Source organism: Hydractinia symbiolongicarpus, chromosome 5, assembly GCF_029227915.1.
Source record: "Hydractinia symbiolongicarpus strain clone_291-10 chromosome 5, HSymV2.1, whole genome shotgun sequence".
Taxonomy (NCBI): domain Eukaryota; kingdom Metazoa; phylum Cnidaria; class Hydrozoa; order Anthoathecata; family Hydractiniidae; genus Hydractinia; species Hydractinia symbiolongicarpus.
This window is the reverse complement of record NC_079879.1, coordinates 12,718,477-12,850,279: the sequence shown is the minus strand read 5'-3', so window position 1 is coordinate 12,850,279 and position 131,803 is coordinate 12,718,477. Positions and strand designations below refer to the sequence as shown.

Here is a 131,803-nt window from a genome sequence, read left to right as displayed (position 1 = left end):
TTAGCACACTTATAGGACATCATGAAAGTAAAAAATGACAGCAATAAATATTTGCTCATTTCAGCACTTTTTCTGTGACGTCATCAGAAGCGTGAAACTTGTCAAAAATATTACTATCTGCCTAAAATTCAATAGCTTGAGTCTTAGAGCGAACTTTAGCATTCTGTTTTTGCAGCCAAATAAAAAATATTAAACATATTATCCGCTTTTTACACAATTTGCATAAAAAATTGCATAAAATCGCCCAAAAATTTTTCCCGATTTCCGGGTGCATTACAAAAATATTAAGAAATTGGGTAAATTACGTGTATAAACTTCACAAAACGATTTCTCTTGATAATATAAAGTTGTGTTGTGAGTTTCAAATTCTAAGATTAATCCTAACAAGAAGTTATTATGTTTTCCTGATTATAGATTTCATAGAAATTTGAAGTGTAGTTTTTAGCATACCCTAGTTCGATGTCAAAGCCGCCACCGCTTACCTGACGGCTTCGCCCACGGCCTCGATGTCAAAAAGCCAAGAAACCCTGGGCACGAGGTTGCTTTCAAGTTATCAACAATATTCAAGGCTTTGAAAAGCATGGTACCTAAATATTTGTCTGCAGGTGTTTAATAGATAAATATAATACTCAGTAAGCCAAGAATCATAGCAAAGAAGACTTTTAAAGATTTTTTTTTAAAAAATGTTTTTTCAAAAATTTATTTCGCAAAATAATTTTTTCTGCGTAAACTGTTTTAGCTAGCCGTGTTAACTATAGGTTTTTGTCTATGTTTTTATTTAAATGGAAGTTAAGAGAATCTTTTGTCTCAAAGGACATTACACCTCTAAGAGTGCAGTCCTGTAAGCGCTCCACATGTATTTGTTACCTGGTTTGCCTGGAGCAAGCGTTTAATCCGGCGTCAGCCACGATTAAATTTTTTAACTTTCACGCAAAAAGATAGGCAAAACAAAAAAAGAGAGCGGCTGTTTTCGCCAGTATGAGTAACGACAGGTTATAGTCTTTGAATTTTTTTTCAGCAAAAGTTGTAAGAAGCCTTTTTTAAAACATATTACATTCGAAGTGATTAATCGCCGTAATCACTCTACTGGTTTTGTGACACCCTGTATACCTCTACTTAAGCGCTTAACCTGCCATTCAACGTCGGGTCACCAAGTCCTATATCAGTAAGACCCTATTTCTGTCGGGCAGGCTAACGTAGTGTTATAAATGCACAAACTCTTATCGTTGAAATAGCAAACGCGATATAGTTGAATGATTCTCTGCATTTTTCTCGGCCTAACTACTAGTCTGATATACTAATACGCTACTTCCGTCTGTCTGTGCCCGCAAAGTTAGAAGAGAACGAGAACGAAGAAGAAACAAACACCAAAAGTATTCAGTTAAATATTAAATAATTCTGTAATTTATGTCCATGGTTAGTTCAGGGATAGAATTTGTTCTTTTACCATCACATGAATCCTGATGGTAACAAAATCTACCTTTACTTGTCGAAGACTAAACATAAAACAGTGAATTTTAGGCATTTATCTTACACTGTGGTGAGCCGGTAGCACCCATCACAAGATACTGCAGGCCCAACACATGACTCATGGACTTTTTAAAGACCGTCATGAAATGATTTAAGATCAAACATTTACACACAACGCTTGAACCTTTAAAACCTTTTATATAGGGCATAAGCTAAACTATGCCGAATGGTCCTGATATTTTTAAAAACCGTCATAAAATAGGCCAGGCTCAGGATATCGGATTAAAAGCGGCTTTTCACTAATACGAAAATGATATAATCGGCTGCATCTCGTGAAATATTACTTACCTGGAATCTCATCTTGATATCCAACGAGCAGGGATGCAATATTTACTTATTATATCCGCAGCTAGATACAAATATGACTAAAGTAATAATCAATACAAAAAACCCGGATCGGTATGAGCATTCGCCTTGAATATTTCAGTTAGGTGCTCAAAAGACCAGGCAAATCAATTCAGCTCCTTAAATAGTACCCAATAGACAGGATTCTGTGAAACGGTGGATAGGCGCTTCCTTCAAAAGTTAGAAAATATAACCAACTGCTACAGTAACCATAGAAAATCTTTTATAAAAAAAGTAATCGCTAAACATTTGTGAAGAAAAGAATATAGTTAAAAATAAATTAAATTTTAGTACTTTATGGATCTTATAAGTTTCATTAGCTACCTTATTCCATATGGTCATGCTTTTACCTACTCCGAGGGGCGCGCAAATACAATAATATTTAAAAAACACTGGCAATTCCACTATAAGTTGAAATAATCTTTCTAAGATTATCTTTGAACGTAAATGACGTGATAAATAGCTAGCTATATGTGCAGAACTTCTTACATTACACAAATTCGAATATTGTATCTCGATATCTTAGATGTCATAATTGATATTCAAAACAATCCAGTTTAAAAAACATCCCTCTAATTATGCCACCAGCTTTAGTAAGCCTCTAACTATAAATAATGCATTTTTCAAACAATCCTGTGTTTTCACCTAGATAACATTTTTTACGGTCCACGGCAAAAATTAGAAACCAACAACAAGTTAAAATAACTCGCGGCAAAACAAATCAAACTCACGGCAAAACTAAAATTAACGAAAATATGTATATAAAAAGAAGTAAATAAAATAAAAAAATCACCCCGCGGAAAAACCAAAACTGCTAATGGGTATGAACCTTTCTGCCGTTTCTCTCATCTTGTCTTGGTTTATTTTTACACGACTGGAATACATGGGATCATTGGCAAACTTGGTTTCCTGATCTACAAATTTGAGGAATTCCTTGAAATCTGCAAGCTTCAGATGTTTTGGGCGATGTTCAAATGCATCCGTAACAGTAAACGACGACGTGTCTTTCACAGAAAACTGGTGCAAGGGCAGACACAGAGCGGATAAGTCACATTAACATCCGTAACAGTAAGTAAACTGTAAGTTGTATACGTAATCTTAAATTCAAACTTAAAGACTTTTAAGTTAAACAAACTTTAACATTGGCCACTAACATAAGACCTTCTTTCTTTACTAATTTTAACATTAGCAGTACACACTTTTAAAGCCACAACTCCAGTTGTGACGGCAACAATTAACGGCCATCAAAAAAAGACAGCCTATTTATACAGTTATAACTATGCCCGGTGGAAGCCAGAAGCGGGCATGCCCACATACGCGCACGGAAAAACTGACATGTATACGCAACACATTTATATCGGAAATAACTCTTTTATTACAAAAGTTTTTAATGTACACTTACAAAAAATAGATCTTAAAAACATCAAATTCTGAAAGGTTTCTGTCGTCCCCTGAAACCAATATCTTTCAACTCCTTGAATAAATGCACCGAATCTTCATATAACTGGAAATCGTTTTCTTCTTCAATTACTATTGGCTCAGAAGTTCGCTCAATTTCCTTAATGGGAACAAACAGTTTCAGGTCTTTTTTCCCACCACTTCTTTCTGGCAAATAGTACAAGACATCAGGTTTCACAGGTGTCAAAGCGAGACTTTTGAATTCGATAGGTATTCCAGTGCTCCAATAACTCCTGTAAATCATTTGAAATAACTTTCGGAAAACAAAACCATAAACAAGACATGTACAGTTGACTACTAATATCGAGATCACCATTTCTTTGCAAGTCTTAGAATAGATTCCTCTACCATGTTCCTTTGCACAGAAAAAATATGACCAACAGCTTTTAATCCGTTGGTTCCTCGATGACGGCACACATTTATGGGCCTTTATATCTTGCCGAAAGTGACACGGCATAGCATCAACTAGACTATTTAATTAATTGCTGGGAACCGTTAAGGTCAAAAACGCGATTAGGTGCATGCTTGCAATATTTTCTGGTAAATTATTTGAGCGCACGACTTTCAGCCATAGGACCTTTCTACTGTAATCTGTAATGGCTCCATGTATTGGGAACTCAAATGGCTTCAATTTATCGTGGCCATCTATATGGCCCAGGATTGATGTATTCTCTTCTGCGAAGCTGGTGTCTTCGACGAGCCCCTACACCATTTGGATCAACTTCACTTGAAGCAATCTACACCGATAGGCGTGGTACTTGAATTCCACGTGCTTTCAGTAAAATCCAAAACTGCTCCGTCTGTCAACAATCGTTCTAACTTGCTCTTGTAATACTTGTTTATCCTAGTCGGTAAAATCTTCGCTTCTTCTACGTCTTAGAACATAAGAAATTAATTGTCGTAACAGTGTTTTTTTTATCCTAATCTTTATGTTGTGGTAATCATCAAGAGAATGAAGGATCTCTGCATAATTAAACCCGCATTCAAAATAATGTTTAATTAGATTCCTTATCGATCCATCTTTTGCATGTTTCATTGCTATGGACAAATTATGGAAATAATAAAGTACGTAGAACTAAATATGATATTGTGCACTTAACAATTTATTTTGAAGCAAACTTTACCAGCTCTTACAAGTCAGAGGAGTAAGGAGTCTATTTCTACCTTTACCATAACAGAAACACGATAACTTTTACAAATATGATAGGTGAGATAAAACGTTATAAGAAGGTTTATCACTACTATTCAAATAATATATTAAAGTTAACTGCACAAATCTGGTAAAGATAGGGCATAAACTATTACACTCTTTATTAAGAGAGCCCCACAATTATAAAACTTCAATGAATAAAAGCGCTAACATAATTCAAAAATATTAAAAAAATTTTATAATAACGAAGTTTTGAGAAAATTAAGGCAAGGATGGTACGAAAAATTACCAAAATTTAAATACTAGAGAATATTAACTTCAATTTTTGGGCTAGTTTGGAGAAATTATGTTTTACATTGCACAAAATCAATATGTTGTGATCAATTTTAGCATACTTTCGTCAACACATTTGAGTCAATTCTAGTTGGTAAAAACAATATTTTAAAGTCAAAGCTTTTTTTAATTTTAAAACAATTTTGGCCTAAGGATGACTAAAAATCAAGATTTTAATGCCAATTTCACTTGCAGCATGCTTAATTTGTTAGCAATGCTAAATTTTATCTAAAGAAAAACTTAATTTCTGGATTAATTTTGGCCTAAAAACGGCAACAGAAAATTTTATTGTCTCCATCCATTTTACAAGAAAAACAGCAGAGCTCGTTCAAACAAGATATATATGTGAAAGTTTATCCTAGTTTTTACCAAAAAAATTATCGAAGAAAATCAGATTATTTAGGGAAAACAGAAGCCAAAATGGTGTTGTTACTTTTTGGGTTAAAATGAGTACAATGAGACGATAATAAAAACTTGTTTTATTAACCTGTTTGATGGATAAAAGCAACTGACAATTTCAATGCTTGTGACGTCGTAGCTACGGTACGCTTTTTGTATTGAGGCTGTTCTTCATTAACCCTTAGACTCCAAAGTACGTCAATTGACGTCTTAGCAAGGCAGAAATACCGACATGAGATATATCAGCCATGTGATTACTCAACTTTGAGAAATCAAGATGCAGGCGCATATAAAAGAGAATTAAATTTCCCATTCGGCAGTGCTTTGGTTCACCAATCTTGAGGTAGAAGGTGGCCAGTAATCGAAACATTGTCGACGATAAGTAATGGAAATTTAGGGTTCTTCAAAATGCTGCTTTGAAGTTTAAGAGTAAAGCGAATTTTGGTAGATTCTGTTCTAGCGATTGGGCTGTGAGCACTCGTCCACCTAAAATTGCGTAACATAAGCTGTTCCAAACAGTTTGAACTATTTCAGCGATCGCTGGCGGGTCAGTCCGAATTAGAATTATGAGCGTTATGTTCAGAATAAGTGCAAAAATATTTTCCTGTAATGTGAGTTATGATAAGATAACAAAAACAACAACGTTTTGCAACGTTTCAAGAACATTTACATTACTGTAGTTCGACACAGCAAAATACAACTGTTGAAGAATCTTCCAAAGATCCAGCTGGTGAGAATGAACTCAACACGGCTAATTTGAAAGAATTTCTTCTCTTTGAAATAGTCAAATAAGTATCAACAAGCATGGATTCTAATATTCACAGACTTGGGGAAAATGGTAAGCTTAAATTGTTATACTTATATTTTCTTGTGATGTTTTTTGTTTTGTTTCAAACATTTATCTGGAGTTAAATGAATTTTAATGTGAATTTAATTTGCCGGAAAGGCGTAGAATTTAACGATTGCTTTGCTACCATTTTAGAAAAAAAATCGAAAAACAGGGGGCTTCTTACAGCAGAACGACTTCATATGTGAAAATATATGGTGCACGACACAAAAAAAAACAATTTTATTTCCTTAAAAATACTTCACATTTTTTTCACTGACAGTCAATGATTCCATAAATATAGCACGCACGTAAGCTCTGTAGAAAACCTAAACCTATTAAAAACTAAAAGGAAATTGCTCTGGCAAATGCGCTATCAAAACATGGTTAAAACGGGGTAAAATACCCTATTTTGACAAATTGACCTCCCAAAAAAATATTTAACAACCAAAAATGCGACGCTGTTTCGTTACGGTCAAACTGCGGACAAAATTAAATTTATTTATTTTTATCATTTTTTAAGTTATTGAAACTTTTTTTGTATTGTTTTAATTTTACTGAATTAAAAAGTATTAAAACGATCTACTTTTCTACTTTTTAAATATATAAATATGTTATACATGTGTGTTATAAATTTCAAGTTATTTCGTCGAACGAAACACAAAACTAAAAAACATTATTTTTGGCGAAAGTATACCATCTTTCCAACTTGTGCCAACGCCGCGCTACTAGCTACGGACTTGAAAATTGGTGTGAGGGGCCTGAAAACATGGTTCTATTGACCGGTGCCGTGCACCGTTCGTTTTGCAAACTAAAAACTACTTAAATTTAAAGTTAAAGTCTTCTTTAGGCGCTAAAAAAGAGGAGAAAAAGTTGTCAAAGTGGTGCACGGCGATTTGATGTAGTGTGATTTTAATTATCTAAACTTCTAAGCAAGTCACAGTGATGGCGTTTAATGTTTTGGTAGGTATGGTTTTTCCCAGCAAAATTACGGCAACCCGGTGTTTACTTTGGACTAGATTACTCGGCCCGGGAATCCTAGTTCGAAACCAGGATTTTTCGAAAATTTTGGAATAAGCTTGACAAAGGTGTCTTAACAATTCTGAAGCTAGCTAAAGTTTGGCAGAGCACGAGGTAAGGGACAAAACAGTAAACTACTTTATTTTGCAGGGATTTTTATATTATTTTTTGCTATAAGATCACCCTAGATTGTAAGAAATTGTTTTATAACTTGTAAAACTTCAAACGTGGCTAATTTTTATCTTTTTTTATCTTTTTTCTTCTGTTTTTGTATTTTTCTGTAAGGAGTAGCAATTATTTGGTCCTACAGTTTTGCATTTTGCATTGTGTTTTGTAGCTAACTCACTTAACACTCCTTTTTTATATTTAGTTAAGACTTTGGTGGGCTTTCTCAAGATGATTTGTTGAAATCAAAGATATTTATGGCTAGCTAGCCAGCTAATCTTGGCTTTATCACAAGATTGGGTGCTATTTTATACAATTTATAAAGAAAAAAAAGATGATTGCTTTGTATATATTTAATGTATATAATAAATAAACTATTTATGCACAACTTGAGATATTTTCTACTATCCTGATAAACTAAAATGTTGAATTCGTCGACTCTGAATGACGTTTTATTTAATGTATGATGTCACATATTTGGCCCGAAAACCCTTAGGACCAAAAGTGACCCTTTGGACAATTTCGGACAGTTAAATATTACATCTACATCATATATAAGGGCCTCAGAATCCAAAGTAATGTTTTTTATTCAGTTAATAAACAAATTTTAAGCATACATTCAGGCTCTACAGGCCGTTTTTCACATAATTTCTCACATTTGGCCCAAAAATAACCCTTTGGACAATTTCGGACAGTAATAAAATAAGTAATTTTCATTCCAGATATTTAACTTAACCTGTGGACCATAAAAAAATGTCAGAGATATTGTGGAAGACATTCATCTAAATGATAATTTTTAAGTCATTTTTAGATATTTTGGCCTAAATATACCAATTTCGGACAGGTGTCCAAAAATTTTTTTCTTTTAATATGGACAATTTATCTGAGATTATTTTTCTTTTTACAGAATATAAAAAATTTATTTCGTTCTTGAGATATCCTGTTTTAACTGAGAGGGTAATTCGAATTAATTTTTCGTAACATTTTTGTCCGCTTCGAAACAGCCGTGTAGTGAAAACAACAAAAAATAAAAAAAAATAGAAAAGCCTTACCCCTGGCAAAGTTGATACACTTCGCAACTTTTTTAAATAATCAACGTAAATAGAGAATTTCCAAGATAAAAACGCTGTATTTTCGCGTCGTTATCGCAAGGACCTTCCTCTTTCTACTAATTTGAAATTCGAATGTTTATATTTTCAGTTCCGTGCGAGAAATTACCTGATTGCATTCTCGTGGGAGATATAGGCAACGAAAGATCTTGTTTTGTACTTCTATTTTGTTTCATACTACGATTATCTACGAATTGTACATTAACAAAGTTATGTTTTCACAGAAGATAATAAGAAAGGGGAGGGTTCACCCTTGTATAATTAAAACAAACAAACGGACTGGAGACTAACTTGCGCATGAAAAAATTCTTCCACAGCGCGAACTTTTTTGTGAAAATTTTTGTAAAGAAGAGAAAGCGCTAGAAACTTTATCACAGACCATGCGGGCTTAATTATTATATAACGAGAACGTCACACTTCATTGTTTTTTTTTTAACAAATCAAAATAACGCACGAAAAAATCAAAAAATGTCGCTCCCCGTGATACGCGATCAAATATTTGAAATTTAGTACGGATTCTACTTGGCGTATTCTGACAAAAATCTCCAATTTCACCAAATTTTTCCACATCATAATTTATCCCATTAAAGTATGCCTATTTTTGTTTCTGCTTGAAGAAAAACATGAAGGTCTTTCCAAACGCATTAAGGAGCACTGCAACATTACAATTGCTCATTTATAAACTGTACACGAGAAGCTGTTGTTTTTGAAGGAGTCTAATTCTCACCAGAAATTAGAGAGTAATTTTAATTTCACAAATATAAAATATTCCACCAGCATGTTCTCTTGCTGACATCATATTTCAGTCTCTTCATTATATACATGGCAACACAAACAAATAAAGAAAAAGTGACAGTAATTCTAAAAGGGCAAAAAGATCTGAGCAATAAAGCAGCTATAGTAGAATCGTTAAAGACGAAATTATCCCCAGATGCCCATTCTCTCCTGAGCTTATAACTTTCCTTGCAGGCAATGTCACTTTGATCAAACAGAAGGAAAAATTGAGGTGCAGCCTATAATACTTAAGTATGAATTTGGTGAAGATAACTAAAAAACAATATAGGTTTTTAAGACGAGAGGATGTACAATTAAATTACAATTTTTGTTGAAAAGGATTTACAGAAATCTGGAAGCTGTTCTGTATACCGTTTAATGCATCAACAACTTCGTTAAGAAAGGCTTACAGTAAACCGTGAGACAGTTCGTTTTAAACATTAGACCCCGAAAGTATAGAGCAAAGACGAAAACATGTGCTTCAACGGCAAGTAAATATTAATCCTGTTTTGAACTTTGTATTTACTTTGGGTATGACATGCATGCATGCTGCACTTGATGGTTATAGCCGACGAATTTTATGGTTTAAAGTCAGCGAGAGTAACAACAATCCTAGTATAGTTACCTTTTATTTCTTGTGCTGCAGACAAGAGTTGCGTCAGATTCTAAGAACAATTAAGAAGGACCAGGGGTTCTGAAAATATTAATATTGCTGGTATTACAAAACGTTTTTTTAGTGAATAATACATATTTGGAACTAGTAACCAAAAATAAAATACTAGTGGTCCTTGTTACTTTAACGATAGAAATTTTCGCGGGCAGAAGTTTTCGCGATTTTGGACGCTTTTCGCGAAAATTTCGGTCCGGTAAGAAATTTAACCTGAAATTTGCGAAAAATTAACTTTATCTGAAAATCGCGAAAGTTTTTTCCAATTTTTGAAGGCCGAAAACTCAAATAACGAGGGCTCCAAGGACCAGGGTAGATATAATAAAATCACAACGAAAAAAATAATCAGCCTGAAAAATGGCTCCAAAACTCTAAAATGGCTCCAAAGCCCGACTCAATGAGGGGGAATCAGCTAAAAATCGAAAAACTTAAGGGTTTGATAATCTGCGTATCAGAAATTTCACATTTCAAGACAAGAAACGCAGAGAAAGTGAGACAATGATTTGGTGAATTTTTTCTATATAATACCAAGAACTACTCGATAACAATGCAATTTTCTTGCTGGATTCTCTTCTTTTTTTGCTGCTCAAAAACATTTCAAGAATACCTCTACTCCCATTGACCCTATAGTTGAAGGGGAGTCTGACACCGGTAGTAGTATTGTTATTTCATTGCTGCAGGATTTTCATAAATTAAGAAGCAAACCATAATCTGTTAAACGCAGTTGCCCCGCGTGACCACGGTAAGAAGTTGCTGGCGTCGAGTAGTGCAGTTGATGCTCTCTAATTCGATATTCAAGGGGAATCAGATATTTATCGAATTAGAGAGCTTATCCATTATTAGGAATTATTACCGGGGTAAAAGGGCGGCATCGATATTTTCGAAAATTGCGCAATGTGATTAGTTGCAACTTACGTCATGGTGGCCAATATTTCACGGTATTGCTCGCTACCATAGCAACCGTGTTTAAGGTTTTAATATGGTAGCATTAAATGTAATCACCAAATCAAATAGGATCGCCAGAAGGAGATGCAATTAGTGGAACATTTTTTAATATAGCGTTTGAAAAAAAGCCTTAGAACACTACTAGGGAATCTAAGCATAAGAAGACCAGCGATAGAACATTCATACTCAAAGATTACAAGCCTACCAAGAGAATTAATATTTGCAGATGACAATGATTTTCTAACAGAAGATAAACCAGAAAAGGATTACCTCAAAAGCATTGTTATGGACACTCTTGCAAAGCATAATCTAAAAGTAAACGAAGATAAAACGGAAGAAACTGAGATGATAAAGAGAAATAAAGATAAAATTGATGAAACCTGGAGAACAGTGAAGAAACTGGGAAGTCTACTTGGATGCTATGAAGACATGAAGCGAAGAATAAAACTGTCATATGCAGCATTCAATTTAACAAAACAAGTATGGTTAAAACAGAACATACACTGGGAGAAGAAATTAGCAAACTATAAATCAATAGTAGAGCCAGTATTAACCGACAATTTCGGACATGGGGACTGACAAAGAAAGAGCAAAACAAAATTGATGTAGTACATAGAAGACAACTTAGAAATATTATAAAAGATAAAAAGATCAAGAATCAAAAATTATACGAAAAATGCAAAGAGGAACCGTAAGTAAAACTATGAAACATACCAAATGGAGACTACTTGGACATATCCTTAGACAACCAGAGGCTACACCTGCACAACAAGCTATGAAATACTACTTCGAAATCTCCAAAGATGCGAAGAACTTTCCAGGAAACAAACGAATTACTTTACCAACTTCTATAGATCAAGATAAAAAAAGAAGGAGAAGAAGAAGAAGAAGAAGAAGAAGAAGAAGAAGAAGAAGAAGAAGAAGAAGAAGAAGAAGAAGAAGAAGAAGAAGAAGAAGAAGAAGAAGAAGAAGAAGAAGAAGAAGAAGAAGAAGAAGAAGAAGAAGAAGAAGAAGAAGAAGAAGAAGAAGAAGAAGAAGAAGAAGAAGAAGAAGAAGAAGAAGAAGAAGAAGAAGAAGAAGAAGAAGAAGAAGAAGAAGAAGAAGAAGAAGAAGAAGAAGAAGAAGAAGAAGAAGAAGAAGAAGAAGAAGAAGAAGAAGAAGAAGAAGAAGAAGAAGAAGAAGAAGAAGAAGAAGAAGAAGAAGAAGAAGAAGAAGAAGAAGAAGAAGAAGAAGAAGAAGAAGAAGAAGAAGAAGAAGAAGAAGAAGAAGAAGAAGAAGAAGAAGAAGAAGAAGAAGAAGAAGAAGAAGAAGAAGAAGAATGTAAATAAACACGCAAGAAAGTAAACAAAACGCTAAACAGAGTTGAAACTTAAAGCCGCAATCACATGAACGTAATTTTTTACGGTTTTGTTCACATGTACGAATACTTTTGTTCACATGTACAAAAACTTTTGTTCACATGTACGAATACTTTTGTTCACATGACGAATACTTTTGGTCACATGTACGAATACTTTTGTTCACATGTACGAATACTTTTGTCCACATGAACGGAAAATGTTACGTAAAATGTTACGTAAAGCCAAAATAAATAGCGGCATTCAACAAGCACCACATGTTGGCAACTGTTCTTATTATTTTCGTCGTCAAAAGAGGGCTGATGAAGCTGGTCGTAAAAGAAGACGATTTTGGATAAGACCTACAAACATGGATAGACTTCGTAGTGGTGCATTTATTTCAACGTTTCTTCCGGCAAAACACTACGACCGCGAAGAATTCGATGAAAACCTGCATGACTCTTGACATGCAATACTCCATACTTGTACACAATCGTGGACAGTTCTTCGTCGTTGCACGCTATTTTGATGTTTGTCATTTTATCAAACCAAACATGTTGAACAACTAATTTCGAATGTTTTCTAGTTCGAAATGCTTTTCGAACGCGATTGCGATTTTTTCCTTCTTTTCTCCTTCTTTTTGCTTACATACAGTTTCTTACGTGCAAAAAGTTTTCCGCGCAAGGAAATCACGTCAGCGCTTACGAAATTCCGGAAGGGTTTAAGTAAATTTCGTAAGACATGTCACATGTACGTAAATTTTCAACGTAAGAGAATGAATGAACACAGTCTTCTTACGTAAAAAATTACGTTCATCATGCGGCTTTTGTATTGATTGCGGTCAACACGTTTTTGATCAATGGTTTGGCAGGTGGCATCTTGTTTGGTTCGTCACCATCGGGATCGGCATCACTTGAATCGATAGACTTACCGGATACTTCAGCAATTAAGTCAGCGTCGGACAAGGCTCCACTGACAGATGTTTGCGAGTCTACGTCTACAAGTTCTTCAGATGATAATCGGTAATCCACACTAAAGTTGTCCTTAAACTTTTCGAGATCGGTCTCCAATTCTTCTTTTACTACAAATTTACATCTTTACTTACGTTACTTTTGTAGCACACACCCATAAAGGCTTTGCCCACTTTGTGTCGACAAGGTACTAGGGGGAAGTTGGGTGTATTCCTTAATCAGGTCAATCCATCGTTTTTTCTTCCTCGTTTTTGCGTACCTGTAAAATCCCCTTTAAAGGTTTTCTTCACTATACTGTTAGGAGGCAGTCCACAGACATAACCTAACCTTCTTTTGCGAATGATCTCTGTGATGTTGCTTATCGTACCTAACATATTTTTGATAGTGTTGATTGGGAATCGATCTTGTTGCTTGATCCAAAGTATCGCTCTTAGACAGTTGTTCTCAAATACTTCTAGAACGGACAGGTCCTGTTTCGTTAACCCCCACTTTCTGAGGCGTAAATTGATAATGGGAAAAATTAAAGCATAGTAAAGACGCATTTTTAATTTTCGACTAACATCCTTTCTTTACCAAACATTTTTCTTTAGATTTCCAAAAGCGGTCATTGCAGGAGCTGTTCTTCTTTTAACATGCCGGGATGTACCTGGAATCATTGATCCAAGGAAAACGAAGTTATCAACTTTTTCGATCGCAATATGATCCAACACGAGCTCATCTAGATCATCAGAAATAACTTTGCATTTTGCGTAATTTGTTTTTAATCCAAATTTGCCACAAGCGTTTTGAAGTCGCACTTGATAGCTTTAGTTGTTCGAATCCTGCTGAAATCAGGGTTGTGTCATCTGCATATAATAAATCAATGTTTAAATTGTTGTCTAAAACGAGTTCTTGTTGCAGGCTGTCTACCTCTCATGACAAAATCGAGAAACAGATTGAAAAGAGTCGGTGACTGGAGGTAACCTTGTCTCACACCCACAGCCACATGGAACCATTCTGTGATGTACCCATCAATTACAACAGTACAGGTAGATTTGTTGTACATGTTTTCGATGATGTTCACAATCTTTTTATTGATGCTAATTTGCCCTCATCATCTTCCACAGTGACTTTCTCCATATTGTATCAAAAGCACTTTAAAATCTACGAAATTAAAATGCAGTTTAACATCTTTTTATAAAGCTTTTCTATGATCTGTTTGACGATAAAAATTTCATCTACTGTGCCACGCCCCGGTCTGAGTCCAAACTGAGAGTTGTTTGTAAGCGTTTCGGTCTTTTCTCTGATTTTATTTGCATGATTTTGCTGAATTCTTTGCCAGGCATTGAGAGCATTGTAATCGGTCGGTAATTTTCAGGTTTGCAGGAATCAACCTTTTTGAAAATTGGATTTACCAGCATTTTAGACAAAAAGGGATTGTGTAGTATGCAGTATCTTATGCAGTATGCAGTATCTTATGCAGCATAGATACCATAGTATTGCCGCCTGCCTTGAGAACTTTTGCAGTAATTTGATCTGATCCTGGTGCCTTTTTGTTCTTTAGGGAGGAAACAGCTTTCTCCACATCAGGGAGATTTACAATGAAATCATCTGAATCAATTTCGGATAGAGCACCTGTTATGGAGTTGATTGCTTTATCGTCATGCGGAAATTCGGGATTGAGATGAGCTTTAAAGTGCTTTTTCACATTTGCAAAACTTCACCAGTCTGTGTTATTTTCTCTCCATTCTTGTTCTTAACAGTCATGAGCGATATACCAGTCTGTTTGCCAAGTTTACGCACTTCTTTGAACAGATCGTGGGTCTTGTTGCTTTGGAAGTCGTTTTCCATTTTGATGATTTTGTCCTCCAATAGTTTCCTCTTTTCGGATTGCACTGAGGCTTTTTGATTAGCTTCTTTGTATTTCTCCTGTAGAGATCTGTTATTACGACATTGTAACCCTACAGTGAATTCAGTTACTTCATTAGTGACACGTACAAAGTCCTCATAGATCATTAAGTGTCTTATCAGAGTTTATGAGCGGTTCAAAGGCTCCTTCTAATTTCCATCAGGGGATGTCCAGGTGTTAAGCCTTTTATCTTTGTGCTTATACATAGTGCTCATAACGCTTAAGTTATTAATAGCGCAGAACTGTAGAAGCTCTCGTTCATCACACTAGTGCTGAACCTACCAACTACATTAGGTCATTTTGTACAACCATCTTTTTCAACTTTACCATTAAAATCACCCAGGATGATTAAATTACATTGTCGTAGAATTCGATCTTTTCGATATCGCTGCATGAAGAGTCTGGAGCATATGCTTGGAGCACAAACAGAGGTTGTTCATTACAGTTTGTAATTTGATCATCATCGTCCTTTAGTTGGTAAGGTGACAGCCTTGCAAGTGCTGAGAGATTTCCTTGGTCATGATGAAAGCAACACCTTGTCTGGTATTCCGTCTGGTCTCGGAGAATGAATGATGACATGTCCATCGAGTTCAAACGTCTCATCCACTTGATCAGTCCAATGAGTTTCGGATACCCCTAGTATATTAATTTTGAAGTGGTCCATTTCTTTCAGCAGGTTTTTCAGTTTGAAGTTAGTTTTGTCATTGAGTGTTATGACATTGCAAATGGCAATGTTTGCCGCTAAGCAACCTGGTGGCAGATTTTTATCGCACCCTCGCTGGTTCACCGGAACTGAGGGTCGCTTTTGTACTTGTCTAAACATTTTAATCGAAAAATGAGCAGAAATATGGGTCAACTTGCTTAAGGTAAAACCCAGATGCTTTTCCTGAAGACACCATCTGACCAGTGTTAAATCTTGTAACTGATGCCAAAGATCACCAGCTTCAGGAAAAGCCCAGGGAATATATCGTCCGTTACTCGGTCCCTAAATAGACAGCTCAGGTGCACCACAAATGTGACCAATCTAGATTATTTACCCTTCACACCTAACTTTTACGTTTCGTTTCGTTGATTTCACCGATACAGTCACCATTTTTTGTCAACTGTTTGTATCGCCTCACCTGTTTGATTTGAAAACTTTTAGAAATTAGAACGTACGAAAATTTGAAGCCTGAAATTCGAAACCGTGTAAAAGCCTTTTTACAATCTAAAAATCGAATAAGGAAGCAAAATTTCTTTTCGGGACCTCATATTTGTATCGAAAACGAGAGTTTATCGAATAAGAGAATGTCGAATAATGGAGCTTCGTTTATGAGAGTTGCTTAAGGAAATTTTACGGTGACTTTTAATTCGATCGAAAACGAGAGCTAATCGAATAAGGAACGTCGAATTAAAGAGCGTCAACTGTATCTTTACGTATAATTTCCGTTAAAGGCGACAAACTTGACATCCACGTCGATGCTACAAGAGAATCACTCTTTGTACTTATCGGTGGTAAGCGATTAACATAATACTTTTTAATATTTCGTCAGCTTTATTGTCGCCTAAATTCATTCGAATTTTTAATGAACAAACATAGCGTATACAATACAAAGAATTCTTTTACTCCTTTAAAAATTTAAAGGGTGTATTGTTTGAACATGTGCGTTTTATGTTAAAGCGAAATTTGTCATCGATATTATTATTCGTGGTACAGTGTAGTGAAACATTCACAGTGTTTAAAAAATGAGAAAAAGTTGAATCACAAAAAGAACTTTTTGAAGAAGACTATCTACAACATGTGATCACACGAAGTTACTCAGAGCTCTTTTATTATGTAATAGAGAATTTTTATGTATTACGGATATTTTTAGTTATTTTAGTGTATCAAATACATTGCGAATTTTTCTCTTGCCTCTGGACTTAAGCAAAAGTATCAAAAATGTCATCTCGTGTGCTTAATAAATAAATGACCCTATGATATCTTTTTCTCACATTACACTAGTTTGTCTAGTGATCTGTTATGTTAAGGTTTTTAGTACTATAGGAAATGAATAGATAAGGTCTTGAGATTCGAAATATTACGTAACAAGGATGGGGTTGGTGAGTGTATGGTGCTACATTTGTTAGGAGCTTTACAAGGGGTGGGTGGGTTTAAAAAAATGTAATTTCTTAAATCGTATCACTTTTTAAATATTTTGAGTTTGCACTTCTGATTTTAACGATAGAAGTAACCACGTGACTTCAGAATACTTAAATAGGTTTTCCTGATTTTTCTTGACAACAGATTAAATTTTCACAATTTTTCTAAAATCAATTGACCGAATCTCAAGGAACGTAGAAGACAAAATAATGAGACCGAAAATATTGAGTTCTGTCGTCAAAATAAAAATTATCTCCACAAAATATGTGATTTCTAAAAAATAGAATATTTCCCCACTATTTTAATACATAACAAGTTGTCGAAGCTTTACAAACAATAACATTACTCGAAAGAAGAAAGAGAAAACTATTTACTGTGATGCTTTACGCCTGGGCGTATCTAATTTTTGTGTGTGTGTGCTTTTTAGAGCGGTGGTTTAGGTGTTTGAGTGGGTGGCGCTAAAAAGTTTCGAAAAAGTAGTTAATTTTGTCGATGAAATGGATAAAGGTTTCTAAATTTTTAAAAATATATATTCAAATATTGCTATAGTTTTTTTTTATTCGGAGGTTAATAAAGTTTTGGCTTCCTTACAGAGAGCTCAATCGTAAATAGGCTCAAACGGAGAGTTACTGTAAATAGTCAAGGTGGCAATATAATATGACAAATTTTTGTTTAAAAACTAGAAATAATTTTGCCCACTGGTTATATTTATAGTAACGAATCTGTTTGTAAAAAAAATAATTCCTAAAAAAACTAATTCATAATAAATTTTAATTTCATCAGCGGACACTCTATTTCGTATGATGAATGCTTTGGGTTGGAGACTATGCCAGCCTGATAAAAAAGAAAATCTGAAACCAGAGTTGGAAAACTTATTGATTGCAAGACTAAAAAAAGGTAAATTTTCATTGGCAATTATGCTCCGTTTCCAATATAAGAATATAAAATACAAAAGTAGAAAAATATAACAGAAATATTTTGTGTGACATGAGCTGAATTTTACTTTGGTTCTGCCTGAATTAAAAAGGACAAATGTCAAGATCAAATTGATCTAAATTTGTCTAAATTTTAAAATGATGCAGTCGTTTTGAGTAATTGGAATTGTCAAATAAGACTTGTTTTTTATTATAAGATGTTGTATGAGAAGTATTATGCGTGATGCTGCAATGTCATTTTAATTATTTTTAATTATTTTTTTTATTCAATCGTTTTAATTAGTTTTAAAATGAGAATAATTAGGAAATAGAATAAAAAATAACAACTAATCATAAATACTACCCTCTATGGAAAAGTATATCTATCTATATTAATATTTGTATCACATTTTTTACTCAGTGTATCAATTTTAAAACGTTTCAAACGTACTATACTCATTTTTTTCTTTGAAAAATGTTCTTATTGTTGTAAGCATTTTTACTGCAGATATTATATGAGTATGGGTCACAAGAACGTGCTCTTTACACCCACATTGAGTGACATCTTTAAATGTGATTCTTGTAAATCATACATAAACTTGTCGCTAAGAAAGTTTCGCGTCAATATAATGAGTCCTTGCAAATAAATTATCAACACTGTTAGCCAGCATACTATAATATAATTTTAAGATACAATTCCTATTTCTCGTGTGTAACGTCGAATGCGTAGCTAAGCTATTATTTTTAAAACTGCAACTTTCGTCCAACAAGTCGAAACATTCGTTTAAGATCGGTTCGCACCCTGAATTATAAACTAACATTCCCACATAAACATCATCTAGTTTAAAAGGCGACTTCTGAAAATACGGAATCACATTTTTAACAACATCGTTAGAAAATATGACGGCGCCACCGCCGCAGTAGTCTGGGTACGTTTTGGCTGCATATTCTTCGTATGTAACGCTATATTTCCCGCTTCGGGCAACACGTGGGTGGTGGTGTCTCAATCCTAAGTAGACTTTGTTTTTCGGTGTTTTCGCGTGACCAAGTAAATCCATCACTAACGGCAGATTCACAAATACGTCGTCGTCTGTTTTCAGCAGGTAGTCATAGGAACAGTACTTATACGCCCATTCGAAAATTGTTTCAAACTTGTAGGAAAGGTTATAAAAATGTTCGGTGTAATCACCGATAATTATATCGTTATGCTGTTTTGATTCTTTATCTAGTTTACTCATGGTGTCTTGGTCGTTGATTTTCCCAACAACAAAATATATTTTAAATTCGTTTGTTTGGTGCTGTTTCAAACTTCTACCCCAAGTCATACGGATTGTGTTTCGCCTGTAAACGCTAGATACGTTACTCGTAACGACAATTAATAACCGTAAATGTTCTCTGCTACAGTTGAAATTCGATATTAATCTCGAAGCGTGGAAAGACAAATTCAAATACGACAAGTTTGGTTTCATAAACACTATCGAGTCGTCCAATTCTACTCGCGAATCTTCTTTATCGTTCATAATAAGCAGATACACGAGGAAAAATAAGAAAAATAGCAGTATTATTATTATAAAACGATCGATCCTTTTAAAACCCATTTTATAATGTTTGAAATGTTATTACTACGTTTTTAATTTTTTGTTGATATTTTGACTAAACATTTGTTAATATCTGTGTATTCTTGATCGACGTTCGTTGTGTTCTAAAGCATAAAATATCAAAGTTTATTAAACATTTCTCCCTATATAAATATAATTAAATTAAAACCGCCCTTTAAAAAATATTCCAGCCCATACTGTCTTTTTTTTCATAACTTTCTTCTCATCTATGCAAAACTTTTACAACAAAAAACTTTTTTGTATTATTATATAGAACTATACTTATTCGTTCTATTCTTCTTTTAACAGTATTTTCGGCTAAAAAAAAACAATTCATATAATAACTCAAATAACATCTTTTACTTTCGCAAACAACGCTGGAGTAATTATTCAACGCGACGTTTTATAAAACTCTCAAGTATACTTAATTATTGGGAGGACGACGGAAAAATGATAAATTGCGAATAAACTAAACACTCCCCCGTACATGCTTGATCGTTTATCAAAACAATATTATCAACGAGCTGTAACTATAATAATAACAATAAATTTTTTTTAAAATTCTTGATAAAAGTTAGAAAACAATACATGATGTTTGATTAGCTTGACAAATAGACAGACAAAGGTTGCTAAATTGTGAATGGTAACGAAAATATGAATAAAATCAATAAAAATGAAGTGTGTCTTTAAACGAAAACAACTTTCGCCAATTTAAATTTTGACATATATCACATTATCTATAGGTTTCCAAACATTCGTAGAAACCAGGCTCTATAACGATTTAAAATAATCTGTTTATACGATGGAGAATTTTGTAGTTGTTCTGGTTGGTTTCCATCATAAAATAACATGAAAAGAGCGTGAATTTTTTTCGTTATCCAACTAAAATACAATGAGATCATAAAAAACCAGCATATGCTTATCTAAAGACGCTTACAATGTAAAAAGGAGACAACAGGAAGTTTATCCATACCAAAATACCGCGAATAGTTACCACAAGGAAAGAAAAAAAGCGCGCGAATGCAAAGTGAACAAACTAACCATCAACGTGCTTACTTTTACACTTTTTCAGCTTTGAATTTTTTGTGCGCTTCTGAAAAAGTTGCGATATTATTTTTTTAAATAAATTGTTACATCGTACATAAAAAAGAAACTGTGTGCTAAGAATTATTTTTTAGTAATTCCATTCTCGTATTTTTTTTTTTTTTTTTTTTTTTATTAAGGCGAATCTCCACGGGACGATTTTTACGACGATCGTCCATCAATACTCGAATTTGATTGATCGCGTTTTTTGTCATGAGAAAAGGTTAAATTGGTTTCTACTTTTCATCACAAAAATGGTCGCCAATATCATCCAGCGGTGATTCGGTTTTAATTTATGAAGAAAGAAAGGCTGAGTGTATATTCTTATTTTTTGTTAAAATAAGAACATATATTTTTGACAAAAGCTTCAACGTTCTTACTCAAAAAACCGGTAGCATGTTTACTTATGCCAATATATAAGATAATCAATTTAACAGACAGAACATTTGGCATCGACCTGATTCGTGTTTAAAGGACTACGAAACGGTGTTGATTTTCGTCTTTAGTGGCTTACACAAAAGCAGAGCTAATGGCGGTGGAAAAGCTCATGATTACTGAAGAGAGTAACAACATCCTAAATCATCCTAAATATCATATTGGCCATTCAAATATAACTGAAAATGACAGAAAAGTTACATATTTGGATATCCATAAATTATTCGACATAATTACTTACTTTGTTTTTAACTCAAACTTTCTAATAAAATAAAAACAGACAGCGAACTTTCCGTTATTTCGAAAAAATTGCTAAGTCCCTTGAGTTTGGTTTAATAAAGTCTTATATTTTGAGCTGCTTAATTCGAACTCCGCTAATTCGAACATTTCGATAATTCGAACAATTTTTTACTCCCAAGGCTACAATGCTCGTTAATTCGACCTTTTTGTGTAAATAAAATCTTATGGGGAAATAAAAAATGTTTTCTTTCTTTTTTATTTTTATTGCATCAATGGTGGCATATTTCTTTCAATTTATCGATTAAATTGACATTTCCAATAAAATGAAGTTTACAAGGAATTTGGAGACTTGCCCATCTCGAAGCAAACAACGTTAAAAGATTTTTATAAAAAGTTGTAGTAAAGTTGAAAAAAAATCTATATTAGCATAAAACCTTTAAACGTTTATAAAAATTCTTGTTTTTTCTGAACTTCCGATAATCTGAGCATTCGTTAATTCGAACAAATAATTCAGCGCTAGCGTGTTCGAATTAACGGACGTGTACTGTAGCTAACAAACAAGCTATATCAAACATATACTTTTATTGTACATAAAGCCAGTCTAAGCAACAACAATGACTTTAAAATCTTTTTAAAGTCATTAATTGCTTTCCTAAAGCTAATAACATAGCATTTGTTAACAAATACAGCTTGTCGAGTTGTCTCTGTTCCCTTGTTAAAACAAACTTTTAATTTACTCATATTTGATATATTTTACAGGCCGTAGCTTATATTACCGCCAAAAAGAATACTAAAAGAAAACTTTTTTTTAAAAATATAAATAAAAAACTTGGAAATTCGTCAAAAAAATTATTTATTCATAAACAGGTGGCCCACACGTCTATCTCTAAAATGATAACCGTCGTTTGTCTGTTTGTCTGTCTTTTACGGACACACGAAATGCGATAAAAATAGGAGACGGGCGACCCTGTGGATTTTTCCACGGGTTGACAACTAGTCTACAACCGTATACCTCTGTTGTCACGCAAAATGGTTCCGCAAGTAGCAGGACGCACGCAATACGGTATAAAAAGAACCAGCGAACTCGTGGATTTTTCACGGGCCACCGACTAGTATAATTTCTTGCAACTTGACCTTTTGAGTGGTCCGTTAATTACACGCCATTTTTTGGAAATTGCGAGAAGTGAGCTTATTAAATCGTTTTGTAACCCCTTTAACCATTTCCAGAGGTTCTTTTTTTTTGCTAATGAAACGCTTAACCGTTTTTAACATTTTTTACATAGTGTTAAACAAAATGGCACTGTAGCGGGGAATTGTTGCACAAAATCAAATTAATTTAATTTCATGAAAAAAAAATGCTGCACTGCAACTCGGGCTATTTTGGGGGCTCTGAGAAGCCGGGGGAGGGCTAAAAAAAAACCTCCCTCCAAAAACGATGAAGGAAACATGTTATTGTATTAAAACTTAGTACACATGTCGACAAAGTCATTGGAACATCATTGGGGTAAAAAAAATTGAACGATTTTTTTGTGATGACGTCATCGCTGACAAAAGTCATTTCGTCAGCGATGACGTCATCACAAAAAATAGAAAGATTGAATATATGACAAATTTGAAAAATAAATTTAAGACATTTACTAAAAGATTAAAACCCATAAACAAATAAATATGTTTAAAAAACCTATAAGTAATGCATAAAATGAATGTAAAACAATTCTACGAAAAATTATTATTTGGCGGAGGCGGCGAGTCTGTGACAAACAGGAGAAAGAAGCTGTTCGTATTAAAATGGCGGAGGAGCTGTGTCATGTTGTTATTGTTTTTATGCCACCTGTTGACAGAAATAGAGGGCGGCTTGGCTCAGCTGTATAAAACTGAATACGAGTCGAACCATGCTGAAGCGTGCGCATACAACCTCGATTCCAGGGCCTGTAGCATTTTTTTTATATGGGAATAAAAACGGTACAGGCCCTGGGATCGAGGTTGGTGCGCATAGCGCTGTAAACAGTTTATTTAGCAAAAATTTTTGTTAAAGACAGCTACCGTTTTAAAAATTTTCCTTTATATCAGTTTAAAATGGTGTGTCGCACCGTGCCAAACAAAGCCGAGACGAGCCGATGCATGATAAAAATTTGTGAGTTGGACTGGGCGCGGCACGGTTTATATAATGAACCTGACAAACTGCACTATTCAACCTCGTTCCCAAATCCTGGGTACAAAGTTGTTTACTATTTAAATACTAGCTGCCTATACAACGGTTGATTTTATATAAAAAAAAAAAAGTTTATTTTAATCTTAGGTTAGTTTTTATCTTCTCTAACAAAAAATTATTATTTATTAATGTTTGCTTGTAATTTTTTTATATTTATCAACTTTCTACAAAAACACATCCTTAACATTCTTTGTTAACATGTCAACATTGATATTCAAGTCAAGGCGAATTTGTAAACTACGAAGGAGGGTTGTAAGTATGTCAACCAAACGTGTCAGAAGGCTTGTATAAACCCATGTAAAAACATGACATGTCCTCTCTTACGTCACATCACTAAAAATATCAATAAATTGCGCAAATGTAGTTTTTACAACACTTTGTAACAATAAACTCGTGATTTTTATGTCCTATACAAACGCGAAATAAATTGATATATTTGATTATTAATAGCAGCTGACACTTCTTAAATTATTAGTCATCACTTGCCTCGTTTTTAAAAGAACAACCTCGTTATCAGTTAAGGTAAAATGGGAATGAAAGTAAAAGTAAAAGCAAAATGGAATGAAAAAGTTTATTTTCAGTTCACTATTTTTAGTAAAAAAAATAAATAACAAAACTAATTTGATGACTAAATTTAGGTTAACCTTGACCACACCCTATGCCTTTCTGTAAATAGCTCTTTAGCTTGACTTTGGGTATATTTTATAAAGCCCTGGGAGCATTTTCGACATGTGCTTTTTTTTTTACTTTTGTAAAAAAGTGCATGTGAATCAGGCTTAACCCTATTCAGACTGGGCTTTTTAAGGTTATTGAAGACCTGGTAGAGATGAGGGAGGGGGGAGAGGGAGGGCTAAACAGATCCCCCCTTCGAAAGTAACAGATGAGACATCATATTGCCGCAAAACTTAATTAATTACTCGAAATTATAAGAAAACTGACTTAAGTAATCTTCTGTCACGTATCAGATCAAAGAGTGGAGACAGTCAGAAACATGGAACGAATGGAACAAAGAAAAAACTAAAAAGTTACAAGTTAAATATCAAAGATATGATTCACCAGCCAAAAAAAGACTTCTCGTTTTTTTAGGAATGTTACAGTACTAAATGAATTAGTGAGTAACAACTTCGTTCCAAGTTACTTCTCACCATCAATTGAGTTACTGCCCACCGCCACTGGTCACTTCTCACCATCAATTCAGTTACTGCCCACCGTCACTGGTTACTTCTCACCATCAATTGAGTTACTGTCCACCGTCACTGCTTACTTCCACCATCACGGTTACTTCCAACCATCTCAGAATAAAATTTGCCACGTCAATAACCCATCAAGGAAGCACTGCCTTGAAGTTCTTCTCGTGCAGCTTTGAATACTTCATTTCTTGGTGATTTGACAGTAACAAGTGCCTGTCTTTTACAACCGTTTTCACCACGCTTTGTTTTTATTGTTGACAAACTTATTTGAAAGCTATGGCGATTCTCTAAGATTTCTATATAAGTAAATCCATTTTGGACCACTTATAGCTGGTAAATCGCAAGTAAATCCGGTGCAGACACAAGTAAGGAAGAGAGATGTAAAAGGAATATTGAAAACGGTTGCTATCACAGGGTGACAGAGCAAAACGAATATGAGATATAAAAGTGAAAATGTATTAGAAATAATTTAAACACTACTGCTGCTACTACTACTACTACTACTACTACTACTACTACCACTACTACTACTACTAACTAATAACTAATAAAAAAAGTCGAGACTTAAAAAAAGAAAAACTTCTTGTCTTGAAGAATTCTAGAAAGTGCTTCAAGAAATAAATATAATCTTGATGCAAAATTTGACCTTCTTATTTCGTATTCGTTCGTTCGGGTTCGTAATGGGTTTTTGCTGCCAAAAAATTAAAGCGTTTACCTCTCCGCTGTATCTAGGATTATGTTGCTTTTGTTCAGTTGCTTCTTCTTGTCTTCTTGACTGACGTTGAGCGAGTTTAAGGTAAGCAGGTTCGCTGTTGTCATAATAACTTGATAAACGAGCTTGAAAGTAGATAGTTCGGAACGTTTTTTAATTGGTATCCATTCCGTTTTAATCTCGTAACCACGTGTTCTTCTCGACGCAGCCACAGATAATACTTCTAATCACTAAAAAGGAATAAATTAATATCCATCTACTTCGAAGGACAATGAGGTTTTTATTTTGTTACTCAAGACACCTGGTTACGTAAACGGCACCAAAATTTAAAAGAACGTAAACTATAACTTAGCTACGTGTTTCGCGTTTTTAGTATTTAATATGTCTGAAATTTGCCATGGACATACCCTCCTTAATAAATTCCTCCACGTTTCTCTACAATATCTCACAGGACTACGTCTGCCATAGAAAATGTCTCATTTCAGAATCTCAAATGCTTTCTTATGAAAACAATTGTTTTAAACGATACCTGTGAAATCCTGTTGCAATCATTTTAAAACGACGACGAATGTCAGTTTTTTTTAATCTTTTTTCGCGCAAAAAATTTGAATTACGGAACTATCGAGCTGGATCTATTATTTTTTATGACGTAATACAATTTCGTCACAAATTGTTAGTAATAATATGTGAATATTAAACGGCTTGAAGCCTTATGGCTAAAATTTTGATTTGAACAACTATATAATTTCACAAATAAAAGCAAAGACTGTGGTGTGTTTCTTTATTATTCTTTTTGTTTCCATACACGTTAAATTTCCGCGCAACAATGTTTTCAACCTTATACCCGCATTGTGTGTTTAAAAAAGTAATTCTTTGAGCTTTGTCCACTTTTTGGATTCCAGGTGGCCGCGCGGGGTTCTTAACTTTCTAAATTGATCAATCTTTATTTTTCTACAAGGTATTGCAATTAATTCATAAGATTCAAATTTAACTAATAAATAATATAACACAAATACATTATAAATAATTCATGAAATATTAAAGAGATATATATTCTTCTCGATATATTTTGAAAGGATAAATAACAAATGAGCTGTGTAATATAACTAGCATCGTATATTTGCAGAAACGAGTTTAAAGTTTCAATGTTTTTGAAGAAACTAAAAGATACTTCTGCAAATTATTAACAGGTAAGAAACTACTGTTACTTTTTTTTATCCTTAGTTTGTCGCTAAATTTTTTTACTCACCTCCAAGGCGAACCAGGGGTGGTAGAGGCTTCGGGGATTATATAAGAACCCGAAATACTATCACAGCACGAATTCGCCAAATTCAAAATTTAAAAATTCACGATTAAATTTAGCAAATTGTAGGAGTGTTTTGGTTGTTGGGGGGTAGGGAGTTGAGAGGGTGGGGGTAGGTGGAAGTATTCGATTACCTGACAGAATATTGATAGTGCAAATGTTTTTTTTTTAATTCGTTGAGCATAAAGTTTAAAAAAGAGGAAATAAATCAAGGAAAGTAAACAAAGGAGAAACCAAAATAGTGGAAAGAAAGCGACAAACTTAAATAAGTGTAGCTATTTAATTATTCCAACGGTCATTAAGAAGCCACACCCTTTACTCTCCAACCCAGCACGTGTTTGCGATTATTTCAAATTTGTCATTTTGTTCAACATGCACAATTATTTTATCGACCCACTTGTTGTGGTGTTACAAATATAAGATTGTTCAACTGGACAGGATAGGCTCTAAAATTTGTGAGGATACCTAAACTTGACATGGTGTTTTTTGTTGAAATAGACAGTTTCATAGACCACGTTTCTGGGCAATGTTTTACTTTATAGGTCAGAATTTATATCAACTATATGAACTTTTTCTTATGCAGCAAATAAATTTCAGCAGTCTATTCTTTGTAGAATTACTTGTTACCAGACGTACCTTACAACTCGTGTTTTTCCACATCAACTAACCTCGTCTCCAGGGCTTTTCAGGTTTTTATATTGGGAACGAACCTTCCAAAAACCTAAAATGCCATTGTTTGCAAGTCTGTTACAGTATGGTTGACACATTTGCTTAACTTAAGGCGGTGACCAAAATTAAGTAAATTTCGATAAAACTGTGAAACAAAAAAAATAAACTTGATAGATGAATAATTAACTCCGAATTTAAAAGTTTTAATATTCCTGACCATTATTGCTTTTATTGTTTTGATGCTAGATTATCGTGTTTTAATATCTTTAAGTACAGCTTATCAACTTGAATCATAAACAGAAATAAAAGTATCGTTTGTCCATCCGTCACCATCACACTGAATTTCACAATAGCCCCTCTGTGTGTTGCCCAAACAAATCACTTTAAAATGATTTTGAAACCCATAATCCTAATAGTTTCGCAGTCACTGTGAAAAAATAATAGACGTAATTCTTCTCTAAAACTGGGACGTTAAACAAAAAAAGTTGAAACAAAAAAAGGCAAAACAAAAAAAGCAGAAACAAAAAAAGCTGAAACAAAAAAGCTGAAACAAAAAAAGGTGAAACAAAAAAAGTTGAAACAAAAGAAGTTGAAACAAAATAGGTGAAACAAAAAATAGGTGAAACAAAAAAAGCTGAAACAAAAAAAGCTGAAACAAAAAAAGCTGAAACAAAAAAGCTGAAACAAAAAAAAAGTTGAAACAAAAAAAGGTGAAACAAAAAAAGTTGAAACAAAAGAAGTTGAAACAAAATAGGTGAAACAAAAAATAGGTGAAACAAAAAAAGCTGAAACAAAAAAAGCTGAAACAAAAAAGCTGAAACAAAAAAAAAGTTGAAACAAAAAAAGGTGAAACAAAAAAAGTTGAAACAAAAGAAGTTGAAACAAAATAGGTGAAACAAAAAATAGGTGAAACAAAAAAATGTGTATGAGGTATGCACATTGCACGTAAAAATAATTGTCTCAAGGTCCTTTTAAATAAATCGGAAATTTCTTATACGTGAGAAACGAAAACAGGGAAGAAAAGTATGAAAGGCGATAGAAAAAAAACAAGAACAGAAATGAAATGACATAAATAAATAGAAACCAGTGAGGTGTTTAAGAGCTAATTGCAAACGTTAGTGTTGGGACGTTTTGAAGAATGTACCATGGCAAAGAAAACGTCCTCGTCTTCAGATCATTTGGACGATTCTGAAGGTTTTGAAAGATCTATTTAAATAGCGGTAAATTTAGTTTATTGGAGTTGTTATTGTTTTGTTGTTGAAGCTTGTTTTATAGACCAATGATAGAATGATTAAATTAAATTTATAAAAACGTGATTATATAGTAAGTTAACGTGAAGTGCAGAAACTTTAGCGCATGAAAAAATTCATAAAATTTTTACTTTTCGCAGATATAAAATTTCGTGAAAGATAGCGAAAAAAACTGTTGCGAATTAACGCTCTAGGAGAACTTTTAGCTTGAAACTTTGGTTTCTACCTGTGAAAGTTTGTTAAGGAAATCTTTGTTGAAAAATGATACAGTTGTACATAACAGGAGGGTTACAAATTTGCAATGAGAGGAATGATTATGATCATAATTTCACATAGTCCGCCAGTGCTGCTTTGCTTGCTTTTTTTTGCTTTGACTTTCGACTCAGTTCCAGAGCCAAAAATTATGTGACGCAATAAGAGGCCTCTCAAACACCACGAAGTAAAGAATAGGACATGTTCATAAATAAAAGACCATTTTTGTATTTACGGCTAGTAGTTTTGTATTTACATAACCTGATAAATTTCCTAGTAAAGATAAAAACAAAAGTCGGACTATTTAACACTTCCCATCTAGCCAAGTTTTTTTTTCTGAGACATTGAATTTCCAGAAAGCAGCATGTAAAAGAACAATACAATAATGCATTTTGCTGTTCCCCGTAAGTTGAAGCCTTTATCATACTTGGTCCCTAAATACAAAAAACATTGCAGTGAGGAAGACATAATAACGACGAGCATACTAAATTATCATAGGGCCAGCGATTTACACAAATGTTTCGCCGCTGCGCATCGCTGCGCGTTATGACTTGTATTTTTACCAAACAGTAAAAGTTTCATAACTGTTAATCTCGCTTCGCGACTTCGCTGCACCGTCGAAGGTTTGGGGTTGGGGTTGGGGTTATGGTTAGTCTGCAAAACATTGCGCAGCGCATTACCTTTCTCCGCCGCGCCGAAGTCGCGTAGGCCATTTTCAGAGGTATATATTACTACAATAGGTCAAAGAACTATAACTGCGAAAGATTGCGCTGCACATTACCTTTCGCCGCTGCGCCGAAGTCGCCAAGGCCATTCTTAGGGGTATATATCATCTAAGTAATGTCAAAGGACTGTAACTGAGAAACATTTCGCAGCGCATTTCCTTTTGCCGCTGCGCCGAAGTCGCGAAGGCCATTTTCAAAAGTATATATTATCCAAGAACTATAAAACATATGAATATACAATCACTAAACACTTTGATATGCGCGTGCGGCGAAACAATTGTGCAAATCGCCCTACTCAAACCTAATATAAACAACCGAGATTACTAATTGTAGGAAAGGACTTTAAAAGTTGCGGTGATATGCCAACATTTTCTCTGACTGATTGTACTTAACGCATACTGAACGGTTTTGATGTTGTACTACAAGTTACAAAGCCCGAGGTCAAAAGTACAGACCGAACTAGGTCTGTGCCCTTGACTGAGGGCATTGTATTTTACAGTGCAACATTAAAACCGGTCAGTATCCGTTTTATTACCTGACTTTATCTGGTCTGCAAATAAATATTCCTTTTTGAACAAAACAATCAAGATCTGTTCTAAAACTACAGACAAATGCGTAGACGAATATAGACGAGTACAGACGAATCACAGACGAGTACAGACAAGTTACAGACGACTTACAGACGAGTACAGTCGAATCACAGATGAACACAGACGAATCATAGATAAGTACAGACGAATCATAGACAAGTACAGACGAATCATAGACGAGTACAGACGAATCACAGACGACCAGTGTAGAGTCATGGGTATACCAGTAGTACCTTAATTATTTTTTAGGTTTTAACAGTAAAGTTGAATTGTGTAAAATGTATGCGGGTATTGAAGTGAAAACCATGGAATAATATGCAAATCTCATATTCATAACAAAGCTATGTACACCTCAACTACAAATGTAAACTATCTTTTTTCAATAAACTCGCTCACAACCTAAGTTAATGGTGTTTTAAATTATATTGAAATTTTCACTGTTAGGGAGAGAATATTTTAAAAAATATTCTTTCCCCAACAGTTAAAAGAAACGCACCTCGAGTTATCACACAATCTTCATCACTATCACTAATTTCCATCCCTTTCTTCTGGTCATTATAAAGTCCTGTTGGAAAATAAATAAAACAATTGAATAGAAGCCAGCTTAGCTTATTCATACTTATTTTCGCGAAAATTAATCTTCCCGAAATTAATCAACTTGTACAATTAAGCACAAAAGAACAATTTCTTAAAATGAGAAAAGTAAGAACACCTTAGGCTGAAGCCAAATGTTACGGTTCTTATAAAAAAAGTGTAGGTTATCAACCTCATTCCCAGGACATTTTGCATTTTTGAAGCATTTGATATCAGCGCACCGTTATAACGGTTTAGGGACCGAGGGACGAGGGGGGTAGCTTACAAATTTAGTATTTTTTAAATTTCATAACAATTTTGAGTCAAAAGCCTCTAAAGGTGAAGAAACTCTTACGAACTGGCTTTTGCTTCGTTTCCTATGGAGACAAAGACGAAAAAGGGTATGCGCTTCCTTTCAAACTTGAATTACAAGAGGCGTCGATTATATAACGTTAAAAAGATGGATATTTTACAATAAATATTAATTGGGAAAATAAATAATATCAACATATTTTTAACATTCCATGAAACTTCACTGCCTCTGCACATTTTTTATTTGGTGTTTTATCAACCTTTTTAGACTAAAATCTTTGCTTTTCCATATTTCATCCATTTATGCAATTATTATTAAAAATGAAACGTGAAATATTTAAGTAGCCAACAACTTTTATGAAATCTATGTAAATCGAAATAAAATTGTACAACATTTAACACGCGCTCACATGAATAAAACTGTTTGTTATTTTATATTTATGACACAAATCGAGTCACACATCCAACGAAAAGGTGAATCGAATGTGCTTTTTGCTCTACGTTTCCTATTTTTAATAATGATGTAACGTCCTATATATTTATGAGAAATTCGGGAAAACTACATTATTTTAAAAATTTAAAGAGTCAGTGGGGAAACTCACTTTTCTTTTTATGTAGTTTCATTTTTAAAGATAGAAAAAAAATCGGCTCGTCTGTGATTTGTAATTTGTCTGTGGTGATTATCTGTACTCGTCTGTAAGTCGCCTGTAACTTGTCTGTACTCGTCTGTAACTTGTCTATACTCGTCTGTGATTATCTGTACTCCTCTGTAAGTCGTCTGTAACTTGTCTGTACTCGTCTGTGATTCGTCTGTTTTCGTCTGTTATTCGTCTGTAATCGTCTACGCATTCGCCTGTAGTTTTAGAACAGATCAACAATCAAAGCTATACTCAAGTCGCTATTCCCAAGTCACTAAGGAAGAAAAAACGCATGTTCGATTTTGATACTTTTCGAATTCAAGATCGTTCGATTTTAAAAATTGTGTAATTAACGGACATTGAGTTTTGATGTTGTGCTGTCAAATACAAAAAACAAATTCGAATCATTGTTTATGTGAATTGAAACGAAATAATGGTTTAAGTAAGCCATTTTTTATATTTTTTGAGTGCTATGAAAATTTTATTTATTTGTTTACTTTTTTATGATACTATTTTAATAATGGCTTCCAAAACCGGTTATCATGGCTTCATACAAAGATCTGTTAAAATAAGCCGTAAACCAATTAAATCATCGGATTTTTTCGTACTAACCGGTTTTTTGTATCAGTCAGGTAATCTATTTCCCTTTGTTTCTTTTCTAGTTGTAATATAATTTGGATGCAGCACGACGGTTTAGAAAATCTTGGATATGAAAGTCTTGACGGGTAAAATTTAAATAATGTTAAAGAACGTGAATAATAAAAAGATAAATAAGGCTCTTCTAAACGTGTGCCAAGTTGATCACTCAGTCAGATTGGAAAAGCAAAGATTTTTGCTTGATTGCTAATTTTTCCAGGTCACTAAGCATTTTAAAATCTCCTAAAATTACTTAGATAGACATGTATTATTCTAAACCAGTAGACATTTCCGAAATTTTAAAAAAGGATTCGGCCAGTAATTATGATTCTTTCCTACGACATTGTCTTAAACTTTGTATTTTGTGAGAAATCGACATACTTTTCAACAGGGCTGATTATGAATTGCAAATAACTATTTCAAGGTCGAAATTTCTGCCATTGAAAAAAGTAAAGGCTTGATTATTCTCTTCATTTCCTTCTAAAATCTTAAGGCTAAAATTTTCCCGACTGTGATTAACATTATGTTATGACTAGATTTAAAACTATTTCTTTCCTTATTTTTTAAATGCGATTATTAGCTAAATGTTGTTATTGACACGTGGAAAAATCCTTGTTGATTTTTCCACCAGAATTTTTTGTCATCGTAGATTGTGCATCACTATTTCGTGTCTTCGTACACCAAAATAGTGGTTACCATTAACCATTAAACCAAACCAAACCATTACCAAAACCATTAAAAACATAAGCCCACACTAAATGCACAAGAGAAATCAGTGTCATTGAAGCTTTTTAACTAACTATATTATCACTCTTGTATAAATGGAGTGAATTATAGCAAGGTGTTATTTTTTGACACTTTAACATAATTGAACCTATTTAACTTTATTGTTTTTATTTTATCGCATACGTGTAATCTTTTATCAACAAATTTTACTACTTCTTACACATTTTACTGTAAAAATATATGCATCTGATGATGGCCTTTGGAATGTAAGGTCAAAATATCAATTTTAAAACTTTTTCGACTCTGTTTCTTTTTAATAATGTTTAAGCTTCTGATTATATTATTTACAATCAAGTTATTTGCTCGAACCGATATGTTTGAACAAAGGGATTTAATTTCGACTTTCGCACATTATCAATGGAACTCGAAAGTATGGCGAATTAGTAAAACTAGGTTTAACAATTTTGGAGGCGAGGAAACAGGGCCCTTTTAGAACATTGCTTTGAAAGTTTTATCCCCACCGATTAGGTTTGTTGCTTCTCTTTTAAGTTTTTCGTTAAGAAACCAACCGCTTTCGTTTGTCTCGTCACCTGCAGAATGCATTAAATCCAAGAGTATTCGTAGGTGATATAAAGCGTGGAAGATTCGCGACAACTTACTTTCTTTTCATCATAAAACGGTTTGTTATTAAAAAGGCGAGAAGAAAATAAAACTTAATACTTAAAAATAAAATACCGAACAGTTCAATAGGGAACGTTTCATATGCGCTTTTGTGAAAAAATTGCAAGAACAATGTACCCTTTGCTCATCATAAACACTTATTGTTATACGAGATATAAAACAAACATCTGTCTTCATCTATTGTGAATAACAGCCATGTTTGTTATAAGCGCAAACAGAAAAAATATATATTTATCGTTGTGTTATAATTTTATAAAAAAACATTTACAGTTTTAACTTTTTTTATTGACTTTTTTTATTAACAACTTTTTAGAAGAAGATATTGTTGGACGAAAACGAGTGTGTGGAGGGATGCAAATGGCAAGCTTAAGAATTAAAATAAACTACAGAATAGTCTTTTTACTCACAACTTGTTGTGTATTTCTGACGTTGTTTGGAAGAGATTTATACTATAGAAAATTTGTAATCGAACTGGACTACTCAAGAATATACGTTAAGGCGAATTTTACTAACCTTAACCAACACATTCATGTTACGAAATTATTATCGAACTTTTCATGCAGTAAAGACCCGATAAAGCTGTTGGTTGTTGTAATTAGTAACGTATCGAGTTTCCAAAGTAGAGATACCATTCGAAAAACGTGGGGCAAAGGCTTAAAATCACACACCACAAATGATTTTCGAACTTTCTTTGCGGTAGCAAAAACAGCTGATAAAGCAACCCAAAAAAAACTCAATAAGGAGATCGAGAAATACGGAGACATAATACAAGGTGATTTTTACGAGGGTTATTATGAACTTCCAAGAAAAACTGAACTGGTTTTCGAATGGGCGTATAAACACTGTGAATTTGATTATTTATTAAAGGCGGATGAAGATGTTTATATTAACTTGCTTGTCCTTTTTCAAATCTTAAATCATCCAGATACACCCAAGACTAAATTGTACGCAGGACGTAAACATGTCAAAGCTAATGTGTTCAGAGAAGGAAAACTGAAAATAACCCTTGAAGAGTATGGGACGAAAAATTATCCTGATTTTGTTAGCGGTGGGTCAGCTATATTTTCAAGAGATGTTATAGCCGGTATAATTCCGTATTTTCATAAAACTTTATTTCGATTGGAAGATGTCCATACTGGTATGTTAATCATGAATGCTGGTGTTGTGGCGAGGCACATACCGAATGTCAGAATGTTCGAGAAAAATTGTGATTATAAAAACACTTCTTTGGCACATCACTCTGAAATATATACAAAAAAAAGAAGCTGCGTGTTAAAGTTATTTTATAGTATGCTAGCTGAAAATGTTGAAAGCTCCTTCGTGAGGACGCATTACATTGACGCGATGAACGATTATTAACACTCGCCAACAATTCCTTTTATCTTCTATCTAAAGTTTTTATTAACTGTTTCATTTATTTTTTACAGTTTTTTCTATTTATTTATAGTCTTATAGCTGTATTTTACTTTTACTATAAAATCTTAAAGTGATTCTTTTTTCTGTTTTACACCTCGTCCCCAAAGCTCTAATCTCGCCGTACGAGATTGTTAGAAGAGAAGAAGAGCTTGAGGACAAGGTTGCCCTTTACATGTGCTTGCATTGAAAGATAAAAACCGACACATGTTTCATAAAATAGAATTGAATGCGATAATATAATCTACAACTTTTATCCCAGATCTTGTAGCGTTTCTTTTATTTTCAGTTACGAGGATTTAACGAGAGCACGCGTTTCATATTAATTTTAATAATATCAAGTTAAAATAGCGGAGCCTAAAGTTAAAACTTAGGTTTTTGCCAAAAAGTATGATTTACATAATTTGTAAGTATATTAATAACAACAATTAAGTAAAGGTTTTGTGTAATACTAATATATTTCCTAGGCCGTTTTACAAACTGTCTGTACCGTATTGGACAGAACGGGACATGTTAAAAATATCTAAGCCAAGATTTAAGTTAAAACGACATAAAAAATATTTTTAATACGGTACAGAGAACGGAAATATTATGTTAGAAGCTCAGGCTTTTTTTGGCTCAGTAAAGGGCATCAGGTCCCTATCTGTTAGCACGACTGAAAGCTGGAACGTAAAACTTGGTCAGTATTTAGTTTCATTTTATTCCAATTAGTGTGTCAGGTATGAATCTTTTCTTTGGCCCAAAACGCTGATGTTGGTGTTGTGAATAGAACATGAAAGAACTGAAACTAATGCTGTACTAAAAATATTGTCCACACAACATCATACGTTATAGGGTCTAATATTTAACGCTCTTGAAAGACGAGTACAATTCTCTTGTAAAAAATAGTGAACAATTGAAGTTTCGAATCAATCCTTTTTTTAAAAACTTCATCTTGTGTTACTGACTGAAAATGACAACATTATGACAAAGACAGTGACCAATAATCAGAGTTACGCCGATCAGACCATGTGTCATGCCATAGAGTCGAATAGATTTCCAGCAACAGTTACATCAAAATTTTATTATAATTCTTAACCCTATTTGGTATGGGCTTTTTTGACCCTTGTAAGCATAAAGTGCCCGCGGGCTGTAACTTTTGTTCAGTTTGGTTTTAAGTGACAAATCTTGGCACAAAGAAGCATCAATATGTTGTGACTTAATTAGTGACAAAATATTTCGGTTGACGAGTCATCACAGGAAGTGATGACGTCATAATGAGCCAATGGTTGAAGAAAATATGTCTTTCTTGGAAATTCTTGTTTTTTATCTTTTTTAAAACTATTTACAGTACTAGTCTTTAAAAAAGTAATATAAGAATGTAAGATATTATTAGGAACATTAACAGGTGGTATAAAGACAAAGGATTTCTCTAAAGAGAAAATGGAAATCGATCAGAATTCAAATCTTCAAGAATTTTTTTTGAAAAATCATGTTAGAGAACCCTTAGTGTTAGTAGCTGTCATGGAATAAAACTTGGTATATCTATTAGCACTTACGTCAGTAGCTACTCAATAAAGACAATTTGGATTGACATGGGACAAAAAGACCTATGACGTTAACATATGTCAATAGAAATAGAAAATAGAAAATTACAAACATTCTGGTCTGTAAATTACCAATATTCCTGTCTGCAAATTACACAGCATGCATATCAATATTGTATGATGACTTTTGGTCACTATCACATACATAATCTTATATTCATACAACTGGTTAGTTTAGAAAGCATTTATTTTTACCACTACAATAAAAAAGTTGATATGTCAACTGTCAAAAAGGACAAAGTGACAATAATAGGACAATTTTTGGAAATTATTTTTTTTATTTTCCGTAAGTCCAATAAAAGTTAGGCAAAGTCACAAAATTTCAGGTAATTTCATCCAGTGTTTAAAAAGTTATTACACTTTGAAAATGCGGCGGGCACTTTATGCCCCCCATACCAAATAGGGTTAAAGAAAGGCAGTTAAAATCTATTAAGAAAAAGGGGCGTTTAATCAAGGATGGGCGTTTAGCAATCTTTTTTTTCGTGACTAAAATGTTTTTGTCATCATTCGCGCTTAATTGAAGTCGCAGGAAGTCATCTCTCTTCGATATAAAAAAATTCTTTATGCTAATTTTAATACTATATGTCTGCTTATGTATTTCAACTGTATTGATTTTTTAAAAATCGTTAATGATATAGCTCGGTTTATTGAATTGTGAAAATACAGCCATGGGTAAGTTTACGTTCTTTGTAGCTCACATTATGTTTAAGTAGTAAATGTAAAAACCAGCTACGACTTTAGGCTAACTAAGTGGTTTTGTCGTATTTTCGAAACCAGAATATCAACACCAACTGTCAACTTTGTTCCCAGGGCTTGTTAGTTGAACCTGCAACCACCTAAGCTGGCGTGAGGACGAGGTTGTATGAACTTCATGTAATCTTAATGTATGAGTGAAGTTTGTGAAGTCAATTCATGTAGAACCTACTTATACCATTGGATGGAGCTCAAAGGGAGAATGGAAAACGGTAATGTCAAATTATAATCTATGAACTGCTAAAACAGTCTAAATTTGACGTATACTTGCGAGGGGGGGGAATAAAGTTGGATGTTGTACATTCTAGGCTCCAAGATAACAGAACGTCACTTATATTAAAATGCTCGCTGTACGTCTGTAAATCAAAATGGTTGCACCGCAGGTTTACTCCTCGGAATATATTTTTTATTAATTTATTAATACCGATGCAGAAATACGTACGGTGGGCGAATTCGCATGAATTTTTCCAAGGCTAAACAAATTTAGCTTGAACCTCTAAATTCTAAATTCTACATATATTAAAACTTAAAAAGCACGATAAAATTTTCCCTAGTTTAAAATGCTACTTGGCGTTTATATCCTATGGACTAAAAATTTTTTATGTCAAGCATTACTGTACACAACAAAACCTCTTATTCTTCAGGAAGCAGATGTTTCAATGTAGTCTGTGCTAAAAACGCAACTTGCCATGAGATGGTTGACAGCTATGCTTGTCGTTGTGATGAAGGATTCAAAGGTGATGGTCGTGTGAAGTGTAACAGAGAGAACTTTGGTAAGTATAATCGAGTTTTAATAAGCAGTGAAAGTTTTGAATACTGATTTTCACAAAGACTTATTTTCGTGAGGTCTACAAAATGATTTTCGCTAAGATTAATCCAAGTAGTCATGCTGGGATATTTAGTGAAGTTTTTTTTTTGCGAATTAACTTTTTTTGCGAAAAGTTATTTTCGTGAACCTACTAGTACTTTTTCGCGAATTTAATTCATTTCAGGTCTATTTTTTGAGAAAAGGTAGCTTGCTCATACTTTAAAGAGAAACTTTCACGATTTTCGCCCCAAAGATGTTCCGCGAAAGTTTTTGAAAAGGTTTCATCGCGAAAGATCATTTTTTGAAATATATTACAAAAATAAATTTTTGGGATTTCTTTTTTGTTGGATAAGAAAAACAATTCCTTTATATCGCTTTTATTTCGTTAGTGGTCGTTGTCCCTATACACATCTATACACAAATAATCTGTTTCCAAACACATTTAAACGGCTACCATTTTGTTTAGAACACGTTACAGTGCTCATAGTGATCGTGTTGTCGCTTTTCTTTATTCTTCTTTACATTATCACATATTTTTTACACAAACAAAAACAACAAGAGAAGAGGTATTGTTTCATCTTCATTTTGTTTCTTTGTACTTAGGCAGTGGCATGAAACAAATTTTCTTTCTTGGTGTTAAATTACAAAATAAAAATACAGTGTTAACTTTCGCGGCTTTTACAAAAACTCGCAAAATTAAATTAATTTTATTGACATCTTTTCAGAGAAAATGATGCATACAATATAGATTGGGATAAGGCGTTTCGAGAGATGAGAGAAGCGAGTCAAAGATATACAGATGTGCAGCGCCCGAAGATTTGTGAATATGATGAAGAGGAAAAGAAAAGGATAAAGAAGAAAAAGATGGCGAAGAAAAAGAATCTTCTACAACAGTTTCCCACCAAGAAAATGACAAACTCTCGAGGAAACAAACACCAGAAGTTTTGGTTATCTCTGTCGAGAACGTTAAATCAGGACTTGCATCTTACAAAGAAAAAGTTCACTCACACAATCAAGGTCTCGATAACCCAGCTTTTATTGATCTAAAACCTGATGAAATAGCGGAGGAAGTGGAACTGGCTTGTTTAAAAGAAATCGAACACGCTCCATCGAGCAAAGTAGATAAGTCATACGTTGCCACAACAACCAAATCGTATTCCTCGCGTGATTCATTTGTACATTTAGCAGAGAAAGATGAGTGAAAATAGCACACAGAAAAATCTATTGATATTCAAACTAAGGGTTGAATAGATATTCTAGAAATTCTTTAGATGCTATTTTGATTTTAAGTGTTTTCAAATATAGTATGTTATTGTAATTATTGTAAATTTAACCTCATTATAAAGAACTCGGGCCGAGAAAATTTCAGACATTTCTTGTATTTTATCAAAGTAACTAATAACAAGACATATATGAAACATGTTTCATATTTCTGAAAAGCTAATCTGCATCCAAAACACCTCTTACACAGGGCTGAGGAAGTTCAAGTTTCTTTTCGATGTCAAAACAAAATCAGGAATATACCAAATTTACTGTATTTCAGATAGCCGAATTTCAAACGATTTATAACAGTTCATTAGTCTTCAGATTTTCGGACACGCATTGTAAAACTGTTTTTTTAAAAATTTTCAAATTAAGTGCATTTCTTCTCCCTTTCTTACAACTAATTTTTAAATAAAAAAGATATATACACAATTCCGTGTTTCAAAATCGTAAATCAATGTTAACCCTATTCGGTCCGGGGGGGGGGGGCGGATTCCGCCCCCCCCTGACGGTTTTTTTTTAATAACTCCTGATTGCTTTCTTATATGGCTATGATACTTACTAAGTTTCAACATTTATCTATTAGACACCTGCATGCTAAATTTTTAGGTCCCATACCTTTCAAAGGCTTTGATATTGGCCATTACTCGAAACTACCCCTAAAATCTCTATGAAATCCTTATAATGGGGAAAATATAATAACTCCTGTTAGGATTATCCTTATAACTTGAAACTTGCAACACAACTTTGTTTCATCAAGAAGAATCATTTTGAATAATTTTGACACGTGACTAATTCGATTTCCCGGTTTTGTCGGATTTTACACGAAAATCGGAAAAAAACGGATTTTCGGGCAATTTTTGGCATTTTTTTATCCGTTCCATGTAAAAACTGGAAGATATGTTAAAAAAAATTTATTTAGCTTTCAGAAACTTCAAACAGAATGTAAAAATTCGCTCTAGAACAAAAGTAATAATATTTTAAGCAGATAGTGGCATTTTTAACAATTTTCAAGCTTCTGATGACGTCACAGAAAATGTGCTGACGCAAGCAAAAATTTATTGCCGCCATTTTGTTCCTTTTATGACGTACTATAAGTGTGCCAAGTTTGATTCAATTTGAACAATCCTATGAAAAGTTATTGAGGGGGGGCGGAATCCGCCCCCCCCCCCGGTCATAGTATGTTCTAAAAACCCCGGACCGAATAGGGTTAATACGTTTCCTTTATTATTTCCGCTAACCTACGATTGCGAATAAATTTGTCCCCCAAACGCACTCGACATTCCGGACAATGTGTTATACCATACGATGCACAACCTTCGCAAAACATATGACCCTCTTCACACTGAAAAACTTTCATCGGTGGTTTTGGTATTTCGAAGCAAAGTGGACATTCCAAATTTGATGTTTTGTCATTTTTAACTTGCAGAGATTGGATTTCTATGCTTATTTCATCAATTTCTGCTTCGAGTGATTTGCATTGTGATTGAAGGGCACAGAGTTCTGTCCTTGGGTAAAAACTCCATTGGAGGAGCAGAAGGCATGGTTACACTCGAAGCCGCGGGGCTATTAACGCAAGGCGTGGTGACCATAGCATTGATCAAGTTTTTTATTTCTTTAGTTTTCGCCAAGCTAGCGGGTAGTGTTCCCTTCAATGTTTTAGCCAATCTATCAGCACCAAAGTTTATTAATATTTTGATGATGTCAGCATTCTCCTTACTAGCTGCGTAATGTAAAGGTGTTAACCCATTCTTGTCGCGCGCAGAAATATCTGCGCCATGGTTAAGTAAAGCAATTACGATGTCTGAATGACCTTTTGATGTTGCTAAGTGAAGGGGCTGCTGCAGAAAAGAGTCGCTTTGAGAACTGATATCTGCACCAGCATCCAAAAGAAACTCCACAGTTTGAAGGTGATTATTTAAAGTCGCATTATGAAGAGCGGTCAGTCCTGCGTGACCCTTACACGAAACTTTTTCCCCTTGATCAAGAAGCAAGGACACTATTTTGTAATGCCCGTTCCACGCAGCAAGGTGGATCATATGATTCCCCTTTTTACCCACTTGAGCAGTGACGTCTATTTTATGCCTAATCAAAAACTGTACAACTTTTTCATCACCATTCCAAGGAGCTTTTACCAATAGGTCATCTAACCTACTCATACGTTTTAAATCAGCTCCATTCTCAAGTAAAAGCTCTGCACAATCTACGTTTCCGTTTCTTAAAGCTAAGAACAAAGGACACATCATTTTCTTGCTGTTTATATTAACATCTGCATGATATTTTATTAGGATTCGCATTACGTGCACGTGGCCCGTCCACGCCGTCGCGTGTATTGGTAACAAACCGCTGTTGGTGGCGATACACATGCTAGCTCCATTCTGTAGCAGGTACTCAGCAATACTATCATAGCCTCGAGTGCAAGCATAATATAAAGCTGTGTTTCCAAGTTGATACTGTTTATTGATGTCAACATTCGGTTGTTGTAAGGCTGCTTTTACATTAGCCAAATTACCAGTTATGACTGCTTGGTCAAAACGTGTTCTATAAAAACAAGGAATTAAGAACTGAAATAAGTCCTTCTGACTTTATAGACAGTAAACGAGGTTAGGTCTTGGGAGAAGTCTAATTTCTGTTTTTATCGTTCACCTGGCATTAAAAATTTTCTTTCCAAACTTGTAAATAGATATCATCTTTGACAATAAACGAAAAATTGTAATTTAAGAGTTTGAATCGAAAGCAAAATGATAAATTTCATACCCATTTTGAGGCTGTCGTGGAGATTCTATGGTACCATCAACTATTAAAGATTCTGAAGCTCCCATTTTTTATATCTGCTGAGAAGACGTTCTATGCTTATATTTCGTCGTTTCGCTTAGGTAAACAGACACATATTTGTATTGCGAAAGTAAAAGTCGCTTCAAATTTCATTAAACATGCATACACTGCATTAATTACTTATGTCTCATGTGCTTTAAAAAATACGCAAGACGTCATCATTTGTAATATCAAGATTGCCATAAAAATTGCCGACATTGGTTCTTTAATTAATTAGAACATGTGACGCCTTAATTAACTCTGTAACTATTCAAAGGAGTCTAATAGTTGACTCAGGGCCGCTTGTTGAATATGTTGATTTAAAGTAAAGAATAAAGCACCCAGGGTACTTTTTTATTTTTAGTTTTATTTTGCCGTTGAAGAATATACAGCTTTCCGTAAAAATAAAATACCAATCTTAAGCTATTATATCGTATAACCTAAGATAGGATTGCATATGCTGAAAATATTAGCTAGAGAGGTAAAAAATGGCAGGAGCGAGAAGAAGGCTATAATAGCCTTATCACCAAGCCCCCAACCTATATAAAAGGTTAGCATTGACGATGATGAGGAGTTGTGTTATATGTGTCGTACGTTGTAACCGTCGTGTGTTCTAAAATAAATATAGATTGGCAGTAGTCAATAGTTTATGTTTTAGTTTAGGTTTGAATTCGTTAAGTGATGTAATAGTTTTCATGTCGTTACCAAGAAATGTATTCCACAATTTAGGTCCTCTGCTAGTTATAGAGAACTTTGTGATTGTATAATTAATCCTATGTTGAAAAAAACTGTTAATTGAAAATCTGGATGGATATTTATGTTGTATCTTCTGAAACATATTATTAAATACGCTTGGTACTATTTCTCTTTTTTGCGGTATTGATGTTAAAGTTGTCAAATTAAAATTAAAAAAAAAACAAGAAAAGTATAGTATAGTAATAATAAATAATAAACAAATAATAATAATAATAATGGGGTAAACAACTGAGGAAGGGACGACGGCGTAACAATGTAGTCACAATCCTTCATAACACATTCTTACGCCTGAAATAAAAACCAAGTGGAAATATTTAGCGTGTCTTTTCAAGAAGTATTTACAGTATGTGTTCTAAACAGCTGACCATAATGGCGTCGTTTCTGCATCTAAATATGAAAGTAGTGGAGTATTTTTAAGATTTTTAAGTTTGCCTTCTTTAAAACTTTCATTACAGTATTCTTAAAAAAAAATAAGTAAATAACAAATCTTTCAACTTTTATTGAAATTTGGACAGAAAATATTTTTTATCTTTAGAAAAATGGGGGTCGGTGTGATTGGTGTTTCATAAAATATTTCACACTGTCACGGAGATGGTAAAATATTGATGAATATAATGATGAAAAAACTACAATTTCTTCTATTATACAGGACCATAGTCATAGTTGACCTATACAGTGAGTTGGGCACTGGTGCAATGATAAGCTTCAAAACATCTATTCATAAACAGTATTGTAATATCAGAATATTGATAACAAATTCATCTAAAGCGAAAAAAAATGTGGAGAAGTTCACAATTGACACTGCATGCACACATACCACTACGTGTTGTTAGAGGCATTGTGGCAGTTTCAAACCTTGGTTCATTTTATCAGGGTTAGATGTGAAACTTACAAACCTGAATCAGCATCCTCCCCATGTTAAACGCGCAACGTGGTCTGTCTTGCGTTTAGTAGCTTTGATGAAACCTAAGAATTGTAGCTCAGATACACCACGTATGAACCGAGCCCTATTACGCTATTAAGAAAAATAAACATTCATAAAGAGAAGCTTTTCTAAAAATTAAACAATGTTCGAAAAAGCATTGGTAAGACTAGTCTTTTTCAAATTTTAGTTTTTGAAAAAAGTATATTGGTATATCGTGCCGGAAGTAAATTACTAATCTTCATCTAAATCCTCCCGCCTTGAACACAAAATATTCTTGGTGAGTATACTATACACTGTGAGAACGATAAGTAGAGTAGTAACCACCCACCACCCCCTTCCACCCCTTGCCCCTTAAAAAATTCTCAAAAGATTCTCCCCAAAAATTTAAAAAGGATACTGCAACTGTTCTTCTAGCTTTTTCTTTTTCTGGCTTTTTTTCTTGCTTGTGTCAGAAAGAGACGGATCGATAACGGTCATAAAAGCCTGCGTAGAAGTTAATATATGTGAAAACAAAACGTACTACCATAAAAATAGATCAAGACACAAATAACTGGAGAAAGATAAACAAACAAGTAAACAAATAAACAAACAAAAAAAACTTTGGGAATTAGTCTAACAAACTGATCGAGATAAGCAATTAAAAGCTCGATATACGAGCTGACCTGCAGCCAATCATAGAGGTTGATAAGTTTTCCTCCTTCCAAATGAAGTTTATATAATATGCAAACGTCTGGCATCGTAGGTTGTATGTCTCCTTTTTCAGGTGGACAGCAAGTACACTGAATATAAACAGAAAGTAGAAAAAACTTAAAAATGCATTCTAGAGATGCCAGATTTTAATGAATATAAAGCTAGAGTGATCACTATGTACAGGAATGTACCTAGTACATTCATCACCACATTAATAGCATGCACTTACCCGTAAATAAAAGTTGGGATTGGATAAGGCTTTTTGAATGGCTCCTCGAGGTGTTCCATTTATACGCTGAACAAAAAAGAAAGGATCTCATAGCAAAAGGTATAAGTTTGAATTCATGAATTTTTTAATTAAAACAAATTTAACTCACTTGTTTTACCAACTGCATGTCGTTAAAATAAAAGATTTCATGGAATGGCATGGACAAAGGTGAACGAAAAAATTTTCTAAAAACAAATAAAGCGAATAAAGTAAGCAATTAACGGGAAGTTTTATTATCCTTCGTGATTTCATCCTAATGGTTGGCTCTTCCTTCTCTCTGAGTTACATCACCGCCAGAGGTGCATATAGCATTATTCTAACTTGCTATCCTGCCACACAAACCGGATAGCGGTCGGTAGATGGAACCAAACGGGCTGAAAAAACTACATTTAAATTGGGCCGGAGTGGGGAAACCTTATAATTACAAGTCGAATACGCCACCACCACACCATCTCTACTAATTAAAACTGAATAGAAGAAGTGTTGTTGAAATACACAAACATATAAGTGATCCCTCAGCCGAATCAATTAGTGAAATTTGTCTCCAGCTAAATGCTTCAGTTTTTTATTTTAGATTGATTTTTGTTTATTTTACTTACTTGAACATGCAATCGAACTCATCGATAATATCATTTCGTAACTTCTCGTAAGGACTTTCTTTCTTTTTTTCTTTCACAGCTTTTTTCAATTTCTACAGAGAAAATTTGAAAAAAAAGTATGTGAGTACCTGGCGAGAAATTTCGTGAGGTGAATACAGTGTGTAGTTTTTCTTTAAATTCGCGACACCTTAATTTAAATTTCAGCGGATTCTTTTATATAAGCTAAATACATTCTGTGTATATATACAGTAGACTCCCGGTTATTCGAACCTGCACTTATTCGAATAATTCGGTTATTCGAAGTGAGATGGCGTTCCCCTTGGATCTGCTTACCCAACTCAGGCAAAAACACTCTCGGTTATTCGAACTTCAGTTATTCGAATAATTCGGTTATTCGAAGTGATTTTTATTCCCCTTGGGGCCAATTATAGGCTAGGTCACCCTCAGTTATTCGAAGGACAAAGATCAAAACGCGCCGAATCTCGAAGATGACGATGATGAAGAAATTGAGGCACATGACATCCCCCCGAAGAAGCCAAAGCATTAGAGTTGGAAGAGGCCTTAGAATTGTTGGAAAGATGGTCTTTGTTTGACGAGAATGGTCTTGAAATCAGAAAGCAGTTAAACATGATAACACGTACATGTCAAAAACACTACATCGATAGTAAAAAACAATGTAGCATTAAAGATTTTTTTAAGAGTTGAACTCCTTGTATTTACTAGATACATTTTCTTTATAACTTTCATATTTTAAAACCTGTTAACAATTTGTTCAAATTTATTCTTTCTTCAAAAAGTAAAAATTCTTTGTGTTTACACGCTCAACTGAACCACAATGCTTCAATTACTTAAGAAAAGTCCATCCCATTAAGGTTAAGTTGAAAATCTGGCGGGAAAACGAATTTTTCAGTTATTCGAACTCCCGGTTATTCGAAGTAAATTCTTATCTCCCTTGAGGCTTCGAATAACCGGGAGTCTACTGTACTTAGAAATTAATAAAAGCGAAAAAAAAAAATCAACACGTTTTTTAAAAAAACTTCCAGTATACCTTAGTGGTACTAATTTTCGCAAGTGGATAAATTGGCGGGTTAAAAAAACATTTGGCGAAAATAAATTTTCGCAAATGATATCTAAAAGATACATAATTTCAAGAACTTGGCTAAAACCGCGAAAGATTCAAAATTAAAACCTGGGAAACTTAGTATCAGTAAAGTATTAACATATAAAATATAGAATACTACTTCATTCCATGTAATATTTAGAAATATATTAACCCAAAAAAATTTAAACAGGTACTACGGAGTCATTTGTAACCAACTTTTGCCTACTTCACTGTTAAATAAACAGACAAATCGTAAGCTTGATTTATATCTGGCGTTAATTCGCTTCAAGAGGTGCACTAATTAAAGTTAATTTTTAGCGCCTAATGGAAAATCGATAAATAACTTAGCGCACCTGTTTCAACTCAAATTAGGGCGCGGGCTAAATATCAAAACTATTTCATATTTTAACGCCGCGTACCGGAAACACACTTTTGTAAAAAAATTGAGCATATTTTGCGTGCCAAAGCAATCTCAGCACGTATTATTCTGCGGACAAAAGAAGATAGTATAGAAGATGGTAAAATCGTTCATTTCCCTGCTTTTTACAAAAAAATCACGAACCTAAAATCTTGACCGCTTTTTTTTTGATTTTGCCTTCTTCTTTACTATTCATCGTCGTATTATATTTTTAGACGTATTTCATCAACGAAAAGAATATAAAAAAATGGAAGTTAATTTTACTTGCAATGAAAACGTTCTAGCGCTAAATACTCAATATGATTAACCCAGAGGTCAGAAATTAGCGCGAAAAATTTACCGCAAAATAAAGTCAGATGTCACCTTAACTGCTACACTTGTACCTGTATAATGACAGAACCAGCACTCGTAAAACCTTGTAAAAAACAGATACCTCTTGAAACTCGTATCTGTTTTTAAAAACTTTGGTTGGTTTAACTGGTTCCTTGGTCGCTTTTTCATCTTCATAAACAGCTGTATCTATTATAGATAGAATGAAGTGCAATAATCAGATTCAACCATGTTGGAATTTCACTAAGGTGTGCAGAAAAATCAAGGTTCTTGCAGTTTCGATCATACTTAACAGGTAAATTTCAGGAACTCTCTAGGAGAATTCCAAGAGTATTTAATCTTTTATCAAAAGTGATCTGGTTCGATATAAACAGAAATTCCATTGACAAAAAAACGAAACATAAACATTTCCCACAACCTGATGAGTACATAAAGGACCTAGAAATATTCAGAAATTCTATTTCCAGAAGTTTCAGATGTTTTTAGGAGTGGGTAGTGGCCACCCGGACTTCGGCAAAAGTACAATTAGGTTGCTGATTTTATTTGTAGTGATCCAAACCATCACTTTTTTGGTCAGTATGATAGCTGAACATTTTTAATTGTTTTCATTATCTGGCAGGGAGCAATTAAAAACAAGTAAACATTAAATTTTTTGTTTGAAATGTAGTTTAAAGCAATTTATCAAAAAGTATCGTACTCTCTAAATCTTCAAACCTTTTTGTAAAGGTTTGAAAAGCATCGACATGTTGTTGGAAGGTGTGGCAATTTCTAAACAATAAGGTGGACAATATACAAACAACAAAATCAACAAAAACAAACAAAAAAAAAAAACAACAGCAACAAACAAAAAAACAACAACAGCAACAAACAAACAAACAAACAACAAAAACGACTTACTTATTATCCAATATAGCAGCTTGCAACACATTTTGGCAGTTTTGAAGTATTGGAAGCAACTCATCGCGAGATAAAAACCTGTGCACGAAACAATAGTGAAAAAAATATTAAGTTTTTCCATGGCGGTGAATTTATTAAACTTGGCGTTGAGACAAAGCCAATGCAGTACGCTATTGGAGTTTTTGAAGGAATAATGTTGACAATCTTACCTCGTCAGAGACATAGCATTTTTGTATTGTTTGTCTTTCGTTATGTCTGGGCTGATTGTACAATATTCGTATGTATCTCGAAGCTGCAAGCAAACGCAATTTAATCAGCTTGTCGTAACAAGAATGAGTATTCACGAATTAGCAACATACTAATAAAAAAAATAAAAATGCCGTAACAAGAACATACTCTTTTGCCCATTGGATGACCAGGCAATTTTGACGCAACAATATGGATACATTTCACATTTGGGTAAAAAACTTGCTCCTGGAGTTGTAACTCTGTTATTAGCTGAAGAATGGTTTCCTAAATTAACAAGATAAAAAAAAGGTAAACAAAGCCTTGAATTTCTTATTTGTAACAATGAAAAGAACCAGAGCATATACAGATGAAACAAGAAAATAAACGGAAACATGTGCTTCTTACTTTCATATACTGTTTATCGTTTTCCAGCTTTTTTTGCTCACTTTCAGACTTTTTATCTAAATAACTAATAAGGCAAAAATTAAATAAATATGGGAACAAATTAAGATTCAGTAATTTATCGGAGGGAAATGGATTTCCGCTTCTATAGAGGTTGCATATACCTTTCATGATATTTGGAAACTAATTGAGATTACAGTTTGAATAATCGTAAGCCTGTAGATCAGCAGAAAGACAGACAGAAAGACAGACAGACAAGCAGGCGGGCAAGCAGACAGTATTATATTATAGATTGATTATATAGGAGCATGCAGAGAGGAGAGGGTTTCAAACGATTTTTTGCAATATGTCCATCTTTCTTTTACAGACGTGACTAGTCTTACCTGGCAAAGGATTCTAATTCTTTTAAACTATCTAATTTCTTAGCATCCATGGCTAAAACATAATCTTCAATAATTTCATTTTCTGTTGTACATATTATACTGAACACGTTGCCATAAAAATGCTCCATCACGGAGAACTAAAAAAAATACAAGAAACTACAAAGTCTCACTTAAAGAAACTTCAACATTTACTTAAAAAACTGCTCATTCATATCTTGCCACAAAGTTTAAGGAAAATTTAACACGTAAAGAAGATTATAAGTTATAATAATGCCTATCCAATTGACAGCCCAATTTTTACCTTTAATGCTCGAATGAAGTTATTTATGGAGAAGTCGTGATATAAAAAATGTTCATATAACAGTCTGAAGACCTTTGGACCAAGTTTAAAAGCGTTGGTATTGGTAATAAGAACCTAAAAAAGATCAACATCCAAATAAGATCTGAAAATTCACACAAGTTGTATAGTTAGTTGTATTCGTAGTAAAACATAGGCGTTGATCAAACAACGACGAACTTTTTTTGCCCAAGAAAGGGATCTATATATTCTTTAATTGGTTCTGAAATTGTTATCTTGTACTCACGAATTTAAACACCAGATATTTCCAAAAATAATAAATTCCACAACTAACCTTATCAACGACTTCAGTTAAACACACTAGTGAAGGGAGAGCTTGAAATTTTTCGATGCACAGTCTCGACGAAACAAAGTGGGGTAACGAACGATGTACAGCCGATAATGTGGTGGCCACACCGAACAGCAAGATAATTGGTAGACTTGGAACGTATTCACTAAGAATAAAACCCAACAGCACAGAGTTATTTCTGAAAAAACGTTTAGCACTTCATAATTATAATTTCATAAAAGATAAACTTGCCTACAGATCAAGATAAAATCCTGCAACACATTGGGGGAGAACCTTTCGAAATCTTCTAAAATAAACACTAACGGGCGAGATCCTAAAAAACAACACAATCAAGGGGTATTATTATTATTGAAATTATTTACCCAGCATAGCCCCTTCAGTTCCTATTGGTACTGCTTTCCAGGAAGGAAGGGGGTTCTAACGCATTTAAAGCTCCCATTTGAGCTACGTAAGTCGTGCAAGCACAGCAATCGCTCAACTAGACAACCGCCTAAGATATGAATCCTATTCTCATGCTGAGCACTAAGCAGAAAGGACAGATTCACACTTCTAGCCTCTGGCATGACTCGGCCGGGGTTTGAACCTAGGACCTCCCGCACTAAAAGCGAACGCTCTACCACAAGCCTACCAGTCGGTAGCCTTGTGGTAGAGTATGTAGTAACATATAGCAACTACTTGGCGTCTTAAACATAAAAAACAATTCACATACCGATAAAATCAGCTTGAGGGCTGAAAAAAATAAAATAAGCAAGGACATCAAATACAACTATTTGCTTTCGTAAACAACTTTATGTAGTCTTAAAGTTTAAAGAGGGTTAACAAGTTTTAAAAAAGAAATTTTCAACTCTAAAAGCTTTTTAGTGCGCTCAGGTTTTATTTTTTGCAATTAAATCTACGTTCATCAAAATGCTTACATGTCGCGTTTAGGGTTCAGGTGAACAGTCTCAACTATTTAAAAACTAACTGGATAGAAATAATTATAAAGAATGTTTTCATAAAAATAGATATTGGGCAACGTAACAATGAAATTGGGTTTTAATGAATTTTGAGGAGATATGATCACCTGAATTTCTATCAAATTATGTATATACCTTGTTTTAAGCAGACCGTACCAAAATCTTGCATACAGTGTGTTCATTATGTACACAAAATACCCTTTAAAAATTATTTTTCAAAATTACCTGTCTTGAGAAGTTTCAACCACAATATCCATGGACTTGTCATTGTTGATTATTCCGGACAGGCTCTAATTAAAAAAAAATGACATCATCTGGATTTTTTTCACTAGCTATTCTCATTTTTTTTTTCACCAGACGGGGCCGTTGTATACATAAAAAAGGATTCTCAAAAGCGTGGTCAAACCTACCAATTGACATTTCTCCTTATACCACTCAAATAATTCTATGAAAGTGTAGTCTTTAAATATTTTTGATTTTGGATTCTTTTGAAGAGATTTGTTAAGATCACAATCTTCTCCGGTTTCTTCTTCAGATTCGTTTATTTCCTAAAAATAAAACATAATTAATCACCAAAATTCTATTCTTAAACAAGATGCATCCGGCGCGTCCACAGAAAACGGTCACTCGCTCAGTAAAAGACACTTGTAGGAGAGGGACAGAGGGACAAAACATCAATACATTTCGCGAACAATTAAAAAAAAAGATCTAATATTGTAATGTCGTAATTTATACTGTACTATTGAAATCAGTTGCGAGTTAATGTATTAGTCTTTAGCCCTTGGAAAATTTAAAAAGACATCGACTGTCGTACATATTCCCCGCATCGCTATTTCATGCATCTTTGCTCGCCTGTTAGCATGAAGTAATGAAATTTATTTAGACGGGGGTTATTACTATGGTTATAGGTGCGATTATAATAGCGTTTTCGATTACAAAACGCTCGTCTTTAAATTTGGCTTCTAGACAAACAGCGGGTATTAACCACTCCGAAAAATGCAATGATTCGCCCGTCGCAGAAGATTTGATAAAAAATATATAAGATTTGTTATTTGTAGTTTGAAGATTCCGTGCGTGGTTTAGCACGACCTGTTTGCCGCCGACAAACAAACAAAATACGGCTATTCTTAACATAGAGATTTTCATGTATCTTCGAGCTTTTGATTATTTTAAAGAATACAGTAAAAGTCCTGACAAAAATAACAAGTTTGATTTCGCAAAAACTTTATTTGGCAAATCGCAAAATTCCCGAAATTAAAGGTCAATCCGAATTGACTTCGTTAGGAAAAGGACCTGATTTCAAAACCTCGTTTACCCAAACTTGTTCAATAGCCGCAAACTACTAGTACTACGATTGCAATCGAGACAGTAACGGCATTCGAGTAGCTCAATAGGAGTTGTCAACAAACCGAATAGCTTTTTTGAAACTATACCTCTTCAGCAGATGAATTTACGATTGCTTCGAATGCTGATTTTAACATAGATCTCAAATCTAAAAACAGGACCAGTTCTGAATTATGATGGAATATATAAAAAATATAAATTTCACAAAAGCAAAGACAAAAAATACGTAAAATGTAAAATACACTGTTTTAGTCTTAAGATTCGAAAATATAAGATGACGTCATCCTGGACTAAATGACGTCATCCAAATATTTTATCCCAATTTTCCTCCAATGTCGTTACAAAATTCGTGCCTTGTTTTGTGGCAATACGATGTCTCTGTAACTTTCAGACGAAGCCCCAAAAAGTCCGGCCTGAATAGGGTTAAAAATTCATCAGGAGCATCTCAAAATCGCCACCATTTTCTATTTATTACTGATGACGTAATAGAGCGAACTGCAATTCAATCACTTACTTATGCAATCTTTAGATTGAAGTTGCGCCACGTGTGGTGTCAACAGGCGTTGCAATTTGCTTACGAATCGAGAAAAAACAAGATTGTGGTCTGGTAAGTTCACTCCTGTGGTAAAACAAAAATAAAAACACAAAAAATGGTCAGTGTTTTCACTAAAATAGGAAAACTCAAAATCGAATTAGTATCATGTATCTTATGTAAGTCAAAACTAGAGAATAGAAATAGCTAAAAGCGAGCATTAGGACGAATCATATGAATCTCACCAGTAAATAAAGCTGCTGTGGGTATTTCTGCAACTGGAAACTGAAGATGCTGTCTGGAATAGGAGTTGCTTACGAAGACCAGCAAATCGTCGAATAACTTTTCATTCAGTTCATGTTGTACACTCTAATACAAACAAACAAACAATAAAACAAACAAACAAACAATTAAAACAAATACAGAAAAACAAACAGCAAATAAAAACGAATTAAGTATACAATGCGTGTTGGTCCAAAAAAAACAACTAAAAAAGGTAAAATTCGTCACTTTGCCTGAAAAATGAGAGTACATCATTTATTCTATTACAAATTATTTTTATAGCGCTGAAGATTTTCCGCACTCCTACAGCAGCGAAGTTTGAAATATCTCTCGTGGTCAAATCGAAAGAGCGTATTAACCAATCAAGCTTCAGAAAAAACAATTTTAACTGTTTTTACTGAATGTCGAGTTTTTTTTTACGACGCAATTTTTAAAATTTCGTAACGTTTTTTTCCATAAGTTTACCTCTATTTGAACTTCTAAATCATTCCAACAGTTTTGAAAGGTAATATATCTATCAGAATGGTTTTGTTTGCTTTCTTCTTTGAATTTGAAAAAGAAGTCTTCTAAAAAAAAAAAAAAAAAGAGAAATTTATACTTAAATAACTACAGATTTCGCGTGCGCAACTTTAGCGTGGCATAGGTTTTTTAATTTTTAATTTTGCGAATAAAGTAAAGTAGTAATATAAAGTGAGATCCCGGACATAAAATTTCCACGAGTGGAAAAAGATTAATATGTTCATATATTTTTAAAAAATACTTAAATTCCGATTAAATCCTTTAGAAACTAAAATGCAACTTTTTTAAGGCTTAAAGTTGATGTATTTAGTTAGAAAAATGCCTAGCTCTGAAATATTGTTTGTTTGTTTGTTTGAAACATAATGCAATCATTAAAACACTTCCGCAAACAACAAAATGTATTTACACTTCCGCAATATTTCGCCAAAATAAATTTTTCCGAGCAAAGCTATTTATAATTTCCCAAAGCATAAACTTTTTGCGAGAAAAGCCCCAAATTCAGCGAAACTCTTAAAATTTGGTGCCCACGAAAGGTTATGCTCCTTAGGGGCTTATCAGAGGTACATCAGTTAAAATGTTTATAACGCTTGATTGTCTTTTAACTAACAGTCCACTTTTTCGTACTGAAACCCTTCATATAGCCGAGCCTTCTAAGAATAGCCTCGTTTTTTAAAATAATTATTTTCTTCAAATTTAAAAAAAAACCAACCAAAGTATTATATTGCTCTAAAAACTTCAGTTTTGTCACGACAATTTGATATTTTATCTGGAAATTATTTAAATAGAATGACGTCATAATTATTATAATTTATAAAATTTAGGAGTGAGTATCGTATAGTTCTATCTATAAGTACACGATACCTGAAGACAGCTCCTGGAAATCTTGTTTTTCTTTCTTCCGACGTTTTTTAGGAACCGGTGCATCTTTTGGTTTAAATAAAAAACACCCCTAAATCGTTGAGTACATAATCAATTCTCATCAACAATTTAAAGAGACGTTGACGCATTACTTTTATCTATACTTCCCCCGGACCTCTCTGTGTTGTGAGATTGAAATATACATAGCTACCTTACGAACCCGGGGGTAAAAGAATTAGGTGCTACTGAATAAAACTTTAGGAAATATTAATGTACATACTAGCTATACGCTCAAAAGTCTTGCTAAAATTAAAATATATACTCTTACCTTTGTCAGACTTGTTACAACATCTTCATCTTGTGACATACTTAAAGTTGCTGTTTACAAATATATGTTAAATTATTTTTATATCTAAAGAAAGAAAAGTTTTAGCGAGAAATATTTTGATACGTCTAGAGATTTGTATGCCATGAACTAGCTCTGAGCGAGGCGTTGTATTTAACATTCTTGCCAAGGCAAATAGGGTTAAAATATATTTTTGGCCATTCAGTTTGACGTTTTAAACGTTATACCCTAAATTTTAATATTTACTGACTATAATTATGCTCAATAATGGCAATTCATGTTTAAGAGCTAGTTAATGACGTCATAATTTCGCATAATTAGCGAGAGTTTTAAGACATATATCTTGAGAACCAATATAGATTTCCAAAAAAAAGAAGTAGGAGCTCAACGCGGAAAGGAAAGCTTTACGGGGAAAAGCACTTAGGTCCGTATACGTCCGCTAGTATAAATCGATCTTTTTAGCATCGGTTAAATAATCCCCTTGGAACATACTCGCACTTAACCGAATTGTGTTTTTGTGCTTTTTACACATCATAATTCTGCGACCTTTTAAGAAACTTACTGAATTTCATTTGTCGAAAATAAATACTATTCTGATAATTACGCATTAAAAAAAATTGCCTTACTTGTAAAGTTTAAAACAATAAAGGAAATGGTGTAATAAGCTGTGCTGATTGTTTTACCACAATCGCCAAGTTAGTAAGTTATATCAGGGGGTTAAAATGTGGTAGAAAATTCACATAGAGAAGACGCTGAACAAAACTCTTTAGTTCAGATAATTTTAAATTTTCTACGAAATTATAATTATGCACCAGCAAAATCATAATTATGCAGCAATACATACATAATTATACAGCAATATGAACAATCACACAGAAGCAGAGATAATTTATGCAGCAATAATTTAATTATTCATACAGCAAGCATTCCCAGCAAGTTGAATTTAGAAATAATTACGTAGTGCTAGGAGTTAATTATTAGCACTTCAATTTTGCAAAAAAACAATTAAAAATGGCAGCCTCGTGTTGTCCAAGGCACAAAGTTAGTTTCGGAGAATAGCTATGTGGAGAAAATTGTCTATTCACCCTGCTTACAGATCTTTTAGGAATACAAGATTTAAAAGGCAATGTAAAACCTAAAAATGATTAAAACGTAACATTTATTCTTTAAACAAATTGGTTTTGGCTAATCATCCGAATGTTAAATAAAACTGAATTTATTTTAATCATTTTGCGGACGGAAAAAAATATGACTAACCAATCATAACGGCTTTTCGCTATCTGTCCGCAATCAATTCTAGATCGGCGCTAAACTTAAAAATTCATGCGAAAATAAAATATAAACTACCGGGCTTTTAAGCTTACAGTTCACTTTTTTAAACAAGCAAACAGAATCGCTAAAACAACTGCCGTCAAATAAAAAAATTAGATCGAAATGGAGGCGAAGTAGTAACTGCTTTCAAATGTCAGCATGATAACCGCGTTACACAGCGACACGACTATGAAACTGAATGAGACCTTCATTGAGACATATGAACGGTTGATTAACTTTTATTACCAACACACAGCAGTGGTGATGTTTGCAGTAATTTGTGTGTACAGAAGAGGATGGCAACAACTTGCAAACAGTAAGCGAACAAGTAGATAATGAAAAAGTGAAAATATAAGGTACGCTTTCTACGTGTTATACGTTCCTATAACTTAGAATAAAATAATATATTCGTAATAAAAAGGGTTAGCTTTATGTAAAGTGCTGTATTGGTAAACTGCCTGTCTGGGTGTTAGTTTTTATGTTGAGGGGGCACAGTGCTTTTTAACCATCTGAGTGTGTGTCAGCTTTATGAAAACTGCTATACTTGGTAGAGTGCTTTTTACATGACTAGTGTGTTTCAGCTTTATGAAGAGTGCCTGATTGATGCCATAAATCGAGGCTATTGTTTCTTTATTGGGTAGTACGGTGAAAAACATTTCTAGGTATGAAATCACTATCAATTTACTCAATGTCGTATTTCAAACAGGTTGGTGGAGCAGAAACAATGACCAACATTCAGCTTGTTGTCATAACAACACTGCTTATTTTGAACACATATGACACAAAACACAGGCGAAAAGGTGGGTATTAGTTATTCAAAGGCTTTAGCCGGTAGAACTTTAAAATGGGTTTCTTTTTTGTCGCCGTTTTTACTATCGAGACTAGTGAAGCACGGAAGGGTATCAGTCTAGTGTAGCGGTACGTGAATTTATAGTTTTTGAGTGTTGATAACAGAACTGCCCTTTTAAACGGTACAAAAGGTGCAAAAACCTTTTACTTTTACAAATAAATCATTTTGAATTATTAATTTATGTTCAGTTGGTTATTTATTTTTTTAGTGATCTGAAATTTTATGAAGTTAGATTTGTTTTTGCTTGCAAGGAGTTTCAACAGGCTAAAATTCGTTTTAAAAAACGAAATAAATAAGAAATTGTTTTCATTGATTTTTACGTTTCATTTAGGTTTCATAAGATCAGTGTTTACAAACTTGAACTCATTTTTTACATTCATATTTTTCTTTTCCCGTCTCGTATAGGACTGCAATAAATCATTAAAACGCCGTACAACTTCCTGCCGAAACGGCTGGTTTATTAAATATATTATCATGAAACGATTTTTGCTATAAACTGTCTCCCTTAACGGGTTTTCTTTATTTCGGTTTCAGCAAAGCTCTATGATGACAGAAAACTCAAAAAGATCGGTATGTGATTATTACAGTTACTTAATAATGAACTCATGGACACCTTCACGCTTTTATCTCAAAATAATATAAAACACTAAATGCAAATATATATTTTAGTGAAAAGATTCGACACACTTCAGTATGATCCTGGCAGTATAGCCGCGTATCCACAACAACGTATCTACACTCGTCCAATCGACATGCTGTCTGGATCGTCCATACCAAAATCTAATATACCATTTGCACCAGAAACGATGAGCAGTTTCCAACCTCCAGAGCAACAAACTGATGATATACCGTTAGGCCCTCTTGTACAGAGTGACAATAGCGCAGGTCAACCAGACGGGACGGAGGGAGATGTACATTTAAAAGATCTGTTAACATTCAGTAAGTTTTTAGGAGTTTTTTATTCCGTTATTGACTACCGCCCCGTTCTTACTTCTACCTAATCTACTTTAATTACTCAGACGTAGTTGTAGATAACACATGCACGTAAACAGCTTGGTAGACTGATTTAGAAATGTTAAAAAATACTAGAAACAAGAAGACACAATTTATAACAGTCAGCAGAAAGATAAAACAGGTTCAAGAAAATGAGTGTATCACAAACTGATTTATTTCATGATCATTACAAATGTAATAATCTATACTCTCGAACTGGCATTACCGCCCTTTTTTGCAACAAAATAGCCTCCTATTGGCGATTTTAGAACTTTAACAATTTTTAGTGAAAACTCCAAGATTTAAAAGTTCCGACATAATTGATACCTAAATGAAGATAACAGTAGCATCCGCTAAAAACCCGGACAGTTGTATCTAAGAGTTTAAAAAATTATTGTAAAACATGAATTTGCAAATAGAAAACCATTCCAAAAGGGTTTCATTAGCACCATATTGACACATCACATTCATTACTTGATAACTAAGTGTTACACATAAAAAAATGCTTTCTTCACTTCCAGTTCGCAAAACAAACATTCCTGAGGATCCATTCACAACACCTGGTTCGAACATGGCCTCCTCATCGCCAATTCTCCCACAAAGCACCACAGTAGAAGATCGACCAGAAGATTTTTTCCCGCAAGCAAAACGATTTAATGTTCCGCAGGCCCAACCTGGGGCAACGCTGTACAACAATTATAGACAACAAAATGTATTTCAAGACGCTCCCAACATGTACGGTAAGTAAAAGAGCTGATGCGAACTTCCAATTTTTCTAATTTCTATTCGAGACACTGAAACACTTATATCAACCATTTTTCATAGATGTTAGAAAGAACAGCATACCATATCAACCGAAAAAGGATGTGTCATTCGTGGATCCATTAGAAGGGTTGAAGCAAGCGATAACACAAAAAGGTAAACATCTCTGTGAAATCAATCAAAAAAGGCTTTTTAAGATAATGTTGATATAGTAAAAATCAATATGCAAATCTTTCCAGGAATTTTTAAGAATAGTTGCATTGCATAATCTCAGAATTTTTCAACTTATATAGTTTAATATCACGTCCTTAATCAAAATGAGGTCTTGCATTTAATTTTCTCAGTCCCTGTAACACTACAAAATGTCAAAAGTTACATTCACATACATTTCTTTAAGGCAAAAAAATTTGAGAAAAAAACTGTGACGTGTAATACTTCAGTTCATTACCTGTTCACTAGACCTGTGCAAGTCTAAACAAGAGTAAACCTAAAATTATCACCTGAATTTATAAGTCCAAGTGATTCGAAGAAGTGGTGGAAAAAATGTCAAATCAGCAATTTTTTTTTAATAGTGTAAGACGTACAAAGGCTAGTTTTGAAAGTTGAAACATTCACACATTTCAAAAAAATAATAAAGTCGTTGAATCTGTCCATTCAGGCTTCAGCACATGCTAAAAACCATTTTTAGAATTATTTTGAAAAAGTCACTATCTAAAGACCATCAATGTTGAATAAACCTCATTTTTTAGCTAAACTATCAAATTTACCACAAAGACCTAACATAAACTTTTACAAGAAATCATCCATCCCGCGAGCAAGCCAAGCAAAAAACAATGGTAAGAAAATCTTCACATAAAGCAAATTAGAAATGATGATCACCTAATGTAAATAACAAATGACTTTATTTAGCACCGCTAATCCGAACTACACTTGGGAAGTTTTATTCACCAGTCCAGTCAAAATACAGCAGTATATTGAGAAAGCAAGATCCGTATGATGATTTGCACAAAGCAATAACCCTGAAAGGTAAGTACATACTTTTTTTGCATGCTACAGAATAAGGATGTTCAAAAAAGGTAGCTATATTTGGTTTTATAGATGTTCGTAGATTTTGTCTAAAAATTAACACTCCCTTCCACTTCTCCTTCCTTCCTATAAAAAATTATTGCAACTTAAAATCTGATAACTGCCACCAACATTTTGAAATTCAAACTCTCTGCAAAAATCTCAAGAACTAAGTACTAATCGTGATCAATTTACCTAAATGTAAACCAAGCTTAAATTCTAACAGTAAACGAAGAATTACATCCGATGGAACTAACTCTACGCAGTCAAGAATGGAGTGTTATTTGCGATTCTTTTTATTTGCTATCTTGTTGAGCCAAATAAGCACTTTTTTATGAAAATTATCAGAAATGGTAAAAACATTGTGTAATAAGAAGTAGAAAAGGATTTAATAATGTTAAAATGGAAATAACGTTCATTGTTGTCATATTACCAGTGAACATATCAATTAAGTGAATTAAGCATCAGAGTAACAAACGAGATATAGCTGACATATTTATAAAGTTAGTCTTGAAGATTACAAACATGGTAAAAGTCATTATAATTTCTTTATAGTACGCAGAGAAAATGTTCAGCAAATGCAATCAGATGGGATAAGAGAAGTATCTACAGCAGTGTATCCGAGTGCATATAAAGGAACGAAAAAAATGGACATCCCTGGAATAACTGTTGAACACTTACCAACTGCAGAAAATAACGTGCTGATTATGACTAAAACGGACGAATGTACGTGATTATACACTACTATCCTTTCCTTTACTAATTCTTATTAGTATGCAATAAAGAAAGTCTGAAAGAATTATGTATTAACAAAGCAGTCTTCTAAGACTGGTTCTTACCAAGGCTGGTAACACTCATGGTACGACGATCGTAAGCCTTACGACAGCTTTGTTACGACGATCGTAAGCCTTACGACATTTTTATGCTGCGACAATCGTATGACTTACGACAGTTTTATGTTACGACGATTGTAAGCCTTACGGCAATTTTATTCTAAGACAATCGTAAGCCTTACGACAATTTTACGCTACGACGATCGACTGTTTTACGCTACGACGATCGTAAGCCTTGTGACAGTTTCATGCTGCAACGATAGTAAGATTTACGACGATATAAATTTACCTACAGTAAATAATTTTCTTTACATTTTCTTTTAGTACGTCGAAACATTATACCATACAGCAACGGCACAAGAGGTTTTGTTCATGATGCTAACATCGAAGCCGAATCAAAAAGATCGTCCATTCCTTCACCATCACCACAAAAGCAGCAGCAAGACTTTGAGAATACCAAAAGGTTTAAAATCCCATATTCAATGAATGCAGCCTCACAGGAAGTCGCACCACAATTTGTTGATGTCAAAAATGGTTAGTTATTAAAGGGAATTTCCACTAAAAAAATTTATGGTGAATTCTATGATGAAATCTGAGCATACTCAGTTTTGCTTGTTTTTAATTTTATATGGTGGTAATCGTTGCGTAAAAAGAAATACTTTTTATTTTTTAGCCGCGAAATATTTTGATGTACATTTTTAAACAATCAAATGCCATGAAACAGTGTATATTTTTGAAAAAACTACCTTAAGGCCAAAAAGTTTAGATTTAGTCACCATTCGAATTTGGCCACTGTTTTGGTTTCCTTTGGAAATTACAAAAAAAATAAAGCATTAAATTCGCTTATATTTTTAACAAAATAGACAGGAGTTTTTCTTAATTGGCAAAAAATTACCATCTGAGTTCAACTTTTTCCACATCAACAAAAATAAATTTCACAAAACATGATGTTCAATCTGAAAAAACTAAAACCACTATAAACTCTATCGTAAAACATTCTGTGAATAAGTCCATCTTCCAAATTGGAAACGAACGTATATGATGTTCATCTAGACCTACCTGTCATCTAAAAGAACATACTTTCTTATTTAGGTTATGGAAACACACAGCAGAAATATATCATTCCTGCATCAACAAGTGATTCTGTTTATCCTGTAGCTGCTCAGCAGGTGGATGGGAAGAAACAGGAGAAACCTGCTCAAAGATCCTTCATTCCATTGTTGACGAAACCATTCATCGATTCTTCACCAGTCGTGTTGAGACAATATCCTGCAGAATCAAGTAAAATGAGCACTTAATTTCTTTTATAAGAGACGTTAACAGCATTTCACTTCACCGTGGGATAAAGTAATTTTTATAGTCAAACGAAAAGTCAAGTCAACTAAGAAATTAAAAAAACATGTTCTAACGTTTCCCAAAAAGCAATATAGCTTAGTGAAATAAAAATTAAATAAAACATTCCCTGAGGTTTAAAAAATACCTACGTATTCAAGTTCAAAAGTTCTATATACCATATAAAATTTAAAAAAAATAACAATTTGGATAATATTAGTAACCAAAGAGATTAAAAAACCTATTAGGTGTTAAGTCAATTATTACAGGTTTGTTGATTTACATTTTTAGTGTATCGAAAGTCAGGCAGTGATCCAGGACTTGTGCTAAAGAAGTCATTAATCCAAGGTGCTTACCCCTCCTTAAACTTTGCTAACATTTCACCTAATGAACAAAAGAAATCAGTGATTCCAGGTGTAGAAGAGATTACTCAACTTACACAAAGCACACCGTTCTCCAGTGAAGTGAAGAAAACAGCAATTGTCGATCCTGTAGAGGGGATAGATGCAGTTCAGTCCGATGTAAATCATCTAAATACAACATCAACAACAAACGCAGAAGGTAATTACACTAAACCAGTTGCCATTAATATATAATCCTTAGATTTTTATTTTTACAACTATTCTGAGTATTCTGCTACTTCGATTTTTGACAAAAATACAAAATCGCCATGCTTTAAACAAGCTGCACAATTCACTTAAGAATCTTAGTTTTTAATACAATTTAAACGCAAGAATGAATAAAAAAATAATATTGTGTTTGTGTGTGTATTTTTAAGATGCTAGCAACACAGATAGTTTGCCATCTGCTGAAGACATGGAGAAGACAAAAATCCAACGTGAAATGCACCTGATTAATCAGCTAAATGCAATGAAGAAATCAACAATACCGCACCCATACGATATGATACCATCATTTGCAACACAAAATGATGACAGAAGGAATGTCTACAACGACACGCAGAGATCAACAATCCCAACATCAAACGAACAACCTCAAAAGAACAATCAAACAACTAAATCCACCACGTTTGGTGCTTTATCGGAAGTAAATACACCATTGGGAATGCAAACAGTAAACCTCGCAGCACAAACTGAAAATTCTTTTGGAGATAATATTCAGGTCTACAACTCAGCTGCAGAAGCAAACGAGAACTCGCAATATATGAACCATCCCACAGTCGAGGAAAACATGTCACAAGATGTCTCTAAAAAATCTTATATTCCTCATCCTGATACATCCTCCACGCAATTGGAAATAAAAAAATCTGTTGTTCCTCAAGCAGGAGGAGTTGCTGACTCCACACCATTAGTATTACACGTACACCCTGCAGAATCAAGTAAGTCCATAGAAACACACAAAAAAAAGAAAAACTTTTCACTTTGATTTTAAGATGATAAAAAAAGTAAAATAGATATGAAAGTGAAATGATAAAATGAAAGTTCAAAAGATCACTATCATTATCATTTGTAATGTATCAAACATAAAATTAACATTTGACATAACGTTGCCATTAGGTGAACGACACAATATTGCTGCAAAGCAAGAAAATCCACACCAATTGGTGGTGAATGAAGATGATCTGAAGAAATCAACAGTACCAAACACTGAAAAGCACATTGCAGGTACACACTTACGCCAGTGTTTTAAAAACTATCAGAATTGAAACTTCTGTTTTATACCTACTTGGATTCCATTCAAAGATGGGCTTTTTTTACAAATCATTTCATATCATTGATACTAGATACTCAATTTTTCATTTGAGACTCGACAGTCTTAAACACAATTTTAGGATGGTATTAGTGTCAGGGTCTATAAAATATCAGGAAAAACTTTATGTGCTGGCTGCAATAAAAAAAACTTCATTTATATAGAGAATATTTAAAATGTTAAAGCGACTTTAATTGGAGCAGAACAGTACACTAAAATATAATAACGTAGGAAGTGCAGTGTTATACAAGTTATACTTCATTATTCCTTAGAGAATAACGTCAAAGAGTATGCGACATTTCAACAGTCCTCCAACATCCAACCTGAAAATACACCTGATGAAAATCTAAATTATCAAGCTATTGAAAATGCAGAGAAGAAATCTGGCATTCCAAATTTACCTTACACGAACTATGGTATGGAATGAAAACACAAAATATAATTTTTTTAATTTAGAGCTGTGATGCTCAAATTACAATATGCAGTGAGTGGATCAACCTTATATTGTAACATAACAACCAAGATATACTCAAAACTCAAATCTTATTTAAAAATAATCAAGATCAATTATTTTTTTAGATACATACAATTTATTCATGATTTATTTATTTATCGTTTATTACTGAAAGTTTTTGCTTTTCTTGATTTGATAACTTCATTTAGAGTCGATAAAATATACAATGTTGTGTAAGGTATTTTAATAAAATAAAATGAAATAAAATTTAAACTGTACCATTTCCCTGCCAGAAATGATTCATCAATTTATGAGATAAAAATTTCTGAGAGGGAAGGTGGTTAGCCTACTAAGGCTAATTAAGATCGACTATAATTAAAATATAAAGGAAAAAAATAAATCTAGTTTATATAACCTAAACATGGTCATAAGTAGCACATAGACGACATTAGCAGTGTAGACTATCCAACTGCCGAATCTTATTGCAAAAAACGCTAAAAAATGTCTCACTTTTTACTGCTTCTGGAAGACTGTCCCATAACTGAGCACCAACATGAGAAGCAGACTGTAGACCAAATCTTGTAGATCTAATTCTGTTTCTCATAATAGTGCACCCCTTCGCAAATTGTATAGTGGAGTTTCTACAAAAGGAAAAACACTTTGCATATAGAATGGGCTTAAACCAATTCTAGTCTTAAATACCTCTCTAAGCAATATCTCACAATAATGACGGTGCATAGTTTTGCAGATCGATCTCTCTTGTGTAGGATCATAACACAACTCAAGGGCTCTGCTATGCACTCGTTCTATTTTTGCTAGATATGACCTAGTTGTGAAAGACCAAATAAGAGGACAATATCTGGTTTCTGACGCTACAAACGAATTCGCTATAATACTTCGTTTATCAAATGACATTAATATAGATAATCGTCTTAAAGCAGTTACCTTGGCACTAGCCCTCTTGCACGATGCATTTACATGCTTTGTGAAGGAAAGGGCTTTGTCAAAGTTAACTCCCAACAATTTTACATTGCTACATTCCCTGAAAACGTTTCCATTAAAATTTATTAAAATGGGAGAAAGCTTTGCTTTCCGAAACACAATTAATTGACACTTATCAGCATTAAGCTGAAGACCATTTTTAGAGAACCATTCTGATACAAAAACTAAATTTTTTTTTCTAACTTCTGCTTGTTTCGAGCTTTTTATGTGTCATGTCTATAATAATAGTCATTGTTCGCTGTCTCTGTGCAAAACAGTACCACAGTAGCAAGATACACGAAATGCGGCATATAAAGGTTTTTGGTTCTTTCTGATAAAATTAACAACACACCATTTTGCGATATAAACACAATAAATTTCAAAAATATTTTTTCAATTGGGTTCTTTCACTAGTTTAAATACTAGTTTCATAATATTGGCTTAGTAAAATTATGTAATGTAAATCATCTAAATGGAGGTAAATTAGAACAATCCATATCTTGAAAGTTAATATTTAAACTCAAAGGTGGTCTCCTTAAATGTTTAGATGATACTGATGTTTCAAGCAATGATGAAAAACAGGAGACAAGTTCAGAAAAGAAAGACGAAATACCAAAAGTGAGAGATTCTTATCCATTGCGGCTTCGAATTTATCCTCCACATTAAAAGGTAAAAATTACCCACAACACAGAGATAACTAATAATTTATTTTATAGCATTAATTTATTACGCTGTTTGGTAAAATTTAAACATTTGATTATCCTTTCATTAATCTACTAACAATTCTTGTGTTTTTTACAAAATATAACACTAACTCTCTGCTTTCAAGTTTTTTTTTTATCCAAATAGAAATAAGGAGTTTCACTTTATTATACATTCATTCGTAGAATAAATTTTTTTAGTCTGAGATTATAGAAACTTTTTTTACCAAAATATTGTATATTAGTTTGTATATTATTAAACAAAATAAAAAAATGAACACAACGTACTTCTCATATGACACTGTCCACACTGCATCCTTAAATACATACCGAAGTAAGTACCATAATACTACAGTCTTTTTAAATTAATTTTTAACAATTCGAATGGTTGACTCCTTTTTTTTGGCTGAAGTGAATTGAAAAGGAATAATTACACTACTCCAAAATTTCAAAATATATAATATGTAAAGTTTGACTGGAACAGAATATTATGCAAAACAAACAATGTTCAGATGTTCTGATTTGAAGATACAGTTATTGTGCGCAGCCTAAACTTTCACTAGCAAAGAACGTAACAATTTTATTCCAATCTTGGATATACCAAAAATTATTTAAAAATTTCCTCACTTCTTCTCTGGTTGTTAACTTTCACAATGACTAAGATACGGATTAAAACTAGGGTGACACAATTTGATAAACAAATTTATATGTCAATATCTCTGCATCTAATGTTTCGCATCATAGTTATTAGACATGCACTAGCTACCTTCTGTAATTTAACACAAAACTGCTACTTAAACTGCAGTAAAAAAAGCATTTGAACTATGATTTTAATTATAAAAAACAACAATAGAACAAGTGAATTGTAATTTGTTAACAACTAACCTGGCCTCCTTTATTAATCATATGAGTATTCTTTCTTCTAATATCTTTTTTAGCAACTACGCGCTGCCATTGGCTGTATTCACTTGTTTACATGACCTATAAATAATATCAATAATACAGGTTGTGCTTAAAATATAAAACTAACAGCTCGATATTTAACAACAGATGCAATACAGCCTTTGACATAGACTGGGAGTATCTTAGTTTACAAGTTAATCACTTTTAATAAAACAACAATCTTAGTAATAAGGAAAAAATTTGACTATCGTCTCCAAAATTATAATATAAAATACATTACACTATATGCTCCTTGAGGTTCTGATGTATGTTCAGGATGCTGTTAAAAATGTTTCCTAAGTGAATTATTTACAGGCAAATTGAAAGATAGAGCCATGACTTTGCTGACAGTCAGACAATATGCAGCTACATTATTCTAGAGGCAGTAATTTGAGTAAAAAACATACATTGACATACTGCAAAGAGCATAATTTTTTTGCACTTCTGTCAGTTGCCATAAAAGTTGAACATATTTCCAAATGTATTGTCCAGTTAAGAAAAGTAGCCTGAACAGAATTAGCACACAACTAAAAGTGTTTAGTTTCGGTCAAATATGTCTGTGAATGTAGCTCGAATTTACAAGGGCAACATCCACTGATAATCAGGCTGCGAATAAAAAACCGGTCTAAGGAGTTTTGAAAAAACTGTTCAGTAGTAATAAGAAATTTTACATGGAAAAACTATGAACATCTTTCATATATTTACATTACATACACTATTGTACAAGGTCTTTTTACTAAAAACAAATTTGTAAAAATAATCGAAACATGCAATATTTTCTCTTCTAGGTTTATCAAAGTTAGCCAATAAGATTGAAGTGAATTTTTTTGATCAAACAAGCACCATTTTTGAACCATCATCACACGCAAATTCTAGATCTCTCATTCTATATGTCCCAAAATGAGCCTTAAATAATAATAATATAAAGATCTACTTCATTTTAAGTCCCTTGATGTGGTCTCTCCAGCCAGCCGACTGTTTGTAAGTGGATATTATCAAGTCTCATATTACTTAGATTAATAGCACACATGTTGAGACGACCACTTGGTAACATGTAAATATGATGTTTCTCTTTTAAAACAACAACTTGTTTCGCATTTAAACCGGTAAATCCACATAAACCCTTCTGATTCAAAATATGAGACCAATTGCCTGGAGTTTCGATTGCTTTTAGTCTTTTCACGAACAATGCTTGGGCAGAATCATTTCTTTTGGCCATGCATTTTAACTGTTCTTTCCTAAAATACACACAAATAGAATACACAATAAGTAGAAGAAATATAATGCTTTACAAGTCAAAACAACAACAACAACAATGCAAGGATATAAAAAATATTAAACATTCTTTAACATCAGTTTGACAATTTAAAAGTTGTTTGACACTATGGAATGTTGCATTGTTTGCATTTTTGTGTCAAACGCGCTTAGTCCACGAAACTTAAAGACCTAGGTGACTGCAGGTAGCCACAACTTCGCTTTCATAGAGCACTCAAACTAATATTCAGTCTGAGTCATGAAATGTTCTACAATGTCAGCCTTATCTTTAATAATATGTGGCCTAAAAGATCGTTACGGTTGTATTTAGGTGCACATAGCTTATTCTTTATTGTTTGGTTAAAATTCAAAATTTTTATACAAAAAAATTATTATCCTACTATAAAATGCCAAAATTCTGACTCTCACAGGCTGTGACAAAATAATCTTCTAAGGTTTTTTTAATCAGAACTTGTAGAGTATAAATGATTTTAAAAAGGTTAGTTTTTTAAAAAACAACAATACAGTATTCTAAATGAGTATATATATTTAAATTGAGTTTGTATCAAGGCATTTAAAAAACAATCATTTTATACAACAAGTTGAAAAAAAATACTGAATTAATCACCTGAATTAATGGATATTGTTTAGCATTCCCTGATGGTTGCTATGGTAACCTGAATCAGGATTGGTAATAATTGTTGGGCAATTTAGGAGAACTTTTGAGGTTTCAGGAATAAATTTATGAGAAAACGCCATGAAACATACAAAACTATTCAATATTTTAGGAGATTTTAACATTTTAGAAGGAAAAAAGAGTTACACATAAACCATTTTTCATTTCAAAACTTAAATATAATTAAATATAAAAATCACCAGTCCTGTTGTAAGTCGAATATTTTTTTAATTCGAATGAACTTTGTCCGCAATTGTTGAGGTCTGAAGTAAATTAGAAAAGCATAATTACCCCACTCCAAAATTTCAGTACAAATGTAAAAAGTTTGCAACTTTAATAGATTTTTACGCAACATACACCAATGTTCAGATGTTCTGATTTGAAGGTGTTTTTGTATTAAGTTTATTGTGCGCAGCCTAAACTTTTACTAGGAGAGAACATTACAATTTTATTCCAACCCTGGATATCTATAAAAATGCCCTCAAAATTTTCTTCTCACAAAGAAACGCGTTTTGGTCTTGTATTGTTTACAGTGGAAAGTAAATAGTAAACAAAAATTATTGCATTAATAGAAAAAATAAAATAAAAAAATAGAAGGGAAAATATGGAGTGATTGAAGCAGACTTACCATTCCATATTAAGAGCAGGGTTGTTCAAAATTGTAGATACGATTCTTGATCCATGGTTTGGTGGATTAAAATACATGGGTTAAATAATCGATTTCAATTTACTTGCATAGCTATTTCACTATTTTTACAAACAACAGAGAGATTGTCACAACGCTCATTATAAATTCCAAAATTTTTAGCAAAAGACTGACAAATAAACAATTCAAAGCCTTGATTAACAAAATGGCGAACAGTCCACGTATCTATGTCTGGATCACAGCTCACAAAACCTTGGTAAGCCATGTCAAACACAACAACTAGTTTCTTCTTTTCAACAACATCTGCAATTGTTTTCCATTCAACCTTGCTTGGATCAGCACCACAAGGATTCTGTGCACAAGCATGAAGAACAATAACAGACCCATCAGGTGCAAATTGCAAACTATCAATCATACCAAGAATGTCCAGACCTTTTGTGGTTGGAGAAAAATACATATGTTCGCGCACATCATTAAAACCTGTCATCACAAGAACCTTTTCTGATTTGTTAATATTGGTTCTGGAAGATAAACAGTTTTAGACTTCATGTGACAATATATGAATTCAAAGCATACACGCAAGCTCCTGATAATGACTGAGCAGAAGCTACACGATTTTCAGTTATGGCATTACTATCGGGTCCTATAATGGAAAACAAAAAACAATTAATCAACACTTTTATAAGGAAGCTTTAAAGAAATTTCCCCATTAGCAAGGAATATGTTAGTGAAACCTTGGAGAAAGAAAGACACAAGCAGAAGTTTTAACTCACGTAAAAAGCGCATTGTTCTACAGTAGAGCTAACATCTCTTACTGCAATGCCTCAAGGTGAAACATATAGCAGATTAGTAATTTCTAACAGTTAGAATTTTTTTCAGGGAAAAAGAATAGCAAGAGGTAGATGCTACAAAAATACAAAGATTATTAAGAATAATAAACAATATGGCCATTTTTATAAATTAATAAGTTATATGTATTTGACATCCTAATACCAATTTCACTGCTGCATCGGATAATTCTTTGAGTCGATTGGTAAATATTTATGATTAAGACTGTTATCAGCAGGAATTTGTTTTTCTACATATCGAACAACAAGTAAAACATAAGGCTTCCCTTCTTCATCACGATAAGCACCAACCACTAAACTCACTTTATCAGGTGGAGCCAACTCTACACAGTCAAACATAGATTTTGTCATTTATTTTACTTGTTATTCTGAAGACAAATCGCAACACCACTGTACAACAAAACACAAAGCAAACAAGATTAATATAGTAACATAAATTTTCTGTGCAAAAGTGAAAGTTTCTGTGAAGAAAGTGAATTGCATATTGCTAGTATTACCACGAAATGTAATCACCAAAATTCCAATATTTTTATTCCCTTGCGAAAATAGATCTACATGTTTTCTTTTTTTAATTAGCATATGAATTTTTGAAATCTTGCTTTGGTATGCTTAGCATTAATTACAAAAGATGCTTAAATTATGCTAGGAATATGCTTATTTCCGTTACCGTTCCAAACCCAGTAACCAAAAAATAAAGAACAAAGTTTCACATTTTTAACTATATATTGCAGCAAAACAAGAAGGGCTCACAGTTATACTTGTAATATGCTTATTTTTTCACTAACCCTGAGCCTAAATATGCTTATAAACGTTATGCTTATAAAAGAAAAAACATGTAACACATAACTTCGTTTCTTCCATCATGAAAAATAATTATCTTAAAACATGCTTCTACTTAATTTCAAAAACCCCTAAAAAGACTTATTCTCCCTACAGATTACTATCAATAACCTTTTTAATGCATGTATAAGATTTTCTTCTTTGAACTATTACTTGAAAAGAGAATTAACATCAAAGTACAAATTTGGCTAACATTTAACTTTTTTTTCAAAAAGAACTAATTGTTATGACGTGTCCTACGTAATAAACAAAAACTGTGCTAGCAGCTTTTGAAGCTCATCCAGAGCTTTTGGATATAGCCATATTTTAGTTGTGAGTTTTTAGTTGCAAGTCATCATTTGTATATCAAATCTGGTTACATTTTATCTTCGCTGTTTTAACAACTTTGTGAGATGATTTTAAACTTTGGGAGATGATTTTATATATATATATATATATAACTCTTTTTTATAATCTTTATCATGCATGATTTCTATCCATAATATCCAATAACATGTAAGAATAACAAACAATGTATAGTTTATATGGAGCAAATACAAACCAAGTCAACAAAAATGAAATTTAAAACATAAACTTATTATCAACAATACTTTCTGAATATTCAAAAACAAAAGGCTTCCATTTCATCAATATTGCCAGTTATTTGATACGTTTTCTTTTAAAAGAGAACAGTTAACGGTTAAGGGCAACATCGTTGACAACAACAAAAACAACAAAAACAACAACAGAGAATAATACTCGCCAAGACAATGAGAATATATTTACAGGGACAGAATGGAACCATTTATTATTCCACATATAAATCCTTCTTATATCATTTTTAAAAATAAAAAGACCAAAAAAGCTTCCGAATGCACTGTGATGTTGGTATAAACAAAAAAAAGTTCTTATAATAAACTCTAATTTGGTTCAAAAAATTTGTGTTTTATGCCTATTAAAATGTATTGTTTTTTAAGCATTACTTCTCATTGAATTTAGACAGAAACTGTTGTTTTAAACAATTCTTTACAAACATTTTTGCCTGTCTGCTAGTATCAGAACAATGGGGAAAACCTAATGTAAATATCAACAAGAGCAGTTAGGGTGTTAGCTAGAAATTTACAATTAGAGCACAATTGGGAATAACCCTGAGAGTCTTCTGGAAAAAAAATTGTGAACCTCTATGTTTTCAGATGCCTGAAAACAGATTTCCCTAAGTTAATTCTTTAAACATCAATCCAAGATTTCAATTCGTTATTGCATTTTTAATTCGTTAGCTAACATGTTTAGTTTTTAACTCACCTGCTATCATTTTAAGCTCTTGTTTGGAAACATACCTAACATTCATAATACCTGATGTTTTATTTCTAATGCATACATTGTTGCATGTTACAATGAATAAAAAATAAATCTGCAGTATGCAATAGATGAAGTTTTGGCTCACTTTGTCATGATTGGGAAAGGCAACTAGTATTTCTAATTGGAAATAGTCCATCTGACGTACGTAAGGCCTAGCTAATAATACCCTGTGGAATTTCTATTTAAAAAATCTTGATTAAAAAGGTGTCTCCAATGTTTTAGTTAAATGCACTGCTTTTATCTCCTAAATCATTTACTTCTCTACTTGTTTACTTTTTAAGCTTGTGTTTTCATAATGTATCAAAAAATCCCTACGCAGTAGTTTAATTTTTCTATGCTGCAAAATATGCCTAATTTTGTCATATACAAAACTTTAAAAAAAATTTCTTAAGAAACAATTAAAAAGCCCTAAGAAGTTGTTAACATTGCCATATTTTATTAACTACATTCAATGAAGAAAAATTTTAAAAGCTTTTCTACAAATGAAATTCTTACATCGCCGTATTTTATTAAGAAATAAAAAATTCTGCTATATTTTATTAAGGAAATATTAAGAAGCTTTCTTATGTACTACGTTACATCATGAAATTTCATGAGAAATAGATTAAAAAACCTTCTAAAACTTAAACATATCATCTTGATATCATCTTAAGAATCGATTCAAAAGCTTTTTTTAAGTTTTTTTTAACCACCTATGTTAATATAAGTTAAACATTACTGTAATTTGTTACAAAACCTTAAAAGAATTCGCTAAGCTAATGATTAAAAACTTATACATCAATATTTTATGAATCTTAACATTGACATATTTATATACGCCTAGAAAAAATAGCTATGACATAGCAATGAAATACGGTGTAACAAAAAAACACATATTATGCCGTATTTACAAATATTTCAGCGTACCTAATTTGCGAATCATGAAAATTTATGACACATTGTAAAAAGATTAACATCATGTGCATAAAAAACATTAAAAACTAAATAAGAAAACCACATTTTTTAGTGATTTCTTCCTAGAAAATTAAGAATGCATTTATTACTTGGGTGGGTTACAGTTTTAAAAGAAATTTTGATGTTTAAATTCACTTCAAACATTTGTAACAGTTTTTAGCCAACCTAAAACTAGACCAGAATTTTCCATATGAGAGTATAAATAATCAATCTCATACTAGCTGAGACGCCATCATTTTATAGAGAAATGAAAAAAAACTCTAAAGAAAAATTGGTGTGCAACAACAAAAACGCTTCTAGTTCATAAAAATTTCATTTTTTTAATACTTCTGGAAAACTTTGGTGAATATCTTGATTAATTAGCAAAAAGCCTATCAAGTAAAACTTATCGTTGCGTTGGTAAACCAATATCAATATGATGTATTTACAGAAAGCCATAATTAAGGTGAAAAGTGCAGGTATAATAAAAATGATATGATAAAAAAATTAAAACATTTTATTTTGAATGTTTTTTGGTCAGGAAAATGATGGTACACTTCAAAATTAATTTTTACAGCAGTGAAAACATCTTAACCAAAAAACAATTTAAATATCAAGTTCCAATCGCTAAAGAGGTGATTATCAATCAATTTCAAACAGCTTTCGCTAATAATAACAAGATAAATATTTCAGGCACATTTTTATTTATTTGGTCTAAATTCCATCACCCTTTCCGCAGACATATACACAATTGTAAATAAAATAGAACATCAAAAATTAAACAACATTTTGCTTTTTTGAAGATCTAAGAAAATACAATTTTCTTTGTTATTAAAACGTCTCCTTGAATTTCTGTGTTTAAACACTAAGCCCTATTTCTTGAGACATGTAAAAACACTTTTAAATGCTAAAACATGGAACATAAGATTTCTTAACACATAGTCCTATCAAAAATACATTGTAACAGTTAAATTTACTAAAAAACAACTAAAAACAGTATAAATCAAAAGCTAGGTCATTATCTTTCAAAAACATATCGCAATTATTTTCCCACATTATTTACGTTTATATATTTTTAATACACCTTATTTATACCATCAGTTTTAAAGTTTTTTCACTCTTAACATTAGATCCTTTATTATTTCCTAATATCGAGTTTATTTTCATTTTTCTAAAACCAAACACAGATTAAAAAGCGATAAAGAACAAAAGAAATTAATAAAGGCTGTTAAAAAAAATATGAGAAACCAAAAATTATTTAAAGATGGAGCTAAAAAAGGTGCTTTTACTTTAACAGTCCAAAGGATGATTTGTCTTTTGTTTATCATAAGAATTCTTAAAAATTTTAAATACGAACCTTACAAAAAACATTCTTAAGTGCGATCAAAAATAAATCTCCATGGAAATTATAGCTAAATTGAATTTTCTCTGACCACCCTAAAATTTTATCATTTTGACTCTCCATATTCTCGAATAAAATTAAAAAAGGATTTTCAGCACAAAATATTAATAACAGTTTCAAAAAGTAATAAACAGTTCAAACATTCACTTGGTTAACTGCTAATGTGTACCAGAAAAGTTGGCACAAAAAAATTAATTTTCAACTCTGAGTTTGGGTCTCTCCGTAACAGAGAATTACCAGCTTTCTTTATTTAAGGTTACAGTTGTTGTTTGCATCTAACCATGGTAAAATAAGCCAAGCACTTGCAAATTATGAAAGGTCTTTTTCAAAATAGATAAACTTCAACAGGGAAAAATTTGCAGTATATGAATCTGAAACTGAAGAGCATAAATTAACTACGATTAAGAAAGTAAAAGGATAACATATAAATATCTTAACAACTAATAATAATATTTAAATACGTTTGTTAGTTAATCACCAAATTTCAAAGTCGCTATTCTCTATGGAACACCCAATTAATTAAATAATCAGTGAATAGTCCTAATACAAATAATTAAGTTGTTGATGCTAATTAAAAACAAAACAAAACTATACAAACATGTATAATTAAAGCTTTTAGGCTTTAAGTCCTTATTCCACATTCAGAACAACATCTTTAAAAGCATTCGCAATGTAATCGATATTACTTAGATTAATAGCACACATGTTAACACGACCACTTGGAAGCATATATATGTGATATTTCTCTTTTAAAACTGCAACTTGTTTCGCGTTTAAACCAGTAAAAGTGAATAAGCCATTCTGATTTACAATATGTGACCAATTGCCTGGAGCTTCAATGGCTTTTAATTTTTCCAAAAACGATTTTCGAACGTAAGTAATTCTATCAGCCATGCATTTTAACTGTTCTCTCCTACAATGAGAAAAAAAATTGTACTTTTAAGATTGCTAACATGACCATAATAAATACACATCACTTATTAAACATACTTAAGCTTGTTATCAGGGCAGGAGGGACAGATGTTTTTTTTTGCTGTAATGTATTTAAACCAAGAAATTTTTTTTAATAGAGCCCACAGATACACAATAACATTTATATTTTTTGCCTATGAAACATAATCTGTCAGATTGTTCACCAAAACATGATACCATTATTGTTTGAACACAAATCCTCTGATTCCTAGTTATGAATAGCGTAAGATCTACTAGAATTTTTTTGGAAACTTGCAAAACTTGTAAAACAAATTCAATGATTCTTTTGTATTTACTAAGATTTTGACAACTAATAAATATTTTATTTTCCAAAAAAATGTTTGATACCAGAATGGGACAATTTAATTAACAATATGCTAATATGTCTGTCTGTAAATGCAAAGTAGAGTAAGAGTAATATATTAAATATTAATAATTTAAGGTGAAAACAATGGTTTGATGTCAAAGTGTTTTATATATATAAAAAATAATGTCTGCCTGTACATTTCAGGTGGTTGGTTTTTCATGTATTTGACAGTACCTACCTATTGTCAATTTTCAAGGTTGTAATTTAAAGGGATCTGATGACATTCATAATAATGCTACTTTCAAAACAGCAACGTTTTAGTATTTTCGGTGATGTGCAGAGGCAAATGTCACTCAATTGTTTATTTCAAACAACTCATTGAAATAAACAATTGAGTGACATTTGCCTCTGCACATCACCGAAAATACTAAAACGTTGCTGTTTTGAAAGTAGCATTCACAGGCAAATCCAATTAGCACGATGCTAGAAATTAAATGCTACAGAAAAACAAATAAACCAAAGTATAAAAAAAATAACATAGTAAATACAGAATGCAAAGTTAATATTTTATTCTCACCATTCTGTATTAAGAGCACTACTAACTGAATAGTCCTAATGGCACCTGAAAACTTCAATTTTTTTTTGCATTTTTAAGCTGCCACTATAACTTATGAGGTTCTTTTGAAGAAGTGATATTTCATATTTTATAGTTGACCAATGGAGTGCTTTCACTTCTCGAAACTGCTTTTTTTCATATATAAATAGGATGATGATGTCATCAAATATATCCCTGCAATGCTTTTCTTTCCTAGTAAAGTGGATTTTTTTCACAGGCAAATCCAATTAGCACGATGCTAGAAATTAAATGCTACAGAAAAACAAATAAACCAAAGTATGAAAAAAATAACATAGTAAATACAGAATGCAAAGTTAATATTTTATTCTCACCATTCTGTATTAAGAGCAGGATTGTTCAAAATTGTAGATACGATTCTTGCTCCATGGTTTGGTGGATTAGAATACATAGGTCGAATAATTGCTTTCAATTGACTTAAAACATGCATAGCTATTTCACTATTTTTACAAACAACAGAGAGATTGCCACAACGCTCATTATAAATTCCAAAAATTTTAGCGAAAGACTGACAAAGAAACAATTCCAAGCCTCGATTAACAAAATGGCGAACAGCCCAGGCATCTATGTCTGGGTCACCACTCACAAAACCTTGGTAAGCCATGTCAAACACAACAATCAGCTTCTTCTTTTCAACAACATCTGCAATTGTTTTCCATTCATCCTTGCTTGGATCAGCACCACAAGGATTTTGTGCACAAGCATGAAGAACAATAACAGACCCATCAGGTGCAGATTGCAAACTATCAATCATACCAAGAATGTCCAGACCTTTTGTGGTTGGAGAAAAATATGCATATTCACGTACATCATCAAAACCGGTCATTGCAAGAATTTTCTTGTGATTAGCCCATGTTGGTTTAGGAAGGTAGACAGTTTTGGATTTCAGCTGACGTTGTATGAATTCAAAGCATATGCGCAAGGCACCTGTGCCTGATAGTGATTGAGCAGCAGCAACTCGATTTTCTGTAATGGCGTTATTATCAGGACCTATACAGTAAACAAAAATTAGAAATCAGTAACATATAAGTATGTTTCATAAATGTTTTAAAAAAGAAATCAAAATTATTTTTTTTGTCTATTCTATGCTAGGCATGCTGCAAATTGCGCATGCAAAATATTTTTTACATTATCTAGGCGTTAGATTTTTAATTCTCCAATTAGTTTTCCTACAAAAAAATAATCTTTTGGACTTGTGATGGTTTTCAAGTGTGTAATTAAGACCTGAAATTAGCACGCACAATTCTATCCCAGGCGTGTGTAGAGGCATACCAGTATGATTTCACTAGAACGACATGTCAGGACATTTGTTTGTAGGGTAAAAATTAGACATACTGTATTTTCCGGTATATAAACCGCAGGTAATAAGTTGATTTTTACGACTTCCACCGTTGGTGCGGGTTACTTAATCTTACTTCAAATACGTGATTTAATTTTTTTCACACAGTGAAATTGCTTTAACTTTCTATTGCTTCCCAGTGCTAATATTACAAGCTCTCTCTGAAACCCAATTCATGTGGCGGGTCACAAGGTCTCGGTCCACAGCGCAGGCATGCTTAGCAAGTGCCTTTACCACAGCTACGAGTCAACCCATGCCATGTGAGGGAAATTGGGTAGGTACTACTGCTGTATACATTCCAAACACAGGACCCACTTTGATAACAGTGTTTCCTACAATAAGTGGCTATATTCTGTATAAATATTCGGAATAATAATAATAATAATTCTGGAGATCATTTTTCTTTTGTATTGAATGTAATTCTAATCTATTTACATCTTTGCAATCACATTGAGCACATTGAAATGATTTGCTTCTGGTAATAGAGCGATATAGCAGGTTATCATTTTTAGGTTTATTTGACACGTATTTCACAACCCAGTGCCTAGGACTTAATTATTAATTCCTGTTAAAAATATTGAAAAATGTTAAAATTAAAGTATGATAATAATTTTCTTTTTTTATCTTCGCTACCTTCGAGCATTCTATACTTCTATACTAATTCTATAAACATTAGAAAAGAAGGTTCCGTACATCGCTGTTACAGACAATCCGTGATAATTATTTATTGCTTATTTTTATGCAAAAAAAAACCTTAAAAATACATAAAAAACGGAGATTTTACTTTAGGTTTATAACCTGATAGCGTGGATTTTTTTATTTGTTGGTTTGTTTAATCGCAGGAAGCAAGAGTTATTGTTGGCAGAAAAGAGAAAACAGCATTGTCTGATTCAGTACTGTTGGCATTAGCAGAAGATTGACTTGTCAAATTAATTTTAATTCGTTATTCTTTCTGCAATCGGAGGCAAGGAAGTGAACACTGAGAGAGTCGCTAGTTCAGACACTCGGTTGTTGTGTTTGGGGTTCACGAGTTTAAACGTCCCCACTTTTCTCTAGCATGAAAAAAATCAGAACACACGCACATGTTTATAAAATGATTGGGTAAGTAAAAATACGCTTAATTATTTTCTTAACACGATGCAGGTTATGCAAAGGTGCGGGTAAGTAAAACACATTAATTAAAAATTTATGGGGGTATACGAAGGTGCAGGCTACCTGATAGCATCTAGTTTATAACTCCCTAAAAAAGCTGAGGTGCGGGTTATACAATGTGCGGGTTATATACCGGAAAATACAGTAAACCGTGATTCTTTTTCTTTTTAAACATTATAAGTTATGTAATTCAAAGATTTTTGTTTTTTTGCCTTGTAAAGAACAAAGTTAGTCTGATATTTCACTAAAAGTTCAAGCCTGGCTTTGAGTGTGATCCTTGACATCTGCTGATTATTAAAACAATGGGAAACTGCAAAAAACTATTTATTTGTGTTTGGGAAAAATGCATAATTCACAAGTTATTATGTGTTATGCCACAATATTTGACAAACCTAATGCCAACTTCACAGCTGCATCTGATAATTCTTTGAGTCCATCGATTGGTAAATATTCATGATTAAGAGTTTTATCAGCAGCAATTTGTTTTTCTACATTTCGAACAACAGGTAAAACATACGGCTTTCCTTCTTCATCACGATAAGCACCAACCACTAAACTCACTTTCTCTGGATGCGAGTCGGCTTTAAATTCTGACACCAAACCAAAGATTGAATCTGATACAGCTAATTCCACACAGTCAAAAAAAGTATCTGACATTTTGTTTTACTTGTTATCCTTTAAAGACATATAATCAGTTTTAAGTATTACAAAACAAAATAAAAACAAACTAAGGTGATTTTGCTAACATTTTTTATTTGACTACACAATTTTTGTTATCTTGAAAAAATTGTGATAAATCAATATACTGGAAATCAAATAAACAACTTTCACAACTTCGACATAAGTATAAATTGAGATATTCAACGAAAAGTCAACAATTTGTGTATAAAACTTAAAAATCTGTTTCTCATAAAGAAAATTAAGAAAACACTTGTAGTGAGGAGGTTTAATATGAGAAGAAGATGCAATTGAGCAATGTCTATTCTATTCAAATTCCTATTGTTTACACAATCCTTTGAAACCCAAAAGGATTCAGTTTGTATAATTTTGTAACTTGTAGATCTTTCTGTATTTCCACCTAGAAGAGCAATAATGAGAAGTAGTTTAAAGCTTCATTAAACTATTATAAAATTTGTCTGCAGGAGGGCTGCATATAAACAGAAACATTTTTTTTTCTACAAAGTTAATGAATTTTGGTTTAGAATCAGTAATCAGTAAACAAAAATTACTAATTATGTGCAGTTCATTGGTTACTATATCGTGCAGTTTAACAGTTTCATAAGAGAGCTATAAATGTTTTCAGAAATTTAATGTGGCGTTTTTAATAATGTACATGAATTTTCGTAATTAATAATTATGAGAGCTACTTGATGATATCATATTATGAAATCAAAGACCTATATCTAAAAACCAGTACAAATTATTTTCACAGAAATAAAAGGTTTTATATAAAATTAACTTGTTTTTTTTGGGGGGGGGTACGCTTTAAAGCCGTTAGGAAGAGAGTTAAACGATTACGAAAGCCAGAAAGTAACGCAAATTTAAAAAATGCTAGCACAGAGTCTAAATATTCATGTATTCAAAATATAAATTTTCCACCACTAAGAAATAAAACAGATTTAAATAGTAAATTTTGTTATTTCACAAGAATTTGGTTCAAGAAATACAGTTTTTTTGAAAAAAAAAACAGATACAAGAGATGCAAGACATTTTACATGGATATTCCTCCTATAACATACTCCACTCTTTCTCTATGTTCTTTAAAGGCTAACCAATCGGACGGTGCTGTTGGTAATAAACCAAGTGACTGACATTTCCATAATGCAACAGCTATACCAAGAAAATTGCCAAAAAGCCAAGCAAGTTTCTGCAAAATTGCTTGAGGATCCGCATCTAACATTTTAAAGGTACCTTTATAAGCTAATATAGCTTTTATAGGCCTAAAAATCATCATCCCAATAATCATGATGGGAAATATTGAGATTGAATTGCCACTCATATACATTATAAACAAGTTCATTGGTAGTTGTTTTATAGGTGCCAATGCAATATTCCATGATCGTTTTGAAATCAACTTTGAATCGTTATTAGATTGAGAACCAGACGGTAAATTCACTTTGTCTTCTGTGAAACCAACAGGCAACTCCTTGTCCTTTGTTTTTGTTTTTAAGACAATTCCTTTCGGTGGTGAAGTAAAATCAACACACCATTTATTTCTTTTGTTTACTTGTCTATTTGCCATAACTCAAACTGTTCACTAAAAAACAAATAAAGCATTGGCAATGTCACAATCAGAGCTAAGAAGTAGTGGATATGTTCATTTACAAACAATAAACTGTTCAAAAGAAAACACAAAACATTCCCCCTAAGTCATTTCTTGTATTGGTTTGCATACAGTAATCAAAACAAGAAGTAAAAAACATTCAAAATACAAACAAAACACAAAAGTTATTTGAAAGCTACGAGTTTTTTTAATTCAGAAAACTGTTTTTATTCACGTAAGAAGTTATGCATAAAGCGTTGCATATATACATAGTACATAAAAAAATTAGAAAATCAGTGGCCCACTACAAGTTAAGGAATGTGCCTTAAAACTCAGGAATTTTGAGTTACCTTTTGCTTTTTAAAACAATGATACTGTGAACTGCTATACATAGCTTTCACAAATTGCTTTAAAAGTGCAAGCTAACAAGTTTTGCATAAAGCAGGCATCAAATGAAAATCTTATGGTTTGTTCTATTTAAAATGAATTTAAACGCAAAACTATTTTTAGACATTCATTTTTCACTTTGACAGAAAACTTTTTTCACAAAGATTACATCTTTGAAAGGACTAGCAAAATTGCATATCCAGTTGCAATTTAAACCATGGCCATCTTTTTGCTTTGTATGTGTATTTTGACTGTTTTTAAACAATCTAATACAATTTTTTAGCTTTGTACAACTAATTGATGCTTTAATGTAATATGTTTTAAAGTTCTTGCAAGATTTAGTTTTAGTTTGTTTGAGGGAATAGGTATAGGTATTGGCAATTTGTGTTTTGATTTTTTAAAAAAAACTATCTGAATGATAAAATTGAATAATTTGAGTATAGGATGGGTTCTGGTAAAGAATGTTAGTAAAACAATAAATGTAAGGAAAATTATGTAGCCCAAGCTATATATACTATCCTTTTTTGGTATGATAAAATAAACAAGGTATATAACCTATAGAGGAGAAAAAAGAGAATGAACAGGAGCATGGGAGGAGAAGAAGAAAACAAAAAGACACAGCATAACATAACAACAGAATGCAAAACAAAAAATAATTCTGAAGGCGTTAATACAAAAACATTGTATTTTTTATATTTGGAGGTTGTGTCTCCAAATTAAATCAGGAGACACATAAAACATAAAAGAGCTAACGAGTTTCATCTCCATTTTTTTATTTTAAGGGAAAGCTGATTTAGCTTCCTTCCAAAATTAGTGTCAAAATAGTTTTCACAAAACTCAATAGTGTGTGGGTTACCTACTTCTGCACATCATTAGTGCATGTTTAAATTTTTAGATTAAAGTGTTGTTGCCATATCCTTTTCTTCGTGTAGGGTCAATTTCTTTATGAAGATTTTTTTTTAAAAAAAAAAAACATCACAATTAGTGCTTAGCTAGCTAGCCAACAAAAAATTACCCATTTATACGCTAATTTTGGAAAAAATGATATATGCGTGACTACGAATATTTCCATTCTCAAAGAACAAACTGTCTGAATTAAAAGAAAAGCTTCTTTTAATTCAGACAGTTTTTCACTCCATATAAGTGTTCAGTAAGTATATATTGAAACAATGTAAAGAGTACTTGCACAAACAATCTGGTTTGTTTTGTCTTCTCTAAATGTAAACGAACCAGTTGCGCAGCCATCAGCTAGCTAAAAGAGAGCAGCACTACCCACCTCTTTATCAGACCCCAGTATTTAAGGACCCGCATTTTTCATTAAAGCTGGTAAAAAGGTTGCACATGGTTGGAGAAACATCTTACCCCGTCATCCATGATTAGAGACAAAGCTTTCCTATTCACATAGGTTCAATGACGTGTATAAAATGAAAGACAATCCTCAAACAGTAGAAAGATGGCGACATTCTATGATAAACAATAACAAGCGATTATCTCGTGTTGCGGTAAATGGCATTCCATACAAATCTAGCACACGAGCTATGATATCAAAAGTCAACAAAGAAGAAGCATCAAACCGTGCCAGTGCAGTGTAAGTTTAAAAAGCAACAATGACAAAAGTAAAGTTTGGCAGCCTTTTGCTACTTTTTCAAGGAATATTATTGAATCTTTGTGTTGTGTTTGTTGATTATGGCGATGATTTTTTACCATCCGATCCTAAATCACGGGAGAATCATAAAAAGCCTCAATATAAATCACCAGGTAAGTTATTAATTGCTTATAATTTACTTATTAAATTACTAACAGTGTTCTGACTTCTTTGTAAGCTTCCATTTACAAACAGTTCAGGAAAATTTAGGGCACAGTCCTCTCAAAAAGAAAATTGTCAGGCACACCACATTGATTTGTACAAATGCTAATTTTGTGATCAAAGGATTCATTCTTGTTTTTTTTGTAGGCCACTAAACAAGAAAGACTGATTTTTATTGCGTACAAAAATTTCGGCTTGAATTACTCATTTAAGTCCCGGCATAGTTAATATTCTGCAGACTCCCACAAGATAAAAATATAATATGTTAAGCCAAAATGTCCACTTCCGTTTTTTAGCACGTCGGTTCAAAGCGGGCGCATCAAAGTCATCAATATTGCGCAATATATATATGGGCACATTCGCACACATTGTTTATTTCTAAAGTTTTTTTTTTTCCAGTTTTTGAAGCACATGATTTCGACCAATAAATTTCCTTGAGTAGTCCCTATTTTGAATTTGTGCATGCATTTTTGTTTTTAGTGGACATTGTGTCGCTTGAATGCACAACTGCATAACGCTAAGTACGTCGTGGCTAAACCAAGCTTGGTGCCATTCAATGTATAACATATATCCTCCTTTTTACGTGACGTTTAAAACAAATGGCTTTACTGATGATCTGGCAACTCTGCTTGCCACATAGATTTATGGTTTTAATTATAAGCCATCCCTTTAAACAACTTTCCCAAAATGCTAGTAAACAATGTGGACTTTTGCACAGGGTCTAGCGAAACAAAAAATTGACTGAAACATTCTAGTTCTTTGTTTTCCGTCTCAATTCTGTGATGTGTTTTTTGTGAAATCCACTGGAACTCTAAAGTCTATTTTATGATTAATGTAGTTGCAATACTTGTAACTTGTGGCTGCTTCAAATATGTCCATGTGCCTCTTTTTATTGCTCTAAACACAGGTACAACATTGGGAAAACTTGGTAAAGAGAATTACCAAAGAGGAGCTGTGGAGGAGACCACATATGACGATGAAAACTTTTGCTTAAAAATATTGCACATTAGGCCTCAGAATAAAAATCCACCCACTTCAATTTATTAACACTTTCCTCGCCTTAAAATTTGGCAAAATACCACCTCTTTCTTTGTAACTCTCTAATTCAATTAGTTTACCAAGACTATGGACTATAGTTGCTTGACTCCTCCTCCTCCTTCTGGTACAATGTGTCAAATTTCAGTAAATGGACATAACGACTGACCAAAATTTGTGAAATTAAGTTGATGCAAATTATTTTGAAATGGGCAATTCAGAAAATTTATAAGAATTTTGTTAGCTGTAATCAGGTTTTCTCTTTCAAAATTTTACTCACAAAAGTTTATCGTCAACGAACAATTATGAAATACAATTTTTAAGGCCTTCTCTAAATTAAGTTCAATGTGAAAATTATTCCCCTTGAGGTAGTGTGTTTTGGTATTTCATATGCAGCTATCAATGTAGTTGCACTTCATAGCATAATTTGATACAGGAAAACAATTGAAAGTGTCACTAACAATTTACACAATAGATGGCTTATTATTTTTCTCCTTCATTTTTAAATTGTTATTATTATTTCTACTTAAAAATCAAAAAAGCTACTGCATATGACTATGTAAATTTCTACTATAACATTTTTTTTAATGCTTAGTATTTCAAGATGTCCATGTGATGGTTTTTCTTGGGTTTGGATTAATTATTACCTTTTTAAGAAGATACAGCAGGGGAATGTTGGTTCACTCTTTTCTGATTGGTGGAGTAGTGATACAATGGGCAACACTACTACAGGGACTGTTCTCAATGGAAAATAGAAAAGTGTTGTTGACCTTATCTAGGTAAGTTAAATACATCATAATTTTGTCTTGCCTTTCTTATGTATGTATATAGATATAGGTGTTGAGTCATTTATTGAAAAAAAGAATATGCCTTTTTTCAGAAACAAGGTGGAGAATGTTACACTTTAAAGAAGTGATTATCTTTACACTTTATTTTTCTAATAATCTAAAGAATATGTCTAATACGATATACTTTCTAAACAACATATACATAAAAGAGAGTGAAGGTCAACACACACATCTAAATATGTGAGTGGACAATCGAAGTTTTGATATTACATGTGCAATATTTGGAAAAAATATTGCATATGTCATATCTAGCTGCTTGTAAAATATTTTGAATTTCATAAAGATTATATATATATACATATTCTTTTGCACTAACGTATAGGTCATGTTTTTCTTTTTATTGGGACCTGTGACGTGAAATTTTTGAAAAACTAATTTAGCATTATTGTGACCTTTCATGGTGGACTTTGATAATTTAATTAAGAGTAAAAACTATCTGTGGTGTTAATCAATCACATATCTATTGTATTGCTTGCTTGAAACTTTATAAAGCTTTTTATTTTATCTCTATGTCCTGTTATTTATTGTAAACTAAATATATTTTTTCTTCTGGTATTCTTTTAAATTATATAAATAGAGTTTATTAAGACTTTGTTGTTAATTCATTAGTTAGACTAACGTGAACAGACTATAAGTCTTAATAATTATTCTAATATGTACCATATATTTGTTAATTTCAGTGAGGTTTCGCTCTGACATAAAATGCATGTTGTGAACATCTCTTTCCAGAAAACAGTTTTGAATTACCATTGTTCTGCATTTAGAGGTTAATATAATCATTGGCATTATGCTGTTAATGATAATTTTAATGAGATATGCAATTAGTTGTCGCTTAAATGCAATTAAAACAATCTCATATTCAATTAACTGTCTCCAGAATGGAACGAAAACTAAGGAACTAAAAACATGAACTGTAAACTTGATTTTTATGTTTTAACTTGTGGGTTAGGAATAGGTTTAATGTGCGTATGGATTCCATAACAGCTGAAAATATGCACATTGTAGGGCCCTAAAAAAAGTAAGCAATGTTTTACAAAATAGTGCTCAGTGGTAATAACACTGTAAAACACATAGTAATTCTTACACCAGTTAATTGACCACCATTGGCAGCTAAAAGTAGTAGATATAGTGTAAAGAAATAATGAAAGTGACAAAAAGTTGAAAAGCAACATAACTTTTTTTAACAAAACAGGCGTAAATAAAGTTAAAGTAAACAATGCTAAGAAAAGGCACTTAAATTGGTTTTTCTCAACTACTATCTCTGTTTAAGTATTATTAAATTTTGAAAAATAAAAATTTTTGCACATTGTCGTAGAAGTTAGAAAGTACATACTACACTACACTCAGAAAGTCTGAGAAACTGCGTTAAAATTATTGTAGTTTGTACTGTTAGTACACATGAAAATTCTGCACATTCTGCCTATCCTTTTTACTCATTTCGTAACCAAAATATAAAATTTGTGCCTCATATTTTTTATGGAGTTTGCTTCGTAATCACAAGGTGTGTCGTTCGGTCCACAGCGCGGGCATGTTTAGCAAGTGTCATTACCACAGCTACTGGTAAACCCATGCCATGTGAGGGAAATTGGGTAGGTAATTTCGGTGTATACTTCATGTATACTCTCTAAACACAGGACCCACATTGATAACAGTGTTTCAAACACTGAAATGGCTATATACTGTATAAATATTCAGAATATTGCAAAAATATTTAATGTTTCTTTACAACTTTTTGTGACGTCATATGAAGCATTAAAAACCACCTGAAACAGAAGAAAAACATTTTTTAACCCTCATATTTTTTTAAAGGATGTTAAATGCTGACTATGCAGTTATGGCAGTTCTAATATCATTTGGTGCTTTAATGGGAAAATGTAACTCTCTTCAACTTCTAATCACTGCGATGCTTGAGACTTTTTTTTTTGCTGTAAATGAAGCAATATTATTACGATATCTGGGTGTCTCAGACAACGGACGTGCAATCGTAGTCCACATTTTTGGTGCTTATTTTGGCTTAGCAGTTTCAAGGATGATTTTCTCTCGGAAAGTATGTATGAGTCAGGCACTTTCCATGTCAAGCAAGTCAGAAATGTATTCTTTTATTGGTAAGCTTAGTATTCTGTATATTTTTTTCTTTTTCATATAAATATTGGGGAATTGGTGTGTAGTCAAAAATAATGGTGTAATAATGTAACGTTAAATACACCATGTATCTGTAATTATATTCATTGAACTTTCGAGAAATTAACATTTAAGTAATGACCAATTTACCAATAATAATTCAAATACACAAGAAGTGCGAATTATCCTAGTCAGAGCTCTAGTTCCACATGTGTTTTTTCTTTGTTTTACCCATAGTTCAGTTATAAAAGTTTCCTAATAAGTCTCTTAGCTAAATTAATTATTAGTGGGAAAAATAGGTCTGTCTGTGTAATTGACTGTGATTAAGGTGTGGATAAATACTATGTTAAATTACCTTTCGTTTTGAAAAATTTTCGTATGTAGGCTATTCAGGTTGGGTTTGAGGATTATCGAGTACTTTTAGTTCTCAAGCAGTGTGTTTGTACAGGACTTGCATTTTGTTTTCTAGGAACTCTATTTCTTTGGGTTTATTGGCCATCGATGAATGCTGCTTTTGTAAGCGGATCAGCTCATAACCGTGCAATAGCAAATACGTATTTTGCTTTGGCAGCTAGTTGTTTATCAGCATTCTCATTTACCGTCTTACAAAGCAAAGAAAGTAAATTTAACATTGTGAGTATTTTTCCTGTGTGACTATTATGATGGCATTATGAGAAATTCAGATGCCACACGTAGTCCCTGGTTGAAGATTCCCTGCACACCAAGGGTTTTTTATATATAGTTTTTAATGCATTACTTCATCGTCATTCACTGCACTTTTCTAGTGGCTGCTGTTCTTAGTAAAACTAAAAGTAAAACAGAAACTGTCATTTCATTTAAACCACAATATTTTGGTGTCTATATCGATCCTCTTTACTGATTTTGTTATCTTACTCACTGTTAGAGGGTAAATTCTGACTCTTTTTTTTTCTTTTCTTCTAAACTTATTTTTTGCCCATTTTGCAAGAATATCCAGTCACTTTTCCCAAACATTTATGCTAATTACAAAAATAACACACTTCTTTTAATAAAATCTTGAGTTGCTTCGGGTTTTATTGTCTGAAAGATAAAAATTAATTTTCTAAAAACTCAATGAACTGTTGCAAGGCAATGAAAATTTGTCAGTTGATGGAGCTTAACATTACGAGAAAAATTGACATCAAATATTTTTTAAAACCAGCCTTTAGTTTACCATAAAAATTTTAAATCTTAGTTCGGCTTAGCATAAATTATTAAAATGTTTAGGTGATAGACGCGATATTTATTAGAGGGCTGTGATTATTTTAAGAACTTGATAATGTGATTTGTCAATAAACTTTCTGCTGAGGACGCTTACGGAGCATTCTAGGATGTCACGAATCCACAACTGTGTGGCATGCTGATGACATGGACTTGCTATCTTGATATACTTGATATCTTCTGTTTTCCTTTTTTTAGTTACATCTTCAAAATGCGACGTTAGCAGGTGGAGTGTCTATTGCAGCTGTGGCTGCAATGCTTCTGAAACCTTGGTATGCTATCATTATCGGGGTTGTTGGTGCATTATCTTCCGTTTTAACATATAAATTCATAGTGGTAAGTTGCATCTTTGTTGTCTGTTTTTGTTTTTATCATTTCTTTTTTATATATATATTTTTTCTGCATTTTGTTCATAGCCAGCATTGAGAAGGCATTTAAAAATACATGATACACGTGGTATCCATGCCGCTCATGGTGTTCCTGGAATCGTGAGTGCTCTCGCTAGTATCGTTGTTGCTATCATGGCTAATGAAAGTAAATTTAAAGCCAGGTAACGAATAGATGTCTCTTGAATAAGAAGGAATTACTACTCACGTTTATTGACATTGTCTAAATTAATATTGTTGGCTAAATTAGTATTGTTTATTACCATAGATTGAAAACTACATTCGTTTGACCAAAGTTTACTTCCTAAATTTTACGTTAATAGCGTTTTCAGTGTGTGTGGCCATCATAACCAGATTTGTCATTTTATATGGGCAAACATACTAAAAATTATGTTTGGTTTTCCGATTTTAAATTTTCAGACCGCAGTTGGGTACTGCTAATCCAAACTACTAAACGCATAGTTTACAAATGATGTTGTATAATAAATAAACAAATTAGTGTGTCAATTTCTTAGGGTTCATATTGACTTCTCGAAAATTGTGTATTGTAATATAGATTGTTGTCAAATAATTGTATATTTCTATAAAGCTTATATTTTAGTCTATACGACATGTACCCAGCTCGTGTCCCCAAACAGAATACAACGCAATATCTGGAACTTCAAAAATTTAGTTCTTTTCCGCCTGGTGAAGGTAGAACAGCTCTCATGCAGGGCATGTATCAACTTGGCGGTTTGGTGTGCACACTTGCCGTCGCCATCTTTGGCGGAGCATTAACAGGTAGAACATTTTGATCAATTTTATTCTTGCTACATTTTATTTCCGAAATCAATATAGCATAGCTAAGAAGTTTTTGCGAGTACTTATTGAAATTCGCCAGTAATTGTTTTTGTAGACCTCCCGTTTTTTCATACATGTAGAAAACTTATTTTTGCTAAACATTTATTTCTCTTACACACTTAAGGTTAATAAATCTTCGTAAAAATTCAATCCTTAAAACATTCAATTTTTCAGTATAGTTGCTATTGTTTCCTTTTCTCTTTTTACAGGGTTTATTATTAGAATAAAATTCTTTGAACCTGTGAAGGTGAACGACGCTTTTGACGACCATGTGGACTTTGACGTATGCGTTTTTTTAATTTTCCATGATCTACTAAACTTGTTTTTCGTTTTAAAATTTTTGATCTAATTTTGAAACTGCATTATAGGAGGCCAATTGTATCGACGTTTCGTCCGAACCCGAGTATGAAGACGATGACGAACGTCACCATGATAGTATTAATGGAACGACGCGACTTATAGACGATCACCATAGTGATATAGTTGCTGATAATAACGTCAATATGACGCATTTCGAAAGTAAACGAAGCAGCGTAGCTAATAGCATCGACCGTAGTTTGCAAAATTTACATGGGTCAAAAGGCAGCTATCATATATTAAATGAAACTGCAGGACCTGTTGATGAGGATGCAGATAAAGCGGAGGGTGAATGGATCGCACCACCACCACCATCACTTTTACTTGATGGTTTGGAACCAAATCAGCCTAATGAGAATGGGATAGAGATGAAACCGTTAGTTGTGATGAATGAGAAACCTCCTCTTGATGACAAAGCTACTGACATTAATGCCATAAAGTCCTAAGGTACCTCAGGAAAAAAAACTTTTGCAGAAATTTTTATTTTTATTTTTTAGGAGCATTTAATTGTAACTACTTTTTGTATAAAATTATTTTTATATTTTGTTTTTTAATTTCATTTTTTTCCCTAAAATTTTGTAGAAATATGCTTTTGCTCCTCAGTTTACTCGTAATGTTTTTTTTTCAGCAACAACAACAGTATTCGCCGTAATTTTTATTTTTAAGCATTTTCTGAAATAATGTTATTGTTATATATAATGTTATATAATGACATTAATGTTATTTTAATAGATTGTATTTTTTTATTTATGTCATTTTTATTCCAATGACGAAAAATTTATTTTGATACTTCCTTGCGTGTTGACATTGTATTTATATCTGTATATAAAGCGTGGTTATGTTGAACAAGAAACTCTTGTATTTATTTGTTTTGGGAACTTAGGATTAGTATTTTTTTATTTGCACAGAATAATTCAACCTTTTATAAGTAGCTAGCTTATGTATTTCTGGTACTAAATATTCAAAATTGAGCATAAATTGTTTTCTTCGCGATAGTAGGATTATTTTATAAAAGAACATATAAAATTTACAATAAAATACACAATAAAATTGAGCATGTTTTGGAAATGTCAGCAGTTGATAAACAAATATGAAGAAACGGGGTGGTTAATTAGTGGAAGATTTAATAGGTGGCGAGTAATACTACAAAACTAGACATCGTTAAGTTTTGCACATTTTCAAATGTAGATTAACAATTTGTTAAAAAAATGTTAAGTATCTTGCCTAAAAAGTTGTAACAAGGTATGTATAGCAGGATTTAACATTTTATGTGAAGAAAATGTGAAAAAATCGTCAAATTGAGATTATTTCCCTTATGCCGAATAAAGAAGATTTTTAAAAACAACTTTCATCAAGTGGGTTATAAGATTATTATTTTTGACAAAATAATTGAATGTAAATGAACGCTATATATATATTTAATACTCAGATATCAAAATATTGCCTTTCCTAAAATAGACATTAATGTTATTTTAATAGATTGTATTTGTATTATTTGTGTCATTTTTATTCCAATGACGAAAAATTTATTTTGATACTTGCTTGCGTGTTGACATTGTATTTATATCTCTATATAAAGCGTTGTTATGTTGAACAAGAAACTCTTGTATTTATTTGTTTTGGGAACCTAGGATTAGTATTTTTTATTTGCACAGAATAATTCAACCTTTTGTAAGTAACAGTCGCATATATATCTTTTGTACGAAATATTAAAAATTGAGCATGTTTTGGAATTTTATCAGTTGATAAACAAATGTGAAGAAAAGGGGTGGTTAATTGGTGGAAGATGTAATATTTCTGAACTGGGCATTGAAGATATGTAGGAAGTGGTTTTGCTCGTTTTCAAAAGTAGATCAATATTTTTTCAAAAATTATAGAATCGTGCCTAAAAAGGTGTAACAAGATCATTAGTGGGAGAAAATTATGCCTATCTCTCAAAATTCTAAATTTTAATTCTTGGTCTAATTTTATAGAGCAAAAATAGCCTTGGGGCAATTACTGGATTAGAAAGTCATACAAGTTTATTTTACAATTACATATATATTTTTGGCTCACTGTTAGTTCTTAAACTAACTACATACCCTAGTTTCATCATTATGTAAATAGGCCACGACCAGTTTCTAAATAGGTGTGAATGGGGGGGGGGGGGGGGGGCTGAATTTGGCAGAAATTTGAAACAAGTAAAATATTCTTATAAGAAAGAAATTTCCTGAAAGTCCTATCTAAGAAAAGAAATTTTTCCAATCTCGCAGTTTATCGATAAGATTTCTATCACACCGAAATTTATGATGGAGACTTAGATTAATCTTTGACGTTGCTATGGTAATAAATCGCAATTTGATGTGACCCCATATTTTGATTTATAAAATCAATTCAATTTAAGTGAGAGCGATTTAATTGAAATCTGAAAATAAAAATGCCTCGAGGCAAGCCTTATTCGCGATTTAGGCGATTTAAGAAAATAAAAACAATGCGGTCACCAAAAATTTCCCTTAAACATGGTGAAAGTATAAGCAGTGGAGAAACAGAGAGAAGAAAATTGTTAAGTTAGAGATGGTTCAGGGAGGGAAGGATAATTATCAACTGTAATCAAATATCCAACACAGTGCGTGGGTGAAATAAAAGAAAAAGTTGATTCAGCTGGGCCTAGAAAAACCCTCAAGCAAATGAAAACGAAACTGAAAAACTTGCAAAAAACAACAAAAAATCAGGTGCATCTCCAATCTTTCCTCCATCGTACGACGACATTGATGAGATATCAAGATCACGAGACAGTGTTGACATGCCTGATGTAACAGAAGTTGGCGCGAAAACTGTGAACAACAGCGAGAATGCAAACAGACAAGATAGTGTAACACAAGAAACAGCTGATGAAGGTAATACCAAATTTCAAAATCCTGGGCATCACGAAATCTATGTGTATTTTATTGATTTAAAATATTTTAGAAGCTCCGTTCATTCCTGACGAAGTTTTGGTGATAACACTTATGATTCGGACGGAGATGGGAAATCTCTGATTGATGAGGCATTTGCGGATTCGGAGAAGAAGATAGGAAAGAGAAAGAAAGAAATCCAAATAAGCAAATATGACTTCAATAAGAACAGGACAGACGTCAGGAAGAATTTATGAGCGACATGTTTAGTGAGCAACAAAAAGCAGAAAAGAGACAAAGACAAAAATTTTTTTAGCATTGGTTAAATGTTCGTAAAAAAATAAAATGTATACAAGTATTGAGTTTGCAAAAGAGATGTTGCTTTTTAAATCAACTTATTTTACTACTAGGCAAATGTTTTATATATAATCGTCCAGAGTTTTGAATCCTTTCCCACTTCCACTCATGACAATCTCAGTTGGAATTGAATTAGGCCCAGCAGGCACATCTTGATCAAACAACGTTGCAGCAACGTTCTTGAAGACGTTTCCTTTTCTCCATCATGACGAAGCTCAAGTGAAAAAAGTTTAATAATAAATAATAATCTTTACACTTTTTTTCTGTCCAGTAAACAAAATACAATAGCTGTATTGTTTAAAAAATAAATCTTACTATATTTTAAATTAAATTCCACGAGAATCAACTGCTAAATCGAAATACGTTGAGTGTGACCCCTCTATTTTATTGGTCAGCGCCGTCAGGTAGCTGATCTTTTATTTCAATTTGCCTTTTTGTGTTCGTGTGTTACTCTGTCCGTCCCTACTTAATCCAAAGGCCGTTTTCCACCCATCGGCCAATCAGGATGCAGGAATCATGAGTTTCCAGAACCAAACGACATTTTAAAAGAAAGAAACTGATCTGATCAGATCTGAAATACAGCTAAAATATAAATAAAACCAAATATATTTCCGGTTTGGGCTGTCTGACTGGTAGTTACGTCCCCGTACACTGAAGATCTCGCTGGTTTCGTTGACCATTTTCAAGGCAAGTTATTCTACTTTTCTATTTATTGTTTTATAGCTACCTAGCTATTAGGTAGCTACCGGTAATGCATTTAAGTATTCCCAAACCTCAACAGGCTTCTAATTTTTGCCAATCGCACTGCATATAATAAGCTAGCAAGCTAGCTAGCTAGCTAGCTAGCTATATATTAACTGAAATATAGTTAGTTAATGACCTACTGTCCTAACTGCTAAAGCCGACATCAATAAAATGTTCGGTTCGTGTCATTTTTGCATATGAAAATGTGGTGGGCGGGCAAAAAAAATTGCCATCTTCGTTTAGGGTAGGCATCCATATGCTCACATTGCCAAACTAAGCATTGATTCGACGTTACTTTGAAAACCCCCACCCCCACCCCCTGTCAGTAGTATCAGGCCATGGCAGTTGCAAAAGAGGTAGGTTTAGTCATGATGTTTCAATCGCAGTACGCTCTGCCATCATGATGACGGAAGTACATTCTGACCAAATGTAGTTTGTTTGATGCTACATGAAGGTCCCCCTCTCTTCCGCTTGTAAACAGACAAGATCCGGGCACTGTAAAATACGATTGTTTTATCAAATATATCTCTCTTGTATCTGTGCCCAAAGCAATTATATTCACGCTGAAATAACTGGGCAATTACAGCAGGAATAAATTGTGGCGGATTTTGCAACTTTAGAGTCTAAAAGTGACCGATCCGCAAAAATTAATTTCTGTCAAAAATTTGAAAATTGGCTTTTGGCGAAAATAATTCCATTTTTAAGATTTTAAATATTATTTGCCAATTTTGAGTTTTTGTCCCAATTTCCAAAAAGACTTTCAAAGATGGTGGAAATTTCAAAAACACAGTTTTCGGTGAAGTTCTTGGTGAAAATCTGCTTTGCTCCTAATGCAATGTATAATACGTGTAAGTCATATTGAAGAAGAACTACTTTGTTCATCACTAACATACTGCCAAGCAGTGAGCGGGATTCGATCCGCGGTCCCCAGAACTGGGAGCCCCTTGGCAGTATGTTAGTGATGAACAAAGTAGTTCTTCTTCAACATGACTATTTTTTTCTTTAATACCGTCTTGATATATTTAGTAGCACTATCCTCATAATTATCTTATGGGGCATTAATTTGGATTGTGAAATCGAAAATGGAGCTTTTGATGGTCCCTAATTTTCGCAAATTTTCCTTCTTGCAAAAGTTTCTTCCCTTTGTTTACAAAATATTGTGTAGTTTTTTTTCTTCTTTTCTCATAGGTCAAGCGAAAGAACAACGGTTTACTTGGTTACTTGTTTAGACACGTTTACTTTGTTACTATTTAATCTATTGTCAGACTTGGACACTACCTTGATCTTACAATATACTTTTACATATATATAACTTATAGAATAGATTTTTTTTGCAATAAAAAATAATATATATAAAAAATATATATATAATTTTACTGTTCTACTTTGTTGTATTTTTACGATCTAGGCATATCGCATTGCTATTTGAACTTTCGGTTCAACCACTGAGCTCAGTTCAGAACTACGGTTTCTGAAGAAATTTTCTCGCTCTTAAGGCCAGCTCCATTCTGTTCAATTTGTGTGTAAATATTACTTTGGCTTTTCTAATGGCTAGTGACGTTTAGTCCAACCCCGGGCCTGTCAACCCAGATAAAATAGTAGTAGGCTCATTTTATCAAGGTCATTCTAGATTTGGAGAATCAGCGGGTAGCCAATGCGTGTGCAATGCTTTGTGGGCCATCTGTTACCTTTCTATTGCGTCTGTGCGTTACTGGACTGAATCTTGATCGTATTTTGACACTAGGGAATGATCTTTACGTCAGCCTAGGTTACACCAGTCAATATCTTGCTTTAGACGAATGCCCAATTCAATTGCAACTGAAAACGGGAATATTCAAATTGAAAAGTCAGATTCCTATTTATTTGAACTTTCGAGAAATAGTACTTCCTTTCTCCGTACCCAGTAATATGCCAATTATCTCACGCTATCTCGCAGTGGAAACCAAGCATAAGAAGTGAGACGATATTTGAACTAATATCGTTATTCAGAGGAAAGTTGGTAAATTTTACTATCTTGAAGCGGAAGAAAATTTTCTTTTTTACTTTAGTGGATAAAAAAATTCTCACTCACACATTTAAAGTTCTCAGTCGCGCTGACCTCAAGGCCTAAGGGCCTCTAGTTTTGTTTATGTATACGCAAAAAGTGTCCCGGGCCCCTGTTGATCGACCCTATTAAAGAAAATAAACATACTTGTTGCAACCTTGCAACAGAATTGCACATTTGCAGAAGATTTATTAGAGCTCAGAAAGTATTAAATATTGCATTCATCATATGCACACAATACAGTATCGCCTTGAGTACAATAAGATTTTTGGTTCAGCTAACGTTTTTCTTTACTTAGCGCTCAGTCTAATTCTCTTGTTTTGCAATTTCTGGCTAGCTAGCTCTACAACATTTTAGATGTGCATATTTTACATGGCTAGCCTCACAAATATCGAGGGATATACCCTGTCTATTATTTCCAGGAGGGGCCATGGCGTAGATGGAGAGTCCTAGAGTATTTAATGCTCATTTTGAGCTACGCAGACCCAATTAGAGCCCGCGCTCTACTAGACAACTCCCGGCAACATCCAACGGCCCACACAGTGTGCCATCTTCCCAATTTCCCTCACATGGCTTGGGTTAACCCGGGGCTATGGTAACATTCACTCGCCCATGTTGAATCGCCGTCAAGAGGAATCGAACCCCGGTCTCCCGCACAGAGTACGAGAGCTATAACCACTAATCTACGGCGCCATGAGTCGTTTTTATAGTAGTAGCAGTAAATGGATTAAATGGAAATGGATTAAACCTAATTTATTATATGTTGATGATGTTTCGTTCTGGCTGGCGAAAGAAATCAGATCAAGAAAAGATACATATTTTTAGGCAAGATTTCAAATGGATATTGAAACATATGGTTATAACACAACAGAAAAATGATTCTGGTTTGGGAAGTTTATCGTAAAAAAGGAAGCTCGGAAAGTTAACAGGTGAAGGAGATGTAGCACACAAAACAATATCATGCCCAGAGTTCTGAAGTCTAAGTTTGCAAGGACTCACAAAAAGATCCTTGTGATGATAAATAAGTTAGGTAATATTCACTAGCTACGCTTCGATTTAGAAACACTGTCTAAAAAAAATTAAATCAGTCTTAAAACTACTGAACGAATGCTCAAGTACAGTTGTTATTTTTAATAGAAAGTTTTTGGTAAGCTTGTTCCTTAAGATTTTTCGCACCCCTGGTGGTTTTTATTTTAATAACTCCTGAATACCATGTTGCATAGCTACGATACTTGCTGAGTTTCAATAATTATTTGTTAGAAACCTGCATGCCAAATATTTAGGTCCCATACCTTTCAGAGGCTTTGATATTGGCTATTACTCGTAACTACCCCTAAAAAACTCTATGAAACCCTTATAATGGGGAAAATATAATAACTCTTGTTAGGATTATCATTTGAACTTGAAACTTACAACACAACTTTGTTTTATCAAGAAGAATCATTTCGCATGTTTTGGGCACTTGGTAATCCAATTTCCAGATTTTGAAATAGAAAAAAAAAAATTTTTGGTAATTTTTAGTAATTTTTTATGCGATCAGTATAAAAAACCGGAAATTATGTTAAATAACAGTGATTTAAAATGCCATACATAAATGTATTTAAAATATCAATTAAGCAGTGATTTGTTTCATCTTTTCAGATGAATCGAAATTACTGTGAAAAAGATTTTTGTGGAAACAATATATCAGTGGCCATAAAAATTGTTTTCCAAAATTTTTTAGGAAACAGACAGATTGTTAGTATCCCATATTTTTTTTATCTGAATTTGCACAAAAAAATTGCCCTGGAAAAGGGTGCTTTTTATGTTTTTAAATATACCATAATACCACTATCTGTTCATTCTACTTTCGAGAATGGGTAATTTGTCTCCAATATGTTCGTAGTATTGCAGTATTTAATATATAGGCCTATAATACTGCTTCAATTTTTTTTTGTTACTTTATTGTGTATGTCTTTGATTTTTTACAGTTTAACACAATTTAAAAAAACCAAGATTCACTATGAGCACTGTAGTCAATAATGATGATGCTGAAATCTCTTCATCAGTCCAGTCACGGTCAAGTCAAGGAAAAACAAGTAGCCTTCACACATCCCCAAATGTGTTCTGTCGGCAAAGCAGCATTACTTCAAATAATTCAGTGGGGACATTTCCAGTCAATAAGCAAGAAAGTACAAAGCTCATCAAAACCAAAACAGATTTACTAGTTTTAATATCTATGGCATTACTTTATTTTGTTGGAACATGTGCATTTTCTATGATAGCTCCATTCTTCGCCCCTGAGGTATGTGGTTTGGTTATAAGTAATAGTAGCATTTTGAAAAACTTGTATGTATTAGTAGGGCTAGACAAACCCACCACTATAATTATTCCTTATAAATATACAAACACACATGAACAAACAGTATTGTTAGAGTCAGCCCGTAGGATGTTGACATTTCAGTCCTCGCAAGTTAGCAAAAAGCTCCTTGCCAAAAATTTGGCGACTCAAATCAAAATTTCCTTGGCAGTTGTTGGTATCCCATAACCAATTCCATAATATCTTTGCATGTGGTTGCATTTATTAATTTTTTTTTACTTGACTGAGCTATTTATGCTTTTTTCATTTTTGAAACAAACTCCAAACATGAGAACCCAGAATCCACACTACATGTGTTAAGGAAAAAAATGTTTAAAAAAACATTTGCTAATTTGCTGTGTTTGGTTTAGCGTGTTTTTGAAGTCTACAAAAAAATTCGCAAGGCAAACCAAAATGTACCTTGGCATTTACCTCAGGAACTGTCAATTCCTGAAGTAAATTGCCAGGAGAGTTACAATACTAGAATGATTTACAGCATTTAAAGTTTTTTGCTATAAGCCTTACCGAGTGAAAGAGGGAAACTGCATTAAATTTCACAAAGTAAGAATATATTCTTTTTTTGCACTTATGCTTCTCTCTTTTTGTATTTACATATGTTTTTTTTTTACTTTTCATGTAGGCTTTAAAAAAAGGATCTGATGGAACAATTACTGGCCTTATTTTTGCTGTCTATCCATTAGTAGTTTTTGTCGTTTCTCCATTTATTGGCAAATTGGTGAGTTGTATAGAGATGTTTATTTGTTCTCTAAAATATTGCTTAATGCTGATGATTTAAAAATAAATGTTTAATTGAGTAACTCTGTGTGAATTAATTTTAAAGATTTTGCAAATTTTTGCACTTTTCGCGGAAATTAATCCACACAATTTTTTTTGAATCTTGTCATTTCAGAAAATTGATCCACACGAAATTTTGTTGAATCTTGTTATTTGCAGAAATTTATTCATGCAAATTTTTTAAATTTCATAATTCACAATTTTTTTATGAAAGTACCCAGCGTGCTTCGAATATGTAACTAAAGTGGTTGGAGTTTAGACGAAATGAAATTGTTGAATTTAAGTCTAATAAAAACGTATTTTATAAGACAAAATCTGCTTATCAATTTTAATTATATACTTTGTTTGTACTATAGACATGAATTTCAATGTTTATTTCCTTTTGTGAAAAAAATTCTAATGTCCTTTGATTTTACTGGGGTTTTCTTAATGCAATTCTTTTTCATCCTAATTGGTATAAGGCGACTCCAATTTAATTAGTTGTTCTACGGGACCAACCCTAATTTGCACGAAAATAAAAATAATAATAATATCAAGCAAAAAAGTTTTAAAGAAAAAAAAAGAAAAAAAAAAACAATTTCTTATCCCATCTCGTGAAAATATAATGAGCATAGCATTTGTTGGTTGAATGTCAACAAGGTCAATAACGTTACTTTACTTAGGACCACTGTTGTTAACGCCATTGGAAGTTGATTCTTTGTTATTTGTTGTGATAAAACTAAAATGCGCAATGCGCTAATTTTGTAATCACAAAAATAATTACATGGTTAAACAGAAGTTTTCAAATTTTTATGTCATTTATAAAAAAAAATAGCTACTTTCGCTAAAATAGTTATCGTACAACAAGACAGATTATTGTCGTAACACCCTCCTTCGTTATGATTATATATATGTTTAAAATTACGCTACCTAAGCTGTAATACAGCAAGACTTTAGTCGATATCATTTAGGAAAAATAATTAAAATAAGATAGAATATGCTTGTCGTAACACCCTCCTCTGTTATGAATTTTAAAAAAAATGATTTTACAGCTGCGAATGACTTTAAATATTCTCAACTAAACAACCATAGTCCAAAAATAATTTGCACCTAAATTTAGATTTTCCTATAAAAGTGCGCAAAAAACATTAAAAGAACAATAAAATTGTTTGTTTTATTATTTTAAGGAGGAGAAGAATGACTTGCTGTGTAAGTCTCGAAACAGCAAAAGTATAACCTGCTGTATAACTTTCAAAACAATACAAGTATATTCTGTACAACTTTCAAAACAGCACAAGAATAATTCTTGCTGTATAACTTTCAAAACAACACAAGCAGCCCTTAAAATTAGAATTTTTTTGCGTCGGCAATAAAACTACCGACGTGAGATACATTTCAACTGATTTGTGTCGGCATTGCGTCAGCAATATTTTTTATAGTGAAATTTTTCAGCTGGCAATAACTTTCGTCATTCACTTTTTATTAGGACTAGACCTCTCATAAATTTGATGCATTGATCTCCTAAGACGATTACAAATAGGAATAGAGTACAAGTCTTATTGACATACCTTCCTATTTTTTGTTAGGTTAATAGTTCACTGCCAACTGCCTTATGTTTCGAGATGGACTCATTAGGTTAGGGCATCATTAGGTTGTATATCGCAGAAGTTGCCGGTGACATGCTTCGAAAATGCTTGTCACTGGCACAGTTTAACATGAAGCAAAACTGTACAGGAGACTCAATTGTTAGAGTCTTTGCAGAACATCTCTCCTGACAAAACCGAGGGCTGGGCTGACTTATTGGCTGCTGTGTTGTGTGGGAGAAAGAACTTCTGGACTTCTTTTTAATACGATATACAATTTTTTAGACTATTATTAAAAATCGAATGGTACCACAGTATTTCTGTAGCCTGAGTGATTTTAGTTAGTGATAATGGCTTAACTTACTGAAAATCGAATGTAATTATTTTGTAGTCGCAATGAGTGGGAGTAGCTCAAACAAAATCAAAATTATGTTGTTTAAAAATTTCACAACAAAATTACGTCGGCAAAAAAATTGCTGACTACGGTTTCTTCGTATTTTACATCGGAAATTATGTTGGCAGTGCCGAATGCTGACGCTAATTTTAAGGGCTGCACAAGAAAAATTCTTGCTGCACAACTTTTAAAAACAAGTTTTTGAGCATGTAAGTATTTTTATCTTTTCACATTGAGAACTATAGTTACATATTTTTTAGTGAGACAAATTATCATTACTTTTTCTTCGCAACTAAAAATATAAACTGTGTGCATTATGCGAAAATACATAAAAAAACGGTTGTTGAAAACCCTCCTCCTTTGTTATTCTTGTTGTTGTTGTTGTTCCAACCATACATTCTTGATAACATTTTTATTTCTCCATTCGACCGACCGACCGACCGTAAGCTACTATCGATTTAGCCTATTAAATTGGAGTCGCCTAACCAGTATTGCCACAGCATCATCTTTTTCACGTGCAAAATCTTACTATTTTCTATTAATCCTCCTTTAGTTCAACATACAGTTGAGCCAAAAGTGCAACAATCCTCAGCAAATTAATTCGTTAAAATATAATACAGTGCAATGTTAATTATCATGTCTTCTTCCTAAGACGTCAATCTTTACTATCAAAAGAGGAAAGCAAGTAATAGTTTTTCTTCTGACGGTATTGGGCCACGATTTCGCTGCGTTTGTTTAATAAGTTTGATTCTGTGTGGGTTTCTATCTAAAACTTACCGTTAGGCGCAACAGGCATGTTTCTCTTTCTGGTTTATATTCCTTTACTTTCTTTATGATCCGCTCTTTCCTTGCTCTTTCTTATTCCGAACCTCTGTAGAAAGCAATGTACTATTTGGTACTTTTTGGTGTTAAATGATTTGTTATGGTTAGCGTATCTTTTTTTAAACATTGTTTCACAAAGTCCTGTATATTTTGCTGCCTGGTTATTGTGCATGAATAAAGTTGCAAATGATATTTTGTGAGAAACATTTGTTGTTAAGTATGCATTCTTCTTTCTTAAGACAGTCACAAGTTTTAACAATAGTGTATCATTTTTGGACAAATGTTTTTGTTGTGGCCATTTGCTTTGATCCTTGTTTGTTCTTACATAGGCAGGAAGATAGTACTCTGCAGGTTAATTTCTTTAAATTAAATCAACTTTTTTTTGTAGCATGTCAGGAAATGGTAACAAAGAATTACATTTAATTTCCTCGAGCAATTCGGCATATATTTTATGTATCCCATCAGAATTTTCTCTGAATTTTCTCTGCCATGTTGAGAAAGGAAAGACCCTTCTAAATATGTGCGACCAATATTTATACCAAACACCTTTAATCTTTATCAATACCTAGAAGCAACCTTAACAGGGTTTGTGTCCTATAAAGTCTAGTTTCACGGTCAAGCCCTTACGAAAGAACACACCGTAATTATGTCTAGAAACAACCTTGACAGGGTATGTGTGGTATAAAATATAGTCTTACGGTCAAAAGCTTGCAAAGAAGCATTCCATGGTTTACCTAGAAACAACTTTCACAGGGTTTGTATGTTATGAAGTATATGGTTACAGTCTGACATAAAATAGGTTTGGCCAACATTGGTTGATTGAATTCGTGTTGTGAGGTATGTGATAGGTGAAGCAAACTAAGAAGTAGATTTCCGTTCCCAAGATTGGGGTATAGTTTAAAAACATAAGAAATTATTTCTAAAATTATTTCTCGTGCACAGCAGCATAATATTCGGCTTATTTTTTTAACTACGTCATGTGCACTTGTTTCGTGCTACTTGTTTGTATCTGTATCTACATATGTATGCATGTATAAGGCTCATAACAGTGATTTCGAAATTTCACTTTTATGCTCAAATTTGTTGTAAACACCTATCAGCACTTGCGCTATCATAACTTTTTGGATGTTTTATGACCTGTTTTATATATTTTAGCTACCACTAATTGGTCCTAAATTTTGTCTTATTGCTGGATGTTTCATAGAAGGTGGAAGTGAAGTTTTATTTGGGTAAAAATATAATTATTTATTTGATATTTCTGCAGATATTTTAAGCAACAGGATCACATGCAAACTTTTGTAACTTAAAAAATTTATGGTTTAGTTAAGCAAAATCATTTTTTTAAGCTTTGAGTTAGAAATCTGGGATTGTTTTCATTAGCCTGTAACAAAACGTTATTGCTTAATAATGCAACTTCATTAACTTTCAGCTTTGTTTCAGAGTTGGAATCTGGAATAATATTTATCAGCTTCTGCTTTATTATTCGCATTGTAACAGCGTTGGGCTCTGCATGCTCCCAAACAGCCATTCTTGCAATTGTGAGCATTACATTTAAAGATAACATGTCAACTATGTTTGTAAGTATCTTAATGCATGATTCATCAAGTATATGAATTTATATGTTAATTTCATGCTTTTGTCCAACTGATAGAAAATTATTTTTAGATAATTTTCTTTAGGGCATTTTGGAACTTTTTTCTGGTCTTGGATTTACGGCAGGCCCGGCTTTGGGAGGGTTTTTATACAAGGTATATATATTATATGTGATGTTGTTATGTTATGTGGTATTGGGCTAGTTAAGCAGGAAGATCTTGATTGTTGAGAGGGGAGAAGTATAAGAATGGTGTGAATGTGTAACACCAGTATCTGGGGCAAAAAGAGTTCAGATAAACTTATAGATGCAGGCTAGATATTTACAGCCTATCTAAATCAGATTGGAAGGTCATTTATATACTCTGTCCAAGCCATGCTAGCGTGGAAAACAGACTTAAGCCAAGAATAACGATGTATGAGTACCTTCACCATTTCCTTTACCCCTTTATAGTCAAGGCTCTACCCTTGTGCACATTCCATCGACTGATTGCACTGTACATACGCGCTAACTCACTCGATAGCCTAGTTTTATATTCATCCAGATTACCCCTAGGCGCGCGTGTTCCACGTCTCCAGCACAGTCCCTCTGCTTTGTTTTACATTCGCTACTCACTAACTGTACATTACGTCACTTACCCAAGGCGCAGTGGTGCTCTTAACCAATTAAATCTCACCATTACAGGTGCCTTTTACCTACCAATTATATTTACCCATAAAATCACGTGACTTAATCTTCTTTAGCAATAAGACAGCACATTTTTTTTTCCCTTTACTTTTTAACCTTTGCTAATAATCGCACATGGTTTGTTACCAATCACTTACCAAATCTGTTAGCATGGCCAACAAACAAATGGAGAAAGAATTATATAGAGGTAACCCTTTCGTTATAAACAGACCCTTCATAATGATCGACCGCTCATGACTTTTCTGAAAGTTTACTTACTATAAGTAGGGAAATTATGTTGCAAAAATGTCACTGTTTTCCTCTACACTTATCACAACTATGTTGCTTTAAGTTTTTGTCATTTTTGTGTCTGTTTAGGTTTTTTTATCTGCCTAAGATTGTTGTTTTACCAGTGTCTGCAGTATTTCCAACAAAAACTGACTTGAGGTTGACTCTGATAATTTTAGTGATGTTGTCAATTCTATTGATGACAATTTGGCTGGTTAAATAATGGGTTATTAACATTATAACTAACAACAAACCAACTGGTTAGAACTGAACCCTCCATGGTTCTGCAATAAATTTTTGACACTTAAAGTTAAAGCTAATACCGTATCTGGTAAACAATAGCATAGTCCTGTAATAATTACGCCTCTCCACTATCCCATTACCAAAAGAAGATTTATTTCTGCATTAAATTTTTTTCATTTCTTGAAGAACATTCAAAAATTCTTTACAATCATCATTTAAACACTTTCTTGGGTTCAATGAAAATATGAACACTTTTTTAACAATTTCAGCTGTTTGCAAAAACTTTCAAGCTCATGCGAAGAAGTTTATTAATGTTGATTTTACAAATACCGCAGTTGCCATTTGCACACCAGTGAAGTTTTCAACTGACCTAACCATTGCCCTCTTTTGATCCTCTTAGATCTTGTGTAATCTTCACCTTCTCAAACTGCACACAAGTAAATTGCATGTTGTTATGTGTACCCTTATTAGAATTCTGACTGTATTACTTTTTTGGCTAAGGAACATTACTGACACAGTCTTTACTGGGATGGTGCTATCATTGTTATTATTCTTTGCCCTTGACACTTAATGTTTAAGGCGCCACCAATGCAATATACTTATTTTACTGGTTACTATCACGAAATATTAATTATCAGTAGAACAAAAACCCAACAATTTTTTTGAGGATAATTGTTTTTTCTAAAATTTGTATTTTCTTAGGTTGGAGGATTCAAACTACCATTCATTGTTCTCGGAAGTTGTGTGCTTCTTGTACTTTTTTTTGTCATGCTTATATTACCAGGAAGCCATGGTATGTTTCGCATCTTTTTTACATAATATTTTGAAGGTTTCTAGCTATTTACTTGTATTGATACTGTCATCCCACTGTATATTGCCTGTATGAATGCACCTGGTGGACAACATCCTGGGGAGTCAGTTGTAATTTCAAATCCAAGATAATGCAGTAATGTAATGAAATTTATTTTGACTTTTTCAGCATACAGAAATGAAGAGCCAAATGAAACTCAGCAAACTGGTTCCTTGAAAAAGGTTTTGCTTATTCCTGGAGTTCTAATGATAGGTAATTTAGAAGGGAAAGATGTTTCTTTTTAATTAGTTTACTACTGTTTTTAATTAGTTTACTGTTGATGCTTGAAAGTTTATTTGATGTCAAGTAGCTTACAGATCGTAAAAATTAAAGGAAAGTTTTTTTCCTAAAAGTGTGCAGTCTTTGGATATTGTGAAGTCTTTCTTGTTTTGGAAAATTTTATCCCCTATAATTTTATTTCGCCATCCTCAAGAAGAATGTACAAAAAAATTTAGCTATATATTTTAAACACAATGCTTTTATTTATTATTTTTTTCTTAGGTATCAATGCTGTTATAGGAGGGATGGTTTTGTCATTTCTTGATCCAACACTTACTAATCATTTGGAAGATATAACAAATGTATAAAATCCCTATCATTTTAAGTTGTTTTTTTTTTTGTTAAGTTTAGTAGCAATAAAAGAGGATGACTTTTTTATGTGATGTGTTACTTATTTCAGGGTTTGTGTTTTCCTTCTTATATAAATCCATACTAGTCGTAAACCACAGATTATCCATGGAAATTTACCCGTATGTGCCTTATAGACAGACAGAAAATTTATGGGTTAACCCGTCTTCTATATTCCTGTCCCTAGACTGTCACCTGTCGTACATGTCCCAGGCATCACTCTTTTGTGCATCCTTGGCACAAGGTAGTAATCCAACTACCATTTTAAACAAAATACCACTATTGTTAAAAAGACTAGTCGTTAACCTGTGAAATACTAATGAAAGGGTAGCTGTATTAGCTGTAACTTCAATGTGTTCTATGTTAAAGTGTGATGTTCTCAAAGCACAAAGGGTTTTGATCTCTCTCTTTTCCAAAGTTACTGATTTCCATTTTATAGTGTTTGCCAATTAATTTAGAAGCTTTTATATTCATAGGCATCTTTATAAAATATGTGGAGCATGACTATAAACTGGATTTTAGGCTGTTGTTTATCTTGTACCGGAGTTGCTTTTTATTTAGTTACTGAAAAATTAAGATTGAAAATATTCTCATTGCTCGTCATTCATGACAGAAAATTTAAAATCTCCCCTGATTATGACATTAGAACCTCCTGCAAGATTTCAAAAAGTGTGGGCACCCTTTTGTATATAATGCACTGTGACGTGTTGCATTTTGCAGTCATATACAGCATATGTTTTGCATTTAATCCTGCAAGCGTGTATTATTTGACAAGAAGAAAAATTCTTGTTCTTGAATTTTCTTGAAATTATAAATACACTGCCCTTAAATTCTAAGCTATATAGTGGAAGTATGCTAATAAACACACTGGAGAATAGTGAATTTATGATTGAAAATGTTCTTTATTGTTTTTAAACTCGTGGTTTTCAATAGCCATCTTGGAAGAGGTTTCCTTTTTTTTGTGAGCATTCTTTAGTTTCAAAAGTTGAAACAAGGCAACCTCTTCGCAACTTTTTATATTGAAAATTTCCGCATTGAAAAGGTTTGACTTAAAATAGAACAATGTAATTAGAATAACTTCGGCAAAAGGACACCAGCGGCGGTTTATAGTTGTAAAAAAAACGTTTTTTTAAAGAAAATGATTGATAGGTGACTGGTAGAATTTATACTTTTGCCTTACCAATTTCTTTATGTGTGTAACTTGTGTTAAATTTAATTTTAGAATGGTTTATCTAGTGAAAAAATTGGTCTTGTATTTTTAATACCGTCAGTGTTGTATACCATAAGCGCACCACTCCTAGGTATGGTCACCGATAAAATGGTACGTTACATATATGTGATGAACATGTCGTTCTTGCTTTTGTTTATTTATTATCGTTATTTTTCTCACTCTTCCTTAAATACTCCACAGTGGATCGTCTGTCATAAATATTTTTCCCATTGGTATTTTGTACACCCTTTCCTGCCTGTTAACATAAAGTCACGAAATTTGCTTAGACGCGGCTTATTACTATAATTATAGGTGTGATTATAATGACGTAAATTTTATAATGACGTTTCTATGACAAAATCCCAGGCAGGCCATCCAAGCAGACCATCTTTAAGCACTTTACCATCGCCCAGCATCCTGTCAAATTAGAGTGTGGCGATAATTTTCTCAAAAGCAACCAGCTATTAAATAGCCAAAAGCGTGCTTGAGTGAAATATTTGTATATGTGTCGACTTTCACTACCAACGGACACGATTAAAGGGGCAAGGTAGCGTACTTTTCCAGTAAACAAAAGCGGAGAAGCAACCAGCTAATCAACTTAAGGACAGAAATCACTATCTTAGCCACCTAAGGTCTAACCAACTTTTTGAAAAAAACACGTTGCGAATAAATATCTGCCAATTTTTTGCTTTTATCAGACTTTTTCTCTTGACCGAATTTTTTAATGGGCACAAAGTAATAGGATTAAAAAACTTAAACTGCTGGTTTTCTGATTTTTGGAAATTTGCACATATAAATGCATTATTCTTAAAGGTGAAATGGGTGCAATCTTGGTATAAAATCTGTTGCAGACTAAACAAATCTACTAACGTATAAATTTGACAGTCCTCATTTGTTCTTGTTTAAAAATCTTGACCTGTCAACAGAAATTCACAAAAAGGATGCTAAATTATTTTGAGGTAACATATGAGTCACGCGAAGTTCAGGTTGAGGAGGGGGTCGTGTATGCAAAAGATTTGATGGTCCAAAGGATGTAGTTAGATGTGATAAAAATTCAGTGATCGAGTTACTAGTGGTGAAGATACTAAGGATCGAATGTGTGTGTTCTTTATATGTTTTTTATCGTCCAAAAAATGTATCACTATTTTTTTTTTAGTTTTCAGGGAGGTATGCAATAATTCTGGGAAATGTTATATGTTGCGTGAGTTATCTCTTTCTCGGGCCATCACCACTACTGGACTCATTTGTCAGCTCGTAAGTGCATTATTAGTGTTTAAAAATCTCAACTGATTGTTAGCCTGCTGGTAGATTGTTTGCTTTCAGTACCACAGATGTTGTGGATACACTCCCTGCCTTAGTCATACCAGAGACAGTAAAGATATGAGTCGGTCCTTTTCTACTTCGTACTTAACACAAGAATAGGATTGATGTATTAGACAGTTTGTTGGTTCATGGAGCCTAAGATTAAATCTCGCTAAGTATGAAAGGGAAGAAACTTTCGCTAGTTCGAAATCAAGAGAAATATGTTTCGCAAATCATATTTTCGATGATTTTTTGCGAGAGGCGATCTTGGTAATTGTATTGTATTGTATTGTATTGTATTGTAAATAACTAAAAACGCATATAACCCTGTATGGCTTCGTAAAACTGTTAAATGCAACACCTCACTAAACACTATTTATGATTTCATGTATAATTAGCGGGAAATTGAAGTTTAAAATCTCAGGAGCCGATCAAGGTTTTATAAAGAGTTATTGTATTAACAAAAAAGTTTTTGTCCTTAGGTATGGCTTACAAGACAAATCGCAAATCTTTTTAGAAATGAAAATATTTCTTTGGCGAAAGTTTTTTTTTTAATAGATATGTTCACTTGTTTGTACAGAAAAGCACTCGATAAACGATATAAATTAATAATTTTCTTGCGAACTTTGCGAAATATTAGGACTCTCTTACTTCGCGAAATTCGTTCTAGCAAACCTTAATTTTTTTAAAATTTTTATTCTCTCGCGCAAATAAATTCCATAATGGTACACTAGATTTCCCTTTGCAGAGCCCACTTGCAGCCCCAAAAATAACCTTAAATAATTATTTCTTGCTGTTGCTCTTTTTTAAGAATAAAGTTAATGCAATCTATTTTTAGTAAACTCTGGGTAGTGTGTGTGGCTTTAGGTGTGATGGGGATTGCAATCGCTCCCTTGGTTGTACCAATTTTAGCTGACATGCAAAAAAGCGCAACGTGAGTTATTAATACATGTTCGATATTTTTTTTAAGTTCTCTTTGGTAGTAACTCTCACGGTCTTACTACATACCCTTTGTTTTGGCTATATTGCTGAATTAAACATTGCAACAGTGTTCATGTCACTGTGGGTTTTTTTCAGGATTGAAGTTGCTTCATATGTATCTACTTTAAAGTTTTTACTTTTATATACTTTAGAAATGCCGGCCTTCCAGCTAATTTCGCGACAACAAGTATTATATCTGGTATTTTTAATAGCGTATTTAGTATAGGGTATGTTTTTCGCTGTTTTCATCAATATTATTTGTTTAACTATATTGGAAAAAGCTCTTCTATGACGTTTTTATGGCTTAGATGTAAATTAACACTATTTATTTTTATTTAGAAGCGTTATTGGTCCAACTTTAGGAGGGGCTTTAACTGACCACATGTCCTTCTCATGGGCTTCAACTGTAAGTTTTTTTTGCATTTAAAGCAAAACAGAGGCATGGGCTGTTTGATTGTGGAAGTTTAAAAAGTCCTCTGTTTCCTTAAATGAGATCTGATTATAAGATGTTGGACTTGCATTATAGGGCTTAAAAAGTTAGTTAACTACCTTTTTTTTAATTAGTTTGCTCGATCCAGGCCTCTGAATTTTTTTCCGATCAAGTCAAGATCTACAACTTGGTTTGTAATAAAATTTCTAGGTAAGTTTATATAGGCCTTATATGTTTAATCATAAAATTTGATTGCAAACCGACATGTAGATCCCAATTTATGGGGTCGTCAGCAAAAAATTAAAAGTTCTGAGTGTCATTTTAACAAAAGATTTTACGTTAATCAATTCAACTTTATAATATCTATCCATTGATAACGTTTGATTGCACATCCCTTAACAGGTTTAAAGTTACTGACGACAGAAAATGTTAAAATTTCCTATTACTTAAATATGACATCATAATTTATGCAGCATAATTAAATCTGAAAATTTTTAAATGTGAATATCTTAAGAACAAAAACAGCTTTTTGAAAAATTTAAAAAGACTTGTTAACTAATTTTTTAAGCTCAACGATATAGGTCCAACATCTTTTAATACCTCGGCTTCCCTTTAAAGAATATCAACTGCTTTTAATGGCTACGTCACAGTTTGCTTGCGATTAAGGTCCTGTAATAAATGATGTACTCCACGCAACACTTTAGCATCGCTGTTATCTTAACACATAAAGATTTTAATAAGCAATGAAGAGTGAATTTTGCAACGATTTTTGCAAGTGAGAAACAGACATTTTGTTCCCTTTTTTTGGAAGTTAACTGAAGCTTTTTTGTGTGCGTATCCTAACTTTATCCTAGAGTACGAATTTACTAAAATATTATTATTCTTTTGTTCATTCTTTAGATATTTAGTTTTGTTTTACTTGGCGAGGTAAGCATTAATAGTACGAGTTTACTTTCCAAAATATTAGCTGATACACTTCCACAAAGCTATAATTTGACAAATGACCGATTAAAAGTCCTGGGAGCTTTTTTAAGGATAAAAAAAATTAGGACTGTTATCTATTCTGATCGACTGTTTGTTGGGCTTCGACTGTTAATTAGTTGTATTCAGTTAATTATATCTTTTTAATACTAAATACAATAAACTTTTTTCTATATATGACTACTTGCTAGATAAGTTTCTATGATGGACTTTGAAGCATCTGTATACTGATTAAATTTAAATTTTGTTTTTCAGGCGGTGATTTTGACCCTGTTCACGATATGGGAGTCACATTCCAAATGGTAAGTCATCTGTTGTAATCCATATACTTAGTAAACCGTGTTATCTGTCGCAGTGCACAGCCAATCATAAAAAAAAGTATCTCCACAAGAATTGATTTGTATGTTAAGGTCGTCATCGGGAGGAAGTATTTTACATCTTAATCGCAAACACTGCTATTCTAATCAACAATCTATTTTATGAACCAAAGCTTTATAAACAAACTTACCAGGCTTATTTTTTTACCATGTCAGGACCTTGAAAAAAAAACAATGCTAGGGGCCTTAGCGTGTTCTAGGCCATATCCTCAGAAGCCTCCACTACTGAAACAGGTTATGCGTACCCTAACAAAAAAACAACCTTGTATGTAAGCGTTTTAGGTTTTTCAGACCTAAGGTATGACGGAATAGGAATATTTACCGCAAAAATTAGACTTTTCCGTGCGGTGTGAGGGATCGTCAGCATGTTAAGCCCGAGATGGATAGTCATAATGTCGCTGCGGAAGCCAAGTACTGTTGGCTGGATCCGTGTACATCTTCATCATGTAAAAAATTGTCTAAAAACAACCTTGACAGAGTTTTTGCACTGTAACGTCTAGCGCTTCGGTCACACCCTTATGGCACTCCAAAGTCACATTATTATAGTTATCCGAAGATAGCTTGTGCTACCATAACTCTATATTAATGTGTTTTTAAAATATGTAAATATTCACATTAATTTGGTCCCTTTTCCGATAAGGTACAACAAAGTGGCTATTACAGAATATTGTGTGGATAGCGTTTAAGTTTACTTATTGAACTCGTTTAACTGAAGCTTTTTTTTTTCGTTTTGTAGGTCTGGAAAAAAGACTCGTGGTTACGAATCTTTTACCCAGTGTTGAAAAAGTATTTCTCTTTAATGTATGCACATAACAAACAGTTTAAAAATGAAAACGTTTAGTATGGATATTTCTTGTTACGCGTTTGTTTCCTATTGTTGTTGTTGTTAGTTTGAAGTTAGCATTCTGATTTCGTTGCAAATTTTTTACTTCAAAGTCATTTTATTGTAATAAAAATTATATTTGTCGTCATCTTACTTTGTACTGGTATCTGGTAGAGTTGGGCTTTATATTTTAGCGAAAATATTTCAATAAAATATTTAAATATTTTCATAGGATGTTCACACTTCAGTACTAAAACTTTACCGTATTAACGTGTGTCCTGTGTCTTCAACAAAATAAACTTTTAATGAATTTACTCATTATACAGACATCATGTGAAAGTTATTTTAATATATTTCGTCATATTTATTGCTTTTTATACTTGTTAAAAATTCTAGTATAAACTTTTTTGATTTGATTGTTTACGTTTGTTTACTTTCTCCAAATATTTCTTATAATTTTTTATTTTGGAAAATTTGAATTTTTTTTTTTTGCAATATACACACACATGCTAAAAAAGCCGATCGAATTTACGATTGGGAGAAACCAGCCACCCTTATTAAGAGATCCGGAAAGTAGCCTAGCCTATAAAAAACCATAGTCACAAGGCACTGCAGCAAGCTGGCTCCGCTCACGTATCGAGGTCGTGTTCCGGGATTTTCTCGTTTCCAGTCTGAATTAAAATGTTTGGCGGCAAAATTCAACATTTGTTTGTTGACATCACAACATTACTTTGCTAGCTTCAAACGCAATGTAATGCATAGGGAAAATTGTTAATTGTTCTTTTTTGCTGATTTTGTTATTTTTAACATATATTTCTTTCGAAATATTGTAGATGGAACCTAGTGTTTAATGCGCAAGGTTTTTAAAAGTGAAATCGTCACGGACCTTTATTTTTTAGCTGCCATAATTAACCCTGGGTAAAATTATACAGGAAACTGTTTCGTTAACTAAATAAGTTAAATAAGTTGGTCAGCTATTTTCATTCATTTTTTTTATAACCAGATATAAAAATATGTTGAAAAATAAAAATACTTCTTTATTCACGAAATAGATGACTTTATGAGCCAAATAATGTTGTTTTTAAAAACGTAGCTATAAAAATAGCTGTTTTTATGTTGTTGTTTTTTTTAATGACCTTGTCCCAAACTTCATCTTTTTTTCTTCAATAACGTACGGAATGATTTAAATTTTACTTTATGAAAGCTGTTGTTTTTCTTTGGCATGAAAAGGTGTTGACAAGTACAAAGAGCATAAGAAGGCCCCCCAACAAGTTGAGTTATTTTCGTACTTACGTACTTTTAAAAGATTTGCCAAAACCCTGGATTTCTCAATAAATTGGCAACCATATCCTTGCTGTAATTTCAAAACGGACTTCGACAACATATGAACGGAAAAGCAAGATTTCTGTGGAAATTTTCCATAGGTCACCGCGGCAACGATCATTCACGAGTTTAGGTTCTGATTTATGTTCATCTGAAGCCTTGCCAGCGATGAAGTATTTTGTATGACAATCAGCTTTCAATTTAGAAAAACGTAATCTCGGTACATGGTACTCACAAATCAATATAAGAAATTAATGAATCTTTCTTTATCAGAAAATTCTTTTACTGTGTCGAAAAACATGGTTGGCTACGTCAAATGCAAAAATCAGGCTGGCATTTTTGGTTTGCTGTGATCCCGTAAAGTTCGGTCAAAAATGCTCGTAGATTTACTGCATTGTTTATTTTAATACTACAATCTTGGTCAAAAAATATGTTAAGAAAAGACAACTAATTTTGAAGTTTGCCACCACAATTAGTTACGTAGGCTATTTCTATATTAGATCCGCACATTTAAACCTGTCAACGTTCTAGGACTTAAAATCATAAAAACATAAAAATGTTACACAATGAAAGAAAAGTACTGTTAATGGCTTTTCATTGGTGTAATACAGGGGAGGATCCAGGATTTTTAATATGTCAGTCACTTTTTTTGCGAAGCCCAAAAAAGCTGGGGGTTATGGGAAACGCTTTAACCCCCTCCCCATGGCGCATCCGGAGTACAGCCCCAGAAACTTTCGCTATTTTGAGCCCTTACGTACTATTAAACGCCTAAGTAATGTACAAAAAAATAAACCATCATGTGAAAGGTTGCAATTTAGGAATAATAAAAACAAATATTTAAATTCAGATATTTTAAGACCGTTTCGTCCAATATCAGGGCTCATCAGCACGCCCGGATAATGCCTAATAACGTAATGTTAGCTATTCCAGAGATGGACAGTCTGCTATCTACTAAAGTAGGCTTAACTAGGGGACGCAGTGGATTAAATAAAATAAATTGATATTATATAAAAAAAAGAAAAAAAGACATTTATGCGCATTAAGCTGATGCAAACAAACTGTTTTGCTTTTACTTTTTTAAATTGTTTTAGCTAAAATGGTTGGCTTTAACTTCCCCTTAGTAGCACAATCATCCACCAATTATTCTAACAAATTCTCAATCATGTACCGCCTCTTTCCATAGGTTATTTGTTATATTTTTTGACATCTGAAGTTGTCCCGCAGTCCCGACGTTAGAAAAGATGCCCTGGGGACAAGGTTGAATCACATCTCGATAATAATAACGAATGAAAAATGTGTAATTTGGTCTTGTTTATGCCAAAATGGGACGAAATACACGAGCGAACAACTTGTGTAAGCTTTGAAAGCAAAAATAATTGCGTTTAGTAAGCTGACTCTAGATGCTGATACTTGCAAAGTTAGTAGCAGTTTGTGTGTTGTAGCTCTGACATTGATGGATTTAGGCAGATTAATGGAAAAGGTTTTACATGATCGAAAAATCGAATCTCTGTGATGCAAAGGATGGGATCTGGAGTGCATAACGCACCATTGATAACGCAGGATGTTTCCGGTATTGCGCTATTAGTCAAGCCATTAACTATGGTCAAGCAAAAAAACTTCCAAGAGAAGGTAACAAATGCGCTATGATCGTTATCCCTTCTATCAAATTCTTTTATAGTAACCCAGTGCTAAATTTCAAGTATCTACCTGAACAGATAATTAGTCAACTCACTGTGTACTATCGATGACTTGGCACGATTCGGTTGGACGTCATAACAATTTTTTTGGAGGAGAAAAGTGTCTGTATTTTAGGTAAAGAGAGTGCAAAACTAGACACACTTTGGAGTTTTAAGAACAATGTTAGAAAGTTTGAGCATGGATAATTTTTTGAGCAAAATCTTGATAGCTACGCATCATTTCCAGACAGATTTTTATTGTGATTACCTTTCGTTAGCTAATTATTCTTCCATCTCAACATATTTTTCATCATTCGTCCTTCTACGAACTAGGTTTGTTTTCACCAATCGAAATTTTAAAAAAGGCGAATGTAGCACAAATGCGATTCGTCAATTAATCCAAATTGCCAATCACTACGGCAAAAAACCTGAATCAAATTGCCGAATTGTATTTTAGGATGGCCCCTATTTAGGATGGCTCACTTCTCTTCCAATTTAAAAGCACTTCTCTTCTATGATTCAAACAGTTCTCTTCTGTATTCTTACACTTCTCTTCTGTATTTTATACACGTGGTCTGAAACTTTTTCTCCACAACTTAATTTAAAAATCTGGTCCGCAAATTCACACCTATGATCTGTGTATATTTTTCACTTTTCGCAAGAAGTATATTTGGCTAACATGTGCTTAATTTACCAACAACTTTATTGTGGCGGTCTCGGTGCATGTTCACGAATAAAACAATATCACAATTAGTAGCATAGTAGTTAGTTCATGGTATTATTTATCATAGACACAATAAATGCAAAAGAAATGACTGCCCAGAGTCTTCAAAATCATGGTAGTGTGCACCAAGAGAACTACAACATGCTTTTTCTTTATAAAGAATGTACTTTATAGAATATCAGATTTTAGGTTAAAACAATTGTTCTTTTGTTTAGAACAATAAAAAAAAAGAATAATGACCAGCCAGGTTAGAATTGTGTATACCACAATGTATTTTTATCATAAGTTTATGGTCCATTACCCATAAAATTTTTAGAGAGTTATTAATTGCTAACACAATTTTAACCTTTGTGGCCGAGAGCCAGCATGTCAATTTACAGGGGCGGCGCCATACTGCATGAAAATTGATTTTATCCAGAGAATTTCGTTTTGCGTGTTTTAGGACTCTAAATATGCGTTGGGAAGCACTTCATGGAAGGATCCATTTAGTCTGTGAATATGTCGTATCCGACATTGTCGTATTCTTCCAACGACATCCGACACACGACGTTAAGCAATTTATCAACGTCGTAATGTTGTTAACACATAATACTGCCTAGTATACATACTAGTGCCTAGCATAATATCTTTGTAATATACAGTAATATAGTGTAGTACATAGTAATATCCCGTATTTTACACTGTATTACTTTGTAGTATATTCAGAAATACACTGTAATACCTTGTAGTATTCAGTAATATACTGTAATACTTTGTAGTATTCGGTAATATACTGTAATACCTTGTAGTATTCAGTAATACACTGTAATACCTTGTAGTATTCGGTAATACACTGTAATACCTTGTAGTATTCAGTAATACACTGTAATACCTTGTAGTATTCGGTAATATACAGTAATGCCTTGTAGTATTCAGTAATATACTGTAATACTTTGTAATATTCGGTAATATACTGTAATACCTTGTAGTATTCGGTAATATACTGTAATACCTTGTAGTATTCGGTAATACACTGTAATACCTTGTAGTATTCGGTAATATACTGTAATGCCTTGTAGTATTCAGTAATATACTGTAATACTTTGTAGTATTCGGTAATATACTGTAATACCTTGTAGTATTCGTTAATATACTGTAATGCCATGTAGTATTCAGTAATACACTGTAATACCTTGTAGTATTCGGTAATACACTGTAATACCTTGTAGTATTCGGTAATACACTGTAATACCTTGTAGTATTCGGTAATATACTGGAATGCCTTGTAGTATTCGGTAATACACTGTAATACCTTGTAGTATTCAGTAATACACTGTAATACCTTGTAGTATTCGGTAATACACTGTAATACCTTGTAGTACACTGTAATACCTTGTAGTATTCGGTAATACACTGTAATACCTTGTAGTATTCAGTAATACACTGTAATACCTTGTAGTATTCGGTAATACACTGTAATACCTTGTAGTACACTGTAATACCTTGTAATATTCGGTAGTATACTGTAATACTTTGTAGTATTCAGTAATACACTGTAATACCTTGTAGTATTCGGTAATACACTGTAATACCTTGTAGTACACTGTAATACCTTGTAATATTCGGTAGTATACTGTAATACTTTGTAGTATTTAGTAATACACTGTAATACCTTGTAGTATTCAGTAATACACTGTAATACCTTGTAGTATTCGGCAATACACTGTAATACCTTGTAGTACACTGTAATACCTTGTAATATTCGGTAGTATACTGTAATACTTTGTAGTATTCAGTAATACACTGTAATACCTTGTAGTATTCAGTAATACACTGTAATACCTTGTAGTATTCGGTAATATACTGTAATACCTTGTAGTATTCGGTAATACACTGTAATACCTTGTAGTATTCAGTAATACACTGTAATACCTTGTAGTATTCGGTAATACACTGTAATACCTTGTAGTACACTGTAATACCTTGTAATATTCGGTAGTATACTGTAATACCTTGTAGTATTCAGTAATATACTGTAATGCCTTGTAGTATTCGGTAATACACTGTAATACCTTGTAGTATTCAGTAATATACTGTAATACCTTGTAGTATTCGGTAATACACTGTAATACTTTGTAGTATTCAGTAGTATACTGTAATACCTTGTAGTATTTAGTAATACACTGTAATACCTTGTAGTGTTCGGTAATACACTGTAATACTTTGTAGTATTCAGTAATACACTGTAATACTTTGTAGTATTCAGTAATACACTGTAATACCTTGTAGTATTCGGTAATACACTGTAATACCTTGTAGTACACTGTAATACCTTGTAATATTCGGTAGTATACTGTAATACCTTGTAGTATTTAGTAATACACTGTAATACCTTGTAGTATTCAGTAATATACTGTAATACTTTGTAATATTCGGTAATATACTGTAATACCTTGTAGTATTCGGTAATATACTGTAATACCTTGTAGTATTCGGTAATACACTGTAATACCTTGTAGTATTCGGTAATATACTGTAATGCCTTGTAGTATTCAGTAATATACTGTAATACTTTGTAGTATTCGGTAATATACTGTAATACCTTGTAGTATTCGTTAATATACTGTAATGCCATGTAGTATTCAGTAATACACTGTAATACCTTGTAGTATTCGGTAATACACTGTAATACCTTGTAGTATTCGGTAATACACTGTAATACCTTGTAGTATTCGGTAATATACTGGAATGCCTTGTAGTATTCGGTAATACACTGTAATACCTTGTAGTATTCAGTAATACACTGTAATACCTTGTAGTATTCGGTAATACACTGTAATACCTTGTAGTACACTGTAATACCTTGTAGTATTCGGTAATACACTGTAATACCTTGTAGTATTCAGTAATACACTGTAATACCTTGTAGTATTCGGTAATACACTGTAATACCTTGTAGTACACTGTAATACCTTGTAATATTCGGTAGTATACTGTAATACTTTGTAGTATTCAGTAATACACTGTAATACCTTGTAGTATTCGGTAATACACTGTAATACCTTGTAGTACACTGTAATACCTTGTAATATTCGGTAGTATACTGTAATACTTTGTAGTATTTAGTAATACACTGTAATACCTTGTAGTATTCAGTAATACACTGTAATACCTTGTAGTATTCGGCAATACACTGTAATACCTTGTAGTACACTGTAATACCTTGTAATATTCGGTAGTATACTGTAATACTTTGTAGTATTCAGTAATACACTGTAATACCTTGTAGTATTCAGTAATACACTGTAATACCTTGTAGTATTCGGTAATATACTGTAATACCTTGTAGTATTCGGTAATACACTGTAATACCTTGTAGTATTCAGTAATACACTGTAATACCTTGTAGTATTCGGTAATACACTGTAATACCTTGTAGTACACTGTAATACCTTGTAATATTCGGTAGTATACTGTAATACCTTGTAGTATTCAGTAATATACTGTAATGCCTTGTAGTATTCGGTAATACACTGTAATACCTTGTAGTATTCAGTAATATACTGTAATACCTTGTAGTATTCGGTAATACACTGTAATACTTTGTAGTATTCAGTAGTATACTGTAATACCTTGTAGTATTTAGTAATACACTGTAATACCTTGTAGTGTTCGGTAATACACTGTAATACTTTGTAGTATTCAGTAATACACTGTAATACTTTGTAGTATTCAGTAATACACTGTAATACCTTGTAGTATTCGGTAATACACTGTAATACCTTGTAGTACACTGTAATACCTTGTAATATTCGGTAGTATACTGTAATACCTTGTAGTATTTAGTAATACACTGTAATACCTTGTAGTATTCAGTAATACACTGTAATACTTTGTAGTATTCAGTAATACACTGTAATACTTTGTAGTATTCAGTAATACACTGTAATACCTTGTAGTATTCAGTAATACACTGTAATACCTTGTAGTATTCAGTAATACACTGTAATACTTTGTAGTATTCAGTAATACACTGTAGTACTTAGTAATATACTGTAATATTTTGTAGTATTTAGTAATACACTGTAATACTTAGTAATATACTGTAATACTTTGTAGTATTCAGTAATACACTGTAGTACTTAGTAATATACTGTAATATTTTGTAGTATTCAGTAATACACTGTAATACCTTGTAGTATTCGGTAATACACTGTAGTACTTGTAACATCTAACTGTAATATTTTGTAGTATTTGGTAATACACTGTAATACTTAGTAATATACTGTAATACATGTAATAGATCTTTGACGGTTGCGCAAAGCATTCTGGGTATTTTTTCTTCCCAGCGTGGGCTGGTTCACATATCACATGGAACGTTGGCTGCAGATACAGATATAGATACAGATACAGATAATCTTTTCTGGGAATGAAAGTTTACAAAAATTGAACTGAATAAATACAAGGAAGTATTAACAAACTATCACAACCAGCAGGGGACCTCTCAAAACAGCCCGAAGGCCAGGTAAAAGATGCGAGTAGGACCCTATGCAAAAAAATTTGTACAAACTTCAATACTGCAAGAGCTCTGATTGCTCATGAGCAAAAAGTAAAAGTAAAAGCCACTGCTGAATATACAATTTGCTTCTGCGTAACATGCGAAAAGACATTTGAATCAGACGATGCGCTGACTTGGAATGTTTGGAAGGGTAAGTCGGTTTAAAATAAATGAAACAAATACCCTTATTTTGTTGGTTCGTTGGTTCGTTTCTTATGTAATTTCGAATGTTTTTTTTCCTTCGAAATTCGAACTGTATATTCTAATTTAAGTAGTTGTGGAGGGAAATTTGTCATTGGTATTCTATCATGTGCAAAATTTGATTATTGCTTTAAGACGAGAATAGAATCCAGGTAATAAAATGGCTACTGACTGGTTTTGATCCTGCCCTGTAAAATACAAAGCCATTTGTCAGACCTTGGAGCATGTGCAATAACTTTGACCTCCAGGAGGAGAAAATCCCTCTGACAACTACAACAAAAAAGCTTAAAAAATGTTCCTTTAAAACAAAACTTTGGCTGCGAGAAAGAGTAAAGCTAAGTCTGTAACCTTAAATTTTGATAAAGTTGGATTTAAAAGCAATCCAGTGCAATTCCCTAGAGACAAAGTTAGGGGCCTTCAAAAAATTTTTTGGTCCCCGTTAGCAGGATATCGCCGCTAAGATTTGGACCCCCTCCCCCCTCTTTTAGCAGATTTCTGTCCGTGAAATACATACATTTGGATAAATCTTAGAAGGCTCAGGGGCTTGTTTTGTAGATAAAAGTTATGGGAATTGATGACATGAGACATTATGCTCGCGAACGAAGAATTTTCAGGCCACAAACAAATTTTTGAAATTTCTCAATCGTTCGCGGATTCTTTTTTCAAACTTAAACCCCCCTCCCTCCCTTAGCGCCAATATCCCGCTAACAGGGCCCCAAAAAATTTTTGAAGGCCCCTTAGGGCTCAATTAGGAAACTCTGATTGTATTTCGGCCACAAGAACACAAATATTGCCCTCAACTGTTACTGACACAACTTCAGCTGCCATTCTCCTTTCGGTTTTGCTGTAATGGCAATGTTGATGCTTTGCGCACTTTTTTCCCTTTATTCCGCCTACCCATCCTGTGCCCAAAAGGGACGTGGAAATAATTAAGAAGTGCTAGTATGTTAACTTTGACCTGCTTCTTCTCTTATGCTTAATGCTCTTTAGCCTTGCGTATTTCGATGGATGATATAGGTGAGTATGACCTGAATGTAAAAACAGTGGCAGTGGTCACAATGTCTCCCTTATAAGAATGACCACAAATAAGTCACACATAAGGGTTAAGTCCTGGTGTGTTGTCTTTTTTCTGCATCTTTGCAAGGAAATGATTACATACAACACTTTGTAACTTAGTTTGCCAATCAATATAAGTTTTTTTGCTGTCTACGCATTTGACCAACTCCATTGCTTGCACATGGCTAGTGATCCAGCACGTTGGTAATGCATAGATGACCTTTTACAGTACATGCATAGTGCCTCATTGCTTCCTTCAACATCATCCTCGCAATCCCTCTTCATCTCGCGTCCAGGACCATGACCTGTTTTTTTTGGTTTCGAGAAAGGGCATTTTGCGTTCACCTCTCCAAATCGGTTGAACAAAGGTTTGTAAATTAGTTGAAATGGGATGTAATAACTAAAACAGGTAACTACCAGTCTCCACAGAACCAGCAGTCCCTGTAGAACGACCAGAAAACCAACAGCGAACCAGCAGTATCATCACAGAACCACCAATGAATAAATAGTTCCAATAATAAACTTCCACGCCAAAGTGAGCGCAACGAAGCTAATTAAATACATAACAGTCGAAGACCCTACTTTCCACTGGCTATTTCGTGTCCCTCGTACACAAACTAACGGTCCTCGTGCAGGTGAATTTTAAAAATGACTCTCAAAGTGTTATAAACTTCATTCTACGTAAAAAAAATAATCACAATACAAAAAGTCGATCTTTTGTTATTCATTTCATAAAAATTCACGATTTGAATCAGCAAGAAAAGTGTTGTTTTGCTGGAGGTAACATATGTATTTTAGACGCTCGTTAAAAAAAGATGGTCGTCGTATTACCGAGTTCTATGTTCTAGCTATTGTTGTTATCATGGTAATCATTAGCATTCCTGATTGAAATTACTGAAAAAGATTGAAATGTTGGTTTGTTATTTATTGCGTTGAAGAGTAAATTGCAAGGAAACAGAATGAGTCTTGATTTTTTAATCCCTGTTATATTTGTTTTAATTAACCAAAACTTAACGGTATTTCAACTGTTCTCTACCGGATAGTATACGTAGCAGGTTTTCAGCTGAAGCAGTGCCTTTCGTAAGACAGTCAGCAATCTGATCACTTGATTTCGTAAGAATGAGTTCCCCCATTTCTCCTTTTTCGACCATCTCACGAAGTGCACAAATATCAATATACAATCGTTTATCTTCTATGACGTTGGTATTTTTGACTGCTTCCGCAAGTGATTTATTTTCTGATATACAGATAATTGGTATATCAACTGAAAAAATCTCTTTAATTAGGGATCTGATCAACATAGCATGTTCCGCACCTTCTAAGAGAGCCATGGTTTCCGCACCCATGGCGCTTTTAACAGCCCATTTTAACTTGTGAGATCTCCAAATAATTAGCGGAATTTTGCTTTCACCATGCAGTAGCAGAACAAATCCACCTTGTGAGCCGCCATTAATTAAATTTCCATGTGATGCATCACTGAAAAGTATGAGCGATGATGCTTTAACATCTCCAGTGTTTGAAATAACAATCTTTACTTCAGTTTGCTGCAGATGTTTCAGCTGCTTGTTAGCTCTACGAGCATCAGCAACTGTTCCATGTCTTATGCGAGTGCTTAAATCACAGGCAACGTAAGCAGCATCAGGTCTAGTTTGTTTTGCTGCCCATTGAATTTGACGTGCTTCATATTTTGTAAGTGGAATTGTAGACGTACTATTGGTCAAATTAATTGGTGAAATGTTACTAATGTAATTATGCTGATGAATAATTACTGCACCACACTCTTGTTCAATTTCTAATCCCAAAAAGTTAAATGACTTTGAATTCTCTTTACTAAGTGAGAATGTCTTACGTAAATGTGCAATGATAGTGTCATGAAACAAATCACTTCCAACGAAGAAGCAATCGTCAACATGACAGCAAATTACACCTTTGAGAGTTTCTTTTCTCCAGAAAAATAATGCATTGTCATTAATGCTTCTTGTAGCTCCAACTTTATCGAATTCGTTAGGTAATGTCTCATACCAAGCGCGTGAAGCGTCGCACAAGCCATAAACAGGTGTTTTTAGTTTCCACAACTTGTCTGTGTTAGCTTCTGGTGGTGGAAGAAGATGTACGACTCTATCAATCTTGGCACCTTAAAGAAACCCTGCTTTAATATCAAGACTGTAAAATTTTCCATCCATGGGTTGCACCAATATTACACACAAGACGAAAGTTCTCCTTGTTTATAGTTGGCGAGTCTGTTCGTATACCAATAGTGTCCTCCTCAAAACCTTGTGCCACTAATCGTGCTTTAATTTCTGTTTTACCATCATGACTTTTCTCAGATATCGCCCAGTGGGTTGTGGTTATGTCTTGCCCTTTGTCTTCAACTTCATCATAAACATTGTAATCACGCCATTTAGTTAATTCTTTATGTTGAGCTTCACTAACATCACATGACGTTTCTACATTATATACTGACTCTGTGTTTACCTTTTCCCAATCCAAAATGTTTTCAAAGTCAATTGATTTCATGGCTTTGGTTTTAACATCTTTGACATTCAACCAATTCTTATATGCTCCAACTCCAGATTTTCCTACTTTACCAGCACGACTAACAACCATAAATTTGGCAAGTTTATTAGTATCAGGATCAATAAACCTAACCCTCTCCCTGACTTTTGGAAGGGTCACTGTCAATGACTGTTCATTGCGAGGTGTGTTAGAAACTTCTTGCTCAATGCTTGATTGATGTGTTGTTTCAACCTGAGCATGGGAAATAGCAGGGATCTCATTTGTATTTACGGCATGATCACTAGGAATGTCATCAAGTACAACTTCTGACGATGTGTTGATATCAAAATCGTTTACGCTTTCAAGCAACCCATTCGCTACGCTGTTTGAAATCTCATCAAATCAATCTTCTTCTTTGGTTGTAGTTTTCTTCACTTGAGGGTTTCCACTTGTGCTTTCCTGACAACTACGGTGTCCCTTCACTGATTGCAAGTGACACTCGAACGTAAGTTCCTGCATGTTTAACAAGGACCTGTTTTCCATCAATGCCAAGGACTACACCAGGTCCTCTCCACTCTTTCTCTCCACGTCGCTTATAGTATACCAATTCACCATTATAAAAATCTTTGCTGGTAGATGTCCGTGTTTGATGACTGAGTGCTGTTTTAAGATTCACTTTCAATGAATGCTTTGCGAGCAACATGCAGGGCATTCAGATGATTCGCAATTAATTGACTGGGTGTAACTGTTCGAAGAACAGGAGGCTTGGCTGTAAGCACAGATGGGAGATTTGGATTGCGTCCAAATACAAGCTGATTGAGACTGAATCCACGGTTATTATGCAACGCATTCTTGGCACAATTGGCCCATGTAAGTGCATTTTCAACAGAACAACTAGTGTTGTCAACAATTTTCATAATCATATTTTCCAGGATGAAATTATGATGCTCACATACACCATTTGACCATGGAGCTTCTGCTGCTGTTGTATACACTCTTGTGTTTAACAGTTCTGCTACATCTCTTAAAGGGGAACTCCAGTAAAAATCACTTTTTTCTTTTTTGCTATATACGTACTCAGAAAGTAGTTACACATCTTTCGTAGCGATCAAGTTTCTATTCTTTGTTTTTCAAAAAAGAAGCTTTTTTTATGGAAGGACATGCCGAATATTTTCAGGGGGTAAATGTACTCATTTTCTTCAATCTTTGTAATGTTTAAGGCTGCATGTGATGCTGATAATGCAGTTTCTAAAACAGCTTTGTCAAAACAACTACTTATAAGTCAGTAGCTTCTGCAACGCATTTATGACCTACCATAATCATAAGAATGATTTTTATTTGTACAATATTAATACTCATGTTTTACCAACTTATCACGACCCGAACATTATTCGATCTTTCGATCACGCATTTGAATGGTCCTCCATCATGGTGAAAATTTCAACGTTACATAAAATTTGTTTGCATTTGTGTGCAAAAAAGCACGTGCGGATGAAAAATATTGCTGAATTGTGAAATAAAAATAAATTGGCTTGTAAAGTAAGAAAGTTTTTTTACTGAAACAAATGATAAAGTTTTTGTGATGAAAAGAATGTTAAAAAAAAGCCAATTAAATATATTTTCTATTTCTTTAAAAAATATTTTGCTCAGAACGTTGTTTTGAGTTAGTAGAAGACACCTCGTCACTTTGCATCATTATTAATTTCTCCCTTGTGAGACACAAGAGGTTCGAAGTCATGTGGCTGTAGCTTTGTAAAGTCTTTTTCATGAAGAGATTATCCTATTCTATGTTTATCCTAATTATCCTATTCTATGTTTTCTAAGTTAAAATCTTCGTCATTACTACAAGACGTTTTATCAACGAACAATGTAAACACTAAGTAAACAAACTTTTAGAAGGTGTGCTGCTGAGCTCACGGACTGTCTGCACGATGTGACGTATGCCTATTTATTCAGACCTAGTCCTCTCAACTTTACGCAACCTTGCAAATTTATTTAAAATTGAAGATGTTTACAGACCCCATTAAGGTATAAATAAAGATTTTTAACGATTGTAAAAGGTTTATTCTGACATATTTATGTATTGTCTTCTTAAAATAACATTTTTTTCAAATATTTTTTTTCACTGGAGTGCCCCTTTAAGAGCTCATTGTTGAACTCCCCTCCGTTGTCTGAAAAAATCGAGTTTGGTGTGCCAAAAATAGCAACCCAGTGCTTGAGAATTGTGTCTACGATAATTTCCTTATTCTTGAATTAACTTTTTATGATTAACTGTCAGGAATTTTAGGTCCATGGCAAGGCATTCATTGACATCTGAGGCCATTGGTAGTGAGACAATTGGCCCTTGATCGAGCCTTCATATATATCTACTGCATGTGTCACAAGAGTTTGTAACATTGTCAATTTGCTGAAATAACTCTTTATCTTCAACATTTTCATCTTGGAGAAGAGTTTTCAGTTTGCTGCTGTCTATGGGATGTCCAAACTGTTTGTGAAGCTTTGTAGCTATTTTGCATTTTTCTTCAGGTGATTTTACAGTGAGATCGTTGACTGTGAATATAACTCTGGTGGCATTTACACCCGGAGATGTTTTGTTAACAGCAACTTGCTTAGGTGTAAGAGGTATACAGTAATGGCCATTTGACGTGTGTTGTAAAGGAATGTCTCTTCCAAACATAGTGACTTTATCATTAACAAAATCAAGTTGGCTATTAGCTGCTTTCAGACTCTTTTTTGATAACAATAATGGTAATTCACAATCGACAACATCAGTAAGAATATGGGCTTGCATTCCAGCCATATTAACAGGGATGTTAACTTTTTTAACTGAGGGGAAGCTTCCACCTGGCCCAAATTTAAAGGACTTGTTACTCTTACTTTCAGCTTAAGCTGTCCCTTCTGGCATAGTGTCTATGTAACAGTCAATTTTTACCACAAACTTTTGATGAACATCCTGAGTTTAGTAAAGCATAATTCAAAGACTCAGACACAACTTGCTCCATAAAGCATTGTTCCACACCCTTTGCGAAAAACTGCACATGTACTTTATCCTGCCCTTTGCTTCCTTTATTCTTATCAGGACAGTCATTCATGAAATGCATTATAGATTTGCAATGGTGACATTGCAATGGATGTCCATCAGGACCATTAGGGTTGTACTGGCTTCTTTTAGCACTGAAATATTTACCACCTCTGCCACGTCCACGAGTGTTCCAATTGGTAAAACGTCGTCTGTCAAACTTTTGACCATATAATACTTCTTGCTCAACACCAATATCATTACTGTTTCTACTACTTTCACTTTGAGCACATTGATCATAAATGGCTTTTATCTGTTTTTTCATAGAGTTGTATGTGAGGGAAGGAACCGTAGCACGTGTTAGTTCACGTGTAGCTTTCGGTACATGTGCATTTTTTAGTAGTTGATATGCAAGAACTGCAGTTGGTAACTCAATTTTAAAACTCTTAAGTTTTTGATTCAACTGTTCAAATTCATTTACATAATCACCAATCGACATTGTCTTGGAACGGTGAAAGGTCTCAAATTTTTCGTAAGCATTGAACATTGCTTGATCTTCAGTAATGCCATATAGTTCTTTTATTTTATTAACAAGTTTATTTAAACCATCTTCTTCATTCAATTCTTCTTTCGTTAAGGCTGACATACTTCTGAATTTAAACTCAAATAAACAACTGGTCCTTGTTTCTTCTTTGGAAGTTCTGTAACTACTTCCCATAAAATCCCATCTTCAGAAAATTGGGGCAATCCATACTTTTGTGCCATCATGATTGTTCCAGTTGCCATCTTCTTAACTAGCCTCTGCTACCAGAATGTGAATAGATCTTTATTCTTAATTATGGCATAAAGCCGTACATATAAACCTAAAAGATATAATGAACATAATGACATATACTACTAATTTATTCTCAATATTCCCGGAAATAAGGGGCGGGATAGTAAATTCTACCCAAATTTTGCAGTTTTTTTTTTTTATTTTTTTTATAAGGCATGGAGCATTTACAGTGATCGCTATTCTGATGATTCCGTCAACTATTGTTTTTTCTCATCAACACTTTCTGGTGGTTCTCAACCAAGACTACTCGTTCTGTCATAGTACTGCCGGTTCGCTCCTGGTTCTCTGGTTGTTCTACGGAGACTGGTGGTTCGCTGCTTGTTCTGTGGTGGTTCTGCGGAGACTAGTCGTTACCTGTTTTAGTTATTACGGAAGTGGGAGCATTGTCCATATTTTTACAACATTTGTATCTGAGGAATAAAAAAAGGGCATGGCACCATTTACATAACTTAGGCATAGCCAAGGATCATTGGACCTTGTTTAATGAAATAGGTATTCAAAAGTATAGATTTCATTGCAATTACAGTGGGACCACTTATCACAATAATTGCTTAAAATTGCATGTCTGTTGTTTTTAACTGGTTTTCCACACACACTACAGGGAAACTGTATCATTTACACTTTAAACAGAACAAGACGTATGATATACGCAAACAACCTCGCCAAGAAAGTGTATAAAAAGCTGAAGTTAGACACGACATATTTTGCTATTCGGATAGGCAATAATATTGATAGAAAATTTCTCGAAATTTCAATTTTCGTTAGGTCAGTCTGTAAACACGTCCTCGCGGGCGAGATAGTAAGAAGAAAAAAAAAGTAAAAATAGTTACCAAGATGAGATTCGAACACACGACTACTCCCGTGTCGGTGCTCAGAGAGGCAAAAATTTCCATTCTTGTAGGACACATTTGCGTTTTAATACAAGCTCACGAGCTTGTAAAAAGTAACAAATAATAAATCGACAAAAAATCGAAAGTAAAAGCGATCACAGAAAATGAGAAAAAAAGAGAAGATAAAAAACATCTACTTACAAGAATTACTCCTGGCACCATTTTAAACTGGAGTTATTACGATAGCAGAGAAGCAGTGATGGGGCCGTTAAGATTGTACCCTTGGAACATCTCATTTAACTGGGATTTATTAAAGATCAAAACTAAAGAGGCGTCTAGGGCCTCAATCTTGACAGTCCCACCAGTGAATCAGAACTAGAGATAAGACTGTCACTGTATAACATATGCACATTGTACCAGGAATTCCATGAAAAAAACAACACGAATGAACCTATATTTGTTAATTTGCGCATGCAATTTTTTATTTTTTATTATTCACTTATGGAGTGGTTTAAAAGTGTTAATATATTAACGAAACACATTGCTTTGTCGTTAGAAGTAACCTATAGCAAATATATACTGCAGGAATACATGACAAAGGGAGGGCTATGTCATACCATGTTGTATTCACTGCGATCATCTACTATTTTGTTTGCTATGTCCATCCGCCCCTCCACATGGCCGCAGACTATATTTTTACGGCAAGTGATATTTTCTCCGTAACGATTGTGTTTTTTACTAAAAGACATTTTTTTTAAACTTCATTTCCATTTCGATCTTTTGCTCCATACAATTCTTTTTTTGTACGCAGCGTGTCCATAGATGTTTTAAAAAAGATGATATTTCCAATTACTTTTAATTTTTTTTTATAATTTTTTAGAATTTGTGCATATAATGTTTACAAAATCAAGATTTTTAATTTTAAAAATGTTACCACAAGATTTTTAGTTGTGTAAATTCTCAGTGATCTGCTGTTATAAGACCAAAAAGTAACTTTTTGAGGAAAATTATGATTATTGGTATAATTTTCATATAAAAATTGATTCTTCCAGGATACAATTTCTGGCAACAATAAATTTTTAACTGTTAAACGTCATAATACGTAATAAAGCCATGCTATTAATAGTATACATTAACTCTGGAAATTTGCTATTAAAAAGTTTAAATTGATATGTTTTTTTCGGTTATCTGTTGAATAATAATTTTATAAAAAAATTAAAATATTTTTTTGAGAAAAACGTTAGTTTTTAAAATCTGATGTGGTGAAAAGTAGGCCAGAGTTGATTTTTTATATAAACAGAATACTTTTTTTAAATATATTTTCTATCAACATGAAAGGTAGCTAATTCCATACTGAATACATGTTCCAAAAGAGCTAGTGCATTTGCATTTATTGTTGAAAAAAGAGGCAGTGTATGGCATCTTTTCAAAGATATCTGAGTTGAGCATATAATTAACTTTTTGTAGCCTGAGCTAGATTGAATTTTGTTAACGAATTATTTTAATCTTATTTTTTAAAGCAAGAAGAATAGTGTTGTGTGCTCACTTTGTAGTAAGAATGCTTTGTCTTAAAAAGTTGTTTTTTACATTTATGATACATTTATCTTTGATGTTAACATGCTTTATTAAATAAAATACCAGTTATGCCAATTGAAATACAATTGCTCAGAAGATATTTTTTGTCTTGTATGAAAGAAATTTGTGAATACTTTAAGGCAAGAAATTCTATTGTTTTTTGCTCACGTGATCAGTATTGAGAAATCTTTAATGTTAGATGTGGTCATGCTGGCTTTATGTTTATTGGTTGATTTTAATTCGGTTTTGCACTGGAAAATTATTAAATAAGAAACTCAATTTTAATATCTCGAAGAAAACTTAGTTAACTAGGCTAGAAATGTCTGAAATCTGGACAATCCTTGTTAAGTTGAGACAGTGTAGGGATATTGCTAACTTGATACCATAATTATTCAAATAAGTAGTCAAATTTTTATTCAGTATATTGACTTTCAGGAGGGTCACATTATATGTACAGGTAATATTGCCGGTTGAAATACCCCTCTCTCTTCAGTGAGCTAATTTCCTACCTTTTTTTATTATTGACTTGTGTTGAAAAATTGAACAAGCAACACCAAATTTCGAAAAATTTTATGACCCATTTCAATTTATTACCACCCCTCATATTAATAATTAATAGCTTTTTCTGCTATGGAACTTATTATGCCAATAATTCAAACAAGCTTCACAGAGTAATTTATTTATTTATCATAAAGATTTACACTTTAGTAATAAGTTACTGCTATAATTGCGTGTTCTGATAAAGAAACCGACAAAGACATACGTATATATAACAAAA

General features: G+C 33.1%; 10 protein-coding genes and 2 long non-coding RNA genes across 12 annotated transcripts in view; 4 read left to right on the top strand and 8 right to left on the bottom strand.

Annotated features, from left to right (window-relative positions):
* Nucleotides 1-17,249: 17,249 nt before the first annotated feature.
* Nucleotides 17,250-19,740, bottom strand: LOC130644853 (beta-1,3-galactosyltransferase 5-like). The gene has a single exon (XM_057450623.1). It carries the CDS (start codon nt 19,549-19,551, stop codon nt 18,559-18,561), a length of 993 nt encoding a protein of 330 aa, XP_057306606.1. The 5' UTR covers nt 19,552-19,740; the 3' UTR covers nt 17,250-18,558.
* A 6,856-nt stretch (nt 19,741-26,596) lies between these two features.
* LOC130644852 (beta-1,3-galactosyltransferase 5-like) lies at nt 26,597-35,266 on the top strand. The gene is made up of 2 exons (XM_057450622.1): nt 26,597-26,613; nt 34,092-35,266. Exon 2 carries the CDS (start codon nt 34,130-34,132, stop codon nt 35,135-35,137), a length of 1,008 nt encoding a protein of 335 aa, XP_057306605.1. The 5' UTR covers nt 26,597-26,613; nt 34,092-34,129; the 3' UTR covers nt 35,138-35,266.
* LOC130644854 (uncharacterized) lies at nt 28,730-33,899 on the bottom strand. The gene is made up of 4 exons (XR_008982634.1): nt 33,619-33,899; nt 31,700-32,009; nt 30,709-30,777; nt 28,730-29,331 (listed from the first exon to the last, which is right to left on the bottom strand). It is a non-coding gene; the product is annotated as an uncharacterized LOC130644854 (long non-coding RNA).
* Nucleotides 35,267-39,697: 4,431 nt separating the features above from the next.
* Nucleotides 39,698-42,575, bottom strand: LOC130644851 (putative ankyrin repeat protein RF_0381). The gene is made up of 2 exons (XM_057450621.1): nt 42,359-42,575; nt 39,698-42,142 (listed from the first exon to the last, which is right to left on the bottom strand). The coding sequence occupies exons 1-2, from the start codon at nt 42,421-42,423 to the stop codon at nt 41,056-41,058; spliced, it is 1,152 nt and encodes a 383-aa protein (XP_057306604.1). The 5' UTR covers nt 42,424-42,575; the 3' UTR covers nt 39,698-41,055.
* A 905-nt stretch (nt 42,576-43,480) lies between these two features.
* On the bottom strand, nt 43,481-55,023 carry LOC130644847 (origin recognition complex subunit 3-like). Its single transcript, XM_057450616.1, has 26 exons — nt 54,880-55,023; nt 54,555-54,642; nt 53,640-53,740; nt 53,138-53,261; nt 52,875-52,979; nt 52,450-52,508; nt 51,427-51,564; nt 51,242-51,306; nt 50,770-50,789; nt 50,292-50,373; nt 50,046-50,205; nt 49,715-49,828; nt 49,414-49,550; nt 49,034-49,097; nt 48,797-48,913; nt 48,610-48,692; nt 48,401-48,478; nt 48,201-48,271; nt 47,607-47,692; nt 45,654-45,745; nt 45,164-45,239; nt 45,016-45,081; nt 44,759-44,875; nt 44,494-44,579; nt 44,068-44,178; nt 43,481-43,558 (listed from the first exon to the last, which is right to left on the bottom strand). Exons 1-25 carry the CDS (start codon nt 54,916-54,918, stop codon nt 44,073-44,075), a joined length of 2,274 nt encoding a protein of 757 aa, XP_057306599.1. The 5' UTR covers nt 54,919-55,023; the 3' UTR covers nt 43,481-43,558; nt 44,068-44,072.
* Nucleotides 48,106-65,986, top strand: LOC130644846 (uncharacterized). Its single transcript, XM_057450615.1, has 17 exons — nt 48,106-48,117; nt 56,514-56,564; nt 56,915-57,008; nt 57,593-57,628; nt 57,728-57,997; nt 58,573-58,791; nt 58,877-58,969; nt 59,563-59,649; nt 59,723-59,839; nt 60,434-60,604; nt 61,036-61,245; nt 61,804-61,992; nt 62,335-62,604; nt 62,822-63,382; nt 63,561-63,668; nt 64,026-64,169; nt 65,736-65,986. Exons 3-17 carry the CDS (start codon nt 56,933-56,935, stop codon nt 65,852-65,854), a joined length of 2,670 nt encoding a protein of 889 aa, XP_057306598.1. The 5' UTR covers nt 48,106-48,117; nt 56,514-56,564; nt 56,915-56,932; the 3' UTR covers nt 65,855-65,986.
* A 942-nt stretch (nt 65,987-66,928) lies between these two features.
* On the bottom strand, nt 66,929-71,188 carry LOC130645968 (aspartate aminotransferase, cytoplasmic-like). Its single transcript, XM_057452096.1, is given in 7 exon segments — nt 66,929-68,069; nt 68,962-69,177; nt 69,390-69,498; nt 69,501-69,940; nt 69,984-70,050; nt 70,223-70,230; nt 70,410-71,188. Coding segments are annotated over 7 exon segments (1,335 nt in total). The 5' UTR covers nt 70,607-71,188; the 3' UTR covers nt 66,929-67,771.
* A 3,083-nt stretch (nt 71,189-74,271) lies between these two features.
* LOC130644849 (aspartate aminotransferase, cytoplasmic-like) lies at nt 74,272-79,876 on the bottom strand. Its single transcript, XM_057450619.1, has 3 exons — nt 79,565-79,876; nt 76,996-77,671; nt 74,272-75,681 (listed from the first exon to the last, which is right to left on the bottom strand). The coding sequence occupies exons 1-3, from the start codon at nt 79,827-79,829 to the stop codon at nt 75,399-75,401; spliced, it is 1,224 nt and encodes a 407-aa protein (XP_057306602.1). The 5' UTR covers nt 79,830-79,876; the 3' UTR covers nt 74,272-75,398.
* Nucleotides 79,877-80,731: 855 nt separating this feature from the next.
* Nucleotides 80,732-81,460, bottom strand: LOC130644850 (ER membrane protein complex subunit 4-like). Its single transcript, XM_057450620.1, has one exon. It carries the CDS (start codon nt 81,412-81,414, stop codon nt 80,884-80,886), a length of 531 nt encoding a protein of 176 aa, XP_057306603.1. The 5' UTR covers nt 81,415-81,460; the 3' UTR covers nt 80,732-80,883.
* A 1,660-nt stretch (nt 81,461-83,120) lies between these two features.
* LOC130644848 (ammonium transporter Rh type A-like) lies at nt 83,121-92,178 on the top strand. Its single transcript, XM_057450618.1, has 9 exons — nt 83,121-83,580; nt 85,260-85,443; nt 87,322-87,617; nt 88,103-88,266; nt 89,071-89,208; nt 89,289-89,422; nt 89,860-90,038; nt 90,308-90,381; nt 90,467-92,178. The coding sequence occupies exons 1-9, from the start codon at nt 83,430-83,432 to the stop codon at nt 90,899-90,901; spliced, it is 1,755 nt and encodes a 584-aa protein (XP_057306601.1). The 5' UTR covers nt 83,121-83,429; the 3' UTR covers nt 90,902-92,178.
* Nucleotides 92,179-96,867: 4,689 nt separating this feature from the next.
* On the top strand, nt 96,868-114,114 carry LOC130644845 (MFS-type transporter SLC18B1-like). The gene is made up of 17 exons (XM_057450614.1): nt 96,868-97,503; nt 98,444-98,757; nt 99,452-99,547; nt 103,540-103,613; nt 103,814-103,961; nt 104,064-104,132; nt 105,875-105,965; nt 106,152-106,235; nt 106,524-106,603; nt 107,872-107,970; nt 109,016-109,113; nt 110,000-110,095; nt 110,295-110,369; nt 110,482-110,548; nt 111,473-111,499; nt 111,809-111,855; nt 112,667-114,114. The coding sequence occupies exons 2-17, from the start codon at nt 98,476-98,478 to the stop codon at nt 112,710-112,712; spliced, it is 1,479 nt and encodes a 492-aa protein (XP_057306597.1). The 5' UTR covers nt 96,868-97,503; nt 98,444-98,475; the 3' UTR covers nt 112,713-114,114.
* Nucleotides 114,115-131,688: 17,574 nt separating this feature from the next.
* LOC130644844 (uncharacterized) overlaps nt 131,689-131,803 on the bottom strand; it is a 3,635-nt gene continuing 3,520 nt past the window's right edge. The window contains exon 2 of the long non-coding RNA XR_008982633.1: nt 131,689-131,803. This exon is cut by the window's right edge and continues 591 nt beyond it. This is a non-coding gene — a long non-coding RNA (uncharacterized LOC130644844).

What these genes read in the sequence shown, in the direction of transcription:
- LOC130644853 (XM_057450623.1), bottom strand. Translation starts at nt 19,551, where the DNA reads ATGGGTTTTAAAAGGATCGATCGTTTTATAATAATAATACTGCTATTT.
- LOC130644852 (XM_057450622.1), top strand. Translation starts at nt 34,130, where the DNA reads ATGCAAATGGCAAGCTTAAGAATTAAAATAAACTACAGAATAGTCTTT.
- LOC130644851 (XM_057450621.1), bottom strand. Translation starts at nt 42,423, where the DNA reads ATGGGAGCTTCAGAATCTTTAATAGTTGATGGTACCATAGAATCTCCA. An exon ending in CCACGACAGCCTCAAAATGG is followed by an intron (nt 42,143 to 42,358) that starts GTATGAAATTTA and finishes TTGTTTTTATAG; the next exon opens with AACACGTTTTGACCAAGCAG.
- LOC130644847 (XM_057450616.1), bottom strand. Translation starts at nt 54,918, where the DNA reads ATGTCACAAGATGAAGATGTTGTAACAAGTCTGACAAAG. An exon ending in GAATTAGAATCCTTTGCCAG is followed by an intron (nt 49,098 to 49,413) that starts GTAAGACTAGTC and finishes TTGCCTTATTAG; the next exon opens with TTATTTAGATAAAAAGTCTG. An exon ending in ACAGATACGAGTTTCAAGAG is followed by an intron (nt 45,746 to 47,606) that starts GTATCTGTTTTT and finishes TTTTCTCTGTAG; the next exon opens with AAATTGAAAAAAGCTGTGAA.
- LOC130644846 (XM_057450615.1), top strand. Translation starts at nt 56,933, where the DNA reads ATGACCAACATTCAGCTTGTTGTCATAACAACACTGCTTATTTTGAAC. An exon ending in ATCAACAACAAACGCAGAAG is followed by an intron (nt 62,605 to 62,821) that starts GTAATTACACTA and finishes TGTATTTTTAAG; the next exon opens with ATGCTAGCAACACAGATAGT. An exon ending in CACTGAAAAGCACATTGCAG is followed by an intron (nt 63,669 to 64,025) that starts GTACACACTTAC and finishes ATTATTCCTTAG; the next exon opens with AGAATAACGTCAAAGAGTAT.
- LOC130644849 (XM_057450619.1), bottom strand. Translation starts at nt 79,829, where the DNA reads ATGTCAGATACTTTTTTTGACTGTGTGGAATTAGCTGTATCAGATTCA. An exon ending in AGCTGTGAAGTTGGCATTAG is followed by an intron (nt 77,672 to 79,564) that starts GTTTGTCAAATA and finishes TTTACTGTATAG; the next exon opens with GTCCTGATAATAACGCCATT. An exon ending in CCTGCTCTTAATACAGAATG is followed by an intron (nt 75,682 to 76,995) that starts GTGAGAATAAAA and finishes TTCTCATTGTAG; the next exon opens with GAGAGAACAGTTAAAATGCA.
- LOC130644850 (XM_057450620.1), bottom strand. Translation starts at nt 81,414, where the DNA reads ATGGCAAATAGACAAGTAAACAAAAGAAATAAATGGTGTGTTGATTTT.
- LOC130644848 (XM_057450618.1), top strand. Translation starts at nt 83,430, where the DNA reads ATGACAAAAGTAAAGTTTGGCAGCCTTTTGCTACTTTTTCAAGGAATA. An exon ending in AGAAATGTATTCTTTTATTG is followed by an intron (nt 87,618 to 88,102) that starts GTAAGCTTAGTA and finishes TTTGTTTTCTAG; the next exon opens with GAACTCTATTTCTTTGGGTT. An exon ending in AAGAAAGTAAATTTAACATT is followed by an intron (nt 88,267 to 89,070) that starts GTGAGTATTTTT and finishes TCCTTTTTTTAG; the next exon opens with TTACATCTTCAAAATGCGAC.
- LOC130644845 (XM_057450614.1), top strand. Translation starts at nt 98,476, where the DNA reads ATGAGCACTGTAGTCAATAATGATGATGCTGAAATCTCTTCATCAGTC. An exon ending in GGAAGTGAAGTTTTATTTGG is followed by an intron (nt 103,614 to 103,813) that starts GTAAAAATATAA and finishes ATTAACTTTCAG; the next exon opens with CTTTGTTTCAGAGTTGGAAT. An exon ending in TCCTGGAGTTCTAATGATAG is followed by an intron (nt 106,236 to 106,523) that starts GTAATTTAGAAG and finishes TTTTTTTCTTAG; the next exon opens with GTATCAATGCTGTTATAGGA.